The sequence below is a fragment of the Rutilus rutilus genome (assembly GCF_951802725.1).
Source record: "Rutilus rutilus genome assembly, chromosome: 11".
Lineage (NCBI taxonomy): Eukaryota > Metazoa > Chordata > Actinopteri > Cypriniformes > Leuciscidae > Rutilus > Rutilus rutilus.
The window spans coordinates 19,837,633-19,981,811 of NC_140216.1; positions in this window are offsets into that span (position 1 = coordinate 19,837,633).

Sequence of the window (144,179 nt, forward strand, 5' to 3'; positions counted from 1 at the left end):
GCAGCGCAAGCGGCAAGTGCCTAGACCCTATAGTTTTTTTTTTAGAGGCCTTTTTGTGGCCCTTTTTTAGCCACTTATTAGGGGTTCAAGCACGAAGTGCTGAAACCCTATTGTTATTGTTAATTTTCCCATGATGCAACATTCAGACATAAAACTGATCGGGCAGACCAAACCGTAAGTCGTAGAGACTTGAAACTTTGGGGGCTGATAGTACTCACACCGCCTACAGCGTCACCAAGGCCCGCCCCGATCGGCCTGACGGGGGCGCTACAGCGGTCAAAAGTACGAAACGGCTCATAACTCATCAACCGTGAGGCGTAGGCTCAAGTGTCTTATATCGTTGGATTCCTTGGCTCGAGGCGGACCAGGTGCATGCCTCGGATTTGCTCGTCACCCTGGGAAAATTTTCGGGTATTTGGGGTTTTTCACAAAACCTACTTTCGCGAACTAGTCCTAGGTTTTTGGCCCGACCGGAACCAAACCAGTGCAGCAAGATTCTCTGGAGTCCGAATGTCAATAATTATCAAAAAAAAGTGAAAATTTGGGCTCACGGTCCCTAAGGGCCGCCAAAACGTTTGAAGTGGGAGGAGCCCATTTTGCTTAATTGGCTATAACTCGTGAACGGAACGCGATTTTTGCACCAAACTCAGCACGCGTATGTACGAGCTCATTCTGTGGTCGCGTGAAAAAGGACGTGGCGACTGGCCACTTGGTGGCGCTATAACTGTTAAAAGGGTGTCAAAATGATGCATTTCTATGGCAAATCCCATGAAATGGCTGAAAGCGGCCATCTTGCTGTCTGATTTGCATACAACCTCACAAAATCGGGCATGCGCATGCGTCACGTGATCCTAAAGAAGCTTGGAAACTTTCACGGACGTCGGGCCATTGGTGGGGCGCTTTAACTGTCATAAAGGTGAGAAGGCCTCTGTATTATCCTATGCAAAATGACATTTAAATGACTGAAAAATGGGGGAAAAAAGAGCAGCACTTCACCAAATTAGCTGAGCACATGCGCCATATTATTCTAAAGAAGCGTGCAAACTTTTATGGAGATCGGGCCATCAGTGGAGGTGTCACAGTTTAAAAGGTAAAAAAAAAAATTCACCACATTTCCATGATAAATGAGCTAAAAGGGCAAAAAACATACTTTTTCCTCTCCGAGGCACACGTTAAAAGGCTTGATAAAGTTTTTGGAACGCAGCAGCGCAAGCGGCAAGTGCCTAGACCCTATAGTTTTTTTTTTAGAGGCCTTTTTGTGGCCCTTTTTTAGCCACTTATTAGGGGTTCAAGCACGAAGTGCTGAAACCCTATTGTTATTGTTAATTTTCCCATGATGCAACATTCAGACATAAAACTGATCGGGCAGACCAAACCGTAAGTCGTAGAGACTTGAAACTTTGGGGGCTGATAGTACTCACACCGCCTACAGCGTCACCAAGGCCCGCCCCGATCGGCCTGACGGGGGCGCTACAGCGGTCAAAAGTACGAAACGGCTCATAACTCATCAACCGTGAGGCGTAGGCTCAAGTGTCTTATATCGTTGGATTCCTTGGCTCGAGGCGGACCAGGTGCATGCCTCGGATTTGCTCGTCACCCTGGGAAAATTTTCGGGTATTTGGGGTTTTTCACAAAACCTACTTTCGCGAACTAGTCCTAGGTTTTTGGCCCGACCGGAACCAAACCAGTGCAGCAAGATTCTCTGGAGTCCGAATGTCAATAATTATCAAAAAAAAGTGAAAATTTGGGCTCACGGTCCCTAAGGGCCGCCAAAACGTTTGAAGTGGGAGGAGCCCATTTTGCTTAATTGGCTATAACTCGTGAACGGAACGCGATTTTTGCACCAAACTCAGCACGCGTATGTACGAGCTCATTCTGTGGTCGCGTGAAAAAGGACGTGGCGACTGGCCACTTGGTGGCGCTATAACTGTTAAAAGGGTGTCAAAATGATGCATTTCTATGGCAAATCCCATGAAATGGCTGAAAGCGGCCATCTTGCTGTCTGATTTGCATACAACCTCACAAAATCGGGCATGCGCATGCGTCACGTGATCCTAAAGAAGCTTGGAAACTTTCACGGACGTCGGGCCATTGGTGGGGCGCTTTAACTGTCATAAAGGTGAGAAGGCCTCTGTATTATCCTATGCAAAATGACATTTAAATGACTGAAAAATGGGGGAAAAAAGAGCAGCACTTCACCAAATTAGCTGAGCACATGCGCCATATTATTCTAAAGAAGCGTGCAAACTTTTATGGAGATCGGGCCATCAGTGGAGGTGTCACAGTTTAAAAGGTAAAAAAAAAAATTCACCACATTTCCATGATAAATGAGCTAAAAGGGCAAAAAACATACTTTTTCCTCTCCGAGGCACACGTTAAAAGGCTTGATAAAGTTTTTGGAACGCAGCAGCGCAAGCGGCAAGTGCCTAGACCCTATAGTTTTTTTTTTAGAGGCCTTTTTGTGGCCCTTTTTTAGCCACTTATTAGGGGTTCAAGCACGAAGTGCTGAAACCCTATTGTTATTGTTAATTTTCCCATGATGCAACATTCAGACATAAAACTGATCGGGCAGACCAAACCGTAAGTCGTAGAGACTTGAAACTTTGGGGGCTGATAGTACTCACACCGCCTACAGCGTCACCAAGGCCCGCCCCGATCGGCCTGACGGGGGCGCTACAGCGGTCAAAAGTACGAAACGGCTCATAACTCATCAACCGTGAGGCGTAGGCTCAAGTGTCTTATATCGTTGGATTCCTTGGCTCGAGGCGGACCAGGTGCATGCCTCGGATTTGCTCGTCACCCTGGGAAAATTTTCGGGTATTTGGGGTTTTTCACAAAACCTACTTTCGCGAACTAGTCCTAGGTTTTTGGCCCGACCGGAACCAAACCAGTGCAGCAAGATTCTCTGGAGTCCGAATGTCAATAATTATCAAAAAAAAGTGAAAATTTGGGCTCACGGTCCCTAAGGGCCGCCAAAACGTTTGAAGTGGGAGGAGCCCATTTTGCTTAATTGGCTATAACTCGTGAACGGAACGCGATTTTTGCACCAAACTCAGCACGCGTATGTACGAGCTCATTCTGTGGTCGCGTGAAAAAGGACGTGGCGACTGGCCACTTGGTGGCGCTATAACTGTTAAAAGGGTGTCAAAATGATGCATTTCTATGGCAAATCCCATGAAATGGCTGAAAGCGGCCATCTTGCTGTCTGATTTGCATACAACCTCACAAAATCGGGCATGCGCATGCGTCACGTGATCCTAAAGAAGCTTGGAAACTTTCACGGACGTCGGGCCATTGGTGGGGCGCTTTAACTGTCATAAAGGTGAGAAGGCCTCTGTATTATCCTATGCAAAATGACATTTAAATGACTGAAAAATGGGGGAAAAAAGAGCAGCACTTCACCAAATTAGCTGAGCACATGCGCCATATTATTCTAAAGAAGCGTGCAAACTTTTATGGAGATCGGGCCATCAGTGGAGGTGTCACAGTTTAAAAGGTAAAAAAAAAAATTCACCACATTTCCATGATAAATGAGCTAAAAGGGCAAAAAACATACTTTTTCCTCTCCGAGGCACACGTTAAAAGGCTTGATAAAGTTTTTGGAACGCAGCAGCGCAAGCGGCAAGTGCCTAGACCCTATAGTTTTTTTTTTAGAGGCCTTTTTGTGGCCCTTTTTTAGCCACTTATTAGGGGTTCAAGCACGAAGTGCTGAAACCCTATTGTTATTGTTAATTTTCCCATGATGCAACATTCAGACATAAAACTGATCGGGCAGACCAAACCGTAAGTCGTAGAGACTTGAAACTTTGGGGGCTGATAGTACTCACACCGCCTACAGCGTCACCAAGGCCCGCCCCGATCGGCCTGACGGGGGCGCTACAGCGGTCAAAAGTACGAAACGGCTCATAACTCATCAACCGTGAGGCGTAGGCTCAAGTGTCTTATATCGTTGGATTCCTTGGCTCGAGGCGGACCAGGTGCATGCCTCGGATTTGCTCGCCCTTCAGGCGCCAATTTCGAGTAAATTGCATTTTTTTGAAAAACCTATTTTTGCGAACTTCTTCTAGGTTTTTGGTCCGATCAGAACCAAACCACTGCAAGAATATTGTCTGGAGTCTGAAAATCAATAATCATCCAAAAAATTCAAAATTTCAATTAACAATCGATAAGGGGAACCAAAATATTTGATGGCACCAGGGCCACTTTTACTAAAACGGTTATAAATTGTGAACGGAAAGAGATTTTTTTGCTAAACTTGGGATACGTCTTCCTGAGCTCAGTCTGAGATCACTTGAAAAAAAATCGCAACCATTGGCCACTAGGTGGCACTATAAAACGGTTATAACTTGTGAACGGAAAGAGATATTTTCGCAAAACTTGGGACACATGTTCATGAGCTCATTCTGAGGTCACGTGAAAAAAAATAATGACAATTGGCCACTTGGTGGCGCTATAAAATGGTTATAACTTGTGAGCGGAAAGAGATATTTTCGCTAAACTTGGGACACATGTTCATAAGCTCAATCTGAGTTGACATGAAAAAAATCGTGACAATTGGCCACATGGTGGTGCTATAACAGTGAAAAAAATCATGAAAATAGCTATAAGCGCACCCAACCGTTAGTCTACTGAAAATTGGCACGCAGTGTCTTTGTCCAGGGTGCCATGATAGTCTATGAGAACATTGGTGTATCTCAAAACTCAGTATACGTCATTGGCACAATGCCTTGAAGGAGCCTTAGAAGTTTCAAGCCAGTGTTTTTTCACAGGAGTGACCTCCTAAGACTCCTGAATCCTTGCCGATTCCAACAATACCAAACATGCCAGGTTTCGCCTTATGGTTTTTGTAAGTGTCATTTAGAGCTTTAAAAAATTGTGGTTATCTTCAAAGCCGTTAGTCCGATCGAGACAACAACAAAAAAACTAAGGAAATTTGAAAACATAGGTAAATAGCTAAACAATAATGCCAAAATGTCAAAATTATGATAGGAACAAAAAAAACTAAAAAAAAAATCCAATCATTATCACCCATGGATCATTTTTATGCTCTCATAAATAGAAGTGTCTAAACTTCAATAAAAAAAATTATATTTACAACAAATTTGACAGACATTCCAAAACTCTGGAATAGTCTTCCTGATACTGTTCGTTGCTCAGACTCGCTCTCCCAGTTTAAAACTAGATTAAAGTCGCATCTCTTTGGCCAGGCATTCATATAATCCCACAGTTCAAACTACAATCCGGCCTCTAGCTCATAAATGCCAGAGGAGAACTGGCCCCCGACTGAGCCTGGGTTCTCCCAAGGTTTTTTTCTCCATTAGGTCACCTGATGGAGTTTTAGGATACCATTAGGTCACTTGATGGAGTTTTTCGGTTCCTTGCCACTGTTGCCTTTGGCTTGCTCAGTTGGGGATATTTTGGGGATGTTTGATTTGGTTTTATCAATCAGTGAATTCCTCTTGAAACAAGCTTTGTTGTATTGTTTTGATTTGATGCTGTGAAGCTGCTTTGATGCAATCTGTATTGTGAGAAGCGCTATACAAATAAACTTGACTTGACTTGACTTGACATGTATGGGCACCTTTCAAGGACACCTAATAAAAGTGGTGGAGATCAGGCAAGACGTGGTGGTGCTATAACTGTCAAAAAAACGTTCCTAAGTAAATTGCCTGTATTGGCTGTAAATGGTATTTTCCATCAATGATATAAGTTTATTAGTTCATTTGGATCCCCATTAGCCACTACCTAGGCAGTGTCTACTCTTCCTGGGGTCCCAACAAGTAAAAAATACAAAACTACATTTAATCAACAACAATAAAAAGTCAAGTCAATGAAACACACTAACCCAAAATTCATTCCAAATATCGAAATCAACAATTTACTATATATTGTGCCATTAAATGTTCCTTTAAATATTTTTTTAAAACTAATTTTTCTTGTCAAAATGTTCCTTTAAATATTTTTTTTTAAACAAATTTTTCTTGTAAAAATGGGTGATATCAATGGTAGGCTAAATGATTCCATATTTTCATTCCTCTATACAATACAGTCCGTTCTTTTCCAGTGGTTTACGAAACAGGAAATAAAAAAAACATCCCTTTTATTCATGCCTGGTGTAAAAATTATGACTAGTACTATTATACAAAAGTTGAGAGTACAGGACATTAGGAACTTTAGACACAGAGATATTTCTTATAAAATAAAGCAGAGAGACAATCCTTGAGAGACCAGTGCATTCTTAGTATATTATCTCTTCTATAACAGTTTAAATTGAGTCGTGTCGCTCTGTTCTGGACAAATTATATTTTTCAATCAGTTCTTTTTTTTTTCCTTTACTTGATGCACTCGATTACACCACTGGGCAATAACACACGATTCATCCAATCACTGATTGTGCTGCTGTGACTGACACCTCTGAGAGCCAACAGAAGCGGCATATTCATAAGGCCCGCCCACAGGTCGCGCAGGCGCTGCCACTGTCGGCATAAACAGAGAATCAGATGAGAACAGATCAAATGAGACACGGAGCATTTCTCCAGAAACTCCTTGCACTAAATGATAATCATAATCTATCGAGAACTGTGATTGTGTGCACTTGTAAACTTTGGATGCTTCAGCCTGGAGTGTTGTCGTCAGAGAGAGGTGAAGTGGAAATCGGAGTAAAGATTTAGTGGATCCCAGAGCGGTAATCTTTATTGAATAGTCTTTTTTTAATTGAATATGTGATGCAATCTCGTTTTGGTGAGTGACATTTTTTTATCATATGTTATCTTATGAAAGATATGTCAATTTCAGAAATGATTTGATATGAGCTGAGTGTAGGCCGCACAGCGCGAGCTGAACTAATTAGCCGTAGGCTAAAGCTATCACGTATAACAATGATCATTGTGTCATGAGTTGAGACAATGGGTCTTATTCATGAAACACGAGCAGAACGAATTTTTGTGTAAATCGTGTGTAAAGTGGTTCTGACGTAAATTTTCGGATTCATTAAAATGTTCGTATTTTCCAAACGTTAGTTGGTACGAAAGAGATCTACACCTGCTCCAGCCACGCGTAAATAGTGCGTTTAACATCCGAACGTTTTGCTCATTAATAAGGCTGCATTTTAATTCACCTTAATCGGGTACATATTTACACAGCATTTTGAAAAAATATTAGGTAACACTTTACAATACGGGTGCACTAATCTGCATTAATTCATATTTAACTAATGCACAGATAATCATGTGTTAATGTATGACTCATGTAGAACTAAACCATTAATTAATGATTACTGCATCAGCAACTAATAAAGATTCTAAATGATTAATAGATTAAGTAATATATGAATTGTTATTAATTAAATGTGTCTATGTATTAATTAATTAATAACTTATTTTATTAACTAAAAGTGTAAATGAATGCGTTAATTACCACAGTTGGTCAAAGCAATGTACTTCAACTTCCAGTTGTCTGCTTTAATTAATCATTAACTAATGATTTGCAAATGCATCATTATGTTATGACTTTACTTGTTGAGGCACATGACTATTAACTAATTGTTAAGTAATATGCCATTTATGGGTTTTGACAGTTTGCACATGCAGTGAATGTAATGTTGGTGAATGTGTGTGAAGGATGGGTAAGTTGGGCTACACACAAATATCAGCACACCAGAATCTGAACTCCTGAAGCTGTTATACTGTGTTTACACTGGACGAGACCAGCTGTCTACACCTGGACATGACAGACCATCACAAGTCCATTTGTCCTTCATAACAGAACTAGCACAAGAGCTCAGAGTACGTCAGTAATAGAGTGTGGCATCGGTTTACTGACTGGGTTTTGTCGTGTAGTGTCTCGACGCATCCAGTGTAGTATCACTGACTATAATGGACGTTCTATTGTCTTTGTCCAGTCTAGACAGTGTTATGAACTAGCAGAGCTCAACCGCATGTTCTCAGTGTATGTTAACCTGACATAGTCCTGTGCCATGAACAACAAAGTTCATCGGACTCAGTGAAATCTTGGTTGTACATGGTTGGAAATTGAAATCCATGGCTTAGTGTGGATGTCCAAACCAAAATGGCATATTACTTAACAATTAGTTAATAGTCATGTGCCTCAACAAGTAAAGTCATAACATAATGATACATTTGCAAATCATTAGTTAATGATTAATTAAAGCAGACAACTGGAAGTTGAAGTACATTGCCTTGACCAATTGTGGTAATTAACGCATTGATTTAGACTTTTAGTTAATAAAATAAGTTATTAATGAATTAATACATTATGACACATTTAATTAATAACAATTCATATATTACTTTATATTAATCATTTAGAATCTTCATGATGCAGTAATCATTAATTAATGGTTTAGTTCTTCATGAGTCATACATTAACACATGATTATCTGTGCATTAGTTAAGCATGAATTAATGGTTATTAGTGCACCTGTATTGTAAAGTGTTACCAAATATTATATATAGTAATTACATACGTTTTTTCTTTTTACTTTTATTACGACAGCCAGTAATTACGAGAGCCATCTATGCAAACGGAACAAAAGTCCGCAAGTTTTTTTTATTTTATTTTTTTATTCAAGCTGTTTATTCTTTTACAAGTCCGCAAGTCACAAATAATGCAGTCAAGCTTCATGTCAAACCATTTTCTTTTCACTTCTGGGACTGTTCGATTAACAGATGAAACTCCATTAACTGCATCTATGCTGCCAAGCTTCCTTTTTTTTAGGCCTGATACGCCACTGTGTACGCTTGAAAACAAAATGTGGCGTTTTGAATGAACTTCTGATAATAAACTTCAATTTCTGCATCTGAGAAATTTCTCTTCTTCATTCGTTTTTGAGAAGACAAGTTGAAATCCTTCGTTTGGTGTCATAATATGATGCCCATATAGCCTATAGTTTTCAGTCGGTTTTAATGGGTGGGATTTATGGTAATTTAGAGAATGAGCGTGCACACGCGTCCCATTTACAACTGATTGGAATTCATTAACACACACACACACATTTCACTATCACATCTGACGCTTACGAAGTATTTCTGAATCAGGAGAAGAATTTTCGGGAATGTCGCCTTTACCACTTTAAATCACTCACATATTTACTCGTATATTTACGAATGTTTCATGAATGAGACCCATTGAGTGATTAATGAGTGTCTGTGTTAAATAACTATCGAAAAGTTCGATTAATGTGTCATTTGAACTGCGCATGTATATGATTTGTTACTGAAATGTTGAATCAGAAATGAATTATTGTACGTTTGCCTTGTGTTTTCCAAGGCTGCGTTTTCTTGTTCTCTGTTTTTTTTCCTATGTGAACGTGATCGGCAAGTGTATCCTGTTTTGTGCCATAAATAATCCTGTGGAGGTGAATCGCCTGCCTATTGAATACAATTAAATATGCACAAATGGCTAGCTGACCAGTGCCCATGGACCGGTTTCCACTTTGAACCATAATTTGAAACCATCAACTGGTAGGATAATGACAATTTTCTTTTGTTTTTCGGACTCACAGGACTTTTAATTTGTGAAATAAATTTTTTTTTTTTTTACATCTGAAATGGAGAGACTTGAACTGATCGAGAGAGGTCTGAACAACTCTTTAAACTGCATCATTTGATTCACGAACTCTGGTCAGCTACGTCGTTATTCATGTTGTTGAACATACTATTTTACTATACAAAGATAAGGTGGTTAATTGGAAGGAATGATGAATCACATTGTCTTTTGAGTCAGATCCGATATCGGATTACTAGTATTTCTTTCGTCAACAAAAATTATAACTAAATATTGTCGTCAACGAACCACGTGACGAAAACGAGACGCAACGTAAATGCTGGTCATGTGACAATAACTATAATTAAATGTATAATGCAATATTGTTGACGAATAAAAACGAGACTAAATGTGGTTTACAAAATAAAAACTGTTAAAATGTCTCTTCATTTTCGTTGACCAAAACGAGATGAAATGTTATGACGCTATTTCGTCTTGTTTAGTCACATTATTATTATTATTATTATTATTTTGCAGTATTTCTGTTTCCTGTGTCTCACTTCAGGGGCTGCATCAGGGCGCACTGCGCAGACGACGTCACTTCCTCAAGCCCCACTAGCGGCATTATTTAGAAGATGCAGCTGCGGTGAGTTAACGTAAACGACAACAAACAAAGTTAAGTCTGACGCCCGTTTCACACATAGGGCCCGATTTTAACGATCTGAAACGCAAGTATCAAGCGCGAAACGCAAGTAACTTTGTGGCCGGGTCTTGGGCGCTGTTGCTATTATACCGGCGGGATAAATGACTCTTGCGCTCAACGCAAATCTAAAATGTGTTGGTCTGCAGTAGCTTCATTACTCATAGGTGTGGTTTGGGCGTAACGTGAAATAAACCAATCAGAGCGTCATCTCACATTCCCTTTAAGAGCAGACACGCTTATTCTATAGCGGATTCCTATTATAACGGTGGATTTGCCAGACGCGCGCCAGGAGCTGTTCACAGCCGAGGAGACCGACGTTCTCGTCAGGGCCGTAAAACACAGAGAAGTGACATTGGGGATGGAGAAACACACCCAAATTAACTTCGGTTAAACAGGCGTATGATAATTTGGGTAAATGTGTAAACTAGAAGTATGCTTTTATAATTTATCTATCTATCTATCTATCTATCGTAATGTATGATTTGCAAAAATGAAAACGGCTGCTTCTGTGTGAGAGAATCAAAGTGTATGCACGTTGTGCACACGCTACATTGATTATGGCCAAGCATGCGCCCTTAAAATAGCATAAGAATAACATGTGCAACGCGCCACTGACTTTAAACTAGATTTTTTCAGTTAGTGGCGGAATTGTTTTCTAAACGTGCAAAATAACATGAGGGAACGTTTGCGCCGGAACACGCCGCCTCTTTGCGCTGAACCGCCCCCGGGAGCGCAAGTGTATTTCTTAGTTAACCGACGTGCGTCTGTGGAGGGAAAAGTCCGCTGTGCGCGGGTGCAAAATAGGAATGATACATGCGTCGGTGTACAAAGTCAATTGCGCTGGGTGCAAGATAGGGCCCATACTCCGTGTGCAGTGCATATGCGGTGCAGGAGCAGCACTCGCTATAGTGCTTTCACATATGCTGCGTTTGCAGTGCGTAACTGAGCCACGGCTGAACCACAAACACATACTCACTATTTTTATTTCAAATCCAGAAGTTATCAAATACTTTTATTTAAAAAAAGTTTTGTCAGCATTACGATTCTCTTTGTACACACATACTCTTTAATGGTCGTAATTCACATTTAAGCACAATTTAAACAATGTATTCAATGCACTACTTCTATCTAGATTTATTAGCAAGTGGTAAAATATTTAGCCATATAGTTATATTAAAATGACAAATATTTTAAATTAAAACTTAAAATTGACAAAAACAACTGACTCTCATGCCTTTTCTTTTGCATTTAAATTAATACAGTAAATCTTGGATGTCAGAAAGAACTTGTTTTTCAACCTCCACGAATGAGACGAGTGTTACTTCACTATTACTATTACTGTTACTTCACTAGACGAGTTCACTATTTTCGCTATTTTTCCATAGTGATACACTATATTGACTGGGTTAAATAGAATTGCATTTCTAAAAAGAGACTAAAATACAATTTTCATTGACTAAAACTAGACTAAGGGCGCTTTCACACTTGGTTCGATTGCCTGTTCCTAACCCGAGTTCGATTGCTCCCCCCCTGCCCCCGATGGACTTTTGTTCACATATTATTTGTATCCGAACCGCAGTATGCTTGTGTCATCAAGTTGCAGCTGGTGCGTAATCGTGTTGCTTGGTAACCGCTATGAATGAAAAGGCGTCAAAATGGATAGAATTGCTCGCTTCACATTTGTTCTTTTTTTTTTTTTAACCTTTGGTTTTGTTTTCAAAGAAAAGATCCAGAAAGAGAAACACATTTGTGTTTGTCTGCCGCAAAAGTACTAAAATCGTTCCAAAGACAGCGGGCTGTCCGCCGAAGACAATTTTTGCGGAGGCAGCCAGAAATCATCTCTCTGCTTGCAGTGCGTCAATCCCGCTTTTCATCAAGTTAAGTGTATACATGACGAGAATAATTCCTGTTAGTAATCCAGAGCGCGATCCATTTGGACGCCGACAAACTTTATTGCTGCGGATAAAACAATAAACCTCCGCAGAAGCATTCCAGAGGTACTCCGCGAGGAACAAAACATGTTCCAAACATAAAACAGGCTATAACCACCTGACCGTTAGTCCAATTGACTTGAAAATTGGTATGCAGTGTCTTGGTCCAAGGTGCCATGTATGTCTATGAGGACGTTGGCGTATCTCGAAAAACATGGCCGCCATCGACCAATGAAATTTGAGCACCTATTAGACAAGATTAACGGAGGCCAATCGGAACGAAACTCGATGGGCATGTTCAACTCATGGCCCTAGAGGTCTGTAAGAGTTTTGAAAGAAATCAGCCACTAGTTGGCGCTAATGAGTTTTATGGCTCTGTAATAACGTGGTGTAAAACTTAACAACTTTTGATGCTTTTGTGCTTAAAGTCCTTAAAGGCCTTAACTGCTTGAACCCCGATAAATGCTGCTTGCAGCTTTAATTATTATTATTATTATTATTATTCCGCCGTAAAACGCATCGTGCAGCCCAAACCGTAAGAGCTGGAACTTTGAAACTTTGACAGATGGTAGTACAAAAATCGAGGAAAGGTTCAGAGATTATGACCCCGATTGGCCCATAGGTGGCGCTATAACAACCAAAAGCGCGAAACTGCTCATAACTCCTAGACCGTATGTCGTAGACTCAAGTGTCTTATATCATTGGAAAGCTGGACGCCTGACGAACAAAACGTATATCTCCGATTTCATTTCCGCCATGATAGATTTTCCGCCATTTTGAATTTTGTCAAAAATCTACTTTTGCGAACTAGTCCCTGGTTTTTTGCCCGATTGGAACCAAACCAGTGCAGAAATGTTCTCTGGAGACTGAATATCAATAATTATCGAAAAAAAGTGGAAATTTCGATTCACGGTCGCTAAGGGGCGCCAAAACGTACATAGTGGGAGGGGCCTATTTTACTAAAATGGCTATAACTCCCGATGTAAATGAGGTATCTTCACCAAACTTGGTACACATATGTATGAGTTCAATCTGGGGTCACAGTAAAAAAATCGCGACGATTGGCCTCATGGTGGCGCTATAAAATGAAAAAAACATAAAACAGGCTATAACCACCTGACCGTTAGTCCGATTGACTTGAAAATTGGTATGCAGTGTCTTGGTCCAAGGTGCCATGTATGTGTATGAGGACATTGGCGTATCTCAAAAAACATGGCCGCCATCGGCCAATGAAGTTTGAGCACCTATTAGACAAGGTTAACGGAGGCCGATCGGAACGAAACTCAATGGGCATGTTCAGCTCATGGCCCTAGAGGTCTGTAAGAATTTTGAAAGAAATCGGCCACTAGTTGGCGCTAATGAGTTTTATGGCTCTGTAATCACGTGGTGTTACACTTATCATCACAAAATGCATATCATTTGATAGATCTGCTTATGCTGAACAACTTTGCCTCTAGAACCATTGCTGTCAATCAAACAGTTTATTAATTATTCACGAATATGTTAAAAACCTACTTTTGCGAACTAGTCCCTGGTTTTTTGCCCGATCGGAACCAAACGAGTCTAGGACAATTCTCTGGACTCTCTAGATCAATAATTATCAAAAAAAAGTTGAACTTTTGCATTTGGATGGCTGTAATAGGGTCATTTATAAAATGGGCGTGGCAAGATACACTAAAAAGCCTATAAATCCTAAATGAAAACTCAGAACTTCACAAAAATTGGTGAGCATATGTGAAATAACATCATTAACAAGCATGCCAAATTTTATGGAGATCGGACCAAAGGTGGCGCTATAACTGTTAAAAAGCTTTAAACCCATATATTTCCTATGGTAAATGGTCTTTTTCATCTATTATGTCAGTAGTTAGATGCTTGCTAAATAAATCTTAATAATTTTTGATGCTTTTATGCTTAAAGGCCTTAAAGGCCTTAATTGCTTGAACCCCGATAAATGCTGCTTGCAGCTTTAATTATTATTATTATTTTTCTTCTGCCGTAAAACGCATCGTGCAGCCCAAACCGTAAGTGCTAGAGACTTGAAACTTTGCCAGATGGTAGTACAAAAATCGAGGAGAGGTTATCAAAATATGAGCCAGATTGGCCAATAGGTGGCGCTACAGTGCAAAAACCGAAAAAATGGCATATTGTTGCTTAAATCTCACCAACCCTTTGTCACAGACTCAAGTGTCTTATATCATTGGAATCCTTGGCTCAAGCCGAACAAAAAAGGCCTCAAGGATTTCCTTTCCGGTATGCAAATTTTCCGCCATTTTGGATTTTGTCCATAACCTACTTTTGCGAACTAGTCCTAGGTTTTTTGTCCGATCGGAACCAAACCAGTGCAGAAATGTTCGCTGGTCTCTGAATATAAATAATTATTAAAAAAAAGTTTAAATTTCGATTCACGGTCGCTAAGGGGCGCCAAAACGTTCGAAGGAGGCGGAGCTAGTTTTACTAAAATGGCTATAACTCCAGAAGTAAATGAGTTATCTTCACCAAACTTGGTACACATGTGTAAGAGGTCAATCTAAGGTCACAGTAAAGAAATCGCGGTGATTAGCCACATGGTGGCGCTATAACATTAAAAAAACATAAAACAGGCTATAACCACCTGACCGTTTGTCCGATTGACTTGAAAATTGGTATGCAGTGTCTTGGTCCAAGGTGCCATGTATGTCTATGAGGACATTGGTGTATCTCGAAAAACATGGCCGCCATCGGCCAATGAAGTTTGAGCACCTATTAGACAAGGTTAACGGAGGCCAATCAGAACGAAACTCAGTGGGCATGTTCGACTCAAGCCCCTAGAGGTCTGTAAGAATTTTGAAAGAAATCGGCCACTAGTTGGCGCTAACGAGTTTAATGGCTCTGTAATCACGTGGTGTTACACTTATTGTCACAAAATGCATATCATTTGATAGATCTGCTCATGATGAACAACTTTGCCTCAAGAACTATTGCTGTCAATCAAACCGTTCATTAAATATTCGTAATTATGTTAAAAACCTACTTTTGCGAACTAGTCCTAGGTTTTTCGCCCGATCGGAACCAAACAAGTCTAGGACAATTCTATGGACTCTCTAGATAAATAATTATCAAAAAAAAGTTGAACTTTAGCATTTTTCACATGGGTATATTGGGTCATAAAGAAAATGGGCGTGGCAAAATGCACTCAAAAGCTTATAAATCCTAAACGAAAGCTCAGAACTTCACGAAAATTGGTGAGCATATGTGCCATAACATTCTAAACAAGCATGTAAAATTTCATGAAGATCGGACGATAGGTGGCGCTATAACTGTTAAAAAGCTTTGAAAACCATATATTTCCTATGGTAAATTGCCTGTTTTGGCTGTAAATGGTCTTTTCCATCTATTATTTCAGTGGTTAAAAGCTTTCCAAATAAAACTTAATGTCTTAAATGCTTATGTGCTTAAAGGCCTTAAATGCTTGAACCCCGATAAATGCTGCTTGCAGCTTTAATTATTATTAGGGGTTCAAGCACGAAGTGCTGAAACCCTATTGTAATTGTACTGATTTTTAGGGGTTCAAGCATGAAATGCTGAAACCCTATTGTAATTGTGCTGATTTTTATTATTATTATTATTATTCTGCCGTAAAACGCATCGTGCAGCCTAAACCGTAAGTGCTAGAGACTTGAAACTTGGCCAGAAGGTAGTACAAAAATCGAGGAGAGGTTCAGAGAATATGAGCTAGATTGGCCAATAGGTGGCGCTACAGTGCAAAAAACAAAAAAATGGCATATTTTTGCTTAAATCTCATCAACCCTTTGTCACAGACTCAAGTGTCTTATATCTTTGGAATCCTTGGGTCAAGCCGAACAAAAAAGGCCTCAAGGATTTCATTTCCGGTATGCAAATTTTCCCGCCATTTTGGATTATGTCCAAAACCTACTTTTGCGAACTAGTCCCTGGTTTTTCGCCCGATCGGAACCAAACCAGTGCAGAAATATTCACAGGAGTCTGAAGATCAATAATTATCGAAAAAAATGTAAAATTTCGATCCACGGTTGCTAAGGGGTATCAAAACGTTCGCAGGAGGCGGAGCTAATTATACGAAAATGGCTATAACTCGTGAACGAAATGAGATATTTTCACCAAACTCGGTACACATATGTAAGAGCTCAAGTTGAGGTCACAGTAAAAAAATCGCGGTGATTGGCCTCATGGTGGCGCTATAATATGAAAAAAACATAAAACAGGCTATAACCACCTGACCGTTAGTCCGATTGACTTGAAAATTGGTATGCAGTGTCTTGGTCCAAGGTGCCATGTATGTGTATGAGGACATTGGCGTATCTCAAAAAACATGGCCGCCATCGGCCAATGAAGTTTGAGCACCTATTAGACAAGGTTAACGGAGGCCGATCGGAACGAAACTCAATGGGCATGTTCGGCTCATGGCCCTAGAGGTCTGTAAGAATTTTGAAAGAAATCGGCCACTAGTTGGCGCTAATGAGTTTTATGGCTCTGTAATCACGTGGTGTTACACTTATCATCACAAAATGCATATCATTTGATAGATCTGCTTATGCTGAACAACTTTGCCTCTAGAACCATTGCTGTCAATCAAACAGTTTATTAATTATTCACGAATATGTTAAAAACCTACTTTTGCGAACTAGTCCCTGGTTTTTTGCCCGATCGGAACCAAACGAGTCTAGGACAATTCTCTGGACTCTCTAGATCAATAATTATCAAAAAAAAGTTGAACTTTTGCATTTGGATGGCTGTAATAGGGTCATTTATAAAATGGGCGTGTCAAAATACATTAAAAAGCCTATAAATCCTAAATAAAAACTCAGAACTTCACAAAAATTGGTCAGCATATGTGACATAACATCATTAACAAGCATGAAAAATTCTATGGAGATCGGACGATAGGTGGCACTATAACTGTTAAAAAGCTTTAAAATCATATATTTCCTATGGTAAACTGCCTGTATTGGCTGTAAATGGTCTTTTCCATCTCTGATCATATAATTTTCATATCATAATGTTCAAAACTAGTGCAATACAATTCTCTGGACTCACTAGATCAATAATTGTCAGAAAAAAGTTGAACTACTTCATTTGGATAGCTATAATAGGTTCACTTCAAAATCTGGCCTTTACCAAGTCTATATCGATTTTAATCAATGCTCAGACCTTCTTAAAAACAAGTCAGAACGTGTGAAATATCACCCTGAACAAGCATGAAAATTTTCAGACAGATCGGACAAAATTTGCCTCTATAACAGTTAAAAAGGTGAAAATGATATGAATTAATGGCATGTTAAGCCAATAAGTGGTATTTTACTGCCCCCTGCTGTTTAAAATAGTCATTTTCTCATATTGGTATTGGTATCAGCCATGGTAAATCATGATAAATGATGGTGTGTGTGTGTGTGTGTGTGGTACAAATATAACAAAGGTTTTATTTTCCAACATGAAAACAAACATAACAGAGTGCTAGTGCACAAACAATAACCGACAATGATAATGGATGAGAGGGGAACTTAAATACACAGATCAAGACAAGGACAACAGGTGACGGTTATGATGATGAGGAGCAGGTGATGATGAGGAGGGTGATGAGGAGCAGGTGCAGGTGATGACGACAGATGGTGAATGTGATGAAGACAGAAGGTGAATGTGATGAAGGTGAATGTGACACCAATATCACTGAAACATTTGTGTGTGTGTGTGTGTGTGTGTGTGTGTGTGTGTGTGTGTGTGTAGCATTATTGTGTGTAGCATATGTAGCAAGTATGCATTATTGAGTTAACATGGAAACACTGGTTTGCTTTAGTGCAGAAAACTGGTCAAAATCATGAGGTTTAAAGTGAAAGTGAGCCAATAAGTGGTCTTCTACTGCCCTCTGCTGGCCATTCTACTTATTAATTAAATTTTTCCACATGTGCTTGCATTTATACTTGAATACACACTAAAAATCACTTATATAGCAATAACTATTATAACACAATCATATTTTGTCAGTGTTAATCACTTTATTTGCACTGACACTTCAAATAATTGCTAGTAATGTGGTAAATCATGGTAAATCATGGTTAACTATGCTGTGTGTGTGTGTGTGTGTGTGTGTGTGTGTGTGTGTGTGTGTGTGTGTGTGTGTGTGTGTGTGTGTGTGTGTGTGTGTGTGTGTGTGTGTGTGTGCGTGTGTGTGTGTGTGTGTGTGTAAGCATGCATTGAGTTAACATGGATAAACTGGTTTGCTTTAGTGCAGAAAACTGGTTTAAAGTGAAAGTGAGCCAATAAGTGGTCTTCTACTGCCCTCTGCTGGCCATTCTACTTATTAATGAAATATTTCAACATGTGCTTGCATTCATACTTGAATACACACTAAAAAAATCACTTATATAGCAATAACTATTATAACACAATCATATTTTGTCAGTGTTAATCACTTTATTTGCACTGACACTTCAAATAATTGCTAGTAATGTGATAAATCAGGCTAGAAACATGGTAAATCAAAGTAAATAATACTAGATTGTCGTTTATCTCCTGGTAAATAATACTAGAACGTGGTATATCATGGTAAATCATGGTTAACTATGCTGTGTGTGTATGTGTGTGTGTGTGTGTGTGTGTGTGTAAGCATGCATTGAGTTAACATGGAAAAACTGGTTTGCTTTAGTGCAGAAAACTGGTTTAAAGTGAAAGTGAGCCAATAAGTGGTCTTCTAGTGCCCTCTGCTGGCCATTCTACTTAATAATGAAATATTTTACATGTGCTTTTGCATTCATACTTGGACACACACAAAAAATCACGTATATAACTAACTATTATAACACAATAATATTTTGTCATTGTTCATCACCTCATTTGCACTGACACTTCACATAATTGCTAGTAATGTGGTTAATCATGCTAGAAACATTGTAAATCATAGTAAATAATACTGAAATGAGGTGTATCAAGGTAAATCATGCTAGAATCCTAATAAATCATTCTGGAACATGGTATATGATAGTAAATCATGCTAGAATCATATTAAATAATTCTAGAATGTGGCAAATCGTTGTGGGAGGAGCCTATTTTACTCAAATGGCTATAACTCAAGAAGTAAATGAGATATCTTCACCAAACTCAGTACACATGTGTATGGGTTCAATTTGAGGTCACAGTAAACAATTTTATGGAGATCGGACCATAGGTGGCGCTATAACTGTTAAAAAGCTTTAAAACCATATATATCCCATGGCAAATTGCCTGTATTGGCTGTAAATGGTCTTTTCCATCTATTATGTCAGTGGTTACATGCTTGCTAAATAAATCTTAATAACTTTTGATGCTTTTGTGCTTAAATGCCTTAAAGGCCTTAACTGCTTGAACCCCGATAAATGCTGCTTGCAGCTTTAATTATTATTATTATTATTATTATTATTATTATTATTATTATTTTTCTTCTGCCGTAAAACTCATCGTGCAGCCCAAACCGTAAGAGCTGGAGCTTTGAAACTTTGCCAGATGGTAGTACAAAAATCGAGGAGAGGTTCAGAGAATATGACCCCAATTGGCCCATAGGTGGCGCTATAGCAACCAAAAGCGCGAAACTGCTCATAACTCCTAGACCGTATGACGTAGACTCAAGTGTCTTATATCACTGGAAAGCTGGAAACCTGAAGGTCAAAACGTATATCTCCGATTTCATTTCCGGTATGTAAATTGTCCGCCATTTTGAATTTAGTTAAAAACTTACTTTTGCGAACTAGTCCTAGGTTTTTTGTCCAATCGGATCCAAAACAGTGCAGAAATGTTCTCTGGAGTCTGAATATAAATAATTATCGAAAAAAAGTCGAAATTTCGATTCCTGATCGCCAGGGGGTGATAAATTAATGTTGTAGGAGGAGCCTATTTTACTAAAATGGCTATAACTCGAGAATGAAATTAGATATCTTCACCAAACTTGGTGCACATGTGTATGAGTTCAATCTGGGGTCACAGTAAAAAAATCGCGACGATTGATCACTAGGTGGCGCTATAACATGAAAAAAACATGAAAACGGCTATGACCACGTGACCGTTAGTCCGATTGACTTGAAAATTGGTATGCAGTGTCTTGGTCCAAGGTGCCATGTATGTCTATGAGGACATTGGCGTATCTCGAAAAACATGGCCGCCATCGACCAATGAAATTTGAGCACCTATTAGACAAGGTTAACGGAGGCCGATCGGAACGAAACTCGATGGGCATGTTCGACTCATGGCCCTAGAGGTCTGTAAGAGTTTTGAAAGAAATCGGCCACTAGTTGGCGCTAACGAGTTTTATGGCTCTGTAATCACGTGGTGTTACACTTATCGTCACAAAATGCATATCAACTGATAGATCTGCTCATGCTGAACAACTTTGCCTCAAGAACTAATGCTGTCAATTAAACCGTTTATTAAATATTCGTAATTATGTTAAAAACCTACTTTTGCAAACTAGTCCTAGGTTTTTCGCCCGATCGAAACCAGACCAGTCTAGGACAATTCTCTGGACACTCTAGATCAATAATTATCAAAAAAAAGTTGAACTTTTGCATGTAGATGGCTGTAATAGGGTCATTTAGAAAAGGGGCGTGGCAAAAAAACACTAAAAAGCCTATAAATCCTAAATGAAAACTCAGAACTTCACAAAAATTGGTGAGCATATGTGACATAACATCATTAACAAGCATGCCAATTTTTATGGAGATCGGACCATAGGTGGCGCTATAACTGCTAAAAAGCTTTAAAACCATATATTTCCTATGGTATTTCCTGTAAATGGTCTTTTCCATCTATTATGTCAGTAGTTACATGCTTGCTAAATAAAACTTAATCACTTTTGATGCTTTTGTGCTTAAAGGCCTTAACTGCTTGAACCCCGATAAATGCTGCTTGCAGCTTTAATTATTATTAGGGGTTCAAGCATGAAATGCTGAAACCCTATTGTAATTGTGCTGATTTTTATTATTATTATTATTATTCTGCCGTAAAACGCATCGTGCAGCCTAAACCGTAAGTGCTAGAGACTTGAAACTTGGCCAGAAGGTAGTACAAAAATCGAGGAGAGGTTCAGAGAATATGAGCTAGATTGGCCAATAGGTGGCGCTACAGTGCAAAAAACAAAAAAATGGCATATTTTTGCTTAAATCTCATCAACCCTTTGTCACAGACTCAAGTGTCTTATATCTTTGGAATCCTTGGGTCAAGCCGAACAAAAAAGGCCTCAAGGATTTCATTTCCGGTATGCAAATTTTCCCGCCATTTTGGATTTTGTCCAAAACCTACTTTTGCGAACTAGTCCCTGGTTTTTCGCCCGATCGGAACCAAACCAGTGCAGAAATATTCACAGGAGTCTGAAGATCAATAATTATCGAAAAAAATGTAAAATTTCGATCCACGGTTGCTAAGGAGTATCAAAACGTTTGCAGGAGGCGGAGCTAATTATACAAAAATGGCTATAACTCGTGAACGAAATGAGATATTTTCACCAAACTCGGTACACATATGTAAGAGCTCAAGTTGAGGTCACAGTAAAAAAATCGCGGTGATTGGCCTCATGGTGGCGCTATAATATGAAAAAAACATAAAACAGGCTATAACCACCTGACCGTTAGTCCGATTGACTTGAAAATTGGTATGCAGTGTCTTGGTCCAAGGTGCCATGTATGTCTATGAGGACATTGGTGTATCTCAAAAAACATGGCCGCTATCGGCCAATGAAGTTTGAGCACCTATTAGACAAGGTTAACGGAGGCCGATCAGAATGAAACTCAGTGGGCATGTTCGGCTCAAGCCCCTAGAGGTCTGTAAGAACTTTGAAAGAAATCGGCCACTAGTTGGCGCTAACGAGTTTTATGGCTCTGTAATCACGTGGTGTTACACTTATCGTCACAAAATGCATATCATATGATAGATCTGCTCATGCTGAACAACTTTGCCTCTAGAACCATTGCTGTCAATCAAACAGTTCATTAAATATTCATGAATATGTTAAAAACCTACTTTTGCGAACTAGTCCTAGGTTTTTCGCCCGATCGGAACCAGACCAGTCTAGGACAATTCTCTGGACTCTCTAGATCAATAATTATCAAAAAAAAGTTGAACTTTTGCATTTGGATTGCTGTAATAGGGTCATTTATAAAATGGGCGTGGCAAAATACAATCAAAAGCCTATAAATCCTAAACAAAAACTCAGAACTTCACAAAAATTGGTGAGCATATGTGACATACCATCCTTAACAAGCATGCAAAATTTTATGGAGATTGGACCAAAGGTGGCACTATAACTGTTAAAAAGCTTTAAAACCATATATTTCCTATGGTAAATGGTCTTTTTCATCTATTATGTCAGTAGTTACATGCTTGCTAAATAAATCTTAATAACTTTTGATGCTTTTATGCTTAAAGGCCTTAAAGGCCTTAATTGCTTGAACCCCGATAAATGCTGCTTGCAGCTTTAATTATTATTATTTTCCCCTAAAACGCATCGTGCAGCCCAAACCGTAAATGCTGGAGACTTGAAACTCAGCCAAATGGTAGTCCTCAATTTGGGGAGAACCTATCAAAGTATGACCCCGATTGGCCAATAGGTGGCGCTATAGCAAGCAAAAGTATGAAATCAGCCATAACTCCTAGACGGTTTGTCATAGAATCAAGTGTCTTATATCACTGTAATCCTTGGCTCAAGACGGTCAAAACGTATATCTCCGATTTCATTTCCGCCTGGGAAAATTTTCCGCCATTTTGAATTTTGTCAAAAACCTACTTTTGCGAACTAGTCCTAGGTTTTTCGTCCGATTGGAACCAAACAAGTACAGAAATGTTCTTTGGAGCCTGAATATCAATAATTATCGAAAAAAAGTTGAAATTTCAATTCACGGTCGCTAGGGGGCGCCAAAACGTACGTTGTGGGAGGAGCCTATTTTACTAAAACGGCTATAACTCGAGAAATAAATGAGGTATCTTCACCAAACTCGGTACACATGTGTAATAGTTCAATCTGGGGTCACAGTAAAAAAATCGCGACGATTGAACACTGGGTGGCGCTATAACATGAAAAAATCATAAAACAGGCTATAACCACCTGACCGTTTGTCCAATTGACTTGAAAATTGGTATGCAGTGTCTTGGTCCAAGGTGCCATGTATGTCTATGAGGACATTGGTGTATCTCGAAAAACATGGCCGCCATCGGCCAATGAAGTTTGAGCACCTATTAGACAAGGTTAACGAAGTCCGATCAGAACGAAACTCGGTGGGCATGTTTGGCTCAAGCCCCTAGAGGTCTGTAAGAATTTTGAAAGAAATCGGCCACTAGTTGGCGCTAACGAGATTTAAGGCTCTGTAATCACGTGGTGTAACAAATTTCGTCACAAAATGCATTATCATTTGATAGACCTCCTCATCCTGAACAACTTTGCCTCAAGAACCATTGCTGTCAATCAAACAGTTCATTAAATATTCATGAATATGTTAAAAACCTACTTTTGCGAACTAGTCCCTGGTTTTTCGCCCGATCGGAACCAGACCAGTCTAGGACAATTCTCTGGACTCTCTAAATCAATAATTATCAAAAAAAAGTTGAACTTTTGCATTTGGATGGCTGTAATAGGGTCATTTATAAAATGGGCAGGGCAAAATAAATAAAAAAGCCTATAAATCATAAATAAAAACTCAGAACTTCACAAAAATTGGAGAACATATGTGAAATAACATCATTAACAAGCATGCCAAATTTTATGGAGATCGGACCAAAGGTGGCGCTATAACTGTTAAAAAGCTTTAAAACCATATATTTCCTATGGTAAATGGTCTTTTTCATCTATTATGTCAGTAGTTACATGCTTGCTAAATAAATCTTAATAACTTTTGATGCTTTTATGCTTAAAGGCCTTAAAGGCCTTAATTGCTTGAACCCCGATAAATGCTGCTTGCAGCTTTAATTATTATTATTATTATTATTATTATTTTTCTTCTGCCGTAAAACTCATCGTGCAGCCCAAACCGTAAGAGCTGGAGCTTTGAAACTTTGCCAGATGGTAGTACAAAAATCGAGGAGAGGTTCAGAGAATATGACCCCAATTGGCCCATAGGTGGCGCTATAGCAACCAAAAGCGCGAAACTGCTCATAACTCCTAGACCGTATGACGTAGACTCAAGTGTCTTATATCACTGGAAAGCTGGAAACCTGAAGGTCAAAACGTATATCTCCGATTTCATTTCCTGTATGCAAATTGTCCGCCATTTTGAATTTAGTTAAAAACCTACTTTTACGAACTAGTCCTAGGTTTTTTGTCCAATTGGATTCAAACCAGTGCAGAAATGTTCTCTGGAGTCTGAATATCAATAATTATCGAAAAAAAGTCGAAATTTCGATTCCTGATCGCCAGGGGGTGATAAATTAATGTTGTGGGAGGAGCCTATTTTACTAAAATGGCTATAACTCGAGAATGAAATTAGATATCTTCACCAAACTTGGTGCACATGTGTATGAGTTCAATCTGGGGTCACAGTAAAAAAATCGCGACGATTGATCACTAGGTGGCGCTATAACATGAAAAAAACATGAAAACAGCTATGACCACGTGACCGTTAGTCCGATTGACTTGAAAATTGGTATGCAGTGTCTTGGTCCAAGGTGCCATGTATGTCTATGAGGACATTGGCGTATCTCGAAAAACATGGCCGCCATCAACCAATGAAATTTGAGCACCTATTAGACAAGGTTAACGGAGGCCGATCGGAACGAAACTCGATGGGCATGTTCGACTCATGGCCCTAGAGGTCTGTAAGAGTTTTGAAAGAAATCGGCCACTAGTTGGCGCTAACGAGTTTTATGGCTCTGTAATCACGTGGTGTTACACTTATCGTCACAAAAGGCATATCATCTGATAGATCTGCTCATGCTGAACAACTTTGCCTCAAGAACTAATGCTGTCAATTAAACCGTTTATTAAATATTTGTAATTATGTTAAAAACCTACTTTTGCAAACTAGTCCTAGGTTTTTCGCCCGATCGAAACCAGACCAGTCTAGGACAATTCTCTGGACACTCTAGATCAATAATTATCAAAAAAAAGTTGAACTTTTGCATGTAGATGGCTGTAATAGGGTCATTTATAAAAGGGGCGTGGCAAAAAACACTAAAAAGCCTATAAATCCTAAATGAAAACTCAGAACTTCACAAAAATTGGTGAGCATATGTGACATAACATCATTAACAAGCATGCCAATTTTTATGGAGATCGGACGATAGGTGGCGCTATAACTGCTAAAAAGCTTTAAAACCATATATTTCCTATGGTATTTCCTGTAAATGGTCTTTTCCATCTATTATGTCAGTAGTTACATGCTTGCTAAATAAAACGTAATCACTTTTGATGCTTTTGTGCTTAAAGGCCTTAACTGCTTGAACCCCGATAAATGCTGCTTGCAGCTTTAATTATTATTATTATTATTATTATTATTATTATTCCGCCGTAAAACGCATCGTGCAGCCCAAACCGTAAGAGCTGGAACTTTGAAACTTTGACAGATGGTAGTACAAAAATCGAGGAAAGGTTCAGAGATTATGACCCCGATTGGCCCATAGGTGGCGCTATAGCAACCAAAAGCGCGAAACTGTTCATAACTCCTAGACCGTATGTCGTAGACTCAAGTGTCTTATATCATTGGAAAGCTGGATGCCTGTCGAACAAAACGTATATCTCCGATTTCATTTCCGCCATGATAGATTTTCCGCCATTTTGAATTTTGTCAAAAACCTACTTTTGCGAACTAGTCCCTGGTTTTTTGCCCGATTGGAACCAAACCAGTGCAGAAATGTTCTCTGGAGTCTGAATATCAATAATTATCGAAAAAAAGTGGAAATTTCGATTCACGGTCGCTAAGGGGCGCCAAAACGTACGTTGTGGGAGGGGCCTATTTTACTAAAATGGCTATAACTCCCGATGTAAATGAGGTATCTTCACCAAACTTGGTACACATGTGTATGAGTTCAATCTGGGGTCACAGTAAAAAAATCGCGACGATTGGCCTCATGGTGGCGCTATAACATGAAAAAAACATAAAACAGGCTATAACCACCTGACCGTTACTCCGATTGACTTGAAAATTGGTATGCAGTGTCTTGGTCCAAGGTGCCATGTATGTGTATGAGAACATTGGCGTATCTCAAAAAACATGGCCGCCATCGGCCAATGAAGTTTGAGCACCTATTAGACAAGGTTAACGGAGGCCGATCGGAACGAAACTCAATGGGCATGTTCGGCTCATGGCCCTAGAGGTCTGTAAGAATTTTGAAAGAAATCGGCCACTAGTTGGCGCTAATGAGTTTTATGGCTCTGTAATCACGTGGTGTTACACTTATCATCACAAAATGCATATCATTTGATAGATCTGCTTATGCTGAACAACTTTGCCTCTAGAACCATTGCTGTCAATCAAACCGTTCATTAAATATTCGCGAACATGTTAAAAACCTACTTTTGCGAACTAGTCCCTGGTTTTTCGCCCGATCGGAACCAAACCAGTCTAGGACAATTCTTTGGACTCTCTAGATCAATAATTATCGAAAAAAAGTTGAACTTTTGCATTTGAATGGCTGTAATAGGGTCATTTATAAAATGGGCGTGGCAAAATACACTAAAAAGTCTATAAATCCTAAATAAAAACTCAGAACTTCACAAAAATTGGTGAGCATATGTGACATAACATCCTTAACAAGCATGCAACATTTCATGGAGATCGGACAATAGGTGGCGCTATAACTGTTAAAACGCTTTAAAATCATATATTATATGGTAAATTGCCCGTATTGGCTGTAAATGGTATTTTCATATAATCATATAATGTTCATATAATAATGTTCAAAACCAGTGCAGTGCAATTCTCTGGACTCTCTAGATCAATAATTATCAGAAAAAGTATAACTTCTTCATTTGGATGGCTATAATAGTGTCACTTCAATATGTAGCCTTGACCAAGTGTCTCCAAAAGCCTATATCTCTTTAATAAAAACAAGTCAGAACATGTGACTCTTAAGAAGTATGAAAAATTTCAGACAGATCGGACAAAATTTGCCTCTATAACAGTTAAAAATGTAAAAAAATATATAACATGGCATATTAAGCCAATAAGTGGTATTGTACTGCCCCCTGCTGTCATTTCATCATACTACTCCCTAATATTGCTATATAATTCATATTTAGACTTTATAAAATCATTATTTTAACATTTACAATCACATTTTGTCAAAACTCATCTATTGAAGTATTACTATTGACAATTGTGTCACATTAATGAATGGAATCCAGAAACGAAAGTAAAAACGGAGGCCGCCATTTAGGCCACGCCCCCCCAGTACAAATTCACTCATAACTCGAAAACGGAAAGTCGCTGCGCGCTCAAATTTTGATGGTAAGGACGTCTCCGGGCTCTTGATCGAAACGTATGGTCGCGGGCCTCGGGAGCGCCCCCCCCCCCGCGGATCGTTAGTCCGCGGGACCCCGACTTTGAACGCCCGTAACTCCCGACCCAGACCACCCCGAACCTTGTGTGAGAGCTCGTTGGAAAGGGCGCGTCCTTGGCTAACATCGATTCAAATGTGGTGTAATTTGCCCTGGGCATTCCAGAGATAAAAGCCCCAAAATAATATGCCTCATAACTCCCGGGCCCAATCGCCCAAAAACACTGCGATGGTCTCATTCAACAGGACTCCTCAAGCACTATCTATGCTCTGAGTTTCAGAATTTTTCGCCTTCTGGTTCCCGAGATATAAGTGAAAAACCAAATTCCCATTCATTCATTCAAACACTTCAACTGTAAGATGGAGACTGTAATTCCACTGTTGTCCACTAGAGGGAGCAGCAGGATTACGCATGATCTTTTAATTCGCTTTCAGTATTGGGAAATAAACAAATGCTTTAAGAAGCAATCTTTTTTTATGATGTTTTTTTATTTTATTATGATATTTGTATATATATATATATATTTTTTTTTTTTATTATGATTATGAACGGTTTGATTGACATTAGTAATTCTTGAGTCAAAGTTGTTCAGGATGAGGAGATGAAGATATTTTCACAATATCACATCCTAAAAACATTGAAAACATTTGTCTTTGTGTGTGTGGATGTGTTTGTGTCTGTGTGTGTGTCTGTGTGTGTAAGCATGCTTAATGGAAAGAACATGGAGAAACTGCTTTGTTTTACTGGTGGATAAAAAAGTCTTTCAAATGAAAGTGAGTCAATTAGTGGTCTTCTACTGCCCTCTGCAGGACATTCTACTTAATAAAATATTTTCATCTGTGCTTTTGCATTAAGTTTTGGACTATATAAAATTACTTGCATGAAAATCACCTATTATAACACAATCATGTTTTGTCAAAGTTTATCACTTCATTTGTACTGAGCTCTCAGTTTGAACAATTCTGCCTCTCAGTGATTAATTTGAAATCTGAAAATGGTGTTATACAGAGGAGATTTGCAATTATCATTTTGTTACCTATCTTTTATTTTAAATATCTACATCTACAACAAAATGTGTGCATGTGTGTGTTCAAGCATGGTTAGTGTATTAAGTATTATTGTTTAAGTATTATTGTTTTCATTTACATTTTAACCACCAGAAGAAGAACACTCATTGGTTCATTCTACCCACTAAAATATTATTTTTCATTTTTTTTCCCATTTGAAATATTGTTTAAACTTAATAAAATCATTAAAATAACCTTTCAAATCATATTTTGTCTGTTTATAAATCCCACAGACTCACATTGGCTGCAATACTAATGTTTTTGTAAAACACAGACCTGATAGTCTAAACTGTGTGTATTGTGCATATATTATTGATATTATTACTATTACAAATCATGTTATTGTAACTCATATCTTAATAGAATATTATTTGTAATTTTAATTCTTTATTTCTTAATTGTTTTTGTTTTTTATGATTACAGATATTATCACCAAAGATATCAACTACACCTTCACTTTTAGTATTGATAAGCTGCACACACAGCACAATCACACACTCACTAATGCATTCAAATAAATGTAATCTTACTGTGCTACTTTATTTGTACATGATTAGAATGAACAGAAATCTAAGAATATTTTTCTTCTTTTGTTAAAGCCATTTCAGACTGCAAGTAAGCATTACATTACTAATCATCTATTTTAAAGGTGCCATACAATTGAAAACTGTATTTATCTTGGCATAGTTGAATGATAAGAGTTCTGGACATGGAACTGACATACCGTGAGCCTCAAACACCATTGTTTTCTCCTTCATGTGTAAATCTCCTGTTTGCAAAAGACCGCTGAAAAATGAGTGAATCCCAGCATAACACTGACTGTGACGTTGGAGTCATATATGTCAGTGGTTAAATGCTTGCTAAATAAAACTTAATAACTTTTGATGCTTTTGTGCTTAAAGGTCTTAAAGGCCTTAACTGCTTGAACCCCGATAAATGCTGCTTGCAGCTTTAATTATTATTATTTTTCTTCTGCCGTAAAACGCATCGTGCAGCCCAAACCGTAAGTGCTAGAGACTTGAAACTTTGCCATATGGTAGTACAAAAATCGAGGAGAGGTTATCAAAATATGAGCCAGATTGGCCAATAGGTGGCGCTACAGTGCAAAAACCAAAAAAATGGCATATTTTTGCTTAAATCTCACCAACCCTTTGTCACAGACTCAAGTGTCTTATATCATTGGAATCCTTGGCTCAAGCCGAACAAAAAAGGCCTCAAGGATTTCCTTTCCGGTATGCAAATTTTCCGCCATTTTGGATTTTGTCCAAAACCTACTTTTGCGAACTAGTCCTAGGTTTTTTGTCCGATCGGAACCAAACAAGTGCAGAAATGTTCTCTGGAGTCTGAATATCAATAATTATTAAAAAAAAGTTTAAATTTTGATTCACGGTCGCTAAGGGGCGCCAAAACGTTCGAAGGAGGCGGAGCTAGTTTTACTAAAATGGCTATAACTCCAGAAGTAAATGAGTTATCTTCACCAAACTTGGTACACATGTGTAAGAGGTCAATCTAAGGTCACAGTAAAGAAATCGCGGTGATTAGCCACATGGTGGCGCTATAATATGACAAAAACATAAAACAGGCTATAACCACCTGACCGTTAGTCCGATTGACTTGAAAATTGGTATGCAGTGTCTTGGTCCAAGGTGCCATGTATATCTATGAGGACATTGGTGTATCTAAAAAAACATGGCCGCCATCGGCCAATGAAGTTTGAGCACCTATAAGACAAGGTTAACGGAGGTCGATCGGAACGAAACTCGATGGGCATGTTCGACTCATGGCCCTAGAGGTCTGTAAGAATTTTGAAAGAAATCGGCCACTAGTTGGCGCTAACGAGTTTAATGGCTCTGTAATCACGTGGTGTTACACTTATTGTCACAAAATGCATATCATTTGATAGATCTGCTCATGCTGAACAACTTTGCCTCAAGAACCATTGCTGTCAATCAAACAGTTCATTAAATATTCATGAATATGTTAAAAACCTACTTTTGCGAACTAGTCCCTGGTTTTTCGTCCGATCGGAACCAGACCAGTCTAGGACAATTCTCTGGTCTCTCTAGATCAATAATTATCAAAAAAAAGTTGAACTTTTGCATTTGGATGGATGTAATAGGGTAATTTATAAAATGGGCGGGGCAAAATAAATAAAAAAGCCTATAAATCATAAATAAAAACTCAGAACTTCACAAAAATTGGTGAACATATGTGAAATAACATCATTAACAAGCATGCCAAATTTTATGGAGATCGGACCAAAGGTGGCGCTATAACTGTTAAAAAGATTTAAAACCATATATTTCCTATGGTAAATGGTCTTTTTCATCTATTATGTCAGTAGTTACATGCTTGCTAAATAAATCTTAATAACTTTTGATGCTTTTGTGCTTAAAGGCCTTAAAGGCCTTAATTGCTTGAACCCCGATAAATGCTGCTTGCAGCTTTAATTAGGGGTTCAAGCACGAAGTGCTGAAACCCTATTGTAATTGTAAGGATTTTTATTAGGGGTTCAAGCATGAAATGCTGAAACCCTATTGTAATTGTGCTGATTTTTAGGGGTTCAAGCACGAAGTGCTGAAACCCTATTGTAATTGTAAGGATTTTTATTATTATTATTCTGCCGTAAAACGCATCGTGCAGCCCAAACCATAAGTGCTGGAGACTTGAGACTTTGCCAGAAGGTAGTACAAAAATCGAGGAGAGGTTATCAAATTATGACCCCGATTGGCCAATAGGTGGCGCTATAGTAAGCAAAAGTATAAAATCGCAAATAACTCCTAGACGGTTTGTCCTAGACTCAAGTGTCTTATATCACTGTAATCCTTGGCTCAAGGCGGAAAAAACGTATATCTCCGATTTCATTTCCGGTATGCAAATTTTTCCGCCATTTTGAATTTTGTTAAAAACCTACTTTTGCAAACTAGTCTGTGGTTTTTTGTCCGATCGGAACCAAACCAGTGCAGAAATGTTCTCTGGAGTCTGAATATCAATAATTATCGAAAAAAAGTTGAAATTTCGATTCATGGTCGCTATGGGGCGCCAAAATGTTCGAAGGAGGCGGAGTCAGTTTTACTAAAATTGTTATAACTCGTGAACGAAATTAGATATTTTCACCAAACTTGGTACACATATGTAGACGGTCAATTTGAGGTCACAGTAAAAAAATTGCGTCGATTGGCCTCATGGTGGCGCTATAAAACAAAAAAAACGTATAGACACCTGACCGTTTTTCCGAATGACTTGAAATTTGGTATGCAGTGTCTTGGCCCAACGGGCCATGTATGTCTAAAAGGATATTGGCGTATCTCAAAAAACATGGCCGCCATTGGCCAATGAAATTTGAGCACCGTTAACGAAGTCCGATCGGAACGAAACTCGATGGGCATGTTCGACTCATGGTCCTAGAGGTCTGTAAGAATTTTGAAAGAAATCGGCCACTAGTTGGCGCTAACGAGTTTTATGGCTCTGTAATCACGTGGTGTTACACTTATCATCACAAAATGCATATCATCTGATAGATCTGCTCATGTTGAACAACTTTGCCTCAAGAACCATTGCTGTCAATCAAACCGTTCATTAAATATTCAAGAATATGTTAAAAACCTACTTTTGCGAACTAGTCCCTGGTTTTTCGCCCGATCGGAACCAGACCAGTCTAGGACAATTCTCTGGACTCTCTAGATCAATAATTATCGAAAAAAAGTTGAACTTTTGCATTTGGGTGGCTGTAATAGGGTAATTTATAAAAGGGGCGTGGCAAAATACACTAAAATGCCTATAAATCATAAATGAAAACTCAGAACTTCACGAAAATTGGTGGGCATATGTGTCATAACATGGTGAAGAAGCATGCAGAGTTTCATGGAGATTGGACCATAGGTGGCGCTATAACTGGCAAAAAGGTTTGAAAACCACATATTTCCTATGGTAAATTGCCTTTATTGGCTGTAAATGGATTTTTCCATCTATTATTTCAGTGGTTAAAAGCTTGCTAAATAAAACTTAATGTCTTAAATGCTTATGTGCTCAAAGGCCTTAAATGCTTGAACCCCGATAAATGCTGCTTGCAGCTTTAATTATTATTATTATTATTCTGCCGTAAAACGCATCGTGCAGCCCAAACCGTAAGAGCTGGAACCTTGAAACTTTGCCAGATGGTAGTACAAAAATCGAGGAGAGGTTCAGAGAATATGACCCCAATTGGCCCATAGGTGGCGCTATAGCAACCAAAAGCGCGAAACTGCTCATAACTCCTAGACCGTATGACGTAGACTCAAGTGTCTTATATCACTGGAAAGCTGGAAACCTGATGGTCAAAACGTATATCTCCGATTTCATTTCCTGTATGCAAATTGTCCGCCATTTTGAATTTGGTTAAAAACCGACTTTTGCGAACTAGTCCTAGGTTTTTTGTCCAATTGGATCCAAACCAGTGCAGAAATGTTCTCTGGAGTCTGATTATCAATAATTATCGAAAAAAAGTCGAAATTTCGATTCCTGATCGCCAGGGGGTGATAAATTAATGTTGTGGGAGGAGCCTATTTTACTAAAATGGCTATAACTCGAGAAGGAAATTAGATATCTTCACCAAACTTGGTGCACATGTGTATGAGTTCAATCTGGGGTCACAGTAAAAAAATCGCGACGATTGATCACTAGGTGGCGCTATAACATGAAAAAAACATGAAAACGGCTATGACCACGTGACCGTTAGTCCGATTGACTTGAAAATTGGTATGCAGTGTCTTGGTCCAAGGTGCCATGTATGTCTATGAGGACATTGGCGTATCTCGAAAAACATGGCCGCCATCGACCAATGAAATTTGAGCACCTATTAGACAAGGTTAACGGAGGCCGATCGGAACGAAACTCGATGGGCATGTTCGACTCATGGCCCTAGAGGTCTGTAAGAGTTTTGAAAGAAATCGGCCACTAGTTGGCGCTAACGAGTTTTATGGCTCTGTAATCACGTGGTGTTACACTTATCGTCACAAAATGCATATCATCTGATAGATCTGCTCATGCTGAACAACTTTGCCTCAAGAACTAATGCTGTCAATTAAACCGGTTATTAAATATTCGTAATTATGTTATAAACCTACTTTTGCAAACTAGTCCTAGGTTTTTCGCCCGATCGAAACCAGACCAGTCTAGGACAATTCTCTGGACACTCTAGATGAATAATTATCAAAAAAAAGTTGAACTTTTGCATGTAGATGGCTGTAATAGGGTCATTTAGAAAATGGGCGTGGCAAAAAAAACATTAAAAAGCCTATAAATCCTAAATGAAAACTCAGAACTTCACAAAAATTGGTGAGCATATGTGACATAACATCATTAACAAGCATGCCAATTTTTATGGAGATCGGACGATAGGTGGCGCTATAACTGCTAAAAAGCTTTAAAACCATATATTTCCTATGGTATTTCCTGTAAATGGTCTTTTTCATCTATTATGTCAGTAGTTACATTCTTGGTAAATAAAACTTAATCACTTTTGATGCTTTTGTGCTTAAAGGCCTTAATTGCTTGAACCCCGATAAATGCTGCTTGCAGCTTTAATTATTATTATTTTTCTTCTGCCGTAAAACGCATCGTGCAGCCCAAACCGTAAGTGCTAGAGACTTGAAACTTTGCCATATGGTAGTACAAAAATCGAGGAGAGGTTATCAAAATATGAGCCAGATTGGCCAATAGGTGGCGCTACAGTGCAAAAACCAAAAAAATGGCATATTTTTGCTTAAATCTCACCAACCCTTTGTCACAGACTCAAGTGTCTTATATCATTGGAATCCTTGGCTCAAGCCGAACAAAAAAGGCCTCAAGGATTTCCTTTCCGGTATGCAAATTTTCCGCCATTTTGGATTTTGTCCAAAACTTACTTTTGCGAACTAGTCCTAGGTTTTTTCTCCGATCGGAACCAAACAAGTGCAGAAATGTTCTCTGGAGTCTGAAAATCAATAATTATTAAAAAAAAGTTTAAATTTTGATTCACGGTCGCTAAGGGGAGCCAAAACGTTCGAAGGAGGCGGAGCTAGTTTTACTAAAATGGCTATAACTCCAGAAGTAAATGAGTTATCTTCACCAAACTTGGTACACATGTGTAAGAGGTCAATCTAAGGTCACAGTAAAGAAATCGCGGTGATTAGCCACATGGTGGCGCTATAACATTAAAAAACATAAAACAGGCTTTAACCACCTGACCGTTTGTCCGATTGACTTGAAAATTGGTATGCAGTGTCTTGGTCCAAGGTGCCATGTATGTCTATGAGGACATTGGTGTATCTCGAAAAACATGGCCGCCATCGGCCAATGAATTTTGAGCACCTATTAGACAAGGTTAACGGAGGCCAATCAGAACGAAACTCAGTGGGCATGTTCGGCTCAAGCCCCTAGAGGTCTGTAAGAATTTTGAAAGAAATCGGCCACTAGTTGGCGCTAAAGAGTTTAATGGCTCTGTAATCACGTGGTGTTACACTTATTGTCACAAAATGCATATCATTTGATAGATCTGCTCATGCTGAACAACTTTGCCTCAAGAACTATTGCTGTCAATCAAACCGTTCATTAAATATTCGTAATTATGTTAGAAACCTACTTTTGCGAACTAGTCCCTGGTTTTTCGCCCGATCGGAACCAGACCAGTCTAGAACAATTCTCTGGACTCTCTAGATCAATAATTATCAAAAAAAAGTTGAACTTTTGCATTTGGATGGCTGTAATAGGGTCATTTATAAAATGGGCGGGGCAAAATAAATAAAAAAACCTATAAATCATAAATAAAAACTCAGAACTTCACAAAAATTGGTGAACATATGTGAAATAACATCATTAACAAGCATGCCAAATTTTATGGAGATCGGACCAAAGGTGGCGCTATAACTGTTAAAAAGATTTAAAACCATATATTTCCTAGGATAAATGGTCTTTTTCATCTATTATGGCAGTAGTTACATGCTTGCTAAATAAATCTTAATAACTTTTGATGCTTTTATGCTTAAAGACCTTAAAGGCCTTAATTGCTTGAACCCCGATAAATGCTGCTTGCAGCTTTAATTAGGGCCCAAGCCCTGAAAGGGCGAAGGCCCTATTGTTTTCGTTAGGATTATTATTATTAGGGCCCAAGCCCTGAAAGGGCGCAGAGCCCTATTGTTCTTCTAAGGATTATTTATTATTATTTTTTTTTCAACCTTTCGGGCACTTTTGGGGCCCTTAACGTGCTCGAAAACTCTTGAAACTTTGCACACAGGTCAGAACCCGCGGCCATTAGGGCCGGGCTGAAGCTGGGACACTGGCGTGGCAGGGAGGCTCGACAGCGCCCCCTGGAACGGGGTCCGAAAACTTGGTCCATAAATCAAACACGCTTGCATGTAATAATATGAAACTTGGTACACATATAGATCTCATCGGGCCAAACAACTTTCGTACTTTTACTTTTTACGCCAGCCCAACAGGAAGTCGGCTATTATGGGTTGTTTGGAAACGCATGCTGTGGAATTTAATGTACTCCTCCTAGGGAATTCATCCATTCGCCTCCAAACTCAGTCAGCATGAAGTCAAGACATTGAGGATGCTAAATTGCGGACGGATTTTTGATATCTCGAACGGTTTGGCTGTGGCGAGGACACGAATTTATGGCGAATAATGGAAACAGGAAGTGTGTTATAACTTCTGCATACATTAACTGATCTTGATTAAACTTCAGCAGTGTGTTCGTTGTAAGAGGTCGATCACATGGATGTGACTATTGTGAGTCAAAGTTATAGCGCCACCAACTGGCAACAGGAAGTGTGTCCCTTTCAAAATGCTTTGAAATCACCCTCTTATTTTTACCCGATTTGCTTCAAACTTTATGTGTATAATGTAAACACACGGCAGATGTAGACCTGTGAAAGGATTTTTGATATCTTTAATACTGTTGCCATGGCAACGCTTCAAACTTTAATATTCTTTTTTGATGCTTTTGAGACTCTTAACATACTTGAAATTGGATGAAACTCGACAGACACATCACATTTATTAGCCAGTAGACATGTGCAAAGTTTCAGAAACGGGCGTGGTGAGGGGCTCAGTAGCGCCACCTTTAGTCATAAGTGGGGGGGTTAGTTTTATCAACAGCAACAAAACTTGGTATGTGTATTGTTCTCATCAAGACGGACAACTTTCTAATTTACATGAACTATCTCTGACCAACAGGAAGAGAGATATTTTGGTTTGAATGTGGATATTCTGAAGAATTTTCTCTCCCTCTCTCTGTGTCTCTGTGTGTGTGAGGGGAGGGGGGGATTTGACTATTGCTTTTACATTGTTAATCAAGGTTTCAGGGGCTTTTGGGGTCCTTAACGTGCTCAAAAACTCTTGTAACTTTGCACACAAGTCAGAACCCCCTGCCATCAGGGACGGGCTGAAGCTGGTACCCGGGCGTGGCAGGGGGGCTCAACAGCGCCCCCTTGAACGGGGGTCCCAAAACTTGGTCCATAGATCAAACACGCTTGCATTAATTAATATGAAACTCGGTACACATATAGATCTCATCGGGCCGAACAACTTTCCCCTGGTCAAGTTTTACGCCAGCCCAACAGGAAGTCGGCTATTATGGGTTGTTTGGAAAACGCTTGCTGTGGAATGCGAAGTACTCCTCCTAGAGAATTCATCCAATCCCCACCAAACTCGGTGTGCATGAAGTCAAGACATTGAGGATTCTAAATTGCGGACGGATTTTTGATATCTCGAACGGTTTGGCCGTGGCGAGGAAACGAATTTATGGCGAGAAAAGAGAAACACGAAGTGGTATAACTTCTGCATACATTAACTGATCTTGATGAAACTTCACCAGTGTGTTCGTGGTAAGAGGCCGATCAGATGGATGTAACTATTGTGAGTCAAAGTTATAGCGCCACCAACTGGCAGCAGGAAGTGTGTCACTTTCAAAATGCTTTTGACAAAAGTGGGGGGGTTAGTTTTACCCACAGTTTTAAAAATCAGTACGTACATTGGTCTCATCGAGCCGGACAACTTTCTAATATACAGTTATTAGCTTCGACCAATAGGAAGTCAGATATTTTGGTTTGAATGTGAATTTATTTGCAAATTCAGCCTCTGCTTTTTACCCACTCCTGCTAAGTGTTTTTTTTTTTTATTCACACCAAACTTTTTTAACACGATGAAAATACATTAAAGATGCTAAATTGTGAACGGATATTAAATATTTCAAACGGTTTTGACATGGCGAGGGATTAAAATAATGTCAAAAAAGGAATCAGAAAACATCTCATATCTTCTTAAAATTTAATTATACACCATTTATTTTTATATAAAATTATACAAATATCAGAACTAAACCGAAACAGAACTAGTTTTGGGTTTATTCAGTTTTTTTCAATTCAAGAATTATGTACAAGTTTAAAATCAGCCAGAATGCGCTATTTAGTAAAAAAAAAAAAGTCATACATAGGGCTATACTGCCCTCTTGTGTTCAAAATCAGGTAGGCCCATTGTATATTGTATTTATATATAAATATAATAGCGATGTGACTGAGAATTTTTTCCCACTGGTTAATTGATGTGTGACACCGCGGCGGGGGCTTTTAAATCGCTAACTTAAAGGGATACTCCACTTTAAATTGAAAATTCTGTCATCATATACTCACCCTCATGTTGTTTCAATCCTTTATTAATTTCTTTCTTCTGCTGAACAGAAAGGAAGATATTTAGAAGAATGTCAGTAACCAGACAGTTTCTGGTCTCATTGACTTCCATAGTATACATTTTTTTCCTACTATGGAAGTCAATGGGATCAGAAACTGTCTGGTTACTGACATTCTCCTAAATATCTTCCTTTCTGTTCAGCAGAAGAAAGAAATTCATAAAGGATTAAAACAACATGAGGGTGAGTATATGATGAGCGAAAGTGAAATACGGACATCCTAAAAAACATTCACTCTGTTCTGCTCGTTCCTCGCTGTAGACGTGTTATTGCCCATGCAGCCGTGAGCATTTTAGTTTCATTTAAAAAATAGCGCCATTTCGGGGGTGGGATTGCTTGAATGTTTTTTTACAAAAGCACAATGTTGTGTTTTATTGCGAGTGTACATAAATATAAGGGTGTATTCACACCAGGAAAGTCCGATAGTTCACTTGCTTTGGTCCGGACCAAATAGAATGTTGATTTTTTTTGTTTGGTACGGTTCGTTTTCACACTGCTCTTTTTACAAGTGAACCAAAATGTGTAAACAAAACCACACGTGTGCTAAGGTCGTCCATTCATTGGACAGGAATTCTCAAGCAGGGAAAAGCAGGAAGTGCAAAAAAAAAGCAAAAAAAAAAAAAAAAGCAGGAGATATTTCGTAATGTAATCGCCTATTTGTTATTTTACTGATTTGGTGTTATTCTTTACAAACGCAATATGAAGAAATTATGGTAGTATAGATAAAAGCCCGCCCGCACTGACAATTGATTGCTTGGGTCCTTACATGCGCTTCGTGAGGCACACTAGCTGGCACACACACGCAAGGTCTCTCGCTCCCTCTCTCTGCCGTACGCGCACTCTTGCTCGCTCGCTCTAGATTTCCGGAGATTTTAAATGATTTGCGGGCATTCATGCGCTTCTATCGACATGCGGGAGACTGACGGAACTTCCGGGAGACTTTGGATGTCTGTATAATAAGACACCATTATGCCAAAATGTCAGTTTTGTTAAGTATCCTCATAAGAGCAGTCAAATAAAAAGACGCAGTTTTCTGCAGTTGGGTCGGTTCATGTTCACACCGTAAATGAACCGTACCAGAGTTCGTTTGGAACCGTACCGAGACCACCTCTTCAGCTGGGTCTCGGTTCGATTGTTTGGTCCGCACCCGAGTTCGATTGCTGTATTCACACCTGCCCAAAAGGTCCGCACCAAGGGGGGAAACGAACTAGAGTTCGATTCAATCGAACCAAACAAGGCAGGTGTGAATACACCCTAAGTAAACACAGTGCAGTTTAAATGATGTCCTGTATGAACAAACTGAGGAGTAGCCTATGTTTTTATGTTTCCACTGTTCGATCGCGCCCACGCCTCACACACACACACACACACACACACACACACACACACACACACACACACACACACACACACACACACACACACACACACACTGTGCATTCCAGCATTGCAATCTTGACATCGCAGCCGGTTCATTACAGCCGTAATAAAATATAATAATAAATATAAATAGTCAACCTATTTGCAGCAAATGATGGTAGATTTTAGATCAATATATTTGTTTTCCTTACAATTTTAATTAACACTAACTTTATTCTCATCTGAATTATAAATAATTTATTTCTGTATAAAATAATACTACCATTAAAAAATACATTTGATTGTCTTTTTTAATCAATGGAGAATGTGTGACTTAAAAATAAACAGATTAGTGCTTGGTTTGAGGACAAGAAATGAAAACCAATGCAATATGATGAATGTCCAAAAACGTTCGCTCTTCTCTGCCCGTTCCTCGCCTCGCCATATATATATATATATATATATATATATATATATATATATATATATATATATATATATTTATATTTATTTATTTATTTTTTGTTACATATATAATGTATATATTATATTTTTTTTGTTACATATATATATATATATATATATATATATATATATATATATATATATATATATATATAAATATAGCTGAAAGCAGCGATGGAGGGCCCAAGCCGGTGACACCGCCACCCCGGTGGCTTTAGTGTAACTAAAGGCACCAGGGTGGCGGTGCCACCGGCTTGGGCCCGCCATCGCTGCTCGCAGCTATATTTATTATTATTATTATTATTGTTCTTCAAGGGTTCGGGGGCTTTTGGGGCCTTTAACGTGCTCAAAAACTCATGAAACTTTGCACGCATGTCAGAACCCGCGGCCATTAGGGCCGGGCTGAAGCTGGTACCCGGGCGTGGCAGGGGGGCTCAACAGCGCCCCCTGGTACGGAATCCGAACACTTGTCCATAAATCAAACACACTTGCATGTAATAATATGAAACTCGGAACACATATAGATCTCATCGGGCCGAACAACTTTCGTGCTCTAAGTTTTACGCCAGCCCAACAGGAAGTTGGCTATTATGGGATGTTTGGAAACGCATGCTGTGGAATTTAATGTACTCCTCCTAGGGAATTCATCCAATCACCTCCAAACTCAGTCAGCATGAAGTCAAGACATTGAGGATGCTAAATTGCGGACGGATTTTTGATATCTCGAACGGTTTGGCCGTGGCGAGGACACGAATTTATGGCGAATAATGGAAACAGGAAGTGTGTTATAACTTCTGCATACATTAACTGATCTTGATGAAACTTCAGCAGTGTGTTCGTTGTAAGAGGCCGATCACATGGATGTGACTACTGTGAGTCTAAGTTAAAGCGCCACCAACTGGCAGCAGGAAGTGTGTCCCTTTCAAAATGCTTTAAAATCACCCTCTTATTTTTACCCAATTTGCTTCAAACTTTATGTGTATAATGTAAACACACGGCAGATGTAGACCTGTGAAAGGATTTTTGATATCTTTAATAATGTTGCCATGGCAACGCTTCAAACTTTAATATTCTTTTTTGATGCTTTTGAGACTCTTAACATACTTGAAATTGCATGAAACTCGACAGACACATCACATTTATTAGCCAGTAGACATGTGCAAAGTTTCAGAAACGGGCGTGGTGGAATGGCTCAGTAGCGCCACCTTTAGTCAAAAATGGGGGCTTAGTTTTTCCTAGAATCACAAAACTTGGTATGTGTATTGTTCTCATCAAGACGGACAACTTTCTAATTTACATGAACCATCTCCGACCAACAGGAAGAGAGATATTTTGGTTTGAATGCGGATTTTCTGAAGAATTTTCTCTCCCTCTCTCTGTGTGTGTGTGTGTTTGAGGGGAGGGGGGGATTTGACTCTTGCTTTTATATTGTTAATCAAGGTTTCAGGGGCTTTTGGGGTCCTTAACGTGCTTAAAAACTCTTGAAACTTTGCACACAGGTCAAAACCCACGGCCATCAGGGCCGGGCTGAAGCTGGTACCCGGGTGTGGCTGGGGGGCTCAACAGCGCCCCCTTGAACGGGGTTCTAAAACTTGATCCATATATCAAACACGCTCGCATGAATTAATATGAAACTCGGTACACATATAGATCTCATCGGGCCGAACAACTTTACCCTGGTCAAGTTTTACGCCAGCCCAACAGGAAGTCGGCTATTATGGGTTGTTTGGAAAACGCTTGCTGTGGAATGTGAAATACTCCTCCTAGAAAATTCACCGTGTCCCCTTCAAACTCGGTGTGCATGTAGTCAAGACTTTGAGGATGCTAAATTGCGGACGGATTTTTGATATCTCGAACGGTTTGGCTGTGGCGAGGAATCGAATTTATGGCGAGAAAAGAGAAACACGGAAGTGGAATAACTTCTGCATACATTAACTGATCTTGATGAAACTTCAGCAGTGTGTTCGTGGTAAGAGGCCGATCAGATGTATGTAGCTATTGTGAGTCAAAGTTATAGCGCCACCAACTGGCAGCAGGAAGTGTGTCACTTTCAACATGCTTTAGACAAAAGTGGGGGGGTTACTTTTAACTACAGTAAAGAAAAAATAGTTTTTATATTGTTCTCATCAAGCCGGACAACTTTCTAATTTACATTCAATAGCTCTGGCCATCAGGAAGTCAGATATTTTGGTCTGAATGTGAATTTTTTTGCAAAATCAGCCTCTGAATTTTTAGCCACTCCTCTTAAACTATTTATTTTATTCGTACCAAACTTTTTCAACATGATGAAACTACATTAAATATGCTAAGTTGTGAATGGATAATAAATATCTCAAACGGTTTTGCTATGGCGAGGGATTAATGTCCAAAAAGGAAACACTAAAAATCTTCTAAAAATGTACTTATATACCATTTATTTCTATATAAAAGTATACAAATATCACAACTAAACCCATTTTATTCTGTTTTTGCAATTCAAGAAGAATGAAAAAGTTAAAAACAGGCTATTTAGTGCTATTTGGTTCAACAAAAAAGCAAACATAGGGCTATACTGCCCTCTTGTGTCCAAAAGGACATCAAAATAGTATATAAAACTTTTTACCAGGTAGGCCAATATTGTATTTAAATATACATTTATTAGGTATGTGTCTGAGGATATTTTCCCACCGGTTAATCGACGTGTGACACGAGTGGGTGCTTTTAAATCGCTAATATAAAAGTGAAAGTAAAAAAACGGACGTCCGCACGGACATTGATAATGGTGCACGTTGGAAAGAATGATACTTTTAAACATAACACTAAACCGCCATTAGGTGTCGCCAGGCGACCATCTTAATGAGCGAGTCATTGATTCATTCGTTCAAATGATTCGTTCCAATGACTGAGTCATTCATGATTGAGACAGATGTTTATGGATTGACCATTGAATCTTTGAGTCAAGCGATTCGTTTCAAAATGCTGAATCATTCAGTAATGAGAAAACAAGTTGCTGTGATCTTTGTTTAACTATTTTTGCTGCTGAAACAGAACAAAAACAGTCAATATTGCATCTAAAATGTAAGTGACTTAATTGTAACTGTTTATTAACCTGTTGTATGAAATCAATGTCACAGTTTCAATCGTGATTGTATTCAGGAAATAGTTGCCTACTCGTCAAGTGAGGTTGCTTAACTCTATCATATGTTATAAAATATATAAAAACTCCATATTTGTAATTTTTATAGTCAGTATGTTGTTAACTGGGTTGCTTTTTTGTGTGCTGTGCTCATTTGTTTACAATTCTCCTGGAGAAGCAGCATGAGCCTCAGCAGTGCAACCTTGTTACCATTGATCAGTAATACATTTATTATTAACTGATGATTGCAACTTAAAATGAATGTAATGAAATTAGAATAATCTCTCGTTTTAGTGATTCCCAAGTTATTTTTTTGTTATTGACGTTCTAATCAGGCTATACTCTGGTCGGGCAAGTAAAATTCTCTTTCAGGTAGGCCTATTGTATTTAAATATAAATATATTAGGGATGTGACTGTGATAACATTTTCCCACCGGTTAATCGACGTGTGACACCACTGAGCGCTTTTAAATCGCTAACTATAGTATACTATATACTAGTAAAATACAGACGTCCGCACAGACATTGATAATGGTGCGGAGTAGAGCGAGCATTTTCAATTTATTCCTATGGATGTAGGAATTAACTAAAACATTTTATTTATGTTTTTGTGTCCACTGTTCAACCGCAACCGCGTCACACACACACACACACACATTCCAGAATTGCAATCTTGACATCGCAGCCTGTTCATTATAGCCCTAATACAATATAATAATAAAAATAGTCAACCTAACATAAACGAATTACACTGCTCTGTTTAAATAGTCAGTAGTACAATCTGTACCATTCACAGTAAGCAGAGCTCCACTGTGATGTTTCCAAGAACATTTTTGCGCGTGTGAAGAGGATGATTTTTTCCATCGATATTGGAACACGAGTGAAGTACAAAGCCTATAATAAAGAATAGTTTAGCATCCAAATACATCGCAAATATTGAAACATTTTGATTCTAATGAGAGGGTTACGTGAGACCAACACTGCTTACTTTCGTTTTTATTTTTACATTAAATTTAAAGGATTTGTTGTGGAATATTTTGGGTGTATCATAAAATCAGAATAAGGTAAGACAAGTAAAATTTTCTGTCTTATATTTATATATATATATATATATATATACGTATATATAAGTATATATATATATATATATATATATATATATATATATATATATGTATGTGTGTGTGTGTGTGTGTATATATATAGATATTTATATACATATATATATATATGTATATATATAGATATTTATATACATATATATATATATATATGTGTGTGTGTGTGTGTGTGTGTGTGTGTGTGTGTGTGTGTATATATATATATATATATATATATATATATATATATATATATATATATATATATATATATATATATATATAAATATAGCTGCGAGCAGCGATGGAGGGCCAAAGCCGGTGGCACCGCCATCCCCGGTGCCTTTAGGTAACTAAAGGCACCGGGGTGGCGGTGCCACCGGCTTGGGCCCGCAATCGCTGCTCGCAGCTATATTTATTATTATTATTATTATTCTTCAAGGGTTCGGGGGCTTTTGGGGCCTTTAACGTGCGCAAAAACTCATGAAACTTTGCACGCAGGTCAGAACCCGCGGCCATTAGGGCCGGGCTGAAGCTGGTACCCGGGCGTGGCAGGGGGGCTCAACAGCGCCCCCTAGAACACAATCTTAAATCTTGGACACATACAAGAACGTATTAGTATGAAACTCGGTACACATATAGATCTCATCGGGCCGAACAACTTTCGCGCTCTAAGTTATTAGCTCTGCCCAACAGGAAGTCAGCTATTATGGGTTGTTTGAAAAACGCATGCTGTGGAATTTAATGTACTCCTCCTAGGGAATTGATCCGATCCACACCAAACTCGGTCAGCATGAAGTCAAGACATTGAGGATGCTAAATTGCGGACGGATTTTTGATATCTCGAACGGTTTGGCCGTGGCGATGAAACGAATTTATAGCGAGAAAAGATAAACAGGAAGTGTGTTATAACTTCTGCATACATTAACTGATCTTGATAAAACTTCAGCAGTGTGTTCGTGGTCAGAGGCCGATCACATTGATGTGACTATTGTGAGTCAAAGTTATAGCGCCACCAACTGGCAGCAGGAAGTGTGTCACTTTCAAAATGCTTTGAAATCACCCTCTTATTTTTACCCGATTTGCTTCAAACTTTATGTGTATAATGTAAACACACGGCAGATGTAGACCTGTGAAAGGATTTTTGATATCTTTAATACTGTTGCCATGGCAACGCTTCAAACTTTAATATTCTTTTCAGATGCTTTTGAGACTCTTAACATACTTGAAATTGGATGAAACTCGACAGACACATCACATTTATTAGCCCGTAGACATGTGCAAAGTTTCAGAAACGGGCGTGGTGAGGGGCTCAGTAGCGCCACCTTTAGTCATAAATGGGGCGGTTAGTTTTATCAACAGCAACAAAACTTGGTATGTGTATTGTTCTCATCAAGACGGACAACTTTCTAATTTACATGAACCATCTCCGACCAACAGGAAGAGAGATATTTTGGTTTGAATGTGGATTTTCTGAAGAATTTTCTCTCCCTCTCTCTGTGTCTGTGTGTGTGTGAGGGGAGGGGGGGATTTGACTCTTGCTTTTATATTGTTAATCAAGGTTTCAGGGGCTTTTGGGGTCCTTAACGTGCTCAAAAACTCTTGAAACTTTGCACACAGGTCAAAACCCACGGCCATCAGGGCCGGGCTGAAGCTGGTACCCGGGCATGGCTGGGGGGCTCAACAGCGCCCCCTTGAACGGGGTTCTAAAACTTGATCCATATATCAAACACGCTTGCATGAATTAATATGAAACTCGGTACACATATAGATCTCATCGGGCCGAACAACTTTACCCCGGTCAAGTTTTACGCCAGCCCAACAGGAAGTCGGCTATTATGGGTTGTTTGGAAAACGCTTGCTGTGGAATGTGAAATACTCCTCCTAGAAAATTCACCGTGTCCCCTTCAAACTCGGTGTGCATGTAGTCAAGACTTTGAGGATGCTAAATTGCGGACGGATTTTTGATATCTCGAACGGTTTGGCCGTGGCGAGGAATCGAATTTATGGCGAGAAAAGAGAAACACGGAAGTGGAATAACTTCTGCATACATTAACTGATCTTGATGAAACTTCAGCAGTGTGTTCGTGGTAAGAGGCCGATCAGATGGATGTAGCTATTGTGAGTCAAAGTTATAGCGCCACCAACTGGCAGCAGGAAGTGTGTCACTTTCAACATGCTTTAGACAAAAGTGGGGGGGTTAGTTTTAACTACAGTAAAGAAAAAATAGTTTTTATATTGTTCTCATCAAGCCGGACAACTTTCTAATTTACATTCAATAGCTCTGGCCATCAGGAAGTCAGATATTTTGGTCTGAATGTGAATTTTTTTGCAAAATCAGCCTCTGAATTTTTAGCCACTCCTCTTAAACTATTTATTTTATTCGTACCAAACTTTTTCAACATGATGAAACTACATTAAATATGCTAAGTTGTGAATGGATAATAAATATCTCAAACGGTTTTGCTATGGCGAGGGATTAATGTCCAAAAAGGAAACACTAAAAATCTTCTAAAAATGTAATTATATACCATTTATTTCTATATAAAAGTATACAAATATCACAACTAAACCCATTTTATTCTGTTTTTGCAATTCAAGAAGAATGAAAAAGTTAAAAACAGGCTATTTAGTGCTATTTGGTTCAACAAAAAAGCAAACATAGGGCTATACTGCCCTCTTGTGTCCAAAAGGACATCAAAATAGTATATAAAACTTTTTACCAGGTAGGCCAATATTGTATTTAAATATACATTTATTAGGTATGTGTCTGAGGATATTTTCCCACCGGTTAATCGACGTGTGACACGAGTGGGTGCTTTTAAATCGCTAATATAAAAGTGAAAGTAAAAAAACGGACGTCCGCACGGACATTGATAATGGTGCACGTTGGAAAGAATGATACTTTTAAACATAACACTAAACCGCCATTAGGTGTCGCCAGGCGACCATCTTAATGAGCGAGTCATTGATTCATTCGTTCAAATGATTCGTTCCAATGACTGAGTCATTCATGATTGAGACAGATGTTTATGGATTGACCATTGAATCTTTGAGTCAAGCGATTCGTTTCAAAATGCTGAATCATTCAGTAATGAGAAAACAAGTTGCTGTGATCTTTGTTTAACTATTTTTGCTGCTGAAACAGAACAAAAACAGTCAATATTGCATCTAAAATGTAAGTGACTTAATTGTAACTGTTTATTAACCTGTTGTATGAAATCAATGTCACAGTTTCAATCGTGATTGTATTCAGGAAATAGTTGCCTACTCGTCAAGTGAGGTTGCTTAACTCTATCATATGTTATAAAATATATAAAAACTCCATATTTGTAATTTTTATAGTCAGTATGTTGTTAACTGGGTTGCTTTTTTGTGTGCTGCGCTCATTTGTTTACAATTCTCCTGGAGAAGCAGCATGAGCCTCAGCAGTGCAACCTTGTTACCATTGATCAGTAATACATTTATTATTAACTGATGATTGCAACTTAAAATGAATGTAATGAAATTAGAATAATCTCTCGTTTTAGTGATTCCCAAGTAATTTTTTTGTTATTGACGTTCTAATCAGGCTATACTTTGGTCGGGCAAGTAAAATTCTCTTTCAGGTAGGCCTATTGTATTTATATATAAATATATTAGGGATGTGACTGTGATAACATTTTCCCACCGGTTAATCGACGTGTGACACCACTGAGCGCTTTTAAATCGCTAACTATAGTATACTATATACTAGTGCTGCACGATTAATCGTATCGCAATCGCAATCGCGATGTCAAGCCTACGCGATTATATGACGCAAAATGCTGCGATTTTATATTAAATAAACAAATTAGCGCTGTTAACACACTTATTAATGCAAATGCTTTTAAACCATTCATGCGCGATAAGAAATAAAAGAACGAGCTGCCTGTGAATGTCCTCCTGACACACACACACAGATAGACGCGTGCCAGTATCAAGTTCTCTTTCGCTGTAGAACGAACAACACACATGTAGCACTATGACAAAATGAACGCGCTGCCTGTGACTGTGACAGACAGAAAGACTCGCGCTAATATCGTGCGTGCGCACAAAACAGCATGACAGAATACAGTTCTCTTTCGAGCTTGAACGAACAATAACACACACAATTATGCCAAAATGTATTTTTGTCGAGTGTCTTCATAACATAAGAGTAGTATTATGATGAACGTGAAGAGTTGTGATGACTCGTGAAAGAATGAGGTGCGTGTGAGATCCGCGTCTCTGACAGCGGCTGGTCTTAAAGGGACAGTACACAGTAGCCACTAATTATATCTGTCGCTAAAGTTATTCTTTTTTCTTTTTCTATTTTTTTTATTATTATTATTTTTCTTTACCCCTGACATGTATGGTAATATCTTGTATGTAAATTATGTTTTGTTCTTGTTAAAATGCAATAATAAAAAAAATCTGTCGCTAAAGTTAATCAAAGAACAAAGGGAACAGAGAAAAACACTCACTGCTCTTGACTAACGAACTTTTTTCTTTAGGCTGATTATCACTAATCTGTGTGTGCATTTATTTTCCTTGAGAACCAAGCAAGTTGACTCATGAAACTATTTGTTTATTATATCGCATATCGCAATATTGACCTCAATTATCGCAATTTGACATTTTCCCCAAATCGTGCAGCCCTACTATATACTAGTAAAATACAGACGTCCGCACAGACATTGATAATGGTGCGGAGTAGAGCGAGCATTTTCAATTTATTCCTATGGATGTAGGAATTAACTAAAACATTTTATTTATGTTTTTGTGTCCACTGTTCAACCGCAACCGCGTCACACACACACACACATTCCAGAATTGCAATCTTGACATCGCAGCCTGTTCATTATAGCCCTAATACAATATAATAATAAAAATAGTCAACCTAACATAAACGAATTACACTGCTCTGTTTAAATAGTCAGTAGTACAATCTGTACCATTCACAGTAAGCAGAGCTCCACTGTGATGTTTCCAAGAACATTTTCGCGCGTGTGAAGAGGATGATTTTTTCCATCGATATTGGAACACGAGTGAAGTACAAAGCCTATAATAAAGAATAGTTTAGCATCCAAATACATCGCAAATATTGAAACATTTTGATTCTAATGAGAGGGTTACGTGAGACCAACACTGCTTACTTTCGTTTTTATTTTAACATTAAATTTAAAGGATTTGTTGTGGAATATTTTGGGTGTATCATAAAATCAGAATAAGGTAAGACAAGTAAAATTTTCTGTCTTATATTTATATATATATATATACGTATATATATAAGTATATATATATATATATATATATAAGTATATATATATATATATATATATATATATATATGTGTCTGTGTGTGTGTGTGTGTGTGTATATATATATATATATATATATATATATATATATATATATATATATATATATATATATATATATATATATATAAATATAGCTGCGAGCAGCGATGGAGGGCCAAAGCCGGTGGCACCGCCATCCCCGGTGCCTTTAGGTAACTAAAGGCACCGGGGTGGCGGTGCCACCGGCTTGGGCCCGCAATCGCTGCTCGCAGCTATATTTAGGGCCCAAGCCCTGAAAGGGCGAAGGCCCTATTGTTTCCGGTAGGATTATTTATTATTATTATTATTATTATTATTATTATTATTTTGTCAACCTTTCGGGCACTTTTGGGGCTCTTAACATGCTCGAAAACTCTTGAAATTTTGCACACACGTCAGAACCCGCGGCCATCAGGGCCGGACTGAAGCTGGTACCCGGGCGTGGCAGGGGGGCTCGACAGCGCCCCCTGGAACGGGATCCGAACACGTGTCCATAAATCAAACACGCTTGCATGTAATAATATGAAACTCGGTACACATATAGATCTCATCCGGCCGAACAACTTTCGTGCTCTAAGTTTTACGCCAGCCAAACAGGAAGTTGGCTATTTAGCGTTGTTTGGAAACGCATGCTGTGGAATTTAATGTACTCCTCCTAGGGAATTCATCGATTCGCCTCCAAACTCGGTGTGCATAAAGTCAAGACATTGAGGATGCTAAATTGCGGACGGATTTTTGATATCTCGAACGGTTTGGCCGTGGCGAGGAAACAAATTTATGGCGAAAAAATGAAACAGGAAGTGTGTTATAACTTCTGCATACATTAACTGATCTTGATGAAACTTCAGCAGTGTGTTCGTTGTAAGAGGCCGATCGCACAGATTTGACTATTGTGAGTCAAAGTAATAGCGCCACCAACAGGCAGCAGGAAGTACATCACTTTCAAAATGCTTTGAAATCAGTGTCTTATTTTTACCCGATTTGCTTCAAACTTTATGTGTACAATGTAGACACACGGCAGATGTAAACCTGTGAAAGGATTATTGATATCTTAGATACTGTTGCCGTGGCAACGCATCAAACTTTAATATTCTTTTTTGATGCTTTTGAGACTCTTAACATACTTGAAATTGCATGAAACTCAACAGACACATCACATTTATTAGCCAGTAGACATGTGCAAAGTTTCAGAAACGGGGGTGGTGGAATGGCTCAGTAGCGCCACCTTTAGTCAAAAATGGGGGGTTTAGTTTTTCCTAGAATCACAAAACTTGGTATGTGTATTGTTCTCATCAAGACGGACAACTTTCTAATTTACATGAACCATCTCCGACCAACAGGAAGAGAGATATTTTGGTTTGAATGTGGATTTTCTGAAGAATTTTCTCTCCCTCTCTCTGTGTCTGTGTGTGTGTGAGGGGAGGGGGGGATTTGACTATTGCTTTTATATTGTTAATCAAGGTTTCAGGGGCTTTTGGGGTCCTTAACGTGCTCAAAAACTCTTGAAACTTTGCACACAGGTCAGAACCCACGGCCATCAGGGCCGGGCTGAAGCTGGTACCCGGGCGTGGCTGGGGGGCTCAACAGCGCCCCCTTGAACGGGGTTCTAAAACTTGATCCATATATCAAACACGCTCGCATGAATTAATATGAAACTCGGTACACATATAGATCTCATCGGGCCGAACAACTTTACCCCGGTCAAGTTTTACGCCAGCCCAACAGGAAGTCGGCTATTATGGGTTGTTTGGAAAACACTTCCTGTGGAATGCGAAGTACTCCTCCTAGAAAATTCACCGTGTCCCCTCCAAACTCGGTGTGCATGTAGTCAAGACTTTGAGGATGCTAAATTGCGGACGGATTTTTGATATCTCGAACGGTTTGGCCGTGGCGAGGAATCGAATTTATGGCGAGAAAAGAGAAACACGGAAGTGGAATAACTTCTGCATACATTAACTGATCTTGATGAAACTTCAGCAGTGTGTTCGTGGTAAGAGGCCGATCAGATGGATGTAGCTATTGTGAGTCAAAGTTATAGCGCCACCAACTGGCAGCAGGAAGTGTGTCACTTTCAACATGCTTTAGACAAAAGTGGGGGGGTTAGTTTTAACTCCAGTAAAAAAAACTCAGTTCATATATTGGTCTCATCGAGCCGGACAACTTTCTAATATACAGTTATTAGCTTCGACCAATAGGAAGTCAGATATTTTTGTTTGAATGTGGATTTATTTGCAAATTCAGCCTCTGCTTTTTACCCACTCCTGCTAAGTGGTTTTTTTTTTTATTCACACCAAACTTTTTTAACACGATGAAAATACATTAAAGATGCTAAATTGTGAACGGATATTAAATATTTCAAACGGTTTTGACATGGTGAGGGATTAAAATAATGTCAAAAAAGGAATCCGAAAACATCTCATATCTTCTTAAAATTTAATTATACACCATTTATTTTTATATAAAATTATACAAATATCAGAACTAAACTGAAACAGAACTAGTTTTGGGTTTATTCAGTTTTTTTCAATTCAAGAATTATGTACAAGTTTAAAATCAGCCAGAATGCACTATTTAGTAAAAAAAAAAATCATACATAGGGCTATACTGCCCTCTTGTGTTCAAAATCAGGTAGGCCCATTGTATATTGTATTTGTATATAAATATAATAGCGATGTGACTGAGAATTTTTTCCCACTGGTTAATCGATGTGTGACACCGCGGCGGGGGCTTTTAAATCGCTAACTTAAAGGGATACTCCACTTTAAATTGAAAATTCTGTCATCATATACTCACCCTCATGTTGTTTCAATCCTTTATTAATTTCTTTCTTCTGCTGAACAGAAAGGAAGATATTTAGAAGAATGTCAGTAACCAGACAGTTTCTGGTCTCATTGACTTCCATAGTATACATTTTTTTCCTACTATGGAAGTCAATGGGATCAGAAACTGTCTGGATACTGACATTCTCCTAAATATCTTCCTTTCTGTTCAGCAGAAGAAAGAAATTAATAAAGGATTAAAACAACATGAGGGTGAGTATATGGTGACAGAATTTTGATTTTAAAGTGGAGTATCCCTTTAAAAGCGAAAGTGAAATACGGTCGTCCAGTAGGAATGAACTAAAAAACATTCACTCTGTTCTGCTCGTTCCTCGCTGTAGACGCGTTATTGCCCATGCAGCCGTGAGCATTTTAGTTTCATTAAACTAGGGGTGGGAGAAAAAATTGATTCTTAGATGCATCGCGATGCGGACGTGGACGATTCTGAATCGATTCACAGATGTCAAAAAATCGATTCTCTAAAAAAATATTTTTCTAATAACGTAATATTGACGGAACGCAAAAGGCGGAACTCTAAGCGGACGTGCGTGCAGTCTGTGGCGCGCACTTAACAGAGAAGTTTCTTCTGCTCACCAAGGCTGCATTTATTTGATTAAAAATACAAACAAAAACAGTAATATTGTAAAATATTATTCCAATTTAAAACAGCTGCTTTCTATTTTAATATATTTTAAACTGTTATTTATTCCTGTGATCAAAGCTGAGTTTTCAGCATCATTACTCCAGTCGTCACTGTCACATGATCCTTCAGAAATTATTCTAATATGATGATTGATACTCAAGAAACATTCATTATTATTTTAAATGTCGAAAACAGTTGTGTACAGTCTTTGATGAATAGAAAGTTCAAAAGAACAGCATTTATCTGAAATCTAAAGCTTTTGTAACGTTAAACACTACTGCTCAAAAGTTTGGGGTTAGTAATAATTAAAATTTTATTTTTGGGGGAAAGAAATAAAATAAATCAGTACTTTTATTTATGAAGGATGAGTTAAACTGATCAACAGTTACAGTAAAGACATTTATAATGTTAAAAAAATGATATTTGAAATATATGCTGTTCTTTTGAACTTTACATTCATCAAAGCATTTTGAAAAAAAAAAATCTGTACACAACTGTTTTCAACATTGAAAATAATAATGAATATTTATTGAGCATCAATGATCATATTAGTATGATTTCTGAAGGATCATGTGACTGAAGACTGGAGTAATGATGCTGAAAACTCAACTTTGATCACAGAAATTAATTACTATGTAAAATATTTAAAATTGAAAACAGCTATTTTAAATTGGAATAATATTTCACAATATTACTGTTTTTGTTTGTATTTTTAATCAAATAAATGCAGCCTTGGTGAGCAGAAGAGACTTCTCCTAAAAACATTAAAAATCTTACTGACCCCAAACTTTTGAACGGTAATATATATATATATATATATATATATATATATATATATATATATATATATATATATATATATATATATATATATATATATATATATATATATATATATATATATATATATGTATGTGTGTGTATGTGTATATATATATATATATATATATATACATATATATATGTGTGTGTGTGTATGTATATATATATATATAAATATAGCTGCGAGCAGTGATGGAGGGCCAAAGCCGGCGGTACCGCCACCCCGGTGCCTTTAGGTAACTAAAGGTACCGGGGTTGCGGTGCCACCGGCTTGGGCCCGCAATCGCTGCTCGCAGCTATATTTATTATTATTATTATTATTTTGTCAACCTTTCGGGCACTTTTGGGGCTCTTAACATGCTCGAAAACTCTTGAAATTTTGCACACACGTCAGAACCCGCGGCCATCAGGGCCGGACTGAAGCTGGTACCCGGGCGTGGCAGGGGGGCTCGACAGCGCCCCCTGGAACGGGATCCGAACACGTGTCCATAAATCAAACACGCTTGCATGTAATAATATGAAACTCGGTACACATATAGATCTCATCGGGCCGAACAACTTTCGTGCTCTAAGTTTTACGCCAGCCAAACAGGAAGTTGGCTATTTAGCGTTGTTTGGAAACGCATGCTGTGGAATTTAATGTACTCCTCCTAGGGAATTCATCGATTCGCCTCCAATCTCGGTGTGCATGAAGTCAAGACATTGAGGATGCTAAATTGCGGACGGATTTTTGATATCTCGAACGGTTTGGCCGTGGCGAGGAAACAAATTTATGGCGAAAAAATGAAACAGGAAGTGTGTTATAACTTCTGCATACATTAACTGATCTTGATGAAACTTCAGCAGTGTGTTCGTTGTAAGAGGCCGATCACATGGATGTGACTATTGTGAGTCAAAGTTATAGCGCCACCAACAGGCAGCAGGAAGTACATCACTTTCAAAATGCTTTGAAATCAGTGTCTTATTTTTACCCGATTTGCTTCAAACTTTATGTGTACAATGTAGACACACGGCAGATGTAAACCTGTGAAAGGATTATTGATATCTTAGATACTGTTACCGTGGCAATGCATCAAACTTTAATATTCTTTTTTGAGGCTTTTGAGACTCTTAACATACTTGAAATTGCATGAAACTCAACAGACACATCACATTTATTAGCCAGTAGACATGTGCAAAGTTTCAGAAACGGGCATGGTGGAATGGCTCAGTAGCGCCACCTTTAGTCAAAAATGGGGGCTTAGTTTTTCCTAGAATCACAAAACTTGGTATGTGTATTGTTCTCATCAAGACGGACAACTTTCTAATTTACATGAACCATCTCCGACCAACAGGAAGAGAGATATTTTGGTTTGAATGTGGATTTTCTGAAGAATTTTCTCTCCCTCTCTCTGTGTCTGTGTGTGTGTGAGGGGAGGGGGGGATTTGACTCTTGCTTTTATATTGTTAATCAAGGTTTCAGGGGCTTTTGGGGTCCTTAACGTGCTCAAAAACTCTTGAAACTTTGCACACAGGTCAAAACCCACGGCCATCAGGGCCGGGCTGAAGCTGGTACCCGGGCGTGGCAGGGGGGCTCAACAGCGCCCCCTTGAACGGGGTTCTAAAACTTGATCCATATATCAAACACGCTCGCATGAATTAATATGAAACTCGGTACACATATAGATCTCATCGGGCCGAACAACTTTACCCCGGTCAAGTTTTACGCCAGCCCAACAGGAAGTCGGCTATTATGGGTTGTTTGGAAAACGCTTGCTGTGGAATGTGAAATACTCCTCCTAGAAAATTCACCGTGTCCCCTTCAAACTCGGTGTGCATGTAGTCAAGACTTTGAGGATGCTAAATTGCGGACGGATTTTTGATATCTCGAACGGTTTGGCTGTGGCGAGGAATCGAATTTATGGCGAGAAAAGAGAAACACGGAAGTGGAATAACTTCTGCATACATTAACTGATCTTGATGAAACTTCAGCAGTGTGTTCGTGGTAAGAGGCCGATCAGATGGATGTAGCTATTGTGAGTCAAAGTTATAGCGCCACCAACTGGCAGCAGGAAGTGTGTCACTTTCAACATGCTTTAGACAAAAGTGGGGGGGTTAGTTTTAACTACAGTAAAGAAAAAATAGTTTTTATATTGTTCTCATCAAGCCGGACAACTTTCTAATTTACATTCAATAGCTCTGGCCATCAGGAAGTCAGATATTTGGGTCTGAATGTGATTTTTTTTGCAAAATCAGCCTCTGAATTTTTAGCCACTCCTCTTAAACTATTTATTTTATTCGTACCAAACTTTTTCAACATGATGAAACTACATTAAATATGCTAAGTTGTGAATGGATAATAAATATCTCAAACGGTTTTGCTACGGCGAGGGATTAATGTCCAAAAAGGAAACACTAAAAATCTTCTAAAAATGTAATTATATACCATTTATTTCTATATAAAAGTATACAAATATCACAACTAAACCCATTTTATTCTGTTTTTGCAATTCAAGAAGAATGAAAAAGTTAAAAACAGGCTATTTAGTGCTATTTGGTTCAACAAAAAAGCAAACATAGGGCTATACTGCCCTCTTGTGTCCAAAAGGACATCAAAATAGTATATAACACTTTTTACCAGGTAGGCCAATATTGTATTTAAATATACATTTATTAGGTATGTGTCTGAGGATATTTTCCCACCGGTTAATCGACGTGTGACACGAGTGGGTGCTTTTAAATCGCTAATATAAAAGTGAAAGTAAAAAAACGGACGTCCGCACGGACATTGATAATGGTGCACGTTGGAAAGAATGATACTTTTAAACATAACACTAAACCGCCATTAGGTGTCGCCAGGCGACCATCTTAATGAGCGAGTCATTGATTCATTCGTTCAAATGATTCGTTCCAATGACTGAGTCATTCATGATTGAGACAGATGTTTATGGATTGACCATTGAATCTTTGAGTCAAGCGATTCGTTTCAAAATGCTGAATCATTCAGTAATGAGAAAACAAGTTGCTGTGATCTTTGTTTAACTATTTTTGCTGCTGAAACAGAACAAAAACAGTCAATATTGCATCTAAAATGTAAGTGACTTAATTGTAACTGTTTATTAACCTGTTGTATGAAATCAATGTCACAGTTTCAATCGTGATTGTATTCAGGAAATAGTTGCCTACTCGTCAAGTGAGGTTGCTTAACTCTATCATATGTTATAAAAAATATAAAAACTCCATATTTGTAATTTTTATAGTCAGTATGTTGTTAACTGGGTTGCTTTTTTGTGTGCTGCGCTCATTTGTTTACAATTCTCCTGGAGAAGCAGCATGAGCCTCAGCAGTGCAACCTTGTTACCATTGATCAGTAATACATTTATTATTAACTGATGATTGCAACTTAAAATGAATGTAATGAAATTAGAATAATCTCTCGTTTTAGTGATTCCCAAGTTATTTTTTTGTTATTGACGTTCTAATCAGGCTATACGCTGGTCGGGCAAGTAAAATTCTCTTTCAGGTAGGCCTATTGTATTTGTATATAAATATATTAGGGATGTGACTGTGATAACATTTTCCCACCGGTTAATCGACGTGTGACACCACTGAGCGCTTTTAAATCGCTAACTATAGTATACTATATACTAGTAAAATACAGACGTCCGCACAGACATTGATAATGGTGCGGAGTAGAGCGAGCATTTTCAATTTATTCCTATGGATGTAGGAATTAACTAAAACATTTTATTTATGTTTTTGTGTCCACTGTTCAACCGCAACCGCGTCACACACACACACACACATTCCAGAATTGCAATCTTGACATCGCAGCCTGTTCATTATAGCCCTAATACAATATAATAATAAAAATAGTCAACCTAACATAAACGAATTACACTGCTCTGTTTAAATAGTCAGTAGTACAATCTGTACCATTCACAGTAAGCAGAGCTCCACTGTGATGTTTCCAAGAACATTTTTGCGCGTGTGAAGAGGATGATTTTTTCCATCGATATTGGAACACGAGTGAAGTACAAAGCCTATAATAAAGAATAGTTTAGCATCCAAATACATCGCAAATATTGAAACATTTTGATTCTAATGAGAGGGTTACGTGAGACCAACACTGCTTACTTTCGTTTTTATTTTTACATTAAATTTAAAGGATTTGTTGTGGAATATTTTGGGTGTATCATAAAATCAGAATAAGGTAAGACAAGTAAAATTTTCTGTCTTATATTTATATATATATATATATATATATATATATACGTATATATATATAAGTATATATATATATATATATATATATATATATATGTGTGTGTGTGTGTGTGTGTATATATATATAGATATTTATATACATATATATATATGTATATATATAGATATTTATATATATATATATATATATATATATATAAATATAGCTGCGAGCAGCGATGGAGGGCCAAAGCCGGTGGCACCGCCATCCCCGGTGCCTTTAGGTAACTAAAGGCACCGGGGTGGCGGTGCCACCGGCTTGGGCCCGCAATCGCTGCTCGCAGCTATATTTATTATTATTGTTGTTCAAGGGTTCGGGGGCTTTTGGGACCCTTAACAGACTCAAAAACTCATGAAACTTTGCACACAGGTCAGAACCCGCGGCCATTAGGGCCGGGCTGAAGCTGGTACCCGGGCGTGGCAGGGGGGCTCGACAGCGCCCCCTAGAACACAATCTTAAATCTTGGACACATACAAGAACGTATTAGTATGAAACTCGGTACACATATAGATCTCATCGGGCCGAACAACTTTCGCACTCCAAGTTATTAGCTCTGCCCAACAGGAAGTCAGCTATTATGGGTTGTTTGAAAAACGCATGCTGTGGAATTTAATGTACTCCTCCTAGGGAATTGATCCGATCCACACCAAACTCGGTCAGCATGAAGTCAAGACATTGAGGATGCTAAATTGCGGACGGATTTTTGATATCTCGAACGGTTTGGCCGTGGCGATGAAACGAATTTATAGCGAGAAAAGATAAACAGGAAGTGTGTTATAACTTCTGCATACATTAACTGATCTTGATGAAACTTCCGCAGTGTGTTCGCTGTAAGAGGCCGATCACATGGATGTGACTATTGTGAGTCAAAGTTATAGCGCCACCAACTGGCAGCAGGAAGTGTGTCACTTTCAAAATGCTTTGAAATCACCCTCTTATTTTTACCCGATTTGCTTCAAACTTTATGTGTATAATGTAGACACACGGCAGATGTAGACCTGTGAAAGGTTTATTGATATCTTAAATACTGTTGCCGTGGCAACGCATCAAACTTTAATATTCTTTTCAGATGCTTTTGAGACTCTTAACATACTTGAAATTGGATGAAACTCGACAGACACATCACATTTATTAGCCGGTAGACATGTGCAAAGTTTCAGAAACGGGCGTGGTGAGGGGCTCAGTAGCGCCACCTTTAGTCAAAAATGGGGGCTTAGTTTTAAGTAGAGTCACAAAAATCGTTATGTATATTGTTCTCATCAAGCCGGACAACTTTCTAATTTATAGTCATAAGCTGTGACCAACAGGAAGTGAGATATTTTGGTTTGAATGTGATTTTTTGTAGAATTCTCTCCCTCTCTCTCTCTGCCTCTGCGTCTCTGTGTGTGTGAGGGGTGGGGGGATTTGTCTTTTGAGTGAGATTTGTTTAAAATTCCTGTTTTTCAAGGTTTCAGGGGCTTTTGGGGCCTTTAACGTGCTCGAAAACTCTTGAAACTTTGCACACAGGTCAGAACCCGCGGCCATCAGGGCCGGGCTGAAGCTGGTACCCGGGCGTGGCAGGGGGGCTCAACAGCGCCCCCTGGAATGGGATCCGAACACTTGTCCATAAATCAAACACACTTGCATGTAATGATATGAAACTCGGTACACATATAGATCACATCGGGCTGAACAACTTTCGTGCTCTAAGTTTTACGCCAGCCCAAAAGGAAGTCGGCAATTATGGGTTGTTTGGAGAACGCTTGCTGTGGAATGCGAAGTACTCATCCTAGAGAATTCATCCAATCCCCACCAAACTCGGTGTGCATGAAGTCAAGACATTGAGGATTCTAAATTGCGGACGGATTTTTGATATCTCGAACGGTTTGGCCGTGGCGAGGAAACGAATTTATGGCGAGAAAAGAGAAACACGAAGTGGTATAACTTCTGCATACATTAACGGATCTTGATGAAACTTCACCAGTGTGTTCGTGGTAAGAGGCCGATCATATGGATGTAACTATTGTGAGTCAAAGTTATAGCGCCACCAACTGGCAGCAGGAAGTGTGTCACTTTCAAAATGCTTTTGACAAAAGTGGGGGGGTTAGTTTTACCCACAGTTTTAAAAATCAGTACGTACATTGGTCTCATCTAGCCGGACAACTTTCTAATATACAGTTATTAGCTTCGACCAATAGGAAGTCAGATATTTTGGTTTGAATGTGGATTTATTTGCAAATTCAGCCTCTGCTTTTTACCCACTCCTGCTAAGTGTTTTTTTTTTTTATTCACACCAAACTTTTTTAACACGATGAAAATACATTAAAGATGCTAAATTGTGAACGGATATTAAATATTTCAAACGGTTTTGACATGGCGAGGGATTAAAATAATGTCAAAAAAGGAATCAGAAAACATCTCATATATTCTTAAAATTTAATTATACACCATTTATTTTTATATAAAATTATACAAATATTAGAACTAAACCTATTTTATTCTGTTTTTGCAATTCAAAAAGTATGAAAAAGTTAAAAACAGGCTATTTAGTGCTATTTGTTTCAACAAAAAAGCAAACATAGGGCTATACTGCCCTCTTGTGTCCAAAAGGATATCAAAATAGTATATAAAACGTTTTACTAGGTAGGCCTATTGTATTTAAATATAAATTTATTAGGTATATGACTGTGAGGATATTTTCCCATCGGTTAAGCGACGTGTGACACGAGCGGGTGCTTTTAAATCGCTAATATAAAAGTGAAAGTAAAAAAACGGACGTCCGCACGGACATTGATAATGGTGCACGTTGGAAAGAATGATACTTTTAAACATAACACTAAACCGCCATTAGGTGTCGCCAGGCGACCATCTTAATGAGCGAGTCATTGATTCATTCGTTCAAACGATTCATTCCAATGACTGAGTCATTCATGATTGAGACAGATGTTTATGGATTGACCATTGAATCTTTGAGTCAAGCGATTCGTTTCAAAATGCTGAATCATTCAGTAATGAGAAAACAAGTTGCTGTGATCTTTGTTTAACTATTTTTGCTGCTGAAACAGAACAAAAACAGTCAATATTGCATCTAAAATGTAAGTGACTTAATTGTAACTGTTTATTAACCTGTTGTATGAAATCAATGTCACAGTTTCAATCGTGATTGTATTCAGGAAATAGTTGCCTACTCGTCAAGTGAGGTTGCTTAACTCTATCATATGTTATAAAATATATAAAAACTCCATATTTGTAATTTTTATAGTCAGTATGTTGTTAACTGGGTTGCTTTTTTGTGTGCTGCGCTCATTTGTTTACAATTCTCCTGGAGAAGCAGCATGAGCCTCAGCAGTGCAACCTTGTTACCATTGATCAGTAATACATTTATTATTAACTGCTGATTGCAACTTAAAATGAATGTAATGAAATTAGAATAATCTCTCGTTTTAGTGATTCCCAAGTTATTTTTTTTGTTATTGACGTTCTAATCAGGCTATACTCTGGTCGGGCAAGTAAAATTCTCTTTCAGTTAGGCCTATTGTATTTATATATAAATATATTAGGGATGTGACTGTGATAAAATTTTCCCACCGGTTAATCGACATGTGATACCGCTGAGGGCTTTTAAATCGCTAACTATAGTATACTATATACTAGTAAAATACAGACGTCCGCACAGACATTGATAATGGTGCGGAGTAGAGCGAGCATTTTCAATGTATTCCTATGGATGTAGGAATTAACTAAAACATTTTATTTATGTTTTTGTGTCCACTGTTCAACCGCAACCGCGTCACACACACATTCCAGAATTGCAATCTTGACATTCATTATAGCCCTAATACAATATAATAATAAAAATAGTCAACCTAACATAAACGAATTACACTGCTCTGTTTAAATAGTCAGTAGTACAATCTGTACCATTCACAGTAAGCAGAGCTCCACTGTGATGTTTCCAAGAACATTTTTGCGCGTGTGAAGAGGATGATTTTTTCCATCGATATTGGAACACGAGTGAAGTACAAAGCCTATAATAAAGAATAGTTTAGCATCCAAATACATCGCAAAAATTGAAACATTTTGATTCTAATGAGAGGGTTACGTGAGACCAACACTGCTTACTTTCGTTTTTATTTTTACATTAAATTTAAAGGATTTGTTGTGGAATATTTTGAGTGTATCATAAAATCAGAATAAGGTAAGACAAGTAATATTTTCTGTCTTATATATATATATATATATATATATATATGTGTGTGTGTGTGTATATAAATATCTATCTATCTATATCTATATATATAGATATAGATAGATAGATATTTATATACACACACACATACATATATATATATATATATATATATATATATATATATGTGTGTGTGTGTGTGTGTGTGTGTATGTATGTATGTATGTATATATATATATATATATATATATATATATATATATATATATATATATATATATATAAATATATATAAATATAGCTGCGAGCAGCGATTACGGGCCCAAGCCGGTGGCACCGGGGTTATTATTATTATTTTTCTTACGACTATTTAGGCATTTTTGGGGCCCTTAACATGCTCAAAAACTCTTGAAACTTTGCACACGAGTCAGAACCCGCGGCCATCAGGGCCGGGCTGAAGCTGGTACCCGGGCGTGGCAGGGGGGCTCGACAGCGCCCCCTGGAACAGGGTCCGAAAACTTGGTCCATAAATCAAACACGCTTGCATGTAATAATATGAAACTCGGTACACATATAGATCTCATCGGGCCGCACAACTTTCATGCTCTAAGTTTTACGCCAGCCCAACAGGAAGTCGACTATTTAGGGTTGTTTGGAAACGCATGCTTAGGAATTTGAAACACTTCTCTTAGGGAATTCACCCGGTCAGCACCAAACTCGGTGTGCATGAAGTCAAGACATTGAGGATGAAAAATTGCCAGGGGATTTTTGATATCTCGAACGGTTTGGCTGTGGCGAGGAAACGAATTTATGGCGAATAATGGGACACAGGAAGTGTATTATAACTTCTGCATACATTGACGGATCTTGATAAAACTTCAGCAGTGTGTTCGTGGTCAGAGGCTGATCACATTGATGTGACTATTGTGAGTCAAAATTATAGCGCCACCTACTGGCAGCAAGAAGTGTGTCACTTTCAAAATGCTTTGAAATCACCCTCTTATTTTTACCCGATTTGCTTCAAACTTTATCTGTATAATGTAAACACACGGCAGATGTAGACCTGTGAAAGGATTATTGATATCTTAGATACTGTTGCCGTGGCAACGCATCAAACTTTAATTTTCTTTTTGGATGCTTTTGAGACTCTTAAGATGCTTGAAATTGGATGAAACTCGACAGACACATCACATTTATTAGCCCGTAGACATGTGCAAAGTTTCAGAAACGGGCGTGGTGAGGGGCTCAGTAGCGCCACCTTTAGTCATAAATGGGGCGGTTAGTTTTATCAACAGCAACAAAACTTGGTATGTGTATTGTTCTCATCAAGACGGACAACTTTCTAATTGACATTAACCATCTCCGACCAACAGGAAGAGAGATATTTTGGTTTGAATGTGGATTTTCTGAAGAATTTTCTCTCCCTCTCTCTGTGTCTGTGTGTGTGTGAGGGGAGGGGGGGGATTTGACTATTGCTTTTATATTGTTAATCAAGGTTTCAGGGGCTTTTGGGGTCCTTAACATGCTCAAAAACTCTTGAAACTTTGCACACAGGTCAGAACCCACGGCCATCAGGGCCGGGCTGAAGCTGGTACCCGGGCGTGGCTGGGGGGCTCAACAGCGCCCCCTTGAACGGGGTTCTAAAACTTGATCCATATATCAAACACGCTCGCATGAATTAATATGAAACTCGGTACACATATAGATCTCATCGGGCCGAACAACTTTACCCCGGTCAAGTTTTACGCCAGCCCAACAGGAAGTCGGCTATTATGGGTTGTTTGGAAAATGCTTGCTGTGGAATGTGAAATACTCCTCCTAGAAAATTCACCGTGTCCCCTTCAAACTCGGTGTGCATGTAGTCAAGACTTTGAGGATGCTAAATTGTGGACGGATTTTTGATATCTCGAACGGTTTGGCTGTGGCGAGGAATCGAATTTATGGCGAGAAAAGAGAAACACGGAAGTGGAATAACTTCTGCATACATTAACTGATCTTGATGAAACTTCAGCAGTGTGTTCGTGGTAAGAGGCCGATCAGATGGATGTAGCTATTGTGAGTCAAAGTTATAGCGCCACCAACTGGCAGCAGGAAGTGTGTCACTTTCAACATGCTTTTGACAAAAGTGGGGGGGTTACTTTTAACTACAGTAAAGAAAAAATAGTTTGTATATTGTTCTCATCAAGCCGGACAACTTTCTAATTTACATTCAATAGCTCTGGCCATCAGTAAGTCAGATATTTTGGTCTGAATGTGAATTTTTTTGCAAAATCAGCCTCTGAATTTTTAGCCACTCCTCTTAAACTATTTATTTTATTCGTACCAAACTTTTTCAACATGATGAAACTACATTAAATATGCTAAATTGTGAATGGATAATAAATATCTCAAACGGTTTTGCTATGGCGAGGGATTAAAGTAAAAATCTTCTAAAAATGTAATTATATACCATTTATTTCTATATAAAAGTATACAAATATCACAACTAAACCCATTTTATTCTGTTTTTGCAATTCAAGAAGAATGAAAAAGTTAAAAACAGGCTATTTAGTGCTATTTGGTTCAACAAAAAAGCAAACATAGGGCTATACTGCCCTCTTGTGTCCAAAAGGACATCAAAATAGTATATAAAACTTTTTACCAGGTAGGCCAATATTGTATTTAAATATACATTTATTAGGTATGTGTCTGAGGATATTTTCCCACCGGTTAATCGACGTGTGACACGAGTGGGTGCTTTTAAATCGCTAATATAATAGTGAAAGAAAAATAATGATAATGTTGCACACACAAATCACACACATGTGGGAAAGAATGATGCTTTTAAACAACACTAATGATGGTTCTGCCGTGATCTTTGTTTAACTATTTTCGCTGCTGAAACAGAACAAAAACAGTCAACATTGCATCTAAAATGTAAGTGACTTAATTGTAACTGTTTATTAACCTGTTGTATGAAATCTAGGGGTGGGAGAAAAAATTGATTCTTAGATGCATCGCGATGCGGACGTGGACGATTCTGAATCGATTCACAAATGTCAAAAAATCGATTCTCTAAAAAAATATTTTTCTAATAACGTAATATTGACGGAAGGCAAAAGGCGGAACTCTAAGCGGACGTGCGTGCAGTCTGTGGCGCGCACATAACAGAGAAGTTTCTTCTGCTCACCAAGGCTGCATTTATTTGATTAAAAATACAAACAAAAACAGTAATATTGTAAAATAGTATTCCAATTTAAAACAGCTGCTTTCTATTTTAATATATTTTAAACTGTTATTTATTCCTGTGATCAAAGCTGAGTTTTCAGCATCATTACTCCAGTCGTCACTGTCACATGATCCTTCAGAAATTATTCTAATATGATGATTGATACTCAAGAAACATTCATTATTATTTTAAATGTCGAAAACAGTTGTGTACAGTCTTTGATGAATAGAAAGTTCAAAAGAACAGCATTTATCTGAAATCTAAAGCTTTTGTAACGTTAAACACTACCGCTCAAAAGTTTGTGGTTAGTAATTAAAATTTTATTTTTGGGGAAAAGAAATAAAATAAATCAGTACTTTTATTTATGAAGGATGAGTTAAACTGATCAACAGTTACAGTAAAGACATTTATAATGTTAAAAATATATATATTTGAAATATATGCTATTCTTTTGAACTTTACATTCATCAAAGCATTTTGAAAAAAAAAAATCTGTACACAACTGTTTTCAACATTGAAAATAATAATGAATATTTATTGAGCATCAATCATCATATTAGTATGATTTCTGAAGGATCATGTGACACTGAAGACTGGAGTAATGATGCTGAAAACTCAACTTTGATCACAGAAATGAATTACTATGTAAAATATTTTAAAATTGAAAACAGCTGTTTTAAATTGGAATAATATTTCACAATATTACTGTTTTTGTTTGTATTTTTAATCAATAAATGCAGCCTTGGTGAGCAGAAGAGACTTCTCCTAAAAACATAAAAAATCTTACTGACCCCAAACTTTTGAACAATAATATATATATATATATATATATATATATATATATACATATATATAAATATAGCTGCGAGCAGCGATGGAGGGCCAAAGCCGGCGGTACCACCACCCCGGTGCCTTTAGGTAACTAAAGGCACCGGGGTTGCGGTGCCACCGGCTTGGGCCCGTAATCGCTGCTCGCAGCTATATTTATTATTATTATTATTATTGTTCAAGGGTTCGGGGGCTTTTGGGGCCTTTAACGTGCTCAAAAACTCATGAAACTTTGCACACAGGTCAGAAGCTGCGGCCATTAGGGCCGGGCTGAAGATGGTACCTGGGCGTGGCAGGGGGGCTCGACAGCGCCCCCTTGAATGGGGTCCGAGTGCGGTCCGAAAACTTGGTCCATATACCAAACACTCTTGCATGAATTAATATGAAACTCGGTACACATATAGATCTTATTGGGCTGAACAACTTTCGTGCTCTAAGTTTTACGCCAGCCCAACAGGAAGTCGGCTATTATGGGTTGTTTGGAAAACGCATGCTGTGGAATTTGATGTACTCCTCCTAGGAAATTCATCCATTCGCCTCAAAACTCGGTGTGCATGAAGTCAAGACATTGAGGATGATAAATTGCGGACGGATTTTTGATATCTCGAACAGTTTGGCCAAGGCGAGGAAACGAATTTATGGCGAATAATGGGACACAGGAAGTGTATTATAACTTCTGCATACATTGACTGATCTTGATAAAACTTCAGCAGTGTGTTCGTGGTCAGAGGCCGATCACATTGATGTGACTATTGTGAGTCAAAGTTATAGCGCCACCAACTGGCAGCAGGAAGTGTGTCACTTTCAAAATGCTTTGAAATCACCCTCTTATTTTTACCCGATTTGCTTCAAACTTTATGTGTATAATGTAAACACACGGCAGATGTAGACCTGTGAAAGGATTTTTGATATCTTTAATACTGTTGCCATGGCAACGCTTCAAACTTTAATATTCTTTTTTGATGCTTTTGAGACTCTTAACATACTTGAAATTGGATGAAACTCGACAGACACATCACATTTATTAGCCCGTAGACATGTGCAAAGTTTCAGAAACGGGCATGGTGAGGGGCTCAGTAGCGCCACCTTTAGTCATAAATGGGGCGGTTAGTTTTATCAACAGCAACAAAACTTGGTATGTGTATTGTTCTCATCAAGACGGACAACTTTCTAATTGACATTAACTACCTCCGACCAACAGGAAGAGAGATATTTTGGTTTGAATGTGGATTTTCTGAAGAATTTTCTCTCCCTCTCTCTGTGTCTCTGTGTGTGTGAGGGGAGGGGGGGATTTGACTATTGCTTTTATATTGTTAATCAAGGTTTCAGGGGCTTTTGGGGTCCTTAACGTGCTCAAAAACTCTTGAAACTTTGCACACAAGTCAGAACCCCCTGCCATCAGGGACGGGCTGAAGCTGGTACCCGGGCGTGGCAGGGGGGCTCAACAGCGCCCCCTTGAACGGGGTTCTAAAACTTGGTCCATATATCAAACACGCTTGCATGAATTAATATGAAACTCGGTACACATATAGATCTCATTGTGCCGAACAACTTTCCCCGGTAAAGTTTTAAGCCAGCCCAACAGGAAGTCGGCTATTATGGGTTGTTTGGAAAACGCTTGCTGTGGAATGTGAAATACTCCTCCTAGAAAATTCACCGTGTCCCCTCCAAACTCGGTGTGCATGTAGTCAAGACTTTGAGGATGCTAAATTGCGGACGGATTTTTGATATCTCGAACGGTTTGGCCGTGGCGAGGAATCGAATTTATGGCGAGAAAAGAGAAACACGAAGTGGAATAACTTCTGCATGCATTAACTGATCTTGATGAAACTTCAGCAGTGTGTTCGTGGTAAGAGGCCGATCAGATGGATGTAACTATTGTGAGTCAAAGTTATAGCGCCACCAACTGGCAGCAGAAAGTGTGTCACTTTCAAAATGTTTTTGACAAAAGTGGGGGGGTTAGTTTTACCCACAATTACAAAAATCAGTACGTATATTGGTCTCATCGAGCCGGACAACTTTCTAATTTAAAGTCATTAGCTCTGACCATCAGGAAGTCAGATATTTTGGTCTGAATGTGGATTTTTTTGCAAAATCAGCCTCTGAATTTTTAGCCACCTTTATCTAAGTGGTTATTTTATTCCCACCAAACTTTTTCAACATGATAAAAATATATTAATGATGCTAAATTGTGAACGGATAATAAATATCTCAAACGGTCTTGCTATGGCGAGGGATTAAAGTAATGTAAAAAAAGGAACCACTAAAAAGCTCATATATTCTAAAAATGTAATTATACACCATTTATTACTATATAAAAGTATACAAATATCAGAACTTAACTCATTTTATTCTTTTTTTTTCAATTTAAGAATGAAGTTTAAGTTTAAAAACTGCCAGAATGGTTGTTTAGTCTAAACAATAAATAAATAAAGTCAAACATAGTGCTATACTGCCCTCTTGTGTTCAAAATCAGGTAGGCCTATTATATCTATATAAAAATATACTAGGTATGTGACGGTGAGAATATTTTATCACCGGTTAACTGACGTGTGACACCGCTGGGGGCTTTTTAATCGCTAACTTAAAAACGAAAGTAAAATATGTTCGTCCGCACGGACATTGATAATGGTGTGGAGCAGAGCGAGCGTTTTCAATAAATTCCTATGGAAGGAGGAATGACCTAAGAAACGTTGACTCTGTTCTGCTCGTTCCTCGCTGAGGACGCGCACCATTATGAATGCCTGTGCAGCCGTGAGCATTTTAGTTTCATTTTCGGGGCGGATTGCTTGAATGTATTTAAAAAAAGCACAATGTTGTGTTTTATTGCTACTGTACAAAAATATAAGTTAACACTTTGCAGTTTGAATGATGTTCTAAACACAAAATGACAGAGTATGTTTTTATGTGTCCACTGTTCAATCGCGCCCTCGTTTTAGTGATTCCCAAGTTATTTTTTCATTTAAGTTTTTTTCATTGTTCTAATCAGGTCAGGCAAGTAAAATTATCTGTGTCTTATCCCTTACATTTTTATATAATTATATAAATATATAATACACTTGTTGTGGCAAAAATATTCATTAAACAATCAATCACTGCGTAAGAGACACTCTGAAATTCAAATGATCATTAAAAAGTAGTTTATTCTTGCAAGAAGGCCCAGTTGCCACACAGAAGTCAAAAGTACAGTCTGTGAAACAAGTGCGACGAGGAAGGGAGGGCAGAGGAGTCTTTATACTGCTTTCAAGGTCTTCTGCTTACAGGCCCTTATCTAAACAAGGGAAGGTTTCTCTGCTAGTGATCTAATCCTGCTGAGTTTATTCTTACAAACTCACAAGTTCTAAATTGGACGGCCTCTGACCCTAGGGGACATAGGCACCTTTTCAATCTGCCTCCTCCTGACGTCTCACCCGTTTCCCAGTGTTTAAACGAAAAAACACACACACACATTAGTCATATGTTGGCAGACCATGTACAGTCCAACAAAGAGTCATTTCAATGTCTTACTGAAAGTAAATGAAAATCAATACTGTAAATCAATGAAAACTAAAAATTGCCATAACATTTCCCCCTTTTTATCATTTATTGATAACTGATCAATCAATAATAAAAATAATAATACTAATACTGCAACTCTCTGATTTTCATATGACTGATCACTCTTCTTTAAACTTGTAGGAAAAGAAAGGATTAAAAATGAAATAAGCTTAGGCTGTTCTGTAAGGATAGGCCCTTAATTTTATAGCAAGCAAGTAAAGGTTTATATAAAGCCGGGCTAGGTGGATAAGCACTGTTATCGCACCCCCAACACAAGGTCGGACCCTCAGTCACCTCAATATAAACAAGAAATAGTATAGATTATATTTAGAAAGAAAAACATCATTAGGAAAAGATAAAAGTAAAATAAAAGTCCCTCATTTCAAACTCTGTCCTTGTACGCCACCTCGTGACACGGATGGCTACTGTTTTTAACCCTCTTTACACATTATCATCGTCCTTAGAAAGAAAGAATTTAGAAAGTCAGAAAATAAGAAATTGAAAAACACCCCCCAATTTACCACATGTTACTGTAGCTTCTGTTACTTGTATCATCTGCCTAATTTTTGTTCATCCTTTGGATAGGCTGTCATTTTCGCCAATTGAACAGACTCATATTCACCCATGAATAACAAAATTATCAGAATAACACATACAATCATTAGATTTATCTCAATACTAAGCCCTAGTTTGATTCAACCAAATAAAATCATCAACAACCGTCACAAAACAAATTATTCTGCTAAACCTAAACCATTAGTTGATCCACATCCTCCTCCAGGTGTGTTGACCATCTCGTTGCCCCATGGACGTTCCGTCTTCACAAGATCTTTCCTTAGATCCCGACCACACCTCCACTGGAATGAACCATTTCCTGCCCGCTGTCACCTGTGAATGCAGACCCTAGCTATTTTGTTATTGACCGCTTGTCTAGCCGGTCGTCCCTTTTGGTGTGACCTGTGGAATCAACTTTGCTCATGTCAACAAAACAAAACAAATTATTTATACATTTGGAACAGAATCAGTTCTGTTCGACACAATCCATCCTGACATTCTGCAAAGGGAAAATTTTAAGTTATGCGCTGCACAAGGTGTGGCACTGTTACTTTCTGCCACACTAATAACCCAGGCCAGAATAGTTAGCCAAATTCATCCATAGCCATTATGGGCACATTCTGCCCTGTATCAAAAGTCTGCATGCTCTGTAAAGAAAAACAAATGTCGAGCTTATTATCAGATAGTAAAGTACACATAGTTCCTTTTGTCTGCTGTGCTGCCGCGGCCTTCGCTGCCGCATCTGCCCTGGCGTTTCCTGTTGAAACGGTCCTTGTTATAAACACACAGACAGCAAATTTTGTTAGGGAGAAGAACGACTTCTTGCAGGGCTTTTACCCAGTTAAACCCTGTGTCCTCCCAGCATTTATCGTCCAACCTGTTCGATTGCATTCAGCAAATTTGAACCCCTTGGTATGGCAATTGTTACCATCCCCCTTTTTGATGCATGATGCACAACTCGTGCATCAATTTAACAATGGTGTTTGGGTAAACTAACCCAAACGTTGTCCTTCAGCCAAATTTCCCCCCAGACATCTTTCTCTGCCTCTGAAACAAAACATTACGTAAGCCACAATCAGTTCTTCTTATCTAATTATTTGAAGGGCACTGGCCCTGAGTCTCACTGCTTTTCAGGCCTGTTTTTTGGTCTCTTAAGTCAGTCATCAACAAACATTTTCCAATGTCAAAGTCATCAATTGTTTGTATCAGGTCAGGTCGTGGTGTACAGACTTGGTCAGTATCAATCAAACAACATTCTCCTCCTTTGTTCACAATAATCATAAATGTTAGGAGCTATCTGGAAAATTTGATATTGACTTAGCCAATGTGTCACTTTGTTGTTGCCATCAAATCTATAACATTTTCGTTTATATCAACCCACGATGGACGACGATCTACAACGATTCCAATTTACATAAATACTTAAACTGATCCAGAAAGTAATTCAAATCAACACCACAAATGACAAAATTAATTACTGCCAGACAGAGCTTGATGGCTAATCAACTTAAAACTTGCCCCGTGTTCTGTATTATCTTTTCATCAGATTTTCTTTAAATTTTGTAATTTGCCTTAACCCATCTGTAATGATAGAACACTCATTCCAGAGGTTAATGACACCATATACACACTATTCAGATGGAATAGCTGCTCTAAACTAACACATACCAAACATCAATTAACTCTCACAAAACATACAATGCTGTCACCATCAAACACACACATACCTGTACATGCATACCTGACTATGAACCGCTCATATTCTCATATTCATATATTTGGTGTTTTCTCTAAACATATTTAAATTTTAAGTAAGATTTTAAACTTCTCATTTTCCTGTAGCTTTTATCTAATTTTACATGGTCTCTTTACCAGTTTCAAAACACGTTTGTTCATTATTCATTTTCTCTTAGAAAAGTCAGCTGGGTTGTTTTGGTTCATTATCATTATTTTGCTTCAGCTTGCTTTAGCAGGCCGATAACAGAAAGACAGACAGAGTACCCTTCCTCCACGTTCAGTCTCTCTCACTACTCACAAATAATCTTTTCAACAGCCTCCTAAGACTGTAATTTAGACAAAACATAATAATAAATTCATTACAATAACCTTTGACCATTAACTTTTATCCAGACTTTTTCTTGAATCTACAAAAGCTGTCTTCATCTTTAACCACCAACATGTCTAATGACCTTCAGGAGTTAAAACCATCTTACAGGCATATTATTTCAATATCAACACTTCCATAATTTTCCCTTGTCCATAAGGCAACCAGCATCATGTTCCTGACATAAATTAAGTTTTGTTACTGTCTCCACAACAAATAATGACAATCACCTCATGGTCTCAGCTGGCTCTTGAAAGCCCATTCCCATTAGCTCTTTATCTATAATCTCCTTTTCTTCAGGGTGTCATCCCCTGGCATAGTTGCAGACACTTGTCATAATGGAAAACAAGCCATACAATGAATGCGGTTTCTGGTGAGTGGTATAGAGGAACACACATTTCTGGGTCAGACTGCCGTAAATTCTCACAGCTCATCTCCCCTTAATGATATCATGATGCTGCTGGCCTCAGTCATCTGCTCAACTCTCATACCCATCTCACATAACACACCTCCATTCAGGAGATGCCCAGTGTTTGTTACGTGACCCTCTGTCTTAGGTTGACCTCTGGCCCTAGAGAATCTTACCCGTCTTTGAGTGATATCACCTCGTGCACACTGGTAACCGCTCTTCCCCATAACAGAATCTTTGACCGTTTTCTTCAACATAATCAGTTGTTTTCTGGAGCTTAAGGAAGGCACATTCAAGAGTCACCAGAGCCATCAGGTTGCCTAATAGTGTTAACACAGGGAGACAGGTTAATAACAGCAGTATTTAATCACTTAAATCTGTTAAACATCTTAAAATCAGCAACCTAGCACTGCTGAGATTATACTCGGTGAATTTAGATCAACCGTCCATTCAGTGTACATCTACATCTGTAGCCGGATCCATCGGCCCTGTATCATGGTGGAAGCTAAGATCAGACAAAGAAGTTACTGGGCCTAAAATAAACTAGTCAAAACGTAACCTTCTATCATTTAAGGTCATTATTATTTTTAAAAACTTCTTTAAAGTCATTCAGTTTTCTCAACTGAAACACTGTGCTTTACTATAAATAGCTTATTATCACTTATGACACAGGCTCAGATAACAGCCTTTAGCTGACATTGAATGAGAGAGACTCTGAGGCATTCAGGACTGGTACAGTGCACTCTCATCAACTTCTAAAATCAAACTTTTTTTTTTTTAACCATCTTATAACTCTAGCCCAGCGTAAGGCATCTTTGCCAGAATTTACATGCGTTTTCAAATAAACATAATTTTTATATTTGTCTTTTGCCCACATCATGGAATTTAGACATTACAAATTTCCACTCAGATCGTGTCTCTGTCGCACTGGCCATTTCAGCCACAGCACACACCAGATTCCGATAAGCAAACTGTCTCAGCCGATCACAAGCTTATCTTTTGAAAGCAAAACATCAGCTCCTAGTTCTTTCATGGTCAACTATTCCTCCACGTTCAAGACACTAACAAACTGTTTGTTTAATCAGATGCCTTTCTACATATTTTACATTTATCAACTATTAATCCAGTAATACTGCTTTTACTTATTTGATCACATTTCATCTCAATTTTAGTTGTCAAGTTCCCGTTGTAGGATTCACACTAACTTTGAGGAGGCTAGCACTCTCCGCTTGTGATGCATCTTTTGCAGTTATCATTGTAAATCATTTATGAGACTAGTCTCTCAATATAATCTAAACCTTTTCTAAAAGTGTTTCATTAACACACAATCATCCCTTAGTTACTTTTATATATTTTGCAACTCATATTTTTTGGCATTATCTGTAATTTTACATCAACCTGTATTCATCAATTCACTTATGAAAAATATTATTATAGATCTTTCCTTCAAAAGGATTCCCTTAAGACTTCAATATTTTGACCTTGTTTTTATCTCTTATTCTTTCTCAGACGAAAACTTTGATATCGTCATTTAAACACTGATCTACTTTCAAACCCACATTAAAACCAGAAATTTCTGTTACTTTCACATTTTCTCACCTTCTGAGTGCCCATTTACAATTACGGGCTAAATGGCCCTGCTGACCATAATTAAAACACTCTCTTTGCCTATAGTTTGATCATTGAGCTTTCAAACGGCTCCAACTTACTGCACACCCTTGCAGCAGTGTGTCCCAATCAGGAATGTAAACAGAGCCACTGATAAGCAGTTCTCTGTATTCTGAGTGTCCATTTACAATTACGGACCATAATTAAAACACTCACTTTGCCTATAGTTCCATAAATTCTATCAGAAATTTTATTTTATACCATACATTTTGCATACATTTCTTCTCAACTTTCCCTACATGCCAGTTCCTTCTGCATCATTTTCCCTTCTTTTCGCTCTACCTCATCTAACCAGTACACGATTGTTTGCTTACAATCCACACGTCTCTCACACAACAACCTTTTGTTTTTCACTTCCCTCTTCCATCGAGTCTCTCACCGCTGTCAGCCTAGTGACACTTAAGATTCCCTCCCTGGGAAAATCATGGTACTTAATCAACTTTCGCATAATTTTTCTTCATTTGACTGTAAACCGGTGTACAAAACCGGTCGCATTTACTGTTAGATGACCCCATTTTTGGCTGAATTTCCCTTCTGGATTTTACTCTTTCGACACGTGTCTTAGTATCTGTCAAACGTCTTCAACAGACCCGATTTTATCTCACCCAAAACCGGTCGGGTTTCGGCAAATATGCCGTGCTTTTGTAATTATGTTTTACTCAAAATCTTCTCATGAGCACCTTCCAGCGCTCGATTGATTCTGATTCACCTAATTAATCTGGCGTGGCTCTTCCGTCCACCTTTGCAAGATTTCTTTGGGTTACAGAGACTTTGAGCAAAACTAATTAACCAGCACCTGTGATTCTCCTGAATCTGTGATTCCCCTGTATCACCTGTGGCCCTTCCGTCCACCAACTAGCTAAGTGAGGTAGAAACTGATCCGAATTCCTCAGCCCTTACCCCAAAAAAATTGTGATTCCCCTGAATCACCTCTCGCTCGTACCCAAAGCAAATTCAGCCAACATGGTTCACGTTCACTCATCATTTTTGAACCCCCAAAAAGAAAATAATTTAGCTGTCTCTTACCAGAGATGTTTTGTTGCCACGGTTCGTTTTCTTAATTCCAGTGGTTGCTTCCTCCGGACCCCGGCGGAACGGCCCCTCATCCCTCAAAACTGTTCGGGGTAGGGCTGTGACTCTGAGTCCAGGAGGCCAATTCACCGTCCGCTCTCGGGTCCGAAGGGCACATCCAAGGAATCCCACTTCTGACACCAATTGTTGTGGCAAAAATATTCATTAAACAATCAATCACTGCGTAAGAGACACTCTGAAATTCAAATGATCATTAAAAAGTAGTTTATTCTTGCAAGAAGGCCCAGTTGCCACACAGAAGTCAAAAGTACAGTCTGTGAAACAAGTGCGACGAGGAAGGGAGGGCAGAGGAGTCTTTATACTGCTTTCAAGGTCTTCTGCTTACAGGCCCTTATCTAAACAAGGGAAGGTTTCTCTGCTAGTGATCTAATCCTGCTGAGTTTATTCTTACAAACTCACAAGTTCTAAATTGGACGGCCTCTGACCCTAGGGGACATAGGCACCTTTTCAATCTGCCTCCTCCTGACGTCTCACCCGTTTCCCAGTGTTTAAACGAAAAAACACACACACACATTAGTCATATGTTGGCAGACCATGTACAGTCCAACAAAGAGTCATTTCAATGTCTTACTGAAAGTAAATGAAAATCAATACTGTAAATCAATGAAAACTTAAAAATTGCCATAACAACACTACTGTTCAAAAATTTGGCGTCAGTAAGATTTTTAAGCGAAGTTTCTTCTGCTCACCAAGGCTGCATTTATTTGATTAAAAATACAAACAAAAACAGTAATATTGTAAAATAGTATTCCAACTTAAAACAGCTGCTTTCTATTTTAATATATTTTAAACTGTTATTTATTCCTCTGATCAAAGCTGAGTTTTCAGCATTATTATTCCAGTCGTCACTGTCACATGATCCTTCAGAAATTATTCTAATATGATGATTGATGCTCAAGAAACATTCATTATTATTTTAAATGTCGAAAACAGTTATGTACAGTCTTTGATGAATAGAAAGTTCAAAAGAACAGCATTTATCTGAAATCTAAAGCTTTTGTAACATTAAACATTACCATTCAGAAGTTTGGGGTCAGTAATAATTTTTGGGGGAAAGAAATAAAATAAATTTATACTTGTATTCATCGAGAATGAGTTAAACTGATAAAAAGTTACAGTACAGACATTTATAATGTTAAAAAAAATTATATTTGAAATAAATGCTGTTCTTTTGAACTTTACATTCATCAACGCATTTTGAAAAAAAATCTGTACACAACTGTTTTCAACATTGAAAATAATAATTAATATTTATTGACCATCAATCATCATATTAGAATGGTTTCTGAAGGATCATGTGACACTGAAGACGGGAGTAATGATGCTGAAAACTCAGCTTTGATCACATAAATTAATTACAGTGTAAAATATTTTAAAATAGAAAACAGCTGTTTTAAATTGGAATAATATTTCACAATATTACTGTTTTTGTTTGTATTTTTAATCAAATAAATGCAGCCTTGGTGAGCAGAAGAGACTTCTCCTAAAAACATATAAAATCTTCCTTACCCCAAACTTTTGAACGGTATATATATATATATATATATATATATATATATATATATATATATATATATATATATATATATATATATATAAATATAGCTGCGAGCAGCGATGGAGGGCCAAAGCCGGCGGTACCGCCACCCCGGTGCCTTTAGGTAACTAAAGGCACCGGGGTTGCGGTGCCACCGGCTTGGGCCCGTAATCGCTGCTCGCAGCTATATTTATTATTATTATTGTTCAAGGGTTCGGGGGCTTTTGGGGCCTTTAACGTGCTCAAAAACTCATGAAACTTTGCACACAGGTCAGAAGCTGCGGCCATTAGGGCCGGGCTGAAGATGGTACCTGGGCGTGGCAGGGGGGCTCGACAGCGCCCCCTTGAATGGGGTCCGAGTGCGGTCCGAAAACTTGGTCCATATACCAAACACTCTTGCATGAATTAATATGAAACTCGGTACACATATAGATCTTATTGGGCTGAACAACTTTCGTGCTCTAAGTTTTACGCCAGCCCAACAGGAAGTCGGCTATTATGGGTTGTTTGGAAAACGCATGCTGTGGAATTTGATGTACTCCTCCTAGGAAATTCATCCATTCGCCTCAAAACTCGGTGTGCATGAAGTCAAGACATTGAGGATGATAAATTGCGGACGGATTTTTGATATCTCGAACGGTTTGGCCAAGGCGAGGAAACGAATTTATGGCGAATAATGGGACACAGGAAGTGTATTATAACTTCTGCATACATTGACTGATCTTGATAAAACTTCAGCAGTGTGTTCGTGGTCAGAGGCCGATCACATTGATGTGACTATTGTGAGTCAAAGTTATAGCGCCACCAACTGGCAGCAGGAAGTGTGTCACTTTCAAAATGCTTTGAAATCACCCTCTTATTTTTACCCGATTTGCTTCAAACTTTATGTGTATAATGTAAACACTGGGCAGATGTAGACCTGTGAAAGGATTTTTGATATCTTTAATACTGTTGCCATGGCAAAGCTTCAAACTTTAATATTCTTTTTTGATGCTTTTGAGACTCTTAACATACTTGAAATTGGATGAAACTCGACAGACACATCACATTTATTAGCCCGTAGACATGTGCAAAGTTTCAGAAACGGGCGTGGTGAGGGGCTCAGTAGCGCCACCTTTAGTCATAAATGGGGCGGTTAGTTTTATCAACAGCAACAAAACTTGGTATGTGTATTGTTCTCATCAAGACGGACAACTTTCTAATTGACATGAACCATCTCTGACCAACAGGAAGAGAGATATTTTGGTTTGAATGTGGATTTTCTGAAGAATTTTCTCTCCCTCTCTCTGTGTCTGTGTGTGTGTGAGGGGAGGGGGGATTTGACTATTGCTTTTATATTGTTAATCAATGTTTCAGGGGCTTTTGGGGTCCTTAACGTGCTCAAAAACTCTTGAAACTTTGCACACAGGTCAGAACCCACGGCCATCAGGGCCGGGCTGAAGCTGGTACCCGGGCGTGGCTGGGGGGCTCAACAGCGCCCCCTTGAACGGGGTTCTAAAACTTGATCCATATATCAAACACGCTCGCATGAATTAATATGAAACTCGGTACACATATAGATCTCATCGGGCCGAACAACTTTACCCCGGTCAAGTTTTACGCCAGCCCAACAGGAAGTCGGCTATTATGGGTTGTTTGGAAAACGCTTGCTGTGGAATGTGAAATACTCCTCCTAGAAAATTCACCGTGTCCCCTTCAAACTCGGTGTGCATGTAGTCAAGACTTTGAGGATGCTAAATTGCGGACGGATTTTTGATATCTCGAACGGTTTGGCTGTGGCGAGGAATCGAATTTATGGCGAGAAAAGAGAAACACGGAAGTGGAATAACTTCTGCATACATTAACTGATCTTGATGAAACTTCAGCAGTGTGTTCGTGGTAAGAGGCCGATCAGATGGATGTAGCTATTGTGAGTCAAAGTTATAGCGCCACCAACTGGCAGCAGGAAGTGTGTCACTTTCAACATGCTTTTGACAAAAGTGGGGGGGTTACTTTTAACTACAGTAAAGAAAAAATAGTTTCTATATTGTTCTCATCAAGCCGGACAACTTTCTAATTTACATTCAATAGCTCTGGCCATCAGGAAGTGAGATATTTTGGTCTGAATGTGAATTTTTTTGCAAAATCAGCCTCTGAATTTTTAGCCACTCCTCTTAAACTATTTATTTTATTCGTACCAAACTTTTTCAACATGATGAAACTACATTAATCCCTCGCCATAGCAAAACCGTTTGAGATATTTATTATCCATTCACAATTTAGCATATTTAAAGTAAAAATCTTCTAAAAATGTAATTATATACCATTTATTTCTATATAAAAGTATACAAATATCACAACTAAACCCATTTTATTCTGTTTTTGCAATTCAAGAAGAATGAAAACGTTAAAAACAGGCTATTTAGTGCTATTTGGTTCAACAAAAAAGCAAACATAGGGCTATACTGCCCTCTTGTGTCCAAAAGGACATCAAAATAGTATATAAAACTTTTTACCAGGTAGGCCAATATTGTATTTAAATATACATTTATTAGGTATGTGTCTGAGGATATTTTCCCACCGGTTAATCGACGTGTGACACGAGTGGGTGCTTTTAAATCGCTAATATAATAGTGAAAGAAAAATAATGATAATGTTGCACACACAAATCACACACATGTGGGAAAGAATGATGCTTTTAAACAACACTAAACCGCCATTAGGTGTCGCCAGGCATCCATCTTAATAAGCGAGTCATTGATTCATTCGTTCAAACGATTCGTTCGAATGAGTCGATCATGATTAAGACAGATGTTTATGGATTGATCATTCAATCTTTGAGTCAACCGATTCGTTAAAAATGCTGAATCGTTCAGTTATGAGAAAACACGTGATGCGTGATGGTTCTGCCGTGATCTTTGTTTAACTATTTTCTCTGCTGAAACAGAACAAAAACAGTCAACATTGCATCTAAAATGTAAGTGACTTAATTGTAACTGTTTATTAACCTGTTGTATGAAATCTAGGGGTGGGAGAAAAAATTTATTCTTAGATGCATCGCGATGCGGACGTGGACGATTCTGAATCGATTCACAAATGTCAAAAAATCGATTCTCTAAAAAAATATTTTTCTAATAACGTAATATTGACGGAAGGCAAAAGGCGGAACTCTAAGCGGACGTGCGTGCAGTCTGTGGCGCGCACATAACAGAGAAGTTTCTTCTGCTCACCAAGGCTGCATTTATTTGATTAAAAATACAAACAAAAACAGTAATATTGTAAAATAGTATTCCAATTTAAAACAGCTGCTTTCTATTTTAATATATTTTAAACTGTTATTTATTCCTGTGATCAAAGCTGAGTTTTCAGCATCATTACTCCAGTCGTCACTGTCACATGATCCTTCAGAAATTATTCTAATATGATGATTGATACTCAAGAAACATTCATTATTATTTTAAATGTCGAAAACAGTTGTGTACAGTCTTTGATGAATAGAAAGTTCAAAAGAACAGCATTTATCTGAAATCTAAAGCTTTTGTAACGTTAAACACTACCGCTCAAAAGTTTGTGGTTAGTAATAATTAAAATTTTATTTTTGGGGGAAAGAAATAAAATAAATCAGTACTTTTATTTATGAAGGATGAGTTAAACTGATCAACAGTTACAGTAAAGACATTTATAATGTTAAAAATATATATATTTGAAATATATGCTGTTCTTTTGAACTTTACATTCATCAAAGCATTTTGAAAAAAAAAAATCTGTACACAACTGTTTTCAACATTGAAAATAATAATGAATATTTATTGAGCATCAATCATCATATTAGTATGATTTCTGAAGGATCATGTGACACTGAAGACTTGAGTAATGATGCTGAAAACTCAACTTTGATCACAGAAATGAATTACTATGTAAAATATTTTAAAATTGAAAACAGCTGTTTTAAATTGGAATAATATTTCACAATATTACTGTTTTTGTTTGTATTTTTAATCAATAAATGCAGCCTTGGTGAGCAGAAGAGACTTCTCCTAAAAACATTAAAAATCTTACTGACCCCAAACTTTTGAACAATAATATATATATATATATATATATATATATATATATATATATATATACATATATATATATATACATACATACATATATACGTATGTGTATGTATGTATGTATGTATATATATATATATATATATATATATATATATATATATATATATATAAATATAGCTGCGAGCAGCGATGGAGGGCCAAAGCCGGCGGTACCGCCACCCCGGTGCCTTTAGGTAACTAAAGGCACCGGGGTTGCGGTGCCACCGGCTTGGGCCCGTAATCGCTGCTCGCAGCTATATTTATTATTGTTATTAGGGGTTCAAGCACGAAGTGCTGAAACCCTATTGTAATTGTACTGATTTTTATTAGGGGTTCAAGCACGAAGTGCTGAAACCCTATTGTAATTGTGCTGATTTTTATTATTATTATTAGGGGTTCAAGCACGAAGTGCTGAAACCCTATTGTAATTGTGCTGATTTTTATTAGGGGTTCAAGCATGAAATGCTGAAACCCTATTGTAATTGTAAGGATTTTTATTATTATTATTCTTCCCTAAAACGCATCGTGCAGCCAAAACCGTAAGGCCTAGAGACGTGATATTTGGTCAAATGGTAGTAGTATTGCTCGCTACTCAGATACACGGACTTAGCCTAATCGGCCCATAGGTGGCGCTACAGCGACCAAAAGCGCGAAACTGCTCATAACTCCTAGACTGTATGTCGTAGACTCAAGTGTCTTATATCCATGTAATCAAGACCTCATGGCAAACAAAATGTATATCTCCGATTTCATTTCCGGTTTGCAAATTTTTCCGCAATTTTGAATTTTGTCAAAAACCTACTTTTGCGAACTAGTCCCTGGTTTTTTGTCCGATTGGAACCAAACCAGTGCAGAAATGTTCTCTGGAGTCTGGTTACCAATAATTATCGAAAAAAAATTTAAATTTCGATTCATGGTTTCTAGGGGGCGCTAATTGATTTTTGTGGAAAGAGCCTATTTTACTAAAACGGCTATAACTCGAGAAGTAAATTAGATATCTTCACCAAACTTGGTACATATGTGTATGAGTTCAATTTGGGGTCACGGTAACAAAGTCGCGACGATTGAACACTAGGTGGCGCTATAACATGAAAAAAACATAAAACAGGCTATAACCACCTGACCGTTAGTCTGATTGACTTGAAAATTGGTATGCAGTGTCTTGGTCCAAGGTGTCATGTATGTCTATGAGGACATTGGCGTATCTCAAAAAACATGGCCGCCATCGGCCAATGAAGTTTGAGCACCTATTAGACAAGGTTAACGGAGGCCGATCGGAACGAAACTCGATGGGCATGTTCAACTCATAGCCCTAGAGGTCTGTAAGAATTTTGAAAGAAATCGGCCACTAGTTGGCGCTAACGAGTTTTACGGCTCTGTAATCACGTGGTGTTACACTTATTGTCACAAAATGCATATCATTTGATAGATCTGCTCATGCTGAACAACATTGCCTCAAGAACCATAGCTGTCAATCAAATCGTTCATTAATTATTCGCGAATATGTTAAAAACCTACTTTTGCGAACTAGTCCCTGGTTTTTCGCCCGATTGGAACCAGACCAGTCTAGGACAATTCTCTGGACTCTCTAGATCAATAATTATTGAAAAAAAGTTGAACTTTTGAATTTTTCGTATGGCTATAATTGGGTCATAAAGAAAATGGGCGTGGCAAAATGCACTCAAAAGCTTATAAATCCTAAACGAAAACTCAGAACTTCACGAAAATTGGTGAGCATATGTGCCATAATATTCTAAACAAGCATGCCAAATTTCATGTTGATCGGACCATAGGTGGCGCTATAACTGTTAAAAAGGTTTGAAAACCATATATTTCCTATGGTAAATTGCCTGTATTGGCTGTAAATGGACTTTTCCATCTATTATTTCAGTGGTTAAAAGCTTTCTAAATAAAACTTAATGTCTTAAATGCTTATGTGCTTAAAGGCCTTAAATGCTTGAACCCCGATAAATGCTGCTTGCAGCTTTAATTATTAGGGGTTCAAGCACGAAGTGCTGAAACCCTATTGTAATTGTACTGATTTTTATTATTAGGGGTTCAAGCACGAAGTGCTGAAACCCTATTGTAATTGTACTGATTTTTATTAGGGGTTCAAGCACGAAGTGCTGAAACCCTATTGTAATTGTAAGGATTTTTATTATTATTATTTTTCTTCTGCCGTAAAACGCATCGTGCAGCCCAAACCGTAAGTGCTAGAGACTTGAAACTTTGCCATATGGTAGTACAAAAATCGAGGAGAGGTTATCAAAATATGAGCCAGATTGGCCAATAGGTGGCGCTACAGTGCAAAAACCAAAAAAATGGCATATTTTTGCTTAAATCTCACCAACCCTTTGTCACAGACTCAAGTGTCTTATATCATTGGAATCCTTGGCTCAAGCCGAACAAAAAAGGCCTCAAGGATTTCCTTTCCGGTATGCAAATTTCCCGCCATTTTGGATTTTGTCCAAAACCTACTTTTGCGAACTAGTCCTAGGTTTTTTGTCCGATCGGAACCAAACAAGTGCAGAAATGTTCTCTGGAGTCTGATTATCAATAATTATTAAAAAAATGTTTAAATTTTGATTCACGGTCGCTAAGGGGCGCCAAAACGTTCGAAGGAGGCGGAGCTAGTTTTACTAAAATGGCTATAACTCCAGAAGTAAATGAGTTATCTTCACCAAACTTGGTACACATGTGTAAGAGGTCAATCTAAGGTCACAGTAAAGAAATCGCGGTGATTAGCCACATGGTGGCGCTATAACATTAAAAAAACATAAAACAGGCTATAACCACCTGACCGTTTGTCCGATTGACTTGAAAATTGGTATGCAGTGTCTTGGTCCAAGGTGCCATGTATGTCTATGAGGACATTGGTGTATCTCGAAAAACATGGCCGCCATCGGCCAATGAAGTTTGAGCACATATTAGACAAGGTTAACGGAGGCCAATCAGAACGAAACTCAGTGGGCATGTTCGGCTCAAGCCCCTAGACGTCTGTAAGAGTTTTGAAAGAAATCGGCCACTAGTTGGCGCTAACGAGTTTAATGGCTCTGTAATCACGTGGTGTTAAACTTATTGTCACAAAATGCATATCATTTGATAGATCTGCTCATGCTGAACAACTTTGCCTCAAGAACTATTGCTGTCAATCAAACCGTTCATTAAATATTCGTAATTATGTTAAAAACCTACTTTTGCGAACTAGTCCCTGGTTTTTCGCCCGATCGGAACCAGACCAGTCTAGGACAATTCTCTGGACTCTCTAGATCAATAATTATCAAAAAAAAGTTGAATTTTTGCATTTGGATGGCTGTAATAGGGTAATTTATAAAATGGGCGGGGCAAAATAAATAAAAAAACCTATAAATCATAAATAAAAACTCAGAACTTCACAAAAATTGGTGAACATATGTGAAATAACATCATTAACAAGCATGCCAAATTTTATGGAGATCGGACCAAAGGTGGCGCTATAACTGTTAAAAAGCTTTAAAACCATATATTTCCTAGGATAAATGGTCTTTTTCATCTATTATGTCAGTAGTTACATGCTTGCTAAATAAATCTTAATAACTTTTGATGCTTTTATGCTTAAAGGCCTTAAAGGCCTTAATTGCTTGAACCCCGATAAATGCTGCTTGCAGCTTTAATTAGGGGTTCAAGCACGAAGTGCTGAAACCCTATTGTAATTGTACTGATTTTTATTAGGGGTTCAAGCATGAAATGCTGAAACCCTATTGTAATTGTGCTGATTTTTATTATTATTATTATTATTCTGCCGTAAAACGCATCGTGCAGCCTAAACCGTAAGTGCTAGAGACTTGAAACTTGGCCAGAAGGTAGTACAAAAATCGAGGAGAGGTTCAGAGAATATGAGCTAGATTGGCCAATAGGTGGCGCTACAGTGCAAAAAACAAAAAAATGGCATATTTTTGCTTAAATCTCATCAACCCTTTGTCACAGACTCAAGTGTCTTATATCTTTGGAATCCTTGGGTCAAGCCGAACAAAAAAGGCCTCAAGGATTTCATTTCCGGTATGCAAATTTTCCCGCCATTTTGGATTTTGTCCAAAACCTACTTTTGCGAACTAGTCCCTGGTTTTTCGCCTGATCGGAACCAAACCAGTGCAGAAATATTCACAGGAGTCTGAAGATCAATAATTATTGAAAAAAATGTAAAATTTCGATCCACGGTTGCTAAAGGGTATCAAAACGTTCGCAGGAGGCGGAGCTAATTATACAAAAATGGCTATAACTCGTGAACGAAATGAGATATTTTCACCAAACTCGGTACACATATGTAAGAGCTCAAGTTGAGGTCACAGTAAAAAAATCGCGGTGATTGGCCTCATGGTGGCGCTATAATATGAAAAAAACATAAAACAGGCTATAACCACCTGACCGTTAGTCCGATTGACTTGAAAATTGGTATGCAGTGTCTTGGTCCAAGGTGCCATGTATGTCTATGAGGACATTGGTGTATCTCAAAAAACATGGCCGCTATCGGCCAATGAAGTTTGAGCACCTATTAGACAAGGTTAACGGAGGCCGATCAGAACGAAACTCAGTGGGCCTGTTCGGCTCAAGCCCCTAGAGGTCTGTAAGAACTTTGAAAGAAATCGGCCACTAGTTGGCGCTAACGAGTTTTATGGCTCTGTAATCACGTGGTGTTACACTTATCGTCACAAAATGCATATCATATGATAGATCTGCTCATGCTGAACAACTTTGCCTCTAGAACCATTGCTGTCAATCAAACAGTTCATTAAATATTCATGAATATGTTAAAAACCTACTTTTGTGAACTAGTCCCTGGTTTTTCGCCCGATCGGAACCAGACCAGTCTAGGACAATTCTCTGGACTCTCTAGATAAATAATTATCGAAAAAAAGTTGAACTTTTGCATTTGCCTGGCTGTAACAGGGTCATTTACAAAAGGGGCTTGGCAAAATACACTAAAATGCCTATAAATCATAAATGAAAACTCAGAACTTCACAAAAATTGGTGAGCATATGTGACATAACATCATTAACAAGCATGCCAAATTTTATGGAGATCGGACCAAAGGTGGCGCTATAACTGTTAAAAAGCTTTAAAACCATATATTTCCCATGGTAAACTGCCTGTATTGGCTGTAAATGGTCTTTTCCGTCTATTATGTCAATTGTTAAATGCCTGCTAAATAAAACTTAATGTCTTTTGATGCTTGTGTGCTTAAAGGCCTTAACTGCTTGAACCCCGATAAATGCTGCTTGCAGCTTTAATTATTATTATTATTATTATTTTTCTTCTGCCGTAAAACGCATCGTGCAGCCCAAACCGTAAGAGCTGGAACCTTGAAACTTTGCCAGATGGTAGTACAAAAATCGAGGAGAGGTTATCAAATTATGACCCCGATTGGCCCATAGGTGGCGCTATAGCAACCAAAAGCGCGAAACTGCTCATAACTCCTAGACCGTAAGTCATAGACTCAAGTGTCTTATATCAGAGGAAAGCTGGACGCCTGACGAACAAAACGTATATCTCCGATTTTATTTCCGCCATGATAGATTTTCCGCCATTTTGAATTTTGTCGAAAACCTACTTTTGCGAACTAGTCCCTGGTTTTTCGCCCGATCGGAACCAAACCAGTGCAGAATTGTTCTGTGGAGTCTGAAGATCAATAATTATCGAAAAAAAGTTGAAATTTCGATTCACGGTTGCTAGGGGGTGCAAAATTAACGTTGTGGGAGGAGCCTATTTTACTAAAATGGCTATAACTCAAGAAGTAATTCAGTAAACTTCACCAAACTTGCTAAACGTGTGTAAGAGGTCAATCTGAGGTCACAGTAAAAAAATTGCGTCGATTGGCCACATGGTGGCGCTATAAAACAAAAAAAACGTATAGACACCTGACCGTTAGTCCGATTGACTTGAAATTTGGTATGCAGTGTCTTGGCCCAAGGGGCCATGTATGTCTAAAAGGAATATGGCGTATCTAAAAAAACATGGCCGCCATTGGCCAATGAGGTTTGAGCACCGTTGACGAAGTCCGATCGGAGCGAAACTCGGTGGGCATGTTCGGCTCAAGCCCCTAGAGGTCTGTAAGAATTTTGAAAGAAATCGGCCACTAGTTGGCGCTAACGAGTTTTATGGCTCTGTAATCACGTGGTGTTACACTTATCATCACAAAATGCATATCATCTGATAGATCTACTTATGCTGAACAACTTTGCCTCAAGAACTATTGCTGTCAATCAAACCGTTCATTAAATATTCATGAATATGTTAAAAACCTACTTTTGCAAACTAGTCCCTGGTTTTTTGCCCGATCGGAACCAGACCAGTCTAGAACAATTCTCTGGACTCTCTAGATCAATAATTATCGAAAAAAAGTTGAACTTTTTTTAATTTTGGTGGCTGTAATAGGGTAATTTATAAAAGGGGCGTGGCAAAATACACTAAAAAGCCTATAAATCATAAATGAAAACTCAGAATTTGACAAAAATTGGTGCGCATATGTGACATAACATCATTAACAAGCGTACCAAATTTTATGGAGATCGGACCAAAGGTGGCGCTATAACTGTTAAAAAGCTTTAAAATCATATATTTCCTATGGTACATTGCCTGTATTGGCAGTAAATGGTCTTTTCCATCTACTATGTCAGTGGTTACATGCTTGCTTAATAACTCTTAATAACTTTTGATGCTTTTGTGCTTAAATGCCTTAAAGGCCTTAACTGCTTGAACCCCGATAAATGCTGCTTGCAGCTTTAATTATTATTATTATTATTATTTTTCTTCTGCCGTAAAACGCATCGTGCAGCCCAAACCGTAAGAGCTGGAACCTTGAAACTTTGCCAGATGGTAGTACAAAAATCGAGGAGAGGTTATCAAATTATGACCCCGATTGGCCCATAGGTGGCGCTATAGCAACCAAAAGCGCGAAACTGCTCATAACTCCTAGACCGTAAGTCATAGACTCAAGTGTCTTATATCAGAGGAAAGCTGGACGCCTGACGAACAAAACGTATATCTCCGATTTCATTTCCGCCATGATAGATTTTCCGCCATTTTGAATTTTGTTGAAAACCTACTTTTGCGAACTAGTCCCTGGTTTTTCGCCCGATCGGAACCAAACCAGTGCAGAATTGTTCTGTGGAGTCTGAAGATCAATAATTATCGAAAAAAAGTTGAAATTTCGATTCACGGTCGCTAGGGGGTGCAAAATTAACGTTGTGGGAGGAGCCTATTTTACTAAAATGGCTTTAACTCAAGAAGTAATTCAGTAAACTTCACCAAACTTGCTAAACGTGTGTAAGAGGTCAATCTGAGGTCACAGTAAAAAAATTGCGTCGATTGGCCACATGGTGGCGCTATAAAACAAAAAAAACGTATAGACACCTGACCGTTAGTCCGATTGACTTGAAATTTGGTATGCAGTGTCTTGGCCCAAGGGGCCATGTATGTCTAAAAGGAATATGGCGTATCTAAAAAAACATGGCCGCCATTGGCCAATGAGGTTTGAGTACCGTTGACGAAGTCCGATCGGAGCGAAACTCGGTGGGCATGTTCGGCTCAAGCCCCTAGAGGTCTGTAAGAATTTTGAAAGAAATCGGCCACTAGTTGGCGCTAACGAGTTTTATGGCTCTGTAATCACGTGGTGTTACACTTATCATCACAAAATGCATATCATCTGATAGATCTGCTTATGCTGAACAACTTTGCCTCAAGAACCATTGCTGTCAATCAAACCGTTCATTAAATATTCATGAATATGTTAAAAACCTACTTTTGCAAACTAGTCCCTGGTTTTTTGCCCGATCGGAACCAGACCAGTCTAGAACAATTCTCTGGACTCTCTAGATCAATAATTATCGAAAAAAAGTTGAACTTTTTTTAATTTTGGTGGCTGTAATAGGGTAATTTATAAAAGGGGCGTGGCAAAATACACTAAAAAGCCTATAAATCATAAATGAAAACTCAGAATTTGACAAAAATTGGTGCGCATATGTGACATAACATCATTAACAAGCGTACCAAATTTTATGGAGATCGGACCAAAGGTGGCGCTATAACTGTTAAAAAGCTTTAAAATCATATATTTCCTATGGTACATTGCCTGTATTGGCAGTAAATGGTCTTTTCCATCTACTATGTCAGTGGTTACATGCTTGCTTAATAACTCTTAATAACTTTTGATGCTTTTGTGCTTAAATGCCTTAAAGGCCTTAACTGCTTGAACCCCGATAAATGCTGCTTGCAGCTTTAATTAGGGGTTCAAGCACGAAGTGCTGAAACCCTATTGTAATTGTACTGATTTTTAGGGGTTCAAGCACGAAGTGCTGAAACCCTATTGTAATTGTACTGATTTTTATTAGGGGTTCAAGCACGAAGTGCTGAAACCCTATTGTAATTGTACTGATTTTTATTATTATTATTATTATTATTATTATTATTATTATTATTATTTTTCTTCTGCCGTAAAACTCATCGTGCAGCCCAAACCGTAAGAGCTGGAGCTTTGAAACTTTGCCAGATGGTAGTACAAAAATCGAGGAGAGGTTCAGAGAATATGACCCCGATTGGCCCATAGGTGGCGCTATAGCAACCAAAAGCGCGAAACTGCTCATAACTCCTAGACCGTATGACGTAAACTCAAGTGTCTTATATCACTGGAAAGCTGGAAACCTGAAGGTCAAAACGTATATCTCCGATTTCATTTCCTGTATGCAAATTGTCCGCCATTTTGAATTTTGTTAAAAACCTACTTTTGCAAACTAGTCCTAGGTTTTTTGTCCAATTGGATCCAAACCAGTGCAGAAATGTTCTCTGGAGTCTGATTATCAATAATTATCGAAAAAAAGTCAAAATTTCGATTCCTGATCGCCAGGGGGTGATAAATTAATGTTGTGGGTGGAGCCTATTTTACTAAAATGGCTATAACTCGAGAAGGAAATGAGATATCTTCACCAAACTTGGTGCACATGTGTATTAGTTCAATCTGGGGTCACAGTAAAAAAATCCCGACGATTGATCACTAGGCGGCGCTATAACATGAAAAAAACATGAAAACGGCTATGACCACGTGACCGTTAGTCCGATTGACTTGAAAATTGGTATGCAGTGTCTTGGTCCAAGGTGCCATGTATGTCTATGAGGACATTGGCGTATCTCGAAAAACATGGCCGCCATCGACCAATGAAGTTTGAGCACCTATTAGACAAGGTTAACAGAGGCCGATCGGAACAAAACTCAATGGGCATGTTCGACTCATGGCCCTAGAGGTCTGTAAGAGTTTTGAAAGAAATCGGCCACTAGTTGGCGCTAACGAGTTTTATGGCTCTGTAATCACGTGTTGTTACACTTATCATCACAAAATGCATATCATCTCATAGATCTGCTCATTCTGAACAACTTTGCCTCATGAACTAATGCTGTCAATTAAACCGTTTATTAAATATTCGTAATTATGTTAAAAACCTACTTTTGCAAACTAGTCCTAGGTTTTTCGCCCGATCGAAACCAGACCAGTCTAGGACAATTCTCTGGACACTCTAGATCAATAATTATCAAAAAAAAAGTTGAACTTTTGCATGTAGATGGCTGTAATAGGGTCATTTAGAAAAGGGGCGTGGCAAAAAACACTAAAAAGCCTATAAATCCTAAATGAAAACTCAGAACTTCACAAAAATTGGTGAGCATATGTGACATAACATCATTAACAAGCATGCCAATTTTTATGGAGATCGGACGATAGGTGGCGCTATAACTGCTAAAAAGCTTTAAACCATATATTTCCTATGGTATTTCCTGTAAATGGTCTTTTCCATCTATTATGTCAGTAGTTACATGCTTGCTAAATAAAACTTTAAGCACAAAAGCATCAAAAGTGATTAAGGCCTTAACTGCTTGAACCCCGATAAATGCTGCTTGCAGCTTTAATTATTATTATTATTATTATTATTATTATTATTATTATTATTATTTTTCTTCTGCCGTAAAACTCATCGTGCAGCCCAAACCGTAGGAGCTGGAGCTTTGAAACTTTGCCAGATGGTAGTACAAAAATCGAGGAGAGGTTCAGAGAATATGACCCCAATTGGCCCATAGGTGGCGCTATAGCAACCAAAAGCGCGAAACTGCTCATAACTCCTAGACCGTATGACGTAGACTCAAGTGTCTTATATCACTGGAAAGCTGGAAACCTGAAGGTCAAAACGTATATCTCCGATTTCATTTCCTGTATGCAAATTGTCCGCCATTTTGAATTTAGTTAAAAACCTACTTTTGCGAACTAGTCCTAGGTTTTTTGTCCAATTGGATCCAAAACAGTGCAGAAATGTTCTCTGGAGTCTGAATATCAATAATTATCGAAAAAAAGTCGAAATTTCGATTCCTGATCGCCAGGGGGTGATAAATTAATGTTGTGGGAGGAGCCTATTTTACTAAAATGGCTATAACTCGAGAATGAAATTAGATATCTTCACCAAACTTGGTGTACATGTGTATGAGTTCAATCTGGGGTCACAGTAAAAAAATCGCGACGATTGATCACTAGGTGGCGCTATAACATGAAAAAAACATGAAAACGGCTATGACCACGTGACCGTTAGTCCGATTGACTTGAAAATTGGTATGCAGTGTCTTGGTCCAAGGTACCATGTATGTCTATGAGGACATTGGCGTATCTCGAAAAACATGGCCGCCATCGACCAATGAAATTTGAGCACCTATTAGACAAGGTTAACGGAGGCCGATCGGAACGAAACTCGATGGGCATGTTCGACTCATGGCCCTAGAGGTCTCTAAGAGTTTTGAAAGAAATCGGCCACTAGTTGGCGCTAACGAGTTTTATGGCTCTGTAATCACGTGGTGTTACACTTATCGTCACAAAATGCATATCATCTGATAGATCTGCTCATGCTGAACAACTTTGCCTCAAGAACTAATGCTGTCAATTAAACCGTTTATTAAATATTCGTAATTATGTTAAAAACCTACTTTTGCAAACTAGTCCTAGGTTTTTCGCCCGATCGAAACCAGACCAGTCTAGGACAATTCTCTGGACACTCTAGATCAATAATTATCAAAAAAAAGTTGAACTTTTGCATGTAGATGGCTGTAATAGGGTCATTTAGAAAAGGGGCGTGGCAAAAAAACACTAAAAAGCCTATAAATCCTAAATGAAAACTCAGAACTTCACAAAAATTGGTGAGCATATGTGACATAACATCATTAACAAGCATGCCAATTTTTATGGAGATCGGACCATAGGTGGCGCTATAACTGCTAAAAAGCTTTAAAACCATATATTTCCTATGGTATTTCCTGTAAATGGTCTTTTCCATCTATTATGTCAGTAGTTACATGCTTGCTAAATAAAACTTAATCACTTTTGATGCTTTTGTGCTTAAAGGCCTTAACTGCTTGAACCCCGATAAATGCTGCTTGCAGCTTTAATTATTATTATTATTATTATTATTAGGGGTTCAAGCACGAAGTGCTGAAACCCTATTGTAATTGTACTGATTTTTATTATTATTATTATTATTATTAGGGGTTCAAGCACGAAGTGCTGAAACCCTATTGTTATTGTAAGGATTTTTATTATTATTATTATTTTCCCCTAAAACGCATCGTGCAGACCAAACCGTAAGAGCTGGAACCTTGAAAGTTGGCCAAATGGTAGTCCTCAATTTGGGGAGAACGTATCAAAGTATGACCTCGATTGGCCCATAGGTGGCGCTATAGCGACCAAAAGCGCGAAACTGCTCAGAACTCCTAGAACGTATGTCGTAGACTCAAGTGTCTTATATCATTGGAAAGCTGGACGCCTGACGAACAAAACGTATATCTCCGATTTCATTTCCGCCATGATAGATTTTCCGCCATTTTGAATTTTGTCAAAAACCTACTTTTGCGAACTAGTCCCTGGTTTTTCGCCCGATCGGAACCAAACCAGTGCAGAAATGTTCTCTAGAAACTGAAGATCAATAATTATCGAAAAAAAGTCGAAATTTCGATTCACGGTCGCTAAGGGGCGCCAAAACGTATGTTATGGGAGGGGCCTATTTTACTAAAATGGCTATAACTCCAGAAGTAAATGAGGTATCTTCACCAAACTCGGTAAACATATGTATGAGCTCAATATGAGGTAACACAAAAAAAATCGCGGCGATTGGCCACATGGTGGCGCTATAATATATAAAAAACATAAAACAGGCTATAACCACCTGACCGTTAGTCCGATTGACTTGAAAATTGGTATGCAGTGTCTTGGTCCAAGGTGTCATGTATGTGTATGAGGACATTGGCGTATCTAAAAAAACATGGCCGCCATCGGCCAATGAAGTTTGAGCACCTATTAGACAAGGTTAACGGAGGCCGATCGGAACGAAACTCGGTGGGCATGTTCTACTCATGGCCCTAGAGGTCTGTAAGAATTTTAAAAGAAATCGGCCACTAGTTGGCGCTAACGAGTTTTATGGCTCTGTAATCACGTGGTGTTACACTTATTGTCACAAAATGCATACCATTTGATAGATCTCCTCTTGTTGAACAACTTTGCCTCAAGAACCATTGCTGTCAATCAAACCGTTCATTAAATATTCGTAATTATGTTAAAAACGTACTTTTGCGAACTAGTCCCTGGTTTTTCGCCCGATCGGAACCAAACCAGTCTAGGACAATTCTATGGACTCTCTAGGTCAATAATTATCAAAAAAAAGTTGAACTTTTGCATTTTTCGCATGGCTATAACAGGGTCATTTAGAAAATGGGCGTGGTAAAATGCACTCAAAAGCCTATAAATCCTAAACGAAAACTCAGAACTTCACAAAAATTGATGAGCATATGTGTCATAACCTGCTAAAGAAGCATGAAAAATTTTATGAAGATCGGACCATAGTTGGCGCTATAACTGTTAAAACGCTTTAAAACCATATATTTCCTATGGTAAATTGCCTGTATTTGCTGTAAATGGTGTCTTCTATCATCATATAATGTTCATATCATAATGTTCAAAACCAGTGCAGCACAATTCTCTGAACTCTCTAGATCAATAATTATCAGAAAAAAAGTTTAACTTCTTCAAAAGGTGATTTTATATGAATATAATGACATATTAAGCCAATAAGTGGTATTTTACTGCCCCCTGCTGTCATTTCATCATACTACTCCCTAATATTGTTATAAAATTCATATTTAGACTTTATAAAATCATTATTTTAACATTTACAATCACATTTTGTCAAAACTCATCTATTGAGTATTACTATTGACAATTGTGTTACACTGAGATATGGAAATGGACGAAAGTAAATGAATGAAATGAAACGAAAGTAACGGCATTTAAGCCACGCCCCCGAATACAAATTCATTCATAACTCGAAAACGGAAAGTCGTTGCGCGCTCAAATTTTGATGGTGAGGACCTCTCCGGGCTCTTGATCGAAACGTGTCGTCGCGGGCCTCGGGAGCGCGCCCCCCGCGCATCGCGAATCCGCGGGACCCCCGATTTTGAACGGCCATTACTCCCGACCCAGACCACCCCGAACATTGTGTGAGAGCTCGTTGGAAAGGGCGCGTCCTTGGCTAGCTTCGATTCAAATGTGGTGTTATTTGCCCTGGGCATTCCAGAGATAATAGCCCGAACAGATATGCCTTATAACAATCATAACTCCCAGCCCCAATCGCCCAAAAACACGTTGATGGTCTCATTCAACAGGGCTCCTCAAGCACTATCTATGCTCTGAGTTTCAGAATTTTTCGCCTTTTGGTTCCTGAGATATAAGTAAAAAAACAAATTCCCATTCATTCATTCAAACACTTCAACTGTAAAATGTAAGCTATAATACCACTGTTGTCCACTAGAGGGAGCAGCAGGATTACGCATGATCTTTTAATTCGCTTCAGTATTGGGAAATAAACAAATGCTTTAAGAAGCAATCTTTTTTATTATGATGTTTTTTTTTTTTATTATGATATTTTTTATACATTTTATTTTTTATTATGATTATGAACGGTTTGATTGACATTAGTGATTCTTGAGGCAAAGTTGTTCAAGATGAGGAGATGAAGATATTTTCACAATATCACATCCTAAAAACATTGAAAACATATTTGTCTTTGTGTGTGTGTGTGTGGATGTGTTTGTGTTTGTGTGTGTGTCTGTGTGTGTAAGCATGCTTAATGGAAAGAACATGGAGAAACTGCTTTGTTTTACTGGTGGATAAAAAAAGTCTTTCAAATGAAAGTGAGTCAATTAGTGGTCTTCTACTGCCCTCTGCAGGACATTCTACTTAATAAAATATTTTCATCTGTGCTTTTGCATTAGTTTTTGGACTATATAAAATTACTTGCATGAAAATCACCTATTATAACACAGTCATGTTTTGTCAAAGTTTATCACTTCATTTTTACTGAGCTCTCAGTTTGAACAATTCTGCCTCTCAGTGATTAATTTGAAATCTGAAAATGGTGTTATACAGAGGAGATTTGCAATTATCATTTTGTTACCTATCTTTTATTTTAAATATCTACATCTACAACAAAATGTGTGTGCATGTGTGTGTTCAAGCATGGTTAGTGTATTAAGTATTATTGTTTAAGTATTATTGTTTTCATTTACATTTTAACCACCAGAAGAAGAACACTCATTGGTTCATTCTGCTCACTAAAATATTATTTTTCATTTTTTTTCCATTTGAAATATTGTTTAAACTTAATAAAATCATTAAAATAACATTTCAAATCATATTTTGTCTGTTTATAAATCCCACAGACTCACATTGGCTGCAATACTAATGTTTTTGTAAAACACAGACCTGATAGTCTAATCTGTGTGTATTGTGCTTATATTATTGATATTATTACTATTGCAAATCATGTTATTGTAACTCATATCTTAATAGAATATTATTTGTAATTTTAATTCTTTATTTCTTAATTGTTTTTTTATGATTACTACAGATATTATCACCAAAGATATCAACTACACCTTCACTTTTAGTATTGACACGCTGCACACACAGCACAATCACACACTCACTAATGCATTCAAATAAATGTAATCTTATTGTGCTACTTTATTTGTACATGATTAGAATGAACAGAAATCTAAGAATATTTTTCTTCTTTTATTAAAGCCATTTCAGACTCCAAGTAAGCATTATATTACTAATCATCTATTTTAAAGGTGCCATACAATTGAAAACTGTATTTATCTTGGCATAGTTGAATGATAAGAGTTCTGGACATGGAACTGACATACCGTGAGCCTCAAACACCATTGTTTCCTCCTTCATGTGTAAATCTCTTGTTTGCAAAAGACCGCTGAAAAATGAGTGAATCCCACCATAACACCGACTGTGACGTGTGAGTCAGGATCATTAATATTTATACCCCCCAAATTTGCATTTTCCAGTCCATGTTCTAGGCCAGGCAGTGTTAATGTGGACCTGCACAGCCGAATCATCAGAAGATCAGCAGGTATTTTGAAGAAGCAAGCAAGGACAATAGTGAAAATGGCAGATCATGGATATAAATGTTATGTCTGAGGCTGTGCTGCGGATTTGAGAACTTTTCATTCCCTTCCCACAAAAGAGAACTGTCAACAGGCATGGTTGATGTTTACAACAGGATAAACTCACCATTTTAATTCAAAGCTGTTAGTTTACTCTTAACGGAGGCCGATCAGAACGAAACTCGGTGGGCATGTTCGACTCGTGGCCCTAGAGGTCTGTAAGAATTTTGAAAAATCAGCCACTAGTTGACGCTAACAGGTTTTACGGCTATGTAATCACGTGATGCATATCATTTGATAGATCTCCTCATACTGAACAACTTTGCCTCAAGAACTACTGCTGTCAATCAATTTGTTCATTAAATACTTGCGATTATGTTAAAAACCTACTTTTGCAAACTAGTCCTAGGTTTTTCGCCCGATCGGAAATATACCAGTGCAGTACAATTCTCTGGAAGCTCTAGATCAGTGGTTCTCAAACCTGTCCTGGCGTACCCCCAACACTGCACGTTTTCTTTGTCTCCCTAATAAAACACACCTGATTCAACTCATCAGCTCATTCACCCATGTTATAATGAGCTGATGAATTGAATCAGGTGTGTTTGATTAGGGCGACAAAGAAAACGTGCAGTGTTGGGGGTACGCCAGGACAGGTTTGAGAACCACTGCTCTAGATTATTAATTATATAAAAAACTTTAACTTTACCCATTGGGTAGCCATAACAGGATCATTTAGAAAATGGGTATGGCAAAAAACACTCAAAAGCCTGTAAATCCTAAACAAAAACTCAGACAACTCACTAAACTGCCTTATGTGCTTAAAGACCCTAAATGCTTGAACCCCGCTAAATGCTGCTTGCAGCTTTAATTATTAGGGGTTCAAGCACGAAGTGCTGAAACCCTATTGTAATTGTACTGATTTTTATTAGGGGTTCAAGCACGAAGTGCTGAAACCCTATTGTAATTGTACTGATTTTTATTATTATTATTATTCTTCTGCCGTAAAACGCATCGTGCAGCCCAAACCGTAAGTGCTAGAGACTTGAAACTTGGCCAGAAGGTAGTACAAAAATCGAGGAGAGGTTCAGAGAGTATGACCCCGATTGGCCCATAGGTGGCGCTATAGTGCCAAAAACCAAAAAAAATCACGGTTTTGCTTAAATCTCCTTAACCCTTTGTCACAGACTCAAGTGTCTTATATCACTGTAATCCTTGTCTCAAGACGGACAAAATGTATATCTTCAATTTCATTTCCGGTATGCAAATTTTTCCGCCATTTTGAATTTTGTCTAAAACCTACTTTTGCAAACTAGTAGAGGGTTTTTTTGGCCAATCGGAACCAAACCAGTGCAGAAATGTTCTCTGGAGTCTGATTATCAGTAATTATCGAAAAAAAGTTGAAATTTCGATCCACGGTTGCTAAGGGGCGTCAAAACGTTCGCAGGAGGCGGAGCCAGTTTACTAAAATGGTTATAACTCATGAACGAAATTAGATATTTTCACCAAACTCGGAACACATGTGTATGAGTTCAATCTGGGGTCACAGTAAAAAAATCGCGACGATTGAACACTAGGTGGCGTTATAACATGAAAAAAACATGAAAAGGGCTATAACCACCTGACCGTTAGTCCAATTGACTTGAAAATTGGTATGCAGTCTCATGGTCCAGGGTGCCATGTATATCTATGAGGACATTGGCGTATCTCGAAAAACATGGCCGCCATCGGCCAATGAAGTTGAGCACCTATTAGACAAGGTTAACGGAGGCCGATCGGAACAAAACTCGATGGGCATGTTCAACTCATGGCCCTAGAGGTATGTGAGATTTTTGAAAGAAATCGGCCACTAGTTGGCGCTAACGAGTTTTATGGCTCTGTAATCACGTGGTGTTAAACTTATTGTCACATTATGCATATCATTTGATAGATCTGCTCATGCTGAACAACTTTGCCTCAAGAACCACTACTGTCAATCAAACTGTTCATTAAATATTCGCAAACATGTTAAAAACCTACTTTTGCGAACTAGTCCCTGGTTTTTTGCCCGATCAGAACCAGACCAGTCTAGGGTAATTCTCTGGACTCTCTAGATCAATAATTATCGAAAAAAAGTTGAACTTTTGCATTTGGATGGCTGTAATAGGGTCATTTAGAAAATGGGCGTGGCAAAATACACTAAAAAGCCTATAAATCCTAAATGAAAACTCAGAACTTCACAAAAATTGATGAGCATATGTGTCAGAACATGCTAAAGAAGCATGGACATTTTTATGGAGATCGGAGCATAGGTGGCGCTATAACTGTTAAAACGCTTTAAAACCATATATTTCCTATGGTACATTGCCTGTATTTGCTGTAAATGGTGTCTTCTATCTATTATCGTATAATGTTCATATCATAATGTTCAAAACCAGTGCAGCACAATTCTCTGAACTCTCTAGATCAATAATTATCAGAAAAAAAGTTTAACTTCTTCAAAAGGTGATTTTATATGAATATAATGACATATTAAGCCAATAAGTGGTATTTTACTGCCCCCTGCTGTCATTTCATCATACTACTCCCTAATATTGTTATAAAATTCATATTTAGACTTTATAAAATCATTATTTTAACATTTACAATCACATTTTGTCAAAACTCATCTATTGAGTATTACTATATTGACAATTGTGTTACACTGAGATATGGAAATGGACGAAAGTAAGTGAATGAAATGAAACGAAAGTATAACGGCATTTAAGCCACGCCCCCGAATACAAATTCATTCATAACTCGAAAACGGAAAGTCGTTGCGCGCTCAAATTTTGATGGTGAGGACCTCTCCGGGCTCTTGATCGAAACGTGTCGTCGCGGGCCTCGGGAGCGCGCCCCCCGCGCATCGCCAGCCCGCGGGACCCCCGATTTTGAACGGCCATTACTCCCGACCCAGACCACCCCGAACATTGTGTAAGAGCTCGTTGGAAAGGGCACGTCCTTGGCTAGCTTCGATTCAAATGTGGTGTTATCTGCCCTGGGCATTCCAGAGATAATAGCCCGAACAGATATGCCTTATAACAGTCATAACTCCCAGCCCCAATCGCCCAAAAACACCTTGATGGTCTCATTCAACAGGGCTCCTCAAGCACTATCTATGCTCTGAGTTTCAGAATTTTTCGCCTTTTGGTTCCTGAGATATAAGTAAAAAAACTAATTCCCATTCATTCATTCAAACACCTCAACTGTAAAATGTAAGCTATAATACCACTGTTGTCCACTAGAGGGAGCAGCAGGATTACGCATGATCTTTTAATTCGCTTCAGTATTGGGAAATAAACAAATGCTTTAAGAAGCAATCTTTTTTATTATGATGTTTTTTTTATTATGATATTTGTATATATTTTATTTTTTTATTATGATTATGAACGGTTTGATTGACATTAGTGATTCTTGAGGCAAAGTTGTTCAAGATGAGGAGATGAAGATATTTTCACAATATCACATCCTAAAAACATTGAAAACATATTTGTCTTTGTGTGTGTGTGTGTGTGTGTGTGTGTGTGTGTGGATGTGTTTGTGTTTGTGTGTGTGTCTGTGTGTGTAAGCATGCTTAATGGAAAGAACATGGAGAAACTGCTTTGTTTTACTGGTGGATAAAAAAGTCTTTCAAATGAAAGTGAGTCAATTAGTGGTCTTCTACTGCCCTCTGCAGGACATTCTACTTAATAAAATATTTTCATCTGTGCTTTTGCATTAGTTTTTGGACTATATCAAATTACTTGCATGAAAATCACCTATTATAACACAGTCATGTTTTGTCAAAGTTTATCACTTCATTTGTACTGAGCTCTCAGTTTGAACAATTCTGCCTCTCAGTGATTAATTTGAAATCTGAAAATGGTGTTATACAGAGGAGATTTGCAATTATCATTTTGTTACCTATCTTTTATTTTAAATATCTCCATCTACAACAAAATGTGTGTGCATGTGTGTGTTCAAGCATGGTTAGTGTATTAAGTATTATTGTTTAAGTATTATTGTTTTCATTTACATTTTAACCACCAGATGAAGAACACTCATTGGTTCATTCTGCTCACTAAAATATTATATTTCATTTTTTTTCCATTTGAAATATTATTTAAACTTAATAAAATCATTAAAATAACATTTCAAATCATATTTTGTCTGTTTATAAATCCCACAGACTCACATTGGCTGCAATACTAATGTTTTTGTAAAACACAGACCTGATAGTCTAATCTGTGTGTATTGTGCATATATTATTGATATTATTACTATTGCAAATCATGTTATTGTAACTCATATCTTAATAGAATATTATTTGTAATTTTAATTCTTTATTTCTTAATTGTTTTTTTATGATTACTACAGATATTATCACCAAAGATATCAACTACACCTTCACTTTTAGTATTGACACGCTGCACACACAGCACAATCACACACTGACTAATGCATTCAAATAAATGTAATCTTACTGTGCTACTTTATTTGTACATGATTAGAATGAACAGAAATCTAAGAATATTTTTCTTCTTTTGTTAAAGCCATTTCAGACTCCAAGTAAGCATTATATTACTAATCATCTATTTTAAAGGTGCCATACAATTGAAAACTGTATTTATCTTGGCATAGTTGAATGATAAGAGTTCTGGACATGGAACTGACATACCGTGAGCCTCAAACACCATTGTTTCCTCCTTCATGTGTAAATCTCCTGTTTGCAAAAGACCGCTGAAAAATGAGTGAATCCCACCATAACACCGACTGTGACGTTGGAGTCAGGATCATTAATATTTATACCCCCCAAATTTGCATTTTCCAGTCCATGTTCTAGGCCAGGCAGTGTTAATGTGGACCTGCACAGCTGAATCATCAGAAGATCTGCAGGTATTGTGAAGAAGCAAGCAAGGACAATAGTGAAAATGGCAGATCATGGATATAAATGTTATGTCTGAGGCTGTGCTGTGGATTTGAGAACTTTTCATTCCCTTCCCACAAAACTGTCAACAGGCATGGTTGATTTTTACAACAGGATACCTCACCATTTTAATTCAAAGCTGTTAGTTTGCTCTTAACGGAGGCCGATCAGAACGAAACTCGATGGGCATGTTCGACTCGTGGCCCTAGAGGTCTGTAAGAATTTTGAAAAATCAGCCACTAGTTGATGCTAACAGGTTTTACGGCTATGTAATCATGTGATGCATATCATTTGATAGATCTCCTCATACTGAACAACTTTGCCTCAAGAACTACTGCTGTCAATCAATTTGTTCATTAAATACTTGCGATTATGTTAAAAACCTACTTTTGCGAACTAGTCCTAGGTTTTTCGCCCGATCGGAAATATACCAGTGCAGTACAATTCTCTGGAAGCTCTAGATTATTAATTATATAAAAAACTTTAACTTTATCCATTGGGTAGCCATAACAGGATCATTTAGAAAATGGGTATGGCAAAAAACACTCAAAAGCCTGTAAATCCTAAACAAAAACTCAGACAACTCACTAAACTGCCTTATGTGCTTAAAGACCCTAAATGCTTGAACCCCGCTAAATGCTGCTTGCAGCTTTAATTATTATTATTATTATTATTATTATTATTATTATTATTATTTTTCTTCTGCCGTAAAACTCATCGTGCAGCCCAAACCGTAAGAGCTGGAGCTTTGAAACTTTGCCAGATGGTAGTACAAAAATCGAGGAGAGGTTCAGAGAATATGACCCCAATTGGCCCATAGGTGGCGCTATAGCAACCAAAAGCGCGAAACTGCTCATAACTCCTAGACCGTATGACGTAGACTCAAGTGTCTTATATCACTGGAAAGCTGGAAACCTGAAGGTCAAAACGTATATCTCCGATTTCATTTCCGGTATGTAAATTGTCCGCCATTTTGAATTTAGTTAAAAACCTACTTTTGCGAACTAGTCCTAGGTTTTTTGTCCAATCGGATCCAAAACAGTGCAGAAATGTTCTCTGGAGTCTGAATATAAATAATTATCGAAAAAAAGTCGAAATTTCGATTCCTGATCGCCAGGGGGTGATAAATTAATGTTGTAGGAGGAGCCTATTTTACTAAAATGGCTATAACTCGAGAATGAAATTAGATATCTTCACCAAACTTGGTGCACATGTGTATGAGTTCAATCTGGGGTCACAGTAAAAAAATCGCGACGATTGATCACTAGGTGGCGCTATAACATGAAAAAAACATGAAAACGGCTATGACCACGTGACCGTTAGTCCGATTGACTTGAAAATTGGTATGCAGTGTCTTGGTCCAAGGTGCCATGTATGTCTATGAGGACATTGGCGTATCTCGAAAAACATGGCCGCCATCGACCAATGAAATTTGAGCACCTATTAGACAAGGTTAACGGAGGCCGATCGGAACGAAACTCGATGGGCATGTTCGACTCATGGCCCTAGAGGTCTGTAAGAGTTTTGAAAGAAATCGGCCACTAGTTGGCGCTAACGAGTTTTATGGCTCTGTAATCACGTGGTGTTACACTTATCGTCACAAAATGCATATCAACTGATAGATCTGCTCATGCTGAACAACTTTGCCTCAAGAACTAATGCTGTCAATTAAACCGTTTATTAAATATTCGTAATTATGTTAAAAACCTACTTTTGCAAACTAGTCCTAGGTTTTTCGCCCGATCGAAACCAGACCAGTCTAGGACAATTCTCTGGACACTCTAGATCAATAATTATCAAAAAAAAGTTGAACTTTTGCATGTAGATGGCTGTAATAGGGTCATTTAGAAAAGGGGCGTGGCAAAAAAACACTAAAAAGCCTATAAATCCTAAATGAAAACTCAGAACTTCACAAAAATTGGTGAGCATATGTGACATAACATCATTAACAAGCATGCCAATTTTTATGGAGATCGGACCATAGGTGGCGCTATAACTGCTAAAAAGCTTTAAAACCATATATTTCCTATGGTATTTCCTGTAAATGGTCTTTTCCATCTATTATGTCAGTAGTTACATGCTTGCTAAATAAAACTTAATCACTTTTGATGCTTTTGTGCTTAAAGGCTTTAACTGCTTGAACCCCGATAAATGCTGCTTGCAGCTTTAATTAGGGGTTCAAGCACGAAGTGCTGAAACCCTATTGTAATTGTACTGATTTTTATTATTATTTTTCTTCTCCGCTAAAACGCATCGTGCAGCCCAAACCGTAAGAGCTGGAACCTTGAAACTTTGCCAGATGGTAGTACAAAAATCGAGGAGAGGTTCAGAGAGTATGACCCCGATTGGCCCATAGGTGGCGCTATAGCAACCAAAAGCGCGAAACTGTTCATAACTCCTAGACCGTATGTCGTAGACTCAAGTGTCTTATATCATTGGAAAGCTGGACACTTGAAGAACAAAACGTATATCTCCGATTTCATTTCCGGTATGCAAATTTTTCCGCCATTTTGAATTTTGTTATAAACCTACTTTTGCGAACTAGTCCTAGGTTTTTCGTCCGATCGGAACCAAACCAGTGCAGAAATGTTCTCTGGAGTCTGAATATCAATAATTATCGGAAAAAAGTCGAAATTTCGATTCACGGTCGCTAAGGGGCGCCAAAATGTATGTTGTGGGAGGAGCCTATTGTACTAAAACAGCTATAACTCCAGAAATGAATGAGATATATTCACCAAACTTGGTACGTATATGTAAGAGGTCAATCTGAGGTCACAGTAAAAAAATCGTGGCGATTGGCCACATGGTGGCGCTATAACATGAAAAAAACATAAAACAGGCTATAACCACCTGACCGTTAGTCCGATTGACTTGAAAATTGGCATGCAGTGTCTTGGTCCAAGGCCCCATGTATGTCTATGAGGACATTGGTGTATCTCAAAAAACATGGCCGCCATCGGCCAATGAAGTTTGAGCACCTATTAGACAAGGTTAACGGAGGCCGATCGGAACGAAACTCGGTGGGCATGTTCGACTCATGGCCCTAGAGGTCTGTAAGAATTTTGAAAGAAATCGGCCACTAGTTGGTGCTAACGAGTTTTATGGCTCTGTAATCACGTGGTGTTACACTTATTGTCACAAAATGCATATCATTTAATAGATCTGCTCATGCTGAACAACTTTGCCTCAAGAACCATTGCTGTCAATCAAACCGTTCATTAATTATTTGCGAATATGTTAAAAACCTACTTTTGCGAACTAGTCCTAGGTTTTTCGCCCGATCGGAACCAGACCAGTCTAGGACAATTCTATGGACTCTCTAGATCTATAATTATCAAAAAAAAGTTGAACTTTTGCATTTTGCGCATGGCTATAATAGGGTCATAAAGAAAATGGGTGTGGCAAAATGCACTAAAAAGCCTATAAATCATAAATGAAAACTCAGAACTTCACAAAAATTGGTGGGAATATGTGCCATAACATCTTTAACAAGCATGCCAAATTTTATGGAGATCGGACCATAGTTGGCGCTATAATTGTTAAAAAGCTTTAAAACCATATATTTCCTATGGTAAATTGCCTGTATTGGCTGCAAATGGTCTGTTTCATCTATGATCAAATAATTTTCATATCATAATGTTCAAAACTAGTGCAGTACAATTCTCTGGACTCTCTAGATCAATAATTATCAGAAAAAGTTGAACTACTTCATTTGGATGACTATAATAGGGTCACTTCAATACGTGGCCTTGACCAAGTGTCCCCGAAAGCTTATATCTTTTAAGATGCTCAGACCTTCTTAAAAACAAGTCAGAACATGTGAAATATCACTCTAAACATGCATGAACATTTTCAGACAGATCACACACACACACACACACACACACACAAATGTTGTTTTTTCAATGCTATTGGGATATGTCATTATGAAAATATATTTGAATGGTCTATAAACACTTCACAAAGTCTTTGTAAACTATTAATCAGATTATTCAGAATTTATTCAGAAACCTAACTTCACATAATTGCTAACAATGTGGTAAATCATGGTAAATCACGCTAAAAACATGGTAAATCATAGTAAATAATACTAGAATGTGGTGTATCAAGGTAAATCATACTATAATCCTGGTACATCATTCTAGAACATGGTATATCATGGTACATCATGCTAGAACATGGTAAATCATGGTAAACGTTGCTAGAACAGGGTAAATCATGGTAAACTATGATAAATCATGATAAACTATGGTGAACCATGCTAGAATCACAGTAAACAATGGTAAATCATACTAGAATGTATGGTAAATCATACTAGAATGTAGTATATCATGGTAAATCCTGCTAGAATATGGCAAATCATGCTAGAATCATAGTAAATAATACTAGAATGTGGTAAATTGTTGTGGGAGGAGCCTATTTTACTAAAATGGCTATAACTCAAGAAGTAAATGAGATATCTTCACCAAACTCAGTACACATGTGTATGGGTTCAATTTGAGGTCACAGTAAACAATTTTATGGAGATCGGACCATAGGTGGCGCTATAACTGTTAAAAAGCTTTAAAACCATATATATCCCATGGCAAATTGCCTGTATTGGCTGTAAATGGTCTTTTCCATCTATTATGTCAGTGGTTACATGCTTGCTAAATAAATCTTAATAACTTTTGATGCTTTTGTGCTTAAATGCCTTAAAGGCCTTAACTGCTTGAACCCCGATAAATGCTGCTTGCAGCTTTAATTATTATTATTATTATTATTTTTCTTCTGCCGTAAAACTCATCGTGCAGCCCAAACCGTAAGAGCTGGAGCTTTGAAACTTTGCCAGATGGTAGTACAAAAATCGAGGAGAGGTTCAGAGAATATGACCCCAATTGGCCCATAGGTGGCGCTATAGCAACCAAAAGCGCGAAACTGCTCATAACTCCTAGACCGTATGACGTAGACTCAAGTGTCTTATATCACTGGAAAGCTGGACACCTGAAGGTCAAAACGTATATCTCCGATTTCATTTCCGGTATGTAAATTGTCCGCCATTTTGAATTTAGTTAAAAACCTACTTTTGCGAACTAGTCCTAGGTTTTTTGTCCAATCGGATCCAAAACAGTGCAGAAATGTTCTCTGGAGTCTGAATATCAATAATTATCGAAAAAAAGTCGAAATTTCGATTCCTGATCGCCAGGGGGTGATAAATTAATGTTGTAGGAGGAGCCTATTTTACTAAAATGGCTATAACTCGAGAATGAAATTAGATATCTTCACCAAACTTGGTGCACATGTGTATGAGTTCAATCTGGGGTCACAGTAAAAAAATCGCGACGATTGATCACTAGGTGGCGCTATAACATGAAAAAAACATGAAAACGGCTATGACCACGTGACCGTTAGTCCGATTGACTTGAAAATTGGTATGCAGTGTCTTGGTCCAAGGTGCCATGTATGTCTATGAGGACATTGGCGTATCTCGAAAAACATGGCCGCCATCGACCAATGAAATTTGAGCACCTATTAGACAAGGTTAACGGAGGCCGATCGGAACGAAACTCGATGGGCATGTTCGACTCATGGCCCTAGAGGTCTGTAAGAGTTTTGAAAGAAATCGGCCACTAGTTGGCGCTAACGAGTTTTATGGCTCTGTAATCACGTGGTGTTACACTTATCGTCACAAAATGCATATCAACTGATAGATCTGCTCATGCTGAACAACTTTGCCTCAAGAACTAATGCTGTCAATTAAACCGTTTATTAAATATTCGTAATTATGTTAAAAACCTACTTTTGCAAACTAGTCCTAGGTTTTTCGCCCGATCGAAACCAGACCAGTCTAGGACAATTCTCTGGACACTCTAGATCAATAATTATCAAAAAAAAGTTGAACTTTTGCATGTAGATGGCTGTAATAGGGTCATTTAGAAAAGGGGCGTGGCAAAAAAACACTAAAAAGCCTATAAATCCTAAATGAAAACTCAGAACTTCACAAAAATTGGTGAGCATATGTGACATAACATCATTAACAAGCATGCCAATTTTTATGGAGATCGGACCATAGGTGGCGCTATAACTGCTAAAAAGCTTTAAAACCATATATTTCCTATGGTATTTCCTGTAAATGGTCTTTTCCATCTATTATGTCAGTAGTTACATGCTTGCTAAATAAAACTTAATCACTTTTGATGCTTTTGTGCTTAAAGGCCTTAACTGCTTGAACCCCGATAAATGCTGCTTGCAGCTTTAATTATTATTATTATTATTTTTCTTCTGCCGTAAAACTCATCGTGCAGCCCAAACCGTAAGAGCTGGAGCTTTGAAACTTTGCCAGATGGTAGTACAAAAATCGAGGAGAGGTTCAGAGAATATGACCCCAATTGGCCCATAGGTGGCGCTATAGCAACCAAAAGCGCGAAACTGCTCATAACTCCTAGACCGTATGACGTAGACTCAAGTGTCTTATATCACTGGAAAGCTGGAAACCTGAAGGTCAAAACGTATATCTCCGATTTCATTTCCTGTATGCAAATTGTCCGCCATTTTGAATTTAGTTAAAAACCTACTTTTGTGAACTAGTCCTAGGTTTTTTGTCCAATTGGATCCAAAACAGTGCATAAATGTTCTCTGGAGTCTGAATATCAATAATTATCGAAAAAAAGTCGAAATTTCGATTCCTGATCGCCAGGGGGTGATAAATTAATGTTGTGGGAGGAGCCTATTTTACTAAAATGGCTATAACTCGAGAATGAAATTAGATATCTTCACCAAACTTGGTGCACATGTGTATGAGTTCAATCTGGGGTCACAGTAAAAAAATCGCGACGATTGATCACTAGGTGGCGCTATAACATGAAAAAAACATGAAAACGGCTATGACCACGTGACCGTTAGTCCGATTGACTTGAAAATTGGTATGCAGTGTCTTGGTCCAAGGTGCCATGTATGTCTATGAGGACATTGGCGTATCTCGAAAAACATGGCCGCCATCGACCAATAAAATTTGAGCACCTATTAGACAAGGTTAACGGAGGCCGATCGGAACGAAACTCGATGGGCATGTTCGACTCATGGCCCTAGAGGTCTGTAAGAGTTTTGAAAGAAATCGGCCACTAGTTGGCGCTAACGAGTTTTATGGCTCTGTAATCACGTGGTGTTACACTTATCGTCACAAAATGCATATCATCTGATAGATCTGCTCATGCTGAACAACTTTGCCTCAAGAACTAATGCTGTCAATTAAACCGTTTATTAAATATTCGTAATTATGTTAAAAACCTACTTTTGCAAACTAGTCCTAGGTTTTTCGCCCGATCGAAACCAGACCAGTCTAGGACAATTCTCTGGACACTCTAGATCAATAATTATCAAGAAAAAGTTGAACTTTTGCATGTAGATGGCTGTAATAGGGTCATTTAGAAAAGGGGCGTGGCAAAAAAACACTAAAAAGCCTATAAATCCTAAATGAAAACTCAGAACTTCACAAAAATTGGTGAGCATATGTGACATAACATCATTAACAAGCATGCCAATTTTTATGGAGATCGGACCATAGGTGGCGCTATAACTGCTAAAAAGGTTTAAAACCATATATTTCCTATGGTATTTCCTGTAAATGGTCTTTTCCATCTATTATGTCAGTAGTTACATGCTTGCTAAATAAAACTTAATCACTTTTGATGCTTTTGTGCTTAAAGGCCTTAACTGCTTGAACCCCGATAAATGCTGCTTGCAGCTTTAATTAGGGGTTCAAGCACGAAGTGCTGAAACCCTATTGTAATTGTACTGATTTTTATTATTATTATTATTATTATTATTATTTTTCTTCTGCCGTAAAACTCATCGTGCAGCCCAAACCGTAAGAGCTGGAGCTTTGAAACTTTGCCAGATGGTAGTACAAAAATCGAGGAGAGGTTCAGAGAATATGACCCCAATTGGCCCATAGGTGGCGCTATAGCAACCAAAAGCGCGAAACTGCTCATAACTCCTAGACCGTATGACGTAGACTCAAGTGTCTTATATCATTGGAAAGCTGGAAACCTGAAGGTCAAAACGTATATCTCCGATTTCAATTCCTGTATGCAAATTGTCCGCCATTTTGAATTTAGTTAAAAACCTACTTTTGCAAACTAGTCCTAGGTTTTTTGTCCAATTGGATCCAAAACAGTGCAGAAATGTTCTCTGGAGTCTGAATATCAATAATTATCGAAAAAAAGTCGAAATTTCGATTCCTGATCGCCAGGGGGTGATAAATTAATGTTGTGGGAGGAGCCTATTTTACTAAAATGGCTATAACTCGAGAATGAAATTAGATATCTTCACCAAACTTGGTGCACATGTGTATGAGTTCAATCTGGGGTCACAGTAAAAAAATCGCGACGATTGATCACTAGGTGGCGCTATAACATGAAAAAAACATGAAAACGGCTATGACCACGTGACCGTTAGTCCGATTGACTTGAAAATTGGTATGCAGTGTCTTGGTCCAAGGTGCCATGTATGTCTATGAGGACATTGGCGTATCTCGAAAAACATGGCCGCCATCGACCAATGAAATTTGAGCACCTATTAGACAAGGTTAACGGAGGCCGATCGGAACGAAACTCGATGGGCATGTTCGACTCATGGCCCTAGAGGTCTGTAAGAGTTTTGAAAGAAATCGGCCACTAGTTGGCGCTAACGAGTTTTATGGCTCTGTAATCACGTGGTGTTACACTTATCGTCACAAAATGCATATCATCTGATAGATCTGCTCATGCTGAACAACTTTGCCTCAAGAACTAATGCTGTCAATTAAACCGTTTATTAAATATTCGTAATTATGTTAAAAACCTACTTTTGCAAACTAGTCCTAGGTTTTTCGCCCGATCGAAACCAGACCAGTCTAGGACAATTCTCTGGACACTCTAGATCAATAATTATCAAAAAAAAGTTGAACTTTTGCATGTAGATGGCTGTAATAGGGTCATTTAGAAAAGGGGCGTGGCAAAAAAACACTAAAAAGCCTATAAATCCTAAATGAAAACTCAGAACTTCACAAAAATTGGTGAGCATATGTGACATAACATCATTAACAAGCATGCCAATTTTTATGGAGATCGGACCATAGGTGGCGCTATAACTGCTAAAAAGCTTTAAAACCATATATTTCCTATGGTATTTCCTGTAAATGGTCTTTTCCATCTATTATGTCAGTAGTTACATGCTTGCTAAATAAAACTTAATCACTTTTGATGCTTTTGTGCTTAAAGGCCTTAACTGCTTGAACCCCGATAAATGCTGCTTGCAGCTTTAATTATTAGGGGTTCAAGCATGAAATGCTGAAACCCTATTGTAATTGTACTGATTTTTATTATTATTATTATTCTTCCGCCGTAAAACGCATCGTGCAGCTCAAACCGTAAGTGCTAGAGACTTGAAACTTGGCCAGAAGGTAGTACAAAAATCGAGGAGAGGTTCAGAGAATATGAGCCAGATTGGCCAATAGGTGGCGCTACAGCGCAAAAAACAAAAAAATTGCATATTTTTGCTTAAATCTCATTAACCGTTTATCACAAACTCAAGTGTCTTATATCATTGGAATCCTTGGGTCAAGCCGAACAAAATTGGCCTCAAGGATTTCATTTCCGGTATGCAAATTTTTCCGCCATTTTGGATTTTGTCCAAAACCTACTTTTGCGAACTAGTCCTAGGTTTTTTGGCCGATCGGAACCAAACCAGTGCAGAAATGTTCTCTGGAGTCTGAATATAAATAATTATCGAAAAAAAGTTGAAATTTCGATTCACGGTCGCTAAGGGGCGCCAAAACGTTTGAAGAAGGCGGAGCCTATTTTACTAAAATGGCTATAACTCCAGAAGTAAATGAGGTATCTTCACCAAACTCGGTACACATGTGTAAGAGGTCAGTCTGAGGTCACAGTAAAAAAATCGCGACGATTGGCCTCATGGTGGCGCTATAACATGAAAAAAACATAAAACAGGCTATAACCACCTGACCGTTAGTCCGATTGACTTGAAAATTGGTATGCAGTGTCTTGGTCCAAGGTGCCATGTATGTGTATGAGGACATTGGCGTATCTCAAAAAACATGGCCGCCATCGGCCAATGAAGTTTTAGCACCTATTAGACAAGGTTAACGGAGGCCGATCGGAACGAAACTCAATGGGCATGTTCGGCTCATGGCCCTAGAGGTCTGTAAGAATTTTGAAAGAAATCGGCCACTAGTTGGCGCTAACGAGTTTTATGGCTCTGTAATCACGTGGTGTTACACTTATCATCACAAAATGCATATCATTTGATAGATCTGCTTATGCTGAACAACTTTGCCTCTGGAACCATTGCTGTCAATCAAACTGTTCATTAATTATTCATTAATATGTTAAAAACCTACTTTTGCGAACTAGTCCTAGGTTTTTTGCCCGATCGGAACCAGACCAGTCTAGGACAATTCTCTGGACTCTCTAGATCAATAATTATCAAAAAAAAGTTGAACTTTTGCATTTGGATGGCTGTAATAGGGTAATTTATAAAATGGGCGTGTCAAAATACATTAAAAAGCCTATAAATCCTAAATAAAAACTCAGAACTTCACAAAAATTGGTCAGCATATGTGACATAACATCATTAACAAGCATGAAAAATTCTATGGAGATCGGACGATAGGTGGCGCTATAACTGTTAAAAAGCTTTAAAATCATATATTTCCTATGGTAAACTGCCTGTATTGGCTGTAAATGGTCTTTTCCATCTCTGATCATATAATTTTCATATCATAATGTTCAAAACTAGTGCAATACAATTCTCTGGACTCACTAGATCAATAATTGTCAGAAAAAGTTGAACTACTTCATTTGGATAGCTATAATAGGTTCACTTCAAAATCTGGCCTTTACCAAGTGTCCCCGAAAGCCTATATATCTTTAATCAATGCTCAGACCTTCTTAAAAACAAGTCAGAACGTGTGAAATATCACCCTGAACAAGCATGAAAATTTTCAGACAGATCGGACAAAATTTGCCTCTATAACAGTTAAAAAGGTGAAAATGATATGAATTAATGGCATGTTAAGCCAATAAGTGGTATTTTACTGCCCCCTGCTGTTTAAAATAGTCATTTTCTCATATTGGTATTGGTATCAGCCATGGTAAATCATGATAAATGATGGTGTGTGTGTGTGTGTGTGTGTGTGTCTGTGTGTGTGTGTGTGTGTGTGTGTGTGTGTGTGTGTGTGTGTGTGTGTGTGTGTGTGTGTGTGTGTGTGGTACAAATATAACAAAGGTTTTATTTTCCAACATGAAAACAAACATAACAGAGTGCTAGTGCACAAACAATAACCGACAATGATAATGGATGAGAGGGGAACTTAAATACACAGATCAAGACAAGGACAACTGGTGACGGTTATGATGATGAGGAGCAGGTGATGATGAGGAGGGTGATGAGGAGCAGGTGCAGGTGATGACGACAGATGGTGAATGTGATGAAGACAGAAGGTGAATGTGATGAAGGTGAATGTGACACCAATATCACTGAAACATTTGTGTGTGTGTGTGTGTGTGTGTGTGTGTGTGTGTGTGTGTGTAGCATTATTGTGTGTAGCATATGTAGCAAGTATGCATTATTGAGTTAACATGGAAACATTGGTTTGCTTTAGTGCAGAAAACTGGTCAAAATCATGAGGTTTAAAGTGAAAGTGAGCCAATAAGTGGTCTTCTACTGCCCTCTGCTGGCCATTCTACTTATTAATTACATTTTTCCACATGTGCTTGCATTTATACTTGAATACACACTAAAAATCACTTATATAGCAATAACTATTATAACACAATCATATTTTGTCAGTGTTAATCACTTTATTTGCACTGACACTTCAAATAATTGCTAGTAATGTGGTAAATCATGGTAAATCATGGTTAACTATGCTGTGTGTGTGTGTGTGTGTGTGTGTGTGTGTGTGTGTGTGTGTGTGTGTGTGTGTGTGTGTGTGTGTGTGTGTGTAAGCATGCATTGAGTTAACATGGATAAACTGGTTTGCTTTAGTGCAGAAAACTGGTTTAAAGTGAAAGTGAGCCAATAAGTGGTCTTCTACTGCCCTCTGCTGGCCATTCTACTTATTAATGAAATATTTCAACATGTGCTTGCATTCATACTTGAATACACACTAAAAAAATCACTTATATAGCAATAACTATTATAACACAATCATATTTTGTCAGTGTTAATCACTTTATTTGCACTGACACTTCAAATAATTGCTAGTAATGTGATAAATCAGGCTAGAAACATGGTAAATCAAAGTAAATAATACTAGATTGTCGTTTATCTCCTGGTAAATAATACTACAACGTGGTATATCATGGTAAATCATGGTTAACTATGCTGTGTGTGTGTGTGTGTGTGTGTGTGTGTGTGTGTGTGTGTGTGTGTGTGTGTGTGTGTGTGTGTGTGTGTGTGTGTGTGTAAGCATGCATTGAGTTAACATGGAAAAACTGGTTTGCTTTAGTGCAGAAAACTGGTTTAAAGTGAAAGTGAGCCAATAAGTGGTCTTCTAGTGCCCTCTGCTGGCCATTCTACTTAATAATGAAATATTTTACATGTGCTTTTGCATTCATACTTGGACACACACTAAAAATCACGTATATAACTAACTATTATAACACAATAATATTTTGTCAGTGTTCATCACCTCATTTGCACTGACACTTCACATAATTGCTAGTAATGTGGTTAATCATGCTAGAAACATTGTAAATCATAGTAAATAATACTGAAATGAGGTGTATCAAGGTAAATCATGCTAGAATCCTAATAAATCATTCTGGAACATGGTATATGATAGTAAATCATGCTAGAATCATATTAAATAATTCTAGAATGTGGGAAATCGTTGTGGGAGGAGCCTATTTTACTCAAATGGCTATAACTCAAGAAGTAAATGAGATATCTTCACCAAACTCAGTACACATGTGTATGGGTTCAATTTGAGGTCACAGTAAACAATTTTATGGAGATCGGACCATAGGTGGCGCTATAACTGTTAAAAAGCTTTAAAACCATATATATCCCATGGCAATTTGCCTGTATTGGCTGTAAATGGTCTTTTCCATCTATTATGTCAGTGGTTACATGCTTGCTAAATAAATCTTAATGACTTTTGATGCTTTTGTGCTTAAATGCCTTAAAGGCCTTAACTGCTTGAACCCCGATAAATGCTGCTTGCAGCTTTAATTATTATTATTATTATTCTTCCGCCGTAAAACGCATCGTGCAGCCCAAACCGTAAGAGCTGGAACCTTGAAACTTTGCCAGATGGTAGTACAAAAATCGAGGAGAGGATCAGAGAATATGACCCCGATTGGCCCATAGGTGGCGCTATAGCAACCAAAAGCGCGAAACTGCTCATAACTCCTAGACCGTATGACGTAGACTCAAGTGTCTTATATCACTGGAAAGCTGGAAACCTGAAGGTCAAAACGTATATCTCCGATTTCATTTCCTGTATGCAAATTGTCCGCCATTTTGAATTTTGTTAAAAACCTACTTTTGCGAACTAGTCCTAGGTTTTTTGTCCAATTGGATCCAAACCAGTGCAGAAATGTTCTCTGGAGTCTGATTATCAATAATTATCGAAAAAAAGTCGAAATTTCGATTCCTGATTGCCAGGGGGTGATAAATTAATGTTGTGGGAGGAGCCTATTTTACTAAAATGGCTATAACTCGAGAAGGAAATTAGATATCTTCACCAAACTTGGTGCACATGTGTATGAGTTCAATCTGGGGTCACAGTAAAAAAATCGCGACGATTGAACACTAGGTGGCGCTATAACATGACAAAAACATGAAAACGGCTATGACCACGTGACCGTTAGTCCGATTGACTTGAAAATTGGTATGCAGTGTCTTGGTCCAAGGTGCCATGTATGTCTATGAGGACATTGGCGTATCTCGAAAAACATGGCCGCCATCGACCAATGAAATTTGAGCACCTATTAGACAAGGTTAACGGAGGCCGATCGGAACGAAACTCGATGGGCATGTTCGACTCATGGCCCTAGAGGTCTGTAAGAGTTTTGAAAGAAATCGGCCACTAGTTGGCGCTAACGAGTTTTATGGCTCTGTAATCACGTGGTGTTACACTTATCGTCACAAAATGCATATCATCTGATAGATCTGCTCATGCTGAACAACTTTGCCTCAAGAACTAATGCTGTCAATTAAACCGGTTATTAAATATTCGTAATTATGTTATAAACCTACTTTTGCAAACTAGTCCTAGGTTTTTCGCCCGATCGAAACCAGACCAGTCTAGGACAATTCTCTGGACACTCTAGATGAATAATTATCAAAAAAAGTTGAACTTTTGCATGTAGATGGCTGTAATAGGGTCATTTAGAAAATGGGCGTGGCAAAAAAAACATTAAAAAGCCTATAAATCCTAAATGAAAACTCAGAACTTCACAAAAATTGGTGAGCATATGTGACATAACATCATTAACAAGCATGCCAATTTTCATGGAGATCGGACGATAGGTGGCGCTATAACTGCTAAAAAGCTTTAAAACCATATATTTCCTATGGTATTTCCTGTAAATGGTCTTTTTCATCTATTATGTCAGTAGTTACATTCTTGGTAAATAAAACTTAATCACTTTTGATGCTTTTGTGCTTAAAGGCCTTAACTGCTTGAACCCCGATAAATGCTGCTTGCAGCTTTAATTATTATTAGGGGTTCAAGCACGAAGTGCTGAAACCCTATTGTAATTGTACTGATTTTTATTATTATTATTATTATTAGGGGTTCAAGCATGAAATGCTGAAACCCTATTGTAATTGTAAGGATTTTTATTATTATTATTCTTCCCTAAAACGCATCGTGCAGCCAAAACCGTAAGGCCTAGAGACGTGATACTTGGTCAAATGGTAGTAGTATTGCTCGCTACTCAGATACACGGACTTAGCCAAATCGGCCCATAGGTGGCGCTACAGCGACCAAAAGCGCGAAACTGCTCATAACTCCTAGACTGTATGTCGTAGACTCAAGTGTCTTATATCCATGTAATCAAGACCTCATGACAAACAAAATGTATATCTCCGATTTCATTTTCGGTATGCAAATTTTTCCGCAATTTTGAATTTTGTCAAAAACCTACTTTTGCGAACTAGTCCCTGGTTTTTTGTCCGATTGGAACCAAACCAGTGCAGAAATGTTCTCTGGAGTCTGGTTACCAATAATTATCGAAAAAAAATTGAAATTTCGATTCATGGTTTCTAGGGGGCGCTAATTGATTTTTGTGGAAAGAGCCTATTTTACTAAAACGGCTATAACTCGAGAAGTAAATTAGATATCTTCACCAAACTTGGTACATATCTGTATGAGTTCAATTTGGGGTCACGGTAACAAAGTCGCGACGATTGAACACTAGGTGGCGCTATAACATGAAAAAAACATAAAACAGGCTATAACCACCTGACCGTTAGTCTGATTGACTTGAAAATTGGTATGCAGTGTCTTGGTCCAAGGTGTCATGTATGTCTATGAGGACATTGGCGTATCTCAAAAAACATGGCCGCCATCGGCCAATGAAGTTTGAGCACCTATTAGACAAGGTTAACGGAGGTCGATCGGAACGAAACTCGGTGGGCATGTTCGACTCATGGCCCTAGAGGTCTCTACGAATTTTAAAAGAAATCGGCCACTAGTTGGCGCTAACGAGTTTTATGGCTCTGTAATCACGTGGTGTTACACTTATTGTCACAAAATGCATACCATTTGATAGATCTCCTCTTGTTGAACAACTTTGCCTCAGGAACCATTGCTGTCAATTAAACCGTTCATTAAATATTTGTAATTATGTTAAAAACCTACTTTTGCGAACTAGTCCTAGGTTTTTCGCCCGATCAGAACCAAACGAGTCTAGGACAATTCTATGGACTCTCTAGATCAATAATTATCAAAAAAAAGTTGAACTTTTGCATTTTTCGCACGGGTATATTGGGTCATAAAGAAAATGGGCGTGGCAAAATGCACTCAAAAGCCTATAAATCCTAAACGAAAACTCAGAACTTCACGAAAATTGGTGAGCATATGTGCCACAACATCATTAACAAGCATGCAAAATATCATGGAGATCGGACTATAGGTGGCGCTATAACTGTTAAAAAGCTTGCCTGTATTGGCTGTAAATGGACTTTTCCATCTATTATTTCAGTGATTAAAAGCTTTCTAAATAAATCTTAATGTCTTAAATGCTTATGTGCTTAAAGGCCTTAAATGCTTGAACCCCGATAAATGCTGCTTGCAGCTTTAATTATTATTATTATTATTATTTTTCTTCTGCCGTAAAACTCATCGTGCAGCCCAAACCGTAAGAGCTGGAGCTTTGAAACTTTGCCAGATGGTAGTACAAAAATCGAGGAGAGGTTCAGAGAATATGACCCCAATTGGCCCATAGGTGGCGCTATAGCAACCAAAAGCGCGAAACTGCTCATAACTCCTAGACCGTATGACGTAGACTCAAGTGTCTTATATCACTGGAAAGCTGGAAACCTGAAGGTCAAAACGTATATCTCCGATTTCATTTCCTGTATGCAAATTGTCCGCCATTTTGAATTTAGTTAAAAACCTACTTTTGCGAACTAGTCCTAGGTTTTTTGTCCAATTGGATTCAAACCAGTGCAGAAATGTTCTCTGGAGTCTGAATATCAATAATTATCGAAAAAAAGTCGAAATTTCGATTCCTGATCGCCAGGGGGTGATAAATTAATGTTGTGGGAGGAGCCTATTTTACTAAAATGGCTATAACTCGAGAATGAAATTAGATATCTTCACCAAACTTGGTGCACATGTGTATGAGTTCAATCTGGGGTCACAGTAAAAAAATCGCGACGATTGATCACTAGGTGGCGCTATAACATGAAAAAAACATGAAAACAGCTATGACCACGTGACCGTTAGTCCGATTGACTTGAAAATTGGTATGCAGTGTCTTGGTCCAAGGTGCCATGTATGTCTATGAGGACATTGGCGTATCTCGAAAAACATGGCCGCCATCAACCAATGAAATTTGAGCACCTATTAGACAAGGTTAACGGAGGCCGATCGGAACGAAACTCGATGGGCATGTTCGACTCATGGCCCTAGAGGTCTGTAAGAGTTTTGAAAGAAATCGGCCACTAGTTGGCGCTAACGAGTTTTATGGCTCTGTAATCACGTGGTGTTACACTTATCGTCACAAAAGGCATATCATCTGATAGATCTGCTCATGCTGAACAACTTTGCCTCAAGAACTAATGCTGTCAATTAAACCGTTTATTAAATATTTGTAATTATGTTAAAAACCTACTTTTGCAAACTAGTCCTAGGTTTTTCGCCCGATCGAAACCAGACCAGTCTAGGACAATTCTCTGGACACTCTAGATCAATAATTATCAAAAAAAAGTTGAACTTTTGCATGTAGATGGCTGTAATAGGGTCATTTATAAAAGGGGCGTGGCAAAAAACACTAAAAAGCCTATAAATCCTAAATGAAAACTCAGAACTTCACAAAAATTGGTGAGCATATGTGACATAACATCATTAACAAGCATGCCAATTTTTATGGAGATCGGACGATAGGTGGCGCTATAACTGCTAAAAAGCTTTAAAACCATATATTTCCTATGGTATTTCCTGTAAATGGTCTTTTCCATCTATTATGTCAGTAGTTACATGCTTGCTAAATAAAACGTAATCACTTTTGATGCTTTTGTGCTTAAAGGCCTTAACTGCTTGAACCCCGATAAATGCTGCTTGCAGCTTTAATTATTATTATTTTTCTTCTGCCGTAAAACGCATCGTGCAGCCCAAACCGTAAGAGCTGGAGCTTTGAAACTTTGCCAGATGGTAGTACAAAAATCGAGGAGAGGTTATCAAATTATGACCCCGATTGGCCCATAGGTGGCGCTATAGCAACCAAAAGCGCGAAACGGCTCATAACTCCTAGACCGTAAGTCATAGACTCAAGTGTCTTATATCATTGGAAAGCTGGACGCCTGACGAACAAAACGTATATCTCCGATTTTATTTCCGCCATGATAGATTTTCCGCCATTTTGAATTTTGTCGAAAACCTACTTTTGCGAACTAGTCCCTGGTTTTTCACCCGATCGCAACCAAACCAGTGCAGAATTGTTCTCTGGTGTCTGAAGATCAATAATTATTGAAAAAATGTTGAAATTTCGATTCACGGTCGCTAGGGGGTGCAAAATTAACGTTGTGGGAGGAGCCTATTTTACTAAAATGGCTTTAACTCAAGAAGTAATTTAGTAAACTTCACCAAACTTGGTGCACATGTGTAGGAGGTCAATCTGAGGTCACAGTAAAAAAATTGCGTCGATTGGCCACATGGTGGCGCTATAAAACAAAAAAAACATATAGACGCCTGACCGTTAGTCCGATTGACTTGAAATTTGGTACGCAGTGTCTTGGCCCAAGGGGCCATGTGTGTCTAAAAGGATATTGGCGTATCTCGAAAAACATGGCCGCCATTGGCCAATGAGGTTTGAGCACCGTTAACGAAGTCCGATCGGAGCGAAACTCGATGGGCATGTTCGGCTCAAGCCCCTAGAGGTCTGTAAGAATTTTGAAAGAAATCGGCCACTAGTTGGCGCTAACGAGTTTTAAGGCTCTGTAATCACGTGGTGTTACACTTATCATCACAAAATGCATATCATCTGATAGATCTGCTCATGCTGAACAACTTTGCCTCAAGAACCATCACTGTCAATCAAACTGTTCATTAAATATTCATGAATATGTTAAAAACCTACTTTTGCGAACTAGTCCCTGGTTTTTCGCCCGATCAGAACCAGACCAGTCTAGGACAATTCTCTGGACTCTCTAGATCAATAATTATCGAAAAAAAGTTGAACTTTTGCATTTTTCGCATGGGTATAATTGGGTCATAAAGAAAATGGGCGTGGCAAAATGCACTCAGAAGCCTATAAATCCTAAACGAAAACTCAGAACTTCACGAAAATGGGTGAGCATATGTGCCATAACATTCTAAACAAGCATGCAAAATTTCATGTAGATCGGACCATAGGTGGCGCTATAACTGGCAAAAAGGTTTGAAAACTACATATTTCCTATGGTAAATTGCCTATATTGGCTGTAAATGGATTTTTCCATCTATAATTTCAGTGGTTAAAAGCTTGTTAAATAAAACGTAATGTCTTAAATGCTTATGTGCTTAAAGGCCTTAAATGCTTGAACCCCGATAAATGCTGCTTGCAGCTTTAATTAGGGGTTCAAGCACGAAGTGCTGAAACCCTATTGTAATTGTACTGATTTTTATTATTATTATTATTAGGGGTTCAAGCACGAAGTGCTGAAACCCTATTGTAATTGTACTGATTTTTATTATTATTTTTCTTCTCCGCTAAAACGCATCGTGCAGCCCAAACCGTATGAGCTGGAACCTTGAAACTTTGCCAGATGGTAGTACAAAAATCGAGGAGAGGTTCAGAGAGTATGACCCCGATTGGCCCATAGGTGGCGCTATAGCAACCAAAAGCGCGAAACTGTTCATAACTCCTAGACCGTATGTCGTAGACTCAAGTGTCTTATATCATTGGAAAGCTGGACACTTGAAGAACAAAACGTATATCTCCGATTTCATTTCCGGTATGCAAATTTTTCCGCCATTTTGAATTTTGTTATAAACCTACTTTTGCGAACTAGTCCTAGGTTTTTCGTCCGATCGGAACCAAACCAGTGCAGAAATGTTCTCTGGAGTCTGAATATCAATAATTATCGAAAAAAAGTCGAAATTTCGATTCACGGTCGCTAAGGGGCGCCAAAATGTATGTTGTGGGAGGAGCCTATTGTACTAAAACAGCTATAACTCCAGAAATGAATGAGGTATCTTCACCAAACTTGGTACGTATATGTAAGAGGTCAATCTGAGGTCACAGTAAAAAAATCGTGGCGATTGGCCACATGGTGGCGCTATAACATGAAAAAAACATAAAACAGGCTATAACCACCTGACCGTTAGTCCGATTGACTTGAAAATTGGCATGCAGTGTCTTGGTCCAAGGCCCCATGTATGTCTATGAGGACATTGGTGTATCTCAAAAAACATGGCCGCCATCGGCCAATGAAGTTTGAGCACCTATTAGACAAGGTTAACGGAGGCCGATCGGAACGAAACTCGGTGGGCATGTTCGACTCATGGCCCTAGAGGTCTGTAAGAATTTTGAAAGAAATCGGCCACTAGTTGGCGCTAACGAGTTTTATGGCTCTGTAATCACGTGGTGTTACACTTATTGTCACAAAATGCATATCATTTAATAGATCTGCTCATGCTGAACAACTTTGCCTCAAGAACCATTGCTGTCAATCAAACCGTTCATTAATTATTCGCGAATATGTTAAAAACCTACTTTTGCGAACTAGTCCTAGGTTTTTCGCCCGATCGGAACCAGACCAGTCTAGGACAATTCTATGGACTCTCTAGATCAATAATTATCAAAAAAAAGTTGAACTTTTGCATTTTGCGCATGGCTATAATAGGGTCATAAAGAAAATGGGTGTGGCAAAATGCACTAAAAAGCCTATAAATCATAAATGAAAACTCAGAACTTCACAAAAATTGGTGGGAATATGTGCCATAACATCTTTAACAAGCATGCCAAATTTTATGGAGATCGGACCATAGTTGGCGCTATAATTGTTAAAAAGCTTTAAAACCATATATTTCCTATGGTAAATTGCCTGTATTGGCTGCAAATGGTCTGTTTCATCTATGATCAAATAATTTTCATATCATAATGTTCAAAACTAGTGCAGTACAATTCTCTGGACTCTCTAGATCAATAATTATCAGAAAAAGTTGAACTACTTCATTTGGATGACTATAATAGGGTCACTTCAATACGTGGCCTTGACCAAGTGTCCCCGAAAGCTTATATCTTTTAAGATGCTCAGACCTTCTTAAAAACAAGTCAGAACATGTGAAATATCACTCTAAACATGCATGAACATTTTCAGACAGATCACACACACACACACACACACACACACACACAAATGTTGTTTTTTCAATGCTATTGGGATATGTCATTATGAAAATATATTTGAATGGTCTATAAACACTTCACAAAGTCTTTGTAAACTATTAATCAGATTATTCAGAATTTATTCAGAAACCTAACTTCACATAATTGCTAACAATGTGGTAAATCATGGTAAATCACGCTAAAAACATGGTAAATCATAGTAAATAATACTAGAATGTGGTGTATCAAGGTAAATCATACTATAATCCTGGTACATCATTCTAGAACATGGTATATCATGGTACATCATGCTAGAACATGGTAAATCATGGTAAACGTTGCTAGAACAGGGTAAATCATGGTAAACTATGATAAATCATGATAAACTATGGTGAACCATGCTAGAATCACAGTAAACAATGGTAAATCATACTAGAATGTATGGTAAATCATACTAGAATGTAGTATATCATGGTAAATCCTGCTAGAATATGGCAAATCATGCTAGAATCATAGTAAATAATACTAGAATGTGGTAAATTGTTGTGGGAGGAGCCTATTTTACTAAAATGGCTATAACTCAAGAAGTAAATGAGATATCTTCACCAAACTCAGTACACATGTGTATGGGTTCAATTTGAGGTCACAGTAAACAATTTTATGGAGATCGGACCATAGGTGTCGCTATAACTGTTAAAAAGCTTTAAAACCATATATTTCCTATGGTACATTGCCTGTATTGGCTGTAAATTGTCTTTTTCATCTATTATGTCAGTGGTTACATGCTTGCTTAATAAAACTAATAACTTTTGATGCTTTTGTGCTTAAAGGCCTTAAAGGCCTTAACTGCTTGAACCCCGATAAATGCTGCTTGCAGCTTTAATTATTATTATTATTATTATTTTTCTTCTGCCGTAAAACTCATCGTGCAGCCCAAACCGTAAGAGCTGGAGCTTTGAAACTTTGCCAGATGGTAGTACAAAAATCGAGGAGAGGTTCAGAGAATATGACCCCAATTGGCCCATAGGTGGCGCTATAGCAACCAAAAGCGCGAAACTGCTCATAACTCCTAGACCGTATGACGTAGACTCAAGTGTCTTATATCACTGGAAAGGTGGAAACCTGAAGGTCAAAACGTATATCTCCGATTTCATTTCCTGTATGCAAATTGTCCGCCATTTTGAATTTAGTTAAAAACCTACTTTTGCGAACTAGTCCTAGGTTTTTTGTCCAATTGGATCCAAAACAGTGCAGAAATGTTCTCTGGAGTCTGAATATCAATAATTATCGAAAAAAAGTCGAAATTTCGATTCCTGATCGCCAGGGGGTGATAAATTAATGTTGTGGGAGGAGCCTATTTTACTAAAATGGCTATAACTCGAGAATGAAATTAGATATCTTCACCAAACTTGGTGCACATGTGTATGAGTTCAATCTGGGGTCACAGTAAAAAAATCGCGACGATTGATCACTAGGTGGCGCTATAACATGAAAAAAACATGAAAACGGCTATGACCACGTGACCGTTAGTCCGATTGACTTGAAAATTGGTATGCAGTGTCTTGGTCCAAGGTGCCATGTATGTCTATGAGGACATTGGCGTATCTCGAAAAACATGGCCGCCATCAACCAATGAAATTTGAGCACCTATTAGACAAGGTTAACGGAGGCCGATCGGAACGAAACTCGATGGGCATGTTCGACTCATGGCCCTAGAGGTCTGTAAGAGTTTTGAAAGAAATCGGCCACTAGTTGGCGCTAACGAGTTTTATGGCTCTGTAATCACGTGGTGTTACACTTATCGTCACAAAATGCATATCATCTGATAGATCTGCTCATGATGAACAACTTTGCCTCAAGAACTAATGCTGTCAATTAAACCGTTTATTAAATATTCGTAATTATGTTAAAAACCTACTTTTGCAAACTAGTCCTAGGTTTTTCGCCCGATCGAAACCAGACCAGTCTAGGACAATTCTCTGGACACTCTAGATCAATAATTATCAAAAAAAAGTTGAACTTTTGCATGTAGATGGCTGTAATAGGGTCATTTAGAAAAGGGGCGTGGCAAAAAAACACTAAAAAGCCTATAAATCCTAAATGAAAACTCAGAACTTCACAAAAATTGGTGAGCATATGTGACATAACATCATTAACAAGCATGCCAATTTTTATGGAGATCGGACCATAGGTGGCGCTATAACTGCTAAAAAGCTTTAAAACCATATATTTCCTATGGTATTTCCTGTGAATGGTCTTTTCCATCTATTATGTCAGTAGTTACATGCTTGTTAAATAAAACTTAATCACTTTTGATGCTTTTGTGCTTAAAGGCCTTAACTGCTTGAACCCCGATAAATGCTGCTTGCAGCTTTAATTATTATTATTATTATTATTAGGGGTTCAAGCACGAAGTGCTGAAACCCTATTGTAATTGTACTGATTTTTATTATTAGGGGTTCAAGCACGAAGTGCTGAAACCCTATTGTAATTGTACTGATTTTTATTATTATTATTATTAGGGGTTCAAGCACGAAGTGCTGAAACCCTATTGTAATTGTACTGATTTTTATTATTAGGGGTTCAAGCACGAAGTGCTGAAACCCTATTGTAATTGTACTGATTTTTATTATTATTATTATTATTATTATTATTATTTTTCTTCTGCCGTAAAACACATCGTGCAGCCCAAACCGTAAGAGCTGGAGCTTTGAAACTTTGCCAGATGGTAGTACAAAAATCGAGGAGAGGTTCAGAGAATATGACCCCAATTGGCCAATAGGTGGCGCTATAGCAACCAAAAGCGCGAAACTGCTCATAACTCCTAGACCGTATGACGTAGACTCAAGTGTCTTATATCACTGGAAAGCTGGAAACCTGAAGGTCAAAACGTATATCTCCGATTTAATTTCCTGTATGCAAATTGTCCGCCATTTTGAATTTTGTTAAAAACCTACTTTTGCGAACTAGTCCTAGGTTTTTTGTCCAATTGGATCCAAAACAGTGCAGAAATGTTCTCTGGAGTCTGAATATCAATAATTATCGAAAAAAAGTCGAAATTTCGATTCCTGATCGCCAGGGGGTGATAAATTAATGTTGTGGGAGGAGCCTATTTTACTAAAATGGCTATAACTCGAGAATGAAATTAGATATCTTCACCAAACTTGGTGCACATGTGTATGAGTTCAATCTGGGGTCACAGTAAAAAAATCGCGACGATTGATCACTAGGTGGCGCTATAACATGAAAAAAACATGAAAACGGCTATGACCACGTGACCGTTAGTCCGATTGACTTGAAAATTGGTATGCAGTGTCTTGGTCCAAGGTGCCATGTATGTCTATGAGGACATTGGCGTATCTCGAAAAACATGGCCGCCATCGACCAATGAAATTTGAGCACCTATTAGACAAGGTTAACGGAGGCCGATCGGAACGAAACTCGATGGGCATGTTCGACTCATGGCCCTAGAGGTCTGTAAGAGTTTTGAAAGAAATCGGCCACTAGTTGGCGCTAACGAGTTTTATGGCTCTGTAATCACGTGGTGTTACACTTATCGTCACAAAATGCATATCATCTGATAGATCTGCTCATGCTGAACAACTTTGCCTCAAGAACTAATGCTGTCAATAAAACCGTTTATTAAATATTTGTAATTATGTTAAAAACCTACTTTTGCAAACTAGTCCTAGGTTTTTCGCCCGATCGAAACCAGACCAGTCTAGGACAATTCTCTGGACTCTTTAGATCAATAATTATCGAAAAAAAGTTGAACTTTTGCATTTGGATGGCTGTAATAGGGTCATTTATAAAATGGGCGTGGCAAAAAAACACTAAAAATCCTATAAATCCTAAATGAAAACTCAGAACTTCACAAAAATTGGTGAGCATATGTGACATAACATCATTAACAAGCATGCCAAATTTTATGGAGATCGGACCATAGGTGGCGCTATAACTGTTAAAAAGCTTTAAAACCATATATTTCCTATGGTACATTGCCTGTATTGGCTGTAAATGGTCTTTTCCATCTATTATGTCACTGGTTACATGCTTGCTAAAAAAACCCTGATAACTTTTGATGCTTTTGTGCTTAAAAACCCTTAAAGGCCTTAATAGCTTGAACCCCGACAAATGCTGCTTGCAGCTTTAATTATTATTATTATTAGGGGTTCAAGCATGAAATGCTGAAACCCTATTGTAATTGTAAGGATTCGTAAAACGCATCGTGCAGGACAAACCGTAAGGCCTAGAGACTTGAAACCTGGCCAGATGGTAGGCCTCAATTTGGGGACAACCTATCAGAGTATGACCCCGATTGGCCCATAGGTGGCGCTACAGCAACCAAAAGTTCAAAATCGCCCATAACTCTTAGACCGTTTGTCCCAGGATCAAGTGTCTTATATCGTTGGAATCCTTGGCTCAAGGCGGACAAAATGGCTATCTCCGATTTGGATGTAGGCAGGGAAAAATTTCTGCTATGTCGCATTTTGTCCAAAACCTACTTTTGCGAACTAGTCCCTGGTTTTTCGCCCGATCGGAACCAAACCAGTCTAGGACAATTCTCTGGACTCTCTAGATCAATAATTATCGAAAAAAAGTTGAACTTTGGCATGTGGGTGGCTGTAACAGGGTCATTTAGAAAAGGGGCGTGGCAAAATACACTAAAAAGCCTATAAATCCCAAATGAAAACTCAGAACTTCACCAAAATTGATGAGCATATGTGTCCGAACATGGCGAGGAAGCATGCAGAGTTTCATGGAGATCGGACCATAGGTGGCGCTATAACTGGCAAAAAGCCTTCATTCTTATTAGGGGTTCAAGCATGAAATGCTGAAACCCTATTGTAATTGTAAGGATTCGTAAAACGCATCGTGCAGGACAAACCGTAAGGCCTAGAGACTTGAAACCTGGCCAGATGGTAGGCCTCAATTTGGGGACAACCTATCAGAGTATGACCCCGATTGGCCCATAGGTGGCGCTACAGCAACCAAAAGTTCAAAATCGCCCATAACTCTTAGACCGTTTGTCCCAGGATCAAGTGTCTTATATCGTTGGAATCCTTGGCTCAAGGCGGACGAAATGGCTATCTCCGATTTGGATGTAGGCAGGGAAAAATTTCTGCTATGTCGCATTTTGTCCAAAACCTACTTTTGCGAACTAGTCCCTGGTTTTTCGCCCGATCGGAACCAAACCAGTCTAGGACAATTCTCTGGACTCTCTAGATCAATAATTATCGAAAAAAAGTTGAACTTTGGCATGTGGGTGGCTGTAACAGGGTCATTTAGAAAAGGGGCGTGGCAAAATACACTAAAAAGCCTATAAATCCCAAATGAAAACTCAGAACTTCACCAAAATTGATGAGCATATGTGTCCGAACATGGCGAGGAAGCATGCAGAGTTTCATGGAGATCGGACCATAGGTGGCGCTATAACTGGCAAAAAGCCTTCATTCTTATTAGGGGTTCAAGCATGAAATGCTGAAACCCTATTGTAATTGTAAGGATTCGTAAAACGCATCGTGCAGGACAAACCGTAAGGCCTAGAGACTTGAAACCTGGCCAGATGGTAGGCCTCAATTTGGGGACAACCTATCAGAGTATGACCCCGATTGGCCCATAGGTGGCGCTACAGCAACCAAAAGTTCAAAATCGCCCATAACTCTTAGACCGTTTGTCCCAGGATCAAGTGTCTTATATCGTTGGAATCCTTGGCTCAAGGCGGACAAAATGGCTATCTCCGATTTGCTCGCCCTTCAGGCTCCAATTTCGAGTAAATTGCATTTTTTTGAAAAACCTATTTTTGCGAACTTCTCCTAGGTTTTTGGCCCGATCGGAACCAAACCACTGCAAGAATGTTCTCTGGAGTCTGACAATCAATAATCATCCAAAAAATTCTAAATTTCAATTAACGGTCGATAAGGGGAACCAAAATATTTGATGGCACCAGGGCCACTTTTACTAAAACGGTTATAAATTGTGAACGGAAAGGAATTTTTTTGCTAAACTTGGGGTACATCTTCCGGACCTCAACCTGAGATCACTTGAAAAAAATCGCAACAATTGGCCACTTGGTGGCACTATAAAACTGTTATAACTTGTGAACGGAAAGAGATATTTTCACAAAACTTGGGACACATGTTCATGAGCTCATTCTGAGGTCATGTGAAAAAAATCATGACAATTGGCCACTTGGTGGCACTATAAAATGGTTATAACTTGTGAGCGGAAAGAGATATTTTCGCTAAACTTGGGACACATGTTCATAAGCTCAATCTGAGTTGGCATGAAAAAAATCGTGATAATTGGCCACTTGGTTGCGCTATAACAGTGAAAAAAATCATGACAATAGCTATAAGCGCACCCAACTGTTAGTCTACTGAAAATTGGCACGCAGTGTCTTTGTCCAGGGTGCCATAATAGTCTATGAGAACATTGGTGTATCTAAAAAAACTCAGTACACGTCATTGGCACAATGCCTTGAAGGAGCCTTAGAAGTTTCAAGCCAGTGTTTTTTCACAGGAGTGACCTCCTAAGACTTCTGAATCCTTGCCGAGTCCAACAATACCAAACATGCCAGGTTTCGCCTTATGGTTTTTGTAAGTGTCATTTAGAGCTTTAAAAAATTATTTATCTTAAAAGCCGTTAGTCCGATCGAGACAACAACAAAAAAACAAAGGAAATTTGAAAACATAGGTAAATAGTAGGGGTGTGACGAGACGCTTACTCCACGAGACGAGACGAGACACGAGATTGGGTTCACGAGAACGAGACAAGACGAGATTTTTACACAATTTTTAAGAAATCCTCAATGATGAAATATATGAATGGAAAATAGTCTTTTATTCAACTGAAAATCACAAAATGCAAAACAATTTAGGTGCATTTTGAAATCAACTTGTAATAAATGTTATTTTACTTCTATTTTAATGAATTCTATGCAGTAAAGGACATGCAAACACTGCTAAATGTTTTGCTATAAACTCTACTGTCTGGCTTCTCCCCTGTACGATTTCATAAGAGAAATCTAACTCCTTTCCACAAATCGAACATAAAAAAAAAATAAAACAGTATGAATAAAATAAATATAAATAACTGAAATAACACTTTAAATGCAAACAGTAAGTGTATCCATAATCAAAGTACAGCTCTCTCAAAACTACAAGTTCAAACAGAAACACATTTTTTCTTCCAGCATGAAAAAGAGATAAATTAACTACACAGAACAGTAGACATAAGCATGTCTACAATTTCTGGCAGCAGTTGAGACCTTTATGAGGGCTGCACGATATGAGGAAAAGCTGCGATGTGCAATAACATTGTTTAATATTGCGATGTCGATATGACTTGTGATATGAATGTTAGCTATACTGTTCCCATGTCTTAGTGCTTTAATAGGTTCTTTTGCGCGATAGGTCAAATGTTTATTACCTGCCTGGTTCAGATTACACTATTTTAGCGCGATTTTGGCACGATCTGTTTCGTGGAGATGCGTAAAGGACAACGGGCGTCGGGACCATAGACTGTAAAAAATAGGTCGGGACGCAAGATTCGATCGTTTCATTTCGTATAGTGTGTCATAGTGGGCGACAACCTACGCGTTTTCGATGCTTCAGGACATCACTACAGAAAGACTAGCATGTTTAATTTTAACGGTCCTCCACGACGGGTTGAGTGTGTGCGAGAGTGAGTGAGAGTGCGAGCAACAGTGAGTGTGCGTGTGTGCGCGCGGGAGAGAGCATGTGTGTGTGTGCGTGCGAGTGAGTGAGTGAGCAAGGGTCAAGGGACAGTGATTGTGTGTGTGTGCGCGGAGTGATTGGCACGGCACACAAAAGATTTAAAAGTGGCATCACGCTGACATCACAACAACTCACGAGACAAAGTTTCACCTCGACGAGAAATCTCGTCGCGTTTTAATCTCGCGAGATCTCGTAACACGAGATCTCGTCACACCCCTAGTAAATAGCTAAACAATAACGCCAAAATGTTAAACTTATGATAGGAACTGACAAAAAAAATTCACCCATGGATCATTTTGATGCTCTCACATGTTTGAAACGAACAATGATGGATTGTGATGAAATTTGTTTTGAATTGGGAGTGGCGAATCCCCGTCCATACTGTCATTGACCATTCGCAAAGACCCGCCCACTTTACTTACTGTTGCTATGTCTGACAAGCGACGCCACTCTCACACCACACCAAGTTCTCACGCAGTGAAAAATACATTGCAGATCAGAGAGGAGACTGCGTGCTGACAGACAAGTACTTTTGATATGAAACAAATGGCGCTTTTCCACTACACAGTACCAGCTCGCCTCGGCTCGACTCGACTCGGCTTTGTTTGGTTTTCCACTGTGTAAAAGTTGTGCCTGTACCTGCTTCCAGGTACTTTTTTTCGTACCACCTCCGGTAAGGTTCTAAGCAAGCTGAGGCGATACTAAAATGTTACGTGAAAACACGGCAGACTGCTGATTGGTCAGAGAGAATTGTCACTATTCACGCGCCAGACGGAGTATCCTGAATAAAAAACAGCAAAAACAAAAACATCCAAAAACAGCATACACTTGATTTCCTCCATTATCCTGTGTGTGTGGCAGCGGATGTATCTCGCGTAGAAGATTAAGTCACGGCAGTTTCCTGCGGCGTCGCTATGACGACCAGGTACTATTGTGGAGGTACTATCTGCAATGGAAAACGGAGCGAAAAGCAAGCCGAGCCGAGTCGAGTTGAGCTGGTACTGGTAATGGAAAAGCGCCAAAAGTCTCACCTTTCAAATGTAGTCATTTTTTAGAGACATTTAAACAATAAATACCGTTTTGTGACTCTTTAATGTGTCTGACAGATCGCTGTAGACTCAAGGCTCAGTTAAAGCTGCTCGTGAACCGATCATCTCTTCCTTCTAGTTAATTTATAGCATTAAAATAAACATGAATGAACATAAAAAGAATGTTGTTTTAAAGTGCTAAGACGTCAGTACACTTTGTTTTTCAAATTTAAATCCTCCAAAGTTAATCTACTAACTCTCCTGACTGCTTTGTGGGACAAAATGGAGGATTATGATTAGTCAGATCGACTGTCAATCAAACTCCCTGCGAAGGGTCAATTGACAATGCCCGTGCGCACAATCCTGATCTAATCGACAACTTTGCAGTTGCACATAGGAAAGCCCGGAAAATCCCGCTATAATGTAAGAAAGCATCTTTTTTACGTATTTGGACCTAGGCCTAACAATGTGTTATGGTGCGCTGTCACCAGTGTTTTTTTATTGTTTTTTTTTTGGTGAGCGTAGGCTCCTCCTGATTTTGTTAGTCATCTCATCTCTTATATGCTGTGTATGATCATATCCTGCCCTATTCATGGTAGCCTACTCGCGGACATTGCGTCATCAATGTCATCAATTGCGTCATCAAGGGGCCCGCCTTGATAATCCTACTTAAGGGCCGGTGTTGGCTCGTTACGCCACTGAATATAATTGTCTAAACTCCTTATCAAAATTACATATTTACAACAAATTTGACACATATATATATATAGGCACACTTTGAGTACTACTAATAAAAGTGGTGGAGATCAGGCAAGACTGTAAGAAGACTCAGGCAAAAAGGTGCTATAACTAAAATATATAAAATAAAATAAAATATATACTGTAAAAACGCTTTAAAACCATAGATTTCCTATGGCAAACTGCATGTATTGGCTGTAAATTGACTTTTTCATCTATGATGGCAGTTGTTAAATGCTTGCTAAATAAAACGTAATGTCTTTTGATGCTTGTGTGATTAAAGGCCTTAAAGGCCTTAACTGCTTGAACCCCGATAAATGCTGCTTGCAGCTTTAATTATTATTATTATTATTATTTTTCTTCTGCCGTAAAACTCATCGTGCAGCCCAAACCGTAAGAGCTGGAGCTTTGAAACTTTGCCAGATGGTAGTACAAAAATCGAGGAGAGGTTCAGAGAATATGACCCCAATTGGCCCATAGGTGGCGCTATAGCAACCAAAAGCGCGAAACTGCTCATAACTCCTAGACCGTATGACGTAGACTCAAGTGTCTTATATCACTGGAAAGCTGGAAACCTGAAGGTCAAAACGTATATCTCCGATTTAATTTCCTGTATGCAAATTGTCCGCCATTTTGAATTTAGTTAAAAACCTACTTTTGCAAACTAGTCCTAGGTTTTTTGTCCAATTGGATCCAAAACAGTGCAGAAATGTTCTCTGGAGTCTGAAGATCAATAATTATCGAAAAAAAGTCGAAATTTCGATTCCTGATCGCCAGGGGGTGATAAATTAATGTTGTGGGAGGAGCCTATTTTACTAAAATGGCTATAACTCGAGAATGAAATTAGATATCTTCACCAAACTTGGTGCACATGTGTATGAGTTCAATCTGGGGTCACAGTAAAAAAAATCGCGACGATTGATCACTAGGTGGCGCTATAACATGAAAAAAACATGAAAACGGCTATGACCACGTGACCGTTAGTCCGATTGACTTGAAAATTGGTATGCAGTGTCTTGGTCCAAGGTGCCATGTATGTCTATGAGGACATTGGCGTATCTCGAAAAACATGGCCGCCATCGACCAATGAAATTTGAGCACCTATTAGACAAGGTTAACGGAGGCCGATCGGAACGAAACTCGATGGGCATGTTCGACTCATGGCCCTAGAGGTCTGTAAGAGTTTTGAAAGAAATCGGCCACTAGTTGGCGCTAACGAGTTTTATGGCTCTGTAATCACGTGGTGTTACACTTATCGTCACAAAATGCATATCATCTGATAAATCTGCTCATGCTGAACAACTTTGCCTCAAGAACTAATGCTGTCAATTAAACCGTTTATTAAATATTCGTAATTATGTTAAAAACCTACTTTTGCAAACTAGTCCTAGGTTTTTCGCCCGATCGAAACCAGACCAGTCTAGGACAATTCTCTGGACACTCTAGATCAATAATTATCAAAAAAAAGTTGAACTTTTGCATGTAGATGGCTGTAATAGGGTCATTTAGAAAAGGGGCGTGGCAAAAAAACACTAAAAAGCCTATAAATCCTAAATGAAAACTCAGAACTTCACAAAAATTGGTGAGCATATGTGACATAACATCATTAACAAGCATGCCAATTTTTATGGAGATCGGACCATAGGTGGCGCTTTAACTGCTAAAAAGCTTTAAAACCATATATTTCCTATGGTATTTCCTGTAAATGGTCTTTTCCATCTATTGTGTCAGTAGTTACATGCTTGCTAAATAAAACTTAATCACTTTTGATGCTTTTGTGCTTAAAGGCCTTAACTGCTTGAACCCCGATAAATGCTGCTTGCAGCTTTAATTATTAGGGGTTCAAGCACGAAGTGCTGAAACCCTATTGTAATTGTAAGGATTTTTATTATTATTATTATTATTCTTCTGCCGTAAAACGCATCGTGCAGCCCAAACCGTAAGGGCTGGAGACTTGAAACTTTGCCAGATGGTAGTACAAAAATCGAGGAAAGGTTCAGAGATTATGACCCCGATTGGCCCATAGGTGGCGCTATAGCAACCAAAAGCGCGAAACTGCTCATAACTCCTAGACCGTATGTCGTAGACTCAAGTGTCTTATATCATTGGAAAGCTGGAAACGTGATGAACAAAACGTATATCTCCGATTTCATTTCCGGTATGGAAATTTTTCCGCCATTTTGAATTTTGTCAAAAAACAACTTTTGCTAATTATTCCTAGGTTTTTTGTCCGATCGGAACCAATCCAGTGCAGAAATGTTCTTTGGAGTCTGACGATCAAGAATTATCAAAAAAAAATTCGAAATTTCGATTCAAGGTCGCTAGGGGGCATAAAATAAACATTGTGGGAGGAGCCTATTTTACAAAAATGGCTATAACTCAAAAAGTCAATGACATAGCTTAACCAAACTCGGTACACATGTGTATGGGTTCAGTCTGGGGTCACAGTAAAAAAATCGCGACGATTGAACAATAGGTGGCGCTATAACATAAAAAAAACATGAAAAGGGCTATAACCACCTGACCGTTAGTCCGATTGACTTGAAAATTGGTATGCACTGTCTTGGTCCAAGGTGCCATGTATGTCTATGAGGACATTGGCGTATCTCGAAAAACATGGCCGCCATCGACCAATGAAATTTGAGCACCTATTAGACAAGGTTAACGGAGGCCGATCGGAACGAAACTCGATGGGCATGTTCGACTCATGGCCCTAGAGGTCTGTAAGAGTTTTGAAAGAAATCGGCCACTAGTTGGCGCTAACGAGTTTTATGGCTCTGTAATCACGTGGTGTTACACTTATCGTCACAAAATGCATATCATCTGATAGATCTGCTCATGCTGAACAACTTTGCCTCAAGAACTAATGCTGTCAATAAAACCGTTTATTAAATATTTGTAATTATGTTAAAAACCTACTTTTGCAAACTAGTCCTAGGTTTTTCGCCCGATCGAAACCAGACCAGTCTAGGACAATTCTCTGGACTCTTTAGATCAATAATTATCGAAAAAAAGTTGAACTTTTGCATTTGGATGGCTGTAATAGGGTCATTTATAAAATGGGCGTGGCAAAAAAACACTAAAAATCCTATAAATCCTAAATGAAAACTCAGAACTTCACAAAAATTGGTGAGCATATGTGACATAACATCATTAACAAGCATGCCAAATTTTATGGAGATCGGACCATAGGTGGCGCTATAACTGTTAAAAAGCTTTAAAACCATATATTTCCTATGGTACATTGCCTGTATTGGCTGTAAATGGTCTTTTCCATCTATTATGTCACTGGTTACATGCTTGCTAAAAAAACCCTGATAACTTTTGATGCTTTTGTGCTTAAAAACCCTTAAAGGCCTTAATAGCTTGAACCCCGACAAATGCTGCTTGCAGCTTTAATTATTATTATTAGGGGTTCAAGCATGAAATGCTGAAACCCTATTGTAATTGTGCTGATTTTTATTATTATTATTATTCTGCCGTAAAACGCATCGTGCAGCCCAAACCGTAAGAGCTGGAACCTTGAAACTTTGCCAGATGGTAGTACAAAAATCGAGGAGAGGTTCAGAGAATATGACCCCAATTGGCCCATAGGTGGCGCTATAGCAACCAAAAGCGCGAAACTGCTCATAACTCCTAGACCGTATGACGTACACTCAAGTGTCTTATATCACTGGAAAGCTGGAAACCTGATGGTCAAAACGTATATCTCCGATTTCATTTCCTGTATGCAAATTGTCCGCCATTTTGAATTTTGTTAAAAACCTACTTTTGCGAACTAGTCCTAGGTTTTTTGTCCAATTGGATCCAAACCAGTGCAGAAATGTTCTCTGGAGTCTGAATATCAATAATTATCGAAAAAAAGTCGAAATTTCGATTCCTGATCGCCAGGGGGTGATAAATTAATGTTGTGGGAGGAGCCTATTTTACTAAAATGGCTATAACTCGAGAAGGAAATTAGATATCTTCACCAAACTTGGTGCACATGTGTATGAGTTCAATCTGGGGTGACAGTAAAAAAATCGCGACGATTGAACACTAGGTGGCGCTATAACATGAAAAAAACATGAAAACGGCTATGACCACGTGACCGTTAGTCCGATTGACTTGAAAATTGGTATGCAGTGTCTTGGTCCAAGGTGCCATGTATGTCTATGAGGACATTGGCGTATCTCGAAAAACATGGCCGCCATCGACCAATGAAATTTGAGCACCTATTAGACAAGGTTAACGGAGGCCGATCGGAACGAAACTCGATGGGCATGTTCGACTCATGGCCCTAGAGGTCTGTAAGAGTTTTGAAAGAAATCGGCCACTAGTTGGCGCTAACGAGTTTTATGGCTCTGTAATCACGTGGTGTTACACTTATCGTCACAAAATGCATATCATCTGATAGATCTGCTCATGCTGAACAACTTTGCCTCAAGAACTAATGCTGTCAATTAAACCGGTTATTAAATATTCGTAATTACGTTATAAACCTACTTTTGCAAACTAGTCCTAGGTTTTTCGCCCGATCGAAACCAGACCAGTCTAGGACAATTCTCTGGACACTCTAGATCAATAATTATCAAAAAAAAGTTGAACTTTTGCATGTAGATGGCTGTAATAGGGTCATTTAGAAAAGGGGCGTGGCAAAAAAAACATTAAGAAGCCTATAAATCCTAAATGAAAACTCAGAACTTCACAAAAATTGGTGAGCATATGTGACATAACATCATTAACAAGCATGCCAATTTTTATGGAGATCGGACCATAGGTGGCGCTTTAACTGCTAAAAAGCTTTAAAACCATATATTTCCTATGGTATTTCCTGTAAATGGTCTTTTCCATCTATTGTGTCAGTAGTTACATGCTTGCTAAATAAAACTTAATCACTTTTGATGCTTTTGTGCTTAAAGGCCTTAACTGCTTGAACCCCGATAAATGCTGCTTGCAGCTTTAATTATTAGGGGTTCAAGCACGAAGTGCTGAAACCCTATTGTAATTGTAAGGATTTTTATTATTATTATTATTATTCTTCTGCCGTAAAACGCATCGTGCAGCCCAAACCGTAAGGGCTGGAGACTTGAAACTTTGCCAGATGGTAGTACAAAAATCGAGGAAAGGTTCAGAGATTATGACCCCGATTGGCCCATAGGTGGCGCTATAGCAACCAAAAGCGCGAAACTGCTCATAACTCCTAGACCGTATGTCGTAGACTCAAGTGTCTTATATCATTGGAAAGCTGGAAACGTGATGAACAAAACGTATATCTCCGATTTCATTTCCGGTATGGAAATTTTTCCGCCATTTTGAATTTTGTCAAAAAACAACTTTTGCTAATTATTCCTAGGTTTTTTGTCCGATCGGAACCAATCCAGTGCAGAAATGTTCTTTGGAGTCTGACGATCAAGAATTATCAAAAAAAAATTCGAAATTTCGATTCAAGGTCGCTAGGGGGCATAAAATAAACATTGTGGGAGGAGCCTATTTTACAAAAATGGCTATAACTCAAAAAGTCAATGACATAGCTTAACCAAACTCGGTACACATGTGTATGGGTTCAGTCTGGGGTCACAGTAAAAAAATCGCGACGATTGAACAATAGGTGGCGCTATAACATAAAAAAAACATGAAAAGGGCTATAACCACCTGACCATTAGTCCGATTGACTTGAAAATTGGTATGCACTGTCTTGGTCCAAGGTGCCATGTATGTCTCTGAGGACAATGGTGTATCTAAAAAAACATGGCCGCCATTGGCCAATAAAGTTGAGCACCTATTAGACAAGGTTAACGGAGGCCGATCGGAACGAAACTCGATGGGCATGTTCATCTCATGGCCCTAGAGGTCTGTAAGAATTTTGAAAGAAATCGGCCACTAGTTGGCGCTAACGAGTTTTATGGCTCTGTAATCACGTGGTGTTACACTTATCGTCAAAAAATGCATATCATCTGATAGATCTGCTCATGCTGAACAATTTTGCCTCAAGAACCATTGCTGTCAATCAAACCGTTCATTAAATATTCGCGAATATGTTCAAAACCTACTTTTGCGAACTAGTCCTAGGTTTTTTGCCCGATCGGAACCAGACCAGTCTAGGACAATTCTCTGGACTCTCTAGATCAATAATTATCGAAAAAAAGTTGAACTTTTGCATTTGGATGGCTGTAATAGGGTCATTTATAAAATGGGTGTGGCAAGATACACTAAAAACCCTATAAATCCTAAATGAAAACTCAGAACTTCACAAAAATTGGTGAGCATATGTGAGATAACATCATTAACAAGCATGCCAAATTTTATGGAGATCGGACCAAAGGTGGCGCTATAACTGTTAAAAAGCTTTAAAACCATATATTTCCTATGGTACATTGCCTGTATTGGCTGTAAATGGTGTTTTCCATCTATTATGTCAGTGGTTAAATGCTTGCTAAATAAAACATAATAACTTTTGATGCTTTTGTGCTTAAAAACCCTTAAAGGCCTTAATAGCTTGAACCCCGATAAATGCTGCTTGCAGCTTTAATTATTATTATTATTATTATTATTTTTCTTCTGCCGTAAAACTCATCGTGCAGCCCAAACCGTAAGAGCTGGAGCTTTGAAACTTTGCCAGATGGTAGTACAAAAATCGAGGAGAGGTTCAGAGAATATGACCCCAATTGGCCCATAGGTGGCGCTATAGCAACCAAAAGCGCGAAACTGCTCATAACTCCTAGACCGTATGACGTAGACTCAAGTGTCTTATATCACTGGAAAGCTGGAAACCTGAAGGTCAAAACGTATATCTCCGATTTCATTTCCTGTATGCAAATTGTCCGCCATTTTGAATTTAGTTAAAAACCTACTTTTGCGAACTAGTCCTAGGTTTTTTGTCCAATTGGATCCAAAACAGTGCAGAAATGTTCTCTGGAGTCTGAATATCAATAATTATCGAAAAAAAGTCGAAATTTCGATTCCTGATCGCCAGGGGGTGATAAATTAATGTTGTGGGAGGAGCCTATTTTACTAAAATGGCTATAACTCGAGAATGAAATTAGATATCTTCACCAAACTTGGTGCACATGTGTATGAGTTCAATCTGGGGTCACAGTAAAAAAATCGCGACGATTGATCACTAGGTGGCGCTATAACATGAAAAAAACACGAAAACGGCTATGACCACGTGACCGTTAGTCCGATTGACTTGAAAATTGGTATGCAGTGTCTTGGTCCAAGGTGCCATGTATGTCTATGAGGACATTGGCGTATCTCGAAAAACATGGCCGCCATCGACCAATGAAATTTGAGCACCTATTAGACAAGGTTAACGGAGGCCGATCGGAACGAAACTCGATGGGCATGTTCGACTCATGGCCCTAGAGGTCTGTAAGAGTTTTGAAAGAAATCGGCCACTAGTTGGCGCTAACGAGTTTTATGGCTCTGTTATCACATGGTGTTCAACTTATCGTCACAAAATGCATATCAACTGATAGATCTGCTCATGCTGAACAACTTTGCCTCAAGAACTAATGCTGTCAATTAAACCGTTTATTAAATATTCGTAATTATGTTAAAAACCTACTTTTGCAAACTAGTCCTAGGTTTTTCGCCCGATCGAAACCAGACCAGTCTAGGACAATTCTCTGGACACTCTAGATCAATAATTATCAAAAAAAAGTTGAACTTTTGCATGTAGATGGCTGTAATAGGGTCATTTAGAAAAGGGGCGTGGCAAAAAAACACTAAAAAGCCTATAAATCATAAATGAAAACTCAGAACTTCACAAAAATTGGTGAGCATATGTGACATAACATCATTAACAAGCATGCCAATTTTTATGGAGATCGGACCATAGGTGGCGCTATAACTGCTAAAAAGCTTTAAAACCATATATTTCCTATGGTATTTCCTGTAAATGGTCTTTTCCATCTATTATGTCAGTAGTTACATGCTTGCTAAATAAAACTTAATCACTTTTGATGCTTTTGTGCTTAAAGGCCTTAACTGCTTGAACCCCGATAAATGCTGCTTGCAGCTTTAATTATTATTATTATTATTATTCTTCCGCCGTAAAACGCATCGTGCAGCCCAAACCGTAAGAGCTGGAACCTTGAAACTTTGCCAGATGGTAGTACAAAAATCGAGGAGAGGATCAGAGAATATGACCCCGATTGGCCCATAGGTGGCGCTATAGCAACCAAAAGCGCGAAACTGCTCATAACTCCTAGACCGTATGACGTAGACTCAAGTGTCTTATATCACTGGAAAGCTGGAAACCTGAAGGTCAAAACGTATATCTCCGATTTCATTTCCTGTATGCAAATTGTCCGCCATTTTGAATTTTGTTAAAAACCTACTTTTGCGAACTAGTCCTAGGTTTTTTGTCCAATTGGATCCAAACCAGTGCAGAAATGTTCTCTGGAGTCTGAATATCAATAATTATCGAAAAAAAGTCGAAATTTCGATTCCTGATTGCCAGGGGGTGATAAATTAATGTTGTGGGAGGAGCCTATTTTACTCAAATGGCTATAACTCGAGAAGGAAATTAGATATCTTCACCAAACTTGGTGCACATGTGTATGAGTTCAATCTGGGGTCACAGTAAAAAAATCGCGACGATTGAACACTAGGTGGCGCTATAACATGATAAAAACATGAAAACGGCTATGACCACGTGACCGTTAGTCCGATTGACTTGAAAATTGGTATGCAGTGTCTTGGTCCAAGGTGCCATGTATGTCTATGAGGACATTGGCGTATCTCGAAAAACATGGCCGCCATCGACCAATGAAATTTGAGCACCTATTAGACAAGGTTAACGGAGGCCGATCGGAACGAAACTCGATGGGCATGTTCGACTCATGGCCCTAGAGGTCTGTAAGAGTTTTGAAAGAAATCGGCCACTAGTTGGCGCTAACGAGTTTTATGGCTCTGTAATCACGTGGTATTACACTTATCGTCACAAAATGCATATCATCTGATAGATCTGCTCATGCTGAACAACTTTGCCTCAAGAACTAATGCTGTCAATTAAACCGGTTATTAAATATTTGTAATTATGTTATAAACCTACTTTTGCAAACTAGTCCTAGGTTTTTCGCCCGATCGAAACCAGACCAGTCTAGGACAATTCTCTGGACACTCTAGATGAATAATTATCAAAAAAAGTTGAACTTTTGCATGTAGATGGCTGTAATAGGGTCATTTAGAAAATGGGCGTGGCAAAAAAACATTAAAAAGCCTATAAATCCTAAATGAAAACTCAGAACTTCACAAAAATTGGTGAGCATATGTGACATAACATCATTAACAAGCATGCCAATTTTCATGGAGATCGGACGATAGGTGGCGCTATAACTGCTAAAAAGCTTTAAAACCATATATTTCCTATGGTATTTCCTGTAAATGGTCTTTTTCATCTATTATGTCAGTAGTTACATTCTTGGTAAATAAAACTTAATCACTTTTGATGCTTTTGTGCTTAAAGGCCTTAACTGCTTGAACCCCGATAAATGCTGCTTGCAGCTTTAATTATTATTAGGGGTTCAAGCACGAAGTGCTGAAACCCTATTGTAATTGTACTGATTTTTATTATTATTATTATTATTATTATTATTATTATTATTATTTTTCTTCTGCCGTAAAACTCATCGTGCAGCCCAAACCGTAAGAGCTGGAGCTTTGAAACTTTGCCAGATGGTAGTACAAAAATCGAGGAGAGGTTCAGAGAATATGACCCCAATTGGCCCATAGGTGGCGCTATAGCAACCAAAAGCGCGAAACTGCTCATAACTCCTAGACCGTATGACGTAGACTCAAGTGTCTTATATCACTGGAAAGCTGGACACCTGAAGGTCAAAACGTATATCTCCGATTTCATTTCCGGTATGTAAATTGTCCGCCATTTTGAATTTAGTTAAAAACCTACTTTTGCGAACTAGTCCTAGGTTTTTTGTCCAATCGGATCCAAAACAGTGCAGAAATGTTCTCTGGAGTCTGAATATCAATAATTATCGAAAAAAAGTCGAAATTTCGATTCCTGATCGCCAGGGGGTGATAAATTAATGTTGTAGGAGGAGCCTATTTTACTAAAATGGCTATAACTCGAGAATGAAATTAGATATCTTCACCAAACTTGGTGCACATGTGTATGAGTTCAATCTGGGGTCACAGTAAAAAAATCGCGACGATTGATCACTAGGTGGCGCTATAACATGAAAAAAACATGAAAACGGCTATGACCACGTGACCGTTAGTCCGATTGACTTGAAAATTGGTATGCAGTGTCTTGGTCCAAGGTGCCATGTATGTCTATGAGGACATTGGCGTATCTCGAAAAACATGGCCGCCATCGACCAATGAAATTTGAGCACCTATTAGACAAGGTTAACGGAGGCCGATCGGAACGAAACTCGATGGGCATGTTCGACTCATGGCCCTAGAGGTCTGTAAGAGTTTTGAAAGAAATCGGCCACTAGTTGGCGCTAACGAGTTTTATGGCTCTGTAATCACGTGGTGTTACACTTATCGTCACAAAATGCATATCAACTGATAGATCTGCTCATGCTGAACAACTTTGCCTCAAGAACTAATGCTGTCAATTAAACCGTTTATTAAATATTCGTAATTATGTTAAAAACCTACTTTTGCAAACTAGTCCTAGGTTTTTCGCCCGATCGAAACCAGACCAGTCTAGGACAATTCTCTGGACACTCTAGATCAATAATTATCAAAAAAAAGTTGAACTTTTGCATGTAGATGGCTGTAATAGGGTCATTTAGAAAAGGGGCGTGGCAAAAAAAACACTAAAAAGCCTATAAATCCTAAATGAAAACTCAGAACTTCACAAAAAATGGTGAGCATATGTGACATAACATCATTAACAAGCATGCCAATTTTTATGGAGATCGGACCATAGGTGGCGCTATAACTGCTAAAAAGCTTTAAAACCATATATTTCCTATGGTATTTCCTGTAAATGGTCTTTTCCATCTATTATGTCAGTAGTTACATGCTTGCTAAATAAAACTTAATCACTTTTGATGCTTTTGTGCTTAAAGGCCTTAACTGCTTGAACCCCGATAAATGCTGCTTGCAGCTTTAATTAGGGGTTCAAGCACGAAGTGCTGAAACCCTATTGTAATTGTAAGGATTTTTATTATTATTATTTTTCTTCTGCCGTAAAACGCATCGTGCAGCCCAAACCGTAAGTGCTAGAGACTTGAAACTTTGCCATATGGTAGTACAAAAATCGAGGAGAGGTTATCAAAATATGAGCCAGATTGGCCAATAGGTGGCGCTACAGTGCAAAAACCAAAAAAATGGCATATTTTTGCTTAAATCTCACCAACCCTTTGTCACAGACTCAAGTGTCTTATATCATTGGAATCCTTGGCTCAAGCCGAACAAAAAAGGCCTCAAGGATTTCCTTTCCGGTATGCAAATTTTCCGCCATTTTGGATTTTGTCCAAAACCTACTTTTGCGAACTAGTCCTAGGTTTTTTGTCCGATCGGAACCAAACAAGTGCAGAAATGTTCTCTGGAGTCTGAGTATCAATAATTATTAAAAAAAAGTTTAAATTTTGATTCACGGTCGCTAAGGGGCGCCAAAACGTTCGAAGGAGGCGGAGCTAGTTTTACTAAAATGGCTATAACTCCAGAAGTAAATGAGTTATCTTCACCAAACTTGGTACACATGTGTAAGAGGTCAATCTAAGGTCACAGTAAAGAAATCGCGGTGATTAGCCACATGGTGGCGCTATAACATTAAAAAAAC